Genomic DNA, 144,179 nt, shown 5'->3' with positions numbered 1-144,179 from the left:
CCTTCCCTGAAAAATGCTTGTATAGATTTAATATGATAAGAGATGAAGACCCGTCATGGTTTGCTTACTTCACAAATTATTTGTTTGCAGGAACCCTTTCTAATTGGTTCACATACCAACAAAAGAAGAAATTCTTCTCATACCTCAAACACTATTTGTGGGAAGATCCATTTTTGTTTAAAATCTATGCAGACCAGATAATTAGAAGATGTGTACCACGATCTGAATGATGGGATATTCTCTAACATTGTCACTCAGGACCAGCTGAAGGCCATTTTAGGGCAAATCGAACAACAAGCAAGGCCCTGGAATCAGGTTTTTATAGGCCCAGAATATTCCAAAATGTAAAAAGATATGTACAGAATTGTGACAAATGCCAATGCACAGGTAATCTTTCTCGCAAAGATGAAATGCCCCAAAATTCTATTCTTATATGTGAAATCTTTGATGTGTGGGGTATTGATTTTATGGGGTTGTTTCCTACATCATTTGGTAACAAGTTTACTTTGGTTGTAGTTGATTATGTTTCCAAATGGGTAGAGGCATAAGCTCTCTCGACAAATGATGCTAGGGTCATGATCAAATTCTTAAAGAAATTATTCTCTAGATTTGGAACACCTAGGTCAATATTAAGTGATAGGGGTACACACTTTGCCAATAATAAGCTTATGAAAATCTTGAGGAGGTACGGAGTTACACATAAACTAGCCACCCCTTATCATCCACCAAAAAGTGGGCAAGTAGAAGTGTCTAATCGAAGTTGAAACAAATTTTAGAAAAAACTATAGCTCATCATCAGAGGGATTGGTTGGATAAATTAGATTATGCCTTGTGGGCGTACCGAACTGCATTCAAAACACCTACAGGAACTTTAACTTACAAATTAATATATGGAAAAACCTATCACATCCTTGTAGAACTTGAATACATAGCATATTGAGAAATATATAGCTTAAATCTTGATATTCATCTCGCAAGAAGGAAGATAAAGTTGCAAGTATATGAACTTGAAGAGTGGAGGATGACTGCCTATGAAAATGTGGAGATTTACAAAGAGCGCATAAAGAGATACCATAGTCAATACCTCAGACGTAACAAGGAGTTTCCAGAAGGGGATCAGGTCCTCCTTTTTAATTCAAGGCTAAGGTTGTTTCCTAGTAAGCTAAAATCATGATGGTCATGACCATTCGTAGTAACGTAAATTTTTCCCTATGGCACTATAAAGATAACTCAACATAAAACAGGTACATACAAGGTAAATGATCAAAGTTTAAAGTATTATTTAGGGGAGCAATTGGACTAACAAGGGAAAGGAATTTGACCTTTCAGAACCATCGTAAGGTAAGAACAGATATGTCAGGCTCGTGACGTAAAGCAAGCACTTCTTGGAAGGCAACTCTAGTAGTTTTCTATGTACTAGTTCGTTTAATATTAGTTTTATATCATATTCATTAGTTAATAAAAAAAAAAAACAACAACAGTGGTAATTAATTTAAGGGATTTGAAGTTGGCTTATCATCATTGAACTTTATGAGCAAAACATGATTGGGGAATCTACTATTGTCAGCAAGAATTGTTTTTATACCATTTTACACAGGGAAAACCCTTAGTTTTTCACTGCGAGCATCACAATGGGCATAATTGACCTGTTATACCAGTTGTGATGCACAGGTAGAGAGCTATGCTCTTCTGGAGAATTTGAGTGAGTTGATCATGGACACATAACGCCTGTGATCACGATTGTGGCAATCTATCACTACTGTTTCACGAATCTTGCTAAGTCTCTAGGTTTTCCAGAGGTATGGCACGGCCTCACCACACTTGTTGTATGGTCGTGGTGAGCACAACGAGCCTTAGAACGGCCATTGCCAACACATAGAAACTTTTAAGCCCTAGCTGCATTGATAACGACCCCATAATGGGCTTGTCACGGCCGTGGTGCCTCAAAGAGACTGAACCGATAAACAACGGCCATTGCTTGGCCGTTGTTAACCCTGTTATGAGGTAATATAAAGTCGCCGACGGCTGACTCTTAGCCTTTCTCACTAAAAACCGAATTTTCTCTCTGCCACTTCATCAGAGAACCTTCCCTAACGTTCGTTTAATGATTCTGAGAAGCTTTGGCCTTGTTCCTGCTTGATTTAGCACCACATCTAGTTGATTTTCACCATAGAACAAGCTTCTCTTTTTGGCCGATTCTGTAAGAACCCTACTAAAATTTTTATGTCATATTTTATGATGTTTAAGTGCCGCGAAATAGTTCAATAATGCTTGGTGAATATTTTTAAGTGAATTTCAATTAAAATAAGCCATTGTATAAAACTTGTTCACTATGGTCGGGTATCACAATGGTTGTTATTTGATGAACAATAACCGTTGTGTTCAAATATTGAACCAAGGGGGGTGAACCACAACGAGCGTTGTTCGCCTGTTATAAGGCCATTATGAGATTTTTCCCACTCATCTTACCTTAGCAAGACATGCTAACGGAGTGACCCATTGTCAACTGGCCATTACCCAATTCTATTAAACAACGGACGTACCACGGGCGTTGTGCGCCCTTAGTGACCCTAGTACAGTGCACAACAGAGCTGCTAAATCCTACAACGGGCCATTGTGTACCCATTGTAATCATCCAGAGAGTCATCACGGCCTTAGTAACGGCCGTTGAAAGACCGTTGTAGTTATATAATAGTTGTGATGTACCTGTTGTACGCTTGTTGTCCATTCCTCCATTACATTTTCTATATTCTTTTGATTGATTTTTTGTATTCTTTCTGAATTGCAGGGTATAGGTCAAAAGAGAATTGTTGGTAGTCTATAGGCAGAGACAAAGAAGAAGAAGAAGACTGGAGAGTCTTCTCGACCATCAGTACCACGGATCGGGGATCTCGAGCACAGATCCCGTTACAGGAGGCTCGTTGATCAGAGATTTGTTGAGGGTCGGGTCATCGACTTGCAGACTATAGAGAGGATTAGTCTCGCAGATGAGGTACGAGACTTAATTTTTGTACAGGGCTGGAAGTAGTTCTTCGACATTAGAGAGATGACTTATTGGGAGCTTACACTAGAGGTGATGAGCTCATTAGAGTTGGATAGGACGATCATCAGCCTCAGCCACCACGATACCATCAGCTTCCAGATGTTCAGGGTGGAATACCTGATGTCATATACGGATTTCTCCGTGGCGATGGGGCTCGTCGATGTGGAGTACATTCGCATTGAGTCATGCTCAAAGCTCCACGTTGACTTGTTGGACCACCTGAGTGCTGATTTGGCATGGACCCAAACACTTCAAGGCCGTGAGAGATACTTATGCGGTACCTCGAAGGTGTCTACCTTGGGAGGTGTTGCTTTCAGGTATCTCCATGCCGTCCTATCTTGGACATTGACTAGGAGAGGAGACAACACGGGGGTCGTGAACCTCCTTGACTTGTATTTCTTATGGAGTATGGTAGCTTGGTAGCCGATTCACACCAGTCATACCCTTGCCTGCCAGCTGCGTCATCAGGCATAGGATCCATGCCTAGTGACCATATTTCTTTCTCCTTATATTACCAGGCTTGCACGGGGCCTGGGTCTGATCGATCTTTGTTCATGTATGCAGCAAGTTAGAGGTATGCATCCACTCGAAATCACCACACTCCAAGCGATGCGCATGATAGAGCGGCGGGACACACCCCACGGGGTGCAATTCCAGATGGTCCACAGTTCTGACTCTAAGTCTTCGGACGATGAGGGATCCCTACCAGAGACCACTACTTCTGCTGATCATCCCCCGACTATCGTTCTAGCCATTATTGCTTTTCCTCCTCCTCCTACAACTATTGCACCGATTTTATCCATAATACCAGCTCATAAGGCACGTCTGGCCCATCTTGAGGAGGGTAAGGTAAGGATCGAGGATCTACTCCTACAGAGCCTACCACATCTGCAGCATCAGGACCCCTCGACCGCTCCAATGCCTACATCGCCCACTACTACATCTTGAGGAGGGTAAGGTGAGGATTTAGTGCATGTTTGCTTTTATTTGCACTATACTTAGAATTTTATACTATACTATACTATATTATAATATCTTGTGAATTTTTTTGGGTACTTGTACCTTATACACATGCTAGTGTTGAACTTTGAAGGCATTGCACTTGCTTGTCAGAGGTTCTTTGGTTTATAAATATAATACGTTAGATTAGCAATTCTTTTGTTCCCTCACGAGAGTTTGACTACTATATGAATCTTTGCTCTACCATGTGTCCCTCTTGAGTACACCTTGCACCTTATGTCTACCTAAGGAGTGATGTGTTATAACAGGGGTATCTTTGTTGAAATACATGCATAGCAGAAATAACTACCTCTTTTATAGTGTATAGTCGCTCCCAATAAGATGGATACAAAGTGTATGCCCTAATGGGATAGAGGGAGGCCTCTTGGAAAGTGTGAAAGTTACTAACTGTGAGAAAAAAAAATAGAAAGGGCAATCATGCATAAAAATTATGAAAAGTGTAAGAGTGAGGCTAAATAAAATCCCCAAAAAAGGTTCTTTACACGATCTAGACTATAAGATAGTGGACCAGGGGACTGACACTTGGGAAAATACTTTCCTCCATAGAGTAGACTACTCTTTGTAGAGGAATAACCATGCTACCTAGCGTTTGATTGTTCCCCCGTTCTACTAAAACTCAATACCTAGTTGCCTGAGATCAAACACTTATCATGTATTCTATTTTTATCTATATTATTTGCATGAGGATAAGCAAATGCGTAAGTGTGGGGATATTTGAGAAGTGCTAAATCGGCAGCCGTGAGTTCTCGGTTGAGAAGCAGGACAAGCTTTTGTGAGGTGATAATGACATGTGGCAATTATTATAGCAAGTATTAATTAAGTTCTGTGAACTTCGAGCTCATATAGACGAGCGTGACAGAGAGGATGGAAAGCAAAACAAGGGTAACTCACCATCAACGCCTATGGATTCGGGCACCCATGTGATACCAACAGATATTAGTTATCCTCCTTCATCAAGTCAGTCCCCTAGTTTCAATACGAGGTTAAAACGGATAGTACAGTCTTGGAGAGACAGATCTGAAAAGCATTATTCGAGGATAACTAGCAATGAAAAAATTCCTGCAAATCATGAGGTCGTTGCTTCCAAGGAAGTTCAGGTTCCACCGCCGGCAAGTCACCAACCCGAGGCAAAAGCTACAGCACAAGTCCCTGCCGATAAAATTTCAGTCCCCGCAGATGACAACCCTGTTTCGGAGGCCCCCGTGATCAAATTCCTTCACTTGTCACCCCTCTTGAGGCCCGAGTGGTCGCAAATGTTTCGGTAACAGCCGAAGAGACTCCCCTGAGAAGTGTTACGTGATGCACAGAGAATTCCACCAAAACCAGCCTTAGTCAAGAAGACACTACCAAAGTGACCACAACCGAAGAAAGCTGCATCTAAGAGAGCTCCAAGAAAAAGGGTCCCTCCACAGAAGAAAAAACTTCTTGAAACAAAATCCCAAGGTTCTGACGTGTCAGAACCGAAAGAGCCTGCATTGTGCGCTATTGACATATTACTTGAGACTCTTACTAGTTTTGGAAAGGATAAACCGACGAAGGAGCTGCTTACGCTAGTCCCATACCAGGTACCAACAAAGGGAAGTGTACCATGAGGAGCAGAAGAAAACTAAAATAAGCTTCCTGCCACAAAAGAAGACCCATCAAAGTTTCGGAAGGCTAACCCATCTCGAGCAATCAACCCTCTACCTAAACATACGAGTTGACAGGTAATTTTTTTTATTTATATCTTACGGATAATTTATATTACGATGTCTTTATGAAACATATGTGTAATATTTTACTTTCATGTGTTGTGTAAAGATTACCTTTTTATGTTTGACCATTAGGTTGTCCTGTTTAATATACAGGTTTCTTATATAACATATCAATTTCTTGTGTAATATATAGGTTTCCTATGTAACATATCTATGTCAAATGTAGCATATTTTTGTTATGTGTATTCTGATGGATATCTGTGTAAATTGTTTATACAGTTCTGTTATTTGTAGGCATCAACATGAGTACGGGTATGCCACCCGTGACAACCTCTTTGTCCTCCTCAAAAGAAGATAAAATGTCATCGATGATGTTGTGGGCACCCTCATCCTCATTATCCATGAAGAATTGATGAAAAATCTATTATTTTTCAAGAAGCGTGCTGTTGTCACGCGGCCCCTACCGCTTGCTATGCAGAAACTGCAATTCGGTATGAAATATGTATTGTTCATGATGAAAGATGTCATATATGGGCAGAAGAGCGCTGAACATATACTTATACCAATTCTTCTTCACTGTCATTACTATTTACTCATTTTAGAGACTCAAAAGAAAAACTAATTCCACTACTTGCCACTTGGATCAGATATTTACGACACTAACGCCATAGACATGGTAAGTGACTAAAAAATAATTTTAAAATTTGAATTCTCTTCTATTGAGTCGAGTCACTAACAAGTTCCATTTAACATTTCAATAAGATTTCTTTGAACTATGCATTGAGATTAACACTGGTTATAACAAATTTCAATACCTTCCACTGGAGCATGTGTGGAACTACCCCTAGAAAGCACCCAGGAGCATTGATTGCCCAGTAATTTGCGTGCGCTATATAGAACAATTTCTGAACGGGGTAGAGTTGGATATATCACAGTTGAATGTCACATTCCTCCACCTCTATTATGTCGCCCGGATACTCATTGACGGTATACAAAAAAAATTATACCCAGCACGAAGGTGAAAAACACCGCACCGAGAAAAAGGATGACTCCAGCGTAGAGATTGCCATTGTAGACGAGGACACTGACGGGAAAAAGGACGAGGCCAGTAAGGAGACTACCACTGTTACCAAGGATATCGAAGGGAGAAAGAACGACACCAGTAAGGAAATTACCGATGAGGCAAACGAAAGGACCACGGTTGACTTAAATGCATGTCCTGATATAATTGTGCATGGTTCTGATGTTGCTAACAAGGAAGCTACCACAAACAAGGAAGCCACTGACAAGGAACCTGGTGCAAACGAGAAAGTAGCTGGAAAAAAAAACATAATGTTGTTTCTAAATGAAAATGTTAACACTTCAATAACTTCAGTATCCATATATGTACTTGATTTTTTTTTATCAATATAAACATTGCGTATGCAATTAATTACAAAATTTGCCTTAAATCTGAAATGTTCACTGGACATAATGCACATGAACATAAATTGTGAAAGAGGATAAGTTAAAGACACCGAGGAAACCGAAATAATACTCACCAAACAAATGTAACACATAGGAAACGGATTTAATACATAGTAAACCAAACACTTCAAAGGACGCCGAACAAGTACACAGGACAAACAAAAATTACACAGGGCGCGGAATACATACATAGGAAATTTTACTAGCACACAGGCAATAAAATCTATACATAGTTAAATAGGCAACTATACAACAAAAACAACAACAAAACATACAAAGTTCATGCTTATATTCCACATAAAATGAAAGTCACATACAATTATGGATAGCATGCTCAGTCCACTATGATTGTAATAAAAGATCTACGATTATGTCCAGCTTTATGACACCGGCTATAATGTAAATCATGGACATCGAAGGCCTGTGACTCGATTCTCTTCATTCTTGGATGGCCGGGCCATTTCTTCGATATTGGCGGCCGAATTTAGAGCTCATGATTGTCGTCAGATGGCTTATCACTGTTAGGATTAGAGGATATTAGATTGTAAAGTGGTTGTTTTCGTAAGAATGGATATTCATGTCTGTTTGCATAATTGTGGCACATGCATGCTTGCACGGTAGGCCATGTACTTCCCATCTTCTGCAGGAGAAACCCTGAAACTGGAGGTTATCTGCACTGTTGTGGTCGTCAATGACTTCATATGTGTCTTTAGTGGATCAACCCACCCTCAGGAAATGACTATTATCAACAATTTGTTCAACCCTCTTGCGTATCTAAGGGCAGAGGTATATATCCTATCTTTTTTATTGTTCACCTCTATCTGTCAATATATTCATAAGTTTAAACATATGGATGAACACATTACACACCTTATTTAGTACGCAGTAACTTGTTTGTGTACACAGCAACATATTTATGGGTGTATATGAAGCCTAAACTTATCGAGTCAACTATGCTCGTTACCAATGATGGCACACCTCTTTAATCCAAGCATTGAAGGATTCTGCCATATTCGAGTCCATTTCGCACCATTGATTTCCTTTAAATAAAAAATTTGACCAATGATCAACATCAGACATATGTAGCAACCTAACCTGTGCATCACCCGATATATATACAAGCTCACAAACTGGATCATCAAACTCATTCGAAGTATACGTGTATGCAATTTTTATGATTACTGTCCAACATTGCTCTCTTAAAGCTTTCCCTAGCCTAGCGTTGGTCTTCATGAAGTTCGCCTCCAAATGTTATGGGTAATAACCATGCGGTGATGAGGGGAACACTCGCACGACAACGTTGACTAGACCCTTTGATCGATCTGAGATAAATGTTATAATTTTATCGTAGTTATCTTGACCATACAAGGCCTCTCCAAGAGTAACAAGAAATCAAGTCTAGCTATCATCAGTTTCATTGTCGACCATAGCGAATGCTATATGGAACAGACTCTCGTTGCTATCTTTGGATGATGACCTTAACAGAATCCCACTTTACTTTCTCAATAAATAAGTTCTGTCCATAAAAAGTAATGGCTTGCACCCATGCTTGAACCCCAACAAACAACCCCTAAAGAAAAAAAACACGCTTAAATCACTCGCCGTTATTGTCAATGGTGGCAATGCTATTAGGATTCGTCTCGGCCACTATATCTGTATACCAAAGAAGCAAATCATAGCTACTAACCTCGTTACCATAAATAACCAACCTAGCAACCTTCTCCCCTATCCAAGCATGCTTGTATAGTAGACGGACACCAAGGTTCCTCAATATGTCTTTCTGTATGTCAACAATTCGATACAATGGTCGTTCCTTCAATTTCTACATAACATGGTCATGAACCCATTTCTTGATTACTTTGGGATGAACTGTCGTACCAATACCTTCACCGCAAATGTAAGCTGTTTGCATTGTCTTCAGCCGGAAAGTGTCTACATTTTTCTCTTTTGAAGCATGCACTCGCTATTGGTATTCTGGAGTAGCTCATCTTACATACACCTGGATTTTATTATTTTTAATAAATGTAAAGTCAAAATTTTGTCTTATAGTTGTGCTTCACTCGCAATCTTTGAAGTGGTCTACATTCTCAAATTATTGGCCTACTTTTAATATCGACCGATCATGTGCTTGGGAACACCAGGCAATACTGAGTAGCCTAGAATGAGGATGTTGGAAGAGAGCGCTGATGTCATTGGGGTTTATGCTGTCTGAAAAGGATTCCTTTCTTGGCAATAAACAGAAATCACACAAAATAAACAAGAACGTTAATTATTACACATGTAACCCTAATAATATACATGAAATATATATTTAATACATAGGAAACAATAATACTGCACACTTAATAATTCTAATACACAGGAAAAGCTAATAATACACATTAAATCATTGTAGTACACAAGAATGATGTCTAATACATAGGAATACACAAAGCAAAAGTAACTAGCAAAAATAGTCATTGTTGTATTACTATGGGATCAAGGAGCCCAAGTTTTTATCTGCAAACGTACTCACTTCCTCGATGGTGATGTTTACAACAAATTTGTTAAAAGTATGGTATATATGGCACATGCATTGAAAGTCTGTGTTAGACTCAATTGGGCAAAGCGTTTTGTATGAGTCAGGCGTCATAAACTTCATTATCACTTGAGAAGCATACATGGCCCAACGTGCGCATATCTCACCCATGACTGTCTTGTAGGAGCTTAAGATGGTAAATTAAAGTACACACCCTTCTCCTTTGTATCGCGCCACAACACAGAAAGTTTCCATTAGTGATGACACCTACATGAAATTTCAAAATGCTTGTTAGATTCCACAGCCAAAAAAGGATAAAAGATAAGAAGAAGCTTGTAAGATTCCACAGCCACAAAGGCATAAAAATAAGAAGAAGAAGAAGAAGAAGAAGATGAAGATGAAGATAAGTGTTGCATAAAAAATAAGAAGAAGCTTGTAAGATTCCACAACCACAAAGGCATGAAAAATAAGAAGAAGATGAAGAAGAACTTATGTGTTGATATTTTCAACCGGTAACAGAAATAAGATGAAAACCAAGAAGTTGAAGCTACGACAACCTAAGTAAGATGAAAAAGAAGAAGTTGAAGAAGAATGAGAAGGAGGGAAAAAACAAAAGTTATCCGACAAAGAAGTTTCATTGGAAGATATGGTCATATATCACATTTAATGTGACATGACTTAGAGAGAAAACTCCAACTTTTGTTTTTACATCTCAGATGGGCATTTGTGATATTTTTCATCTCACATGGGTATTTGTGACATTTTTTATCTATTTAACTAACGGAATTAATATCAAGAACCAAAAAGTATTTGGCTGGAAAAAGAAGGGATCTAATGAAATATGAAAAAGTCAGAAGGACTAAATGAAAAGTTTGAAACTTTTCAAGGACTTATAAGTAATTTTTTGTTACTACTATTACATCTAACAAATTTTAACTTCGGGCTATAAAATTTTTGAGGTTAATTTTTAAGCAAGGTACCAAACTATAGTCCTTTTTCATTATAGGTTATGAACTTCAATTTGAATCAAAATAGTTACTCAACTTCAATTTTGTTTTACAAAGTGGTTACTCAAGAGATTCCGACCTATTTTTTGATGATATAAACGCTGAAAATTCTCTATCAACATATGCATGACACACTGTCTGCATAATTGCCAATTTCATTTCACATGCTCACAGAAATTTCTAACATTAGATTATCAAAAATAAACCAAAATCTCTTGGGTGACCATCCAATGAAATAAAATTAAAATTGGGTAACCATTTTGATTCAAATTGAAGTCTGGACCCCAAAATTAAAATGGGTTATAGTTTAGTACCCTATCAAAAAATTTACCCAAAATTTTTATATCTATGTCTTCTGTGGTAGAACAAATGCTGCTAGGTTAAGTGCCGCTATGCAAAAGATTAAAACTTATTAAAAAAAACTGTAAGATAACTGGCAAGTGTTTGGCCTCAACAATCAATTTTTTCAGATACACCCCTACACAGCCCAACAGCACTTCTCTGTACGGAAAGAAAAATACAAAAAATAAGGGTAAACTACACAAATAGTCACTAAACTATATGGTTATTCCTATTTTGGTCATTGAACTTTAAAAAAATTCTATTTCGGTCACTAAACTTTAGTTTGATTCCAATCAAATCACTAGGGAGAATGTCGTTAATGACGTCTTGACATGGGATCCCATCTCACATACTTTTTTTCCACGTCACTAAAGTTCAGTGACCTAAATAGAATTTTTTAAAGTTCAGTGACCAAAATAAAAATAACTCTATAGTTTAGTGACTATTTTTTGAGGTTGGATCAAGAGTAGTTTGACCAATTTTTAGTAGAACACCTTGTTTCTTCTTTGTTGAAAATCAAGATAAATGTTTTTATCTTGCTCAGGTTATAAACACAATGTTTTTCTGCTATGATGGTTCATGCTATTTTGAATTGTTGTATAAGGTTCTTCTTAAGCTACAAACACACAAAAAAGTTTTGTATCTGGAGCTGGTTTTGAAAATACATGTAGGCAACAACAAGGGAGACAAGTGCCTTCTAAGTATATGAGGGATTTGCCACAAGTTGGAAATATGGCCCAAAGAAAAAAGAAAGTGTCTCAATCTGATAGAAATGCTAAGAAACAACTCTCCAAGGGTGTACATTGACAGAAGGACTGTTATTAGGGAGGTTGCTCATGTTGTGGAAGTCTTCAGTAAGCTTAGTTTTTTGAAGTAGACATGTCAAGTGTTTTTGTCTTTTTTGTTAGGCTTTAATAGAACATTACATATGAACCAGGGTTTTTATCAAGTTGTTGGATGCCAGGCATGTCTACTAATTTTGTACATCAACTTGGGATTTGAATATAATTATGTTTAGTTATCAATTCAAGTAACTATTTCACCAAAACTCTATTTGTATGATTGTGTTTTGTGAATGTTATTTTTGAACATTCAATAGTTGATTTATTGAATGTATATATTGTTCCATACATTTATAAATACATCTTTACAAGAAAAATTGAATCTACAGTTACAACAAAAACCTGGGAAAAAAATCAAGGATAAACCACACAAATAGTCACTAAACTATAGAATTATTCCTATTTTGGTCACTGAACTTTAAAAAATTTTATTTAGGTCAGTGAAACTTAGTGATGTGGCAAAAAGCATGTGACATCGCTTGCCACGTCAAGACGCCGTTAACTGCGTTCTTCGTAATGATTTTATTGGGAGCAAAACTAAAGTTTAGTGACCCAAATAGAATTTTTTAAAATTTAATGACCAAAACAGGAATACTCCACTAGTTTAGTGACTATTTGTGTGATTTATCCAAAAACATAAAGAGAAGGAGTGGCATCACTACAAAAAGTTATTAATCATAGAGGCTTCTGCCATCTTGGATTATCCACCATTCCTTTTGGAGTGTTTTTCATTTATCAGTCCTCAGAAATTCATATTTGTCCCGATCAATCCGGCAGAATTTTTTTTTTCACACTCCAGTTCTTCATTTCTGATTTTTTTTTTTATAACTCTTATCACTTGAAATTTTTTTTTTAATATAAAAACGGCATATACTCCATCGATATTGTTTCGTTTGAGACGTAGTCCAGCCTACAAGCATGAGGGCTAGCTTAACCCTCTCGCAAGTCTACACTCATTCTACGCATTGGCATAACATTTTTACTACTAACTTCAGTACCAATGAATAAAATTAGAGGTTATTTAATAATTTTATCTAATTTGGGAGTCAAAAATTAAATGATTTGAAAAGGAACTCCTATTATTTTTCCTTTTAAATCTAATCTTGTATTTATCACCATATGTAAATTTTTATTTATATCATTTAAAGTTTATATATATTGATAAATATAGACATACCACTTATCATGGGTGAATGATGATTTTTGTTTAACTATGTGCTCTCACCTTGTGCTTCTTGGAGAGTTCAACCCCTGATCTATATGTATTTGCTTTTTTTTTTATTATTTTAACATACATCCTACAATATAATTATATATGGAGAGAGCAAACATCATCTGGGGACATTCACAGGAACGTCCTCAGATTTAAAAAAAATATAGAGAGATGTTGTAGATGACAGATATAGGGAGAAATTGGTTCATAAAAAGTCGTCGACTCTTGTACCTATTTTAAACTGGTTGGTAAGTTGTTTTTCGGATGTATTTCTAATTTATATTGTAGGTCTAGTGAAAATGGATTGGAATGGCTGTGATTGATTTAGTACATACAACTTTTTTACTGTTCTACTATTCATAAGCAAGTATTACTATTGATATTTACAATAAAATTCAAATGAAAAGTGTTGAGTGCGTTGGACCTTAATCCGATGTTTCAAGATTAACAATCCTAGATACATAATCTAGGAACGTATCACTGTTGATATTTACAATTTATCTACTCATGTCACCTCATTTAATTTTTCGATAATTATAAATTATAGCTGATATTAAATCCTCAAATAACATTTTTATTTATTAAAATTTCAAGTAACATGCCCTAACAGCTTGTGGTTAATTATACCCTAAATGAATTTTAAACATGGCTAGTACCAACTTTGCGAGTAAGTCAAGAATTTGAGATTGAGGTAGGCAGGATAAACACTTTGAAAAAGTAACTTGGAAAATCACAGGTATCGTATTATTCAAAAAGAATTAAAAAAGATTAGGTTTAGGTACAAAATTTCAAAGTCTAAATACTATATTTGGATTTCCCTATGCGAATTTTCTCAAGTCACACATGACAGGAAATTTTGTATAATATAAAATAAAATAAAGTTTTGTTTTTAAAGGCCATATTATGACCTTTACCAAGGGCAAACCAAAAATAAAATTAAGCGATATCCTCTTACTCTTCCAATTTCATTAAAAATTTATTTTAAATATTTTATTTTTTATTTGTTTTCAAAAGCGACAAGCTCTGTCAGAAAGACAGATAATTATAGAGATGCATCAATTATAGTGGCTTAATGACCTCCTAAAAATTTATCATGTGGTAAACTAATACGCAAAGCAATTAAAATTTGTCATGTGTCCAACATGGTATATATGCAACTATAATCCCACAATGATAAATCTTTTTTCTATGTAACTTTGGAGGAATTAATGGAGAGTATGACTACGATCCCATATGAAACCCACACAAAGACCTAGTACATAGTGAATAAGCATTACTCTATAGTAGCGATGTTGGTGAGCAGTAAATAAACAATATTATGGTACATAATTTCAACCTTGCATCTTTCTACTCATCGTTGAGGTGAGAAACCACTGGACTCTCCATTAATTCTATTCAAATATTTCATATCTCCAAAAGACCTCTATTTTTTAAGTCATTGATTTTAATATTTAAATTCATATAAAATTATCAAAATACTTCGAGTGTTACTCAGAAAAACCTCTGAGCAAATCAGATGGGATTGTGAGCTGATCGGCACACCTGCAGCCACCATGAGTGAGGAGGGCAAACTCACCCCGCCACCAACCTATTTTTGAAACAAGGAGTGCGAGTTCTAAAGTGGGCGAAATAAGAATGTTTTATTATTAAAAAAATTAATAAGATAATAAAATAATAAATAAAAAATAAACTGTGGGCTAGTTCAACAATAATTACTCGTGGTTGTGATTGAGAGGTTTCTAACTCATGTTCAGGGTCCCCGTGGAAGTTATGTGTGAAGATTACCTCTTGTTCTCCCCTTCAGAACGGGATTTTATCTCTAAAAGATCAATCAAGCCACCGTAACTGATACACATTCATACTCATTTGTCATTTATTTTGTCGGTTGTCCACTTTGTTAAAAAAAAAAAATCAAAATCAAAATCAAAATATTAGTGGCAGAAAAATGTTAAAAAAATCAAAAAAATTCTTTAGAAAGTTATATATTGTCAAGGACTGATTGATAATTTTATCTGAACTTTAACCACTGATAAGATCAAACTTATCCCACCAACTTTTTCTTTCCATTATTTTATATGAAGTTGATCCCCCCTTTCAAATCAGGCTGCCAATCTCGCCCACCTCAACAAAAAAACACAATGATCTTAAAAAAATACACCATATTATCCGTACGCCCACGTGGCATCTTTTAATTGCACACATCAGAGTTTTCCCGCTTCCCATTTCATACATGCCTAGAGATGCCACACCACTTAATTAATTAATTAATTAATTATGGGTCAAAATTGTAAGATTATATTAATGAATAAATAAATAATTAAGATGATAAATAAATAAATGAGAAAAAAGCACATGGAGTTGGGTACAGCTAGCTAGTTGAACTGAAAAACAAACAAGCACACGCGAACTTGACAAGAAAAGACTTGGACATTTTGTTGGAAAACTTATCATCAATAAGTTCTTTCTTCTTCGATTTATTCTTCTTTTCATATTATCACCCCCTTTTCAACAAGACTTTATTATGTACCGGTTCCTGTAAAGGATTAATGGATTGTTAAAATTTTTACTCCTCTGGTCATTTTTATTTATTTATTTATTTATTTATTTTATATTAATTAAAAAATTGATTAAAATTAATTAGTAATATAAATTTATTAAAAAATTACATTAATTTTCAAATTATCTTTATTTAAAATATATTTTAATAAAATATATAACTACATATAATTTATTAAAAACTGTAAAAATACATTTATAGAAAATAAATTTTAAAAAATATTTTTTTAATCTTCATAAATTTTGTAAATAAATAAGTAAAGAGTACCAAAGAAAATTTTTAACATAGAACAAGTAAAAAAGAATAGAAGAAGTATTATTTTTTTTAAATTTGATTTAATAAAGAGTTTTTAAAAAACTCATCATTTTGTGCTCGCAAGCTTTTCCACCACACTAAAAATTCAGAAGAAAATAAATATTTAAAAAATTACGATTGTTTTTCAAAAATTAATTTTTTTTAATTTATTAATAATGAATTTTTTGTATAAGGTATTTATAATTATGTTAAAAAAACGATGTTTATATATATAATGCATATCTCTAATTTGGCTTATTTATATTTCATCAGTTAAAAAAAAATTTTCATTTCCGAAGGATTTGTGGTGTCCTTCTCAAATTGTATTAATTTTTAAGATTTTGTCCTTTTCAACATTGATTCGGCCATAAAATTTGCTTTAAAATGTCTCTTTTGGGTGGGTAAACCTTTGAAAATTTAGAATTGGATTTTTTTTTACATGATATAATTAATGCAAAAGAAAATAAAATATATAATAAAATTTAATTTTTAATTAAAGATGGTTTTATAAAAAATTACTATTTTAAAATATATTAAAGTTTAATTTTTAATTAAAGACAGTTTTATAAATATTACTATTTATAAATAATTAAATTTTATATAAAAAAAAATTGGTTGGATACCTTTTGTGGTGTTTAGTGTTAGGTTATGTTTTTTTGTCACTAGTGACGGTTAAGGTAAGAATTATGCTGGGTAATTCCTCAAGACCCAAGTCATCAAAACTAATTCAACTGTTAATTTTACCAGTTGAATTATTATTTATATATTTAATGTCATGTAGTGCATACCAAATCAAATATATCTTTGGTGTAGACTGCCATTATGGATCTTATTTATATTAATTTCATAATTATATTAATTTCAATTTACATTCAAATTAAATCTTGAAATCATGCTTTCATCATATGTTAATTCAAATGATCTTTACTTCAAAATTTAAAATATAGTTATGACAAATTATATGTAGGCCAGACCATTTCTTTAAAATATAGGTTTGGTTTTTGTCACTTTCGAAGTATGTTGTGGTTTCTTTTAGCATATTTGTTTTCAGTTCCCTAGCCTTTTTAATCCCAGACATAGACTTCATTTGATTTTGCAGTGGCAATTTATATGAATCAAATAATTTTTTTTTTTTAAATTATTATCTCATTAATAAAGATTTCCATGAAGTACACTGTAAATTATATAGAAGGGTAAATTGGCAATTGAAATTTCAGAAGCTAATAAAGATTTCAGATTAAATTTATGGTTAAAAATTTAATTTATTTATAAATAACATTGCCAAAGTCCATAGATTCTAGGTCTCAGAGGTGAAGATTTAAGAATTCTAAGAGTTTCGGATATGAATATGGGTTTGAAACTCGAATCTAGTATTATCGAGTGAAAGCTCAGATGAGTTTCGGATATGAGTGTGGATTTGAAGCTCGAATCTAGTATTATCAAGTGAAAGCTCAGATGAAGGTACATTCAGTGTTATCAAGTGAAAGCTCAAATGAGGGCACATTGGTCAGACGATTCAATTCCCGGTCTGGGTGCATTCCTTCAACTACAATACAGTAGTCACAGTTATCAAAATAATAATAATAATTATTATTATTATTTTTATTCCATTTTAAATATAATTGACTGGATTTATATAAAAAAAAATTGAAGATAATTTAATGGCAATTTGATTGAATAAATGTAGTTTAGAGTTTATCTCATTCAATCAACTGATTGTGTCCATTAAGAGTGGACATGAGTTCAATAATACAAATTGGATGCTAGTGTTTGAAAGTACCATGTTTGGTCTCCTACCTTTTTATCTCCACCACATTTTTTATAAATAGATTCTTTTTGAAAAATTTAATTTACAAATATATATAATTCCCAGTTCCACTTAAACCAGGCAAAAAATCAAATTCCATTCTTAAAACTTGCTCTACTTTTTTCACCTAAGCCCCTATGAAAAGTTGAATTAACTAAACACTCTGAAAAAAACCTTCTTTTTGTGATTCATTTGATATATATTGACAATTTACATCAAATAAAAGAAACAAATGGCACCCACAAACCCATTTTCACATGTTCATTGTAAAGAGAAATGGAACAATAAAAATAAATATATATATTTTACATCTAGCACCCTACAAAAAAGTAAAATTATCACCTACACGAGCTAGGTTAGGGTTTTCATTTTTTTAGATATTTCTCCCAACAAAAATAAGGAAAAAAAAATCAATCACAAACCCATCCATCCATAACACATATCAAAGCTCATAACAATATTAAATAATAAAAAAAAAAAGCTTCATTTTTTTTTGAAAAAAAAACAACAAAAAAAACTAATAGAAAATCAAGACCCAGAGTTCTTATCACTACTCACCATCAACGAGCAGAAACCCTTCTTCTGATTCCCAATCACCAAAGAACTCTTACAGTGAGCAATGGCGCCTTGGATCGCGCTTTGGAGCTCCTCCATCGACGACGAAGACGAGGAGTTCGTCGGCGCCGGGAACGTCCCACCAGCGTACAACAACCCAGAATGACTCGGCGATGATCTCATCGACGAAGGACAACTCCCGGCGCAAGTCCTCCTTCTAGGGCATCGGAGATTGCCGGAAAAAGACTGGGAATGAGAGAAGGAGAAGGAGAAGGTCTTCCTGGCGGCGAGATCATCGGATTTCTTGGAGAAGAGAGGCTTGACTTTTTTCACATACTTTTTGAAGACCTCTTTGGGGGTGGATCTCTTGGAGGAGGAGCGATGAAGGAAGCGGGAGGCGAGGGAGGAGAAGTAGTGAGAGACGGTTAGGAGGCGTTTGGGAGGAGGAGGAGGGAGAGGATGGGGATCTTCATCGGCCGTGGCGGAGCTGGGACGGGCAGAGTCAGGGAGGAGGAGATCTGAGGAAGAGGAGGAGGTGGAGTCGCGTGAGGCGGTGGCGGTGGTAGTGGTGGAGTCGGTGGAGGATGATGATGACGTCGAGGAGAGGAGAAGAGTGCGGACCATGGAGATGCGGGGGGAGAGGTGGAGAGGGAGGAGTTGGCCTTTGTAGAAGAGCTCGTCGGCGGGGCAAAGAGTGGAGTAGGTGGTGGTGGGGGAGAGAGAGACGGTGAACTCGAAGTCGGAGTCGGAGGATGAGGAGGAGAAGGAGTTCGGCGGAAGGCCGCGCAGGGGCAGGGGTGGTGCGCGCGGTGTGCGCCATGGATGGGGCGGGGGAATTAGATCGAACACCTGAAAGGCATGAAGTAGGAGGAGTGGGGGAGGGGGAGGTGGGAGGAGGGATGGCGTGGGAGGCACATGGGAGAGAGATGTATAAATAAATAAATAATAAAATTAAATAAATAAATAGGTAATTATAATTATTAGATTATACTTATATATATAGTATAGGGCATGTACTTTGGAGATGATAATGTAAGGGGGGGAGTCGGGAGATATAAATGTATGGGTAAATGAGAAGTGGGATGTGTGAGGTCACCGTCCAGGGTTGCGTCTCAAAGAGCCCAATGGATTGGGAAGGTACCAATCAGGATTTGAATTTGGTTTAATTACTTTTATATCCTTTATGAAAATATATTTTTTAAAAAAATATTATTATTATTATTATTATTTGAAAACTGTTGATATCAATTTTTCTTAACTTTCTCATTTGATAAAAAAAAATTTAAAACTAATCCATATCTCAAAAAAGTTTTTCTTTTACTTAACACTCTAATAGTTTACTTTTTCAAAAAAGTAGTTGACGTTAACTTAAACACCCCTTGCATTTTTAAAAAGAAATATAAAATAGTAAATAAAAAATAAGATATTAAATATCAAAAACAAATATTAAATAAAAACATTACGTATTAAATGAAAACTTATATAGTTACACATGAACACATAATGTTAAATAAAAATATATACTTAATAAACGGGAAATATATTTCGTAAATGGGGCAAAATTAGATTTTTAAATAAAATAAACTGATTGCATAAGTTGAAGGGACTGAAAAATAAGTGAAAAAGAATGGATTGTCTGGAAAATTGAAATGTCATGAGGATTACAGGAGATATTTGAAAAGTTGCAAGAACTAATAAATAATTTTCTATCATTATTATTATTATTATTATTATTATTATTATTTTATTATTATTACTCTTTTGTATATTTTTACTGGTTCAATTTTAGATTTTTTTTTATAATTTACTTGTTCTATGTTTTTTTAATAAAAAAACATATGAATTAGTTAAAATGAATAAGTAAAAAACAATAGTATTATATAATAATAATGATGGTTGTTGCTGCTATTATTGTTATTAAACATAAATTTTGTTCTTTGTATATGTATTTCTATGAGCCATTGTTGGTATAGCACACCAGTAACAAGCACAAAAATCTCATAGAAATGGTTAGGAGTTGCGGATGTTCTACGAATATCCGCAGTTGACAACAGTAGAGGTGTATGAGAGAGACAGAGAAGAATGGGTTAATTAGTTGGGTGTTTGGTTTGTATGTCATTTTCAGTAGGCGCTAGTAGAAATAAGGTTGAAAGTACTATGCATCCCACTTTTCACTGTGTTACACAATAATATTGTTCACTGAACAGTAGCGATTAAAACCCAACTGTTAATGGCAAAGTTTCATAGATTTTGAATCTACGAACGCTCGTAGATGACACGTGCTATATATACTTCCACAATACGTCAACCGTGGACATTCATAGAACGTCCGCCGTTGACAACAATGCCCATGGAAAAGAGAGACAGAGAGAGGAACGGATAGTTAGGGTGTCTGGTTTGGTTTTTAGGTTCACTGTTAAGTGCTAGTAGAAGACTGGACGACTATGATTGCTTTAGTTCCTGTTTCAATTGAAATAGTAATATTGTTCACTCAAAAGTGATCACCGTTGAATTGCAATCCAATGATGAAAGACCAATGTTCGTAAATATAAAATCTACAAACGCTCCTAGAAGACTTGACCTCTATTAGAATTATAAAAGTTATAAATACAAAAGAAATATTTTTAAGTAGTTTTTTTAGATGGCTCTTAAGATTTAGGAAAATATTTCAATATGGGGATACTTTCAAGATACAATTAATCTTAAATAAGCTTTATACCTCTATATATCTCTCTATTTTCTACTTAGGGTAAAAATATCGATTATTCAAATCGTGAAAGTTGATTTTCATAAAATAGTAACATTGAGATATTTATATATAGGTTAATATTTGAAAATTTTATTTACAATTATAAAAAATAAGTAATTTTTAAGAAATTATATAAAAAAATATAAAACTTATTTTATAAAAGGTTTAATCTCCATAATAAAAAAAACTTAATTTTTTTTCTTGTCTCATCATTAGTGTTAATATGGGTAAAACGACACAATATTGAAATAGCTCAAGTTTTTTAACGCTTTTTAGTTTGTGTTAGTAATAAATGATTCACTGTTTTAATTGTTTTCTAAATGTCACAAGTCTTTTACATTTGTTTGTTGCTTATTTTTTACTTGGCTTTAGATAATAAAGAAAATTTTATTTATTTTTTAAAAAAAAAGAGATAAAAAAAGAATGACATAGATGCTGATATGTATGTCAACTTGGCATTCACATTATTCGGAAACCTATTAAAAAAATCTATTAAATATAAATATCATTACTTATATATATATATTGTTATCACGTGAAAATATTTGCACGTGGTACCTATTTCTTGACATCTTGAGAAGCCATCTATATCTTAGTTCATATTGCACAATATTATATGTAATTACAAGAAAATAAAAAGTCTTTTATGAAATAAAAAATTATGGAAAACATACGCAAAAATATCAAAAGCAAAGTTCAAAACTCAACTCTGGTTATGCCCAACACCAAAAACCTTGTGAAATACATATACTATTCTGATTTAGAGAGGCATGCAAAAAAGTATTGACGAGGCTATATATGTAATTATAAGGATTTTGTGGATATGTCTTGAAACAAAAGGGCCTTTTGATTTTAAAGATAGGCATGGTTTTTCCGTTTTGTTGATGGTGGTTAGAGAACTTAAGATTCCATGTTTGAGTCTTTCCAATCATTGCACATGGCTACTAGACCTTGATGAGTTCTCATCCACATTTTGCTAACTAGGGTTGGTACATATTCAAGTCCACCAGTAAAATGTATATGATGATTAAACAAGCAAAAATATTTTTGTAATAGTTCATTCAACCATGATAACACCCACATTTTCCTTCTATTTAATAATAAAGCATCAAAAAATAAAAAATAAAAAAACACTCAAAAATTTGTGAAGTAAAGTAAATTTATTTTACTTAAATATGTATATTAGGTTTTTTCACAAAAATGCAATTACAAGTTAATATTTGATTTTTTTCCAAATTTTGACAATTTAACTATTTGATGTTAAAATTTCTTCAAAAACTATCTGAATTGTATTATAAGTTGGGTTTATCAAGTAATAAAGATACTATGACCCTCTTAAATAATAATATTCTAAAAAGATTTTAAACCGCATTAACTATTATTTATTTATCCATTAATTTTTTTTGAAGAAAACTGATAAAGAAAATAATAATAATAATAATTAATACAATTTAAAATATTTGTGTGTCATTATACATGAGAAGAAAAATTAAATAAAATTATGTCCTAATAGGTTTTTAAAAAAATTAAAACAATTAATACAAATATTTTGATCCACTGAAATAATTGCAATCCATTAAATTGTACTTGGAGTAAACTAAAAAAGAAAAATTAATAATTAATAAAATTTAAAATATTTGTGCGTCCTTATACATGGGAAGAGAAATTAAAAAAAAAAATCGTCCTTAGCCTATCTCCAACCCAAAACTCTACATTTGGCGTAGCTTTTACAGTGAAAATTTTTTCAACCACCATCTTTATTTTTAACTCAAAAATAAAATATTCTAAATATATTTTTCTCATTTCACAATTTATATATTCATACTATCAACAAATTTAATCATTTTAAAATCTTTTTCACTTTTAACCATTGAGTTTAAATATACTATTTAAAATATAATTTTAATTTTTATATTTATCATAAATATTTATTAAATATAAAATAAAATATGGTTGATAAAAAAATACAAATACAAACACAATCATTACATTAATTACTTAATAAAAACATAACATACAAACAAACACCATTAATAAAGCATCACATTATTGGAGACTAAAGTAGCACACAAGTTTCTAATTATCTTCGGTAATATTGGTGGAAGTGGTGGCAAACTATTAGCTCTGTATACTTCAAACTTCATTATTTGTATTTTGGGTGTTTTGGTTTTTTTTGTATCGATGATAATCTATGTTATGTTTTTATTTTATCGTTCATGTAATTTTCGTTAATTTTAATGAATTTATATTCAGCAGATGATTTTCTTTAATTTTTTTATTTCTTAACTAATTAAAAATATAAACTTAAATTATAAGTTATTAATTTAATTAAAATATAAATTTTAAATATAAATTTATAAAATAAAAAATAGAAAAAAAAAGAATTAAAAAAAAACAGAAATCAAAATAGAAAATACAAAATTTCAAAATAATAAAATAAAATAATGTTGCTACACTGACGCACAATATCTTGCGTGCCACTATAGCACATTTTAAATTTGGTGCAATATCCTTATGGAAAATTACTTACTAATCCATAAAACTTTTTATTTATTATAATAAGTTCTTCTGACAAAAAATTATCCTCTGTCATCCCTCCTTTTTACAATCAATTCCATTTTATCCCTTCGGTCACCTTTGGAAGTTCGAATTATGTTCGCCAACACACAAATTTGAATAGATTCGTCAAATGATAAACAGATACACTTACAACCAAAGAACAAAACTAACTAAGGGTGATGTAAAAATAGTAAATCCGTGATATAAACATTGTAAATATGAGATTATCTAACCACTGGACGTAAAAGTAATTCCGTAAAAAAAAAGGGACATCCAACGGATTTGAAAAAAATTAAAGGTTTTTATGGCTTAATAATAAAGTTGTTTGGACTTTTTTAGCAATTTCTCATAAAACAATTGAGCTAAAAATAAAAAAATAATAATAATAATTAAAAGAAAGTTTTTGGGCTTTTTTTTTTAAGTTAAATGTGAGTAAGCAAAAAGTGTCGTGCTGACTCTGCATTTGATGGGATGGTTTTAGGGTGCCCCGGAGAGCATCTTTAATGGTATTCTTTGAGAGTTTATTGAGTGTACAATGGGGTTAATGGCAATTGAAACCACCAACGATTAATGGGTGGGCCACATAAAATTTTTTATCTTTTAAATTGAAAAATGATGGAAACTGCAACATTTAGTTTTTTTTAAATTCAAATGTTAACAAATTTCAAATTTTTATTTTAAAAGATTTTAAATTATAAAAAAAAAATCTTGAATCAAATATTTTTTTACTAATTATTTAATATTCTACTTAAAAATTTAGTTTAATCTAAATAAGAAATAATTTTTATCATTAAATTTAAATAAGAAATATTTTCTATTTCAAAAAATTAAATTGTAAATTACCATAACTATAATAGTATTATTTTAAGATAAGAATTATAATAGTATAATACATGAATTGATCCCTTCACTTTTTTTTTTTCTTCTTTTTTGGTCCTCTACTTAGAAATGTTCCCAACTAGTCCCTTGAACATAAGCCATTTAGTCCCTCTACTCTTAGTCTCTTTCCAATTAGTCCCTCTTGAAAATACATGGACTAATTAAGTCATTTTCAAGAGTAGAGAGACTAGTTGAAAGTATTTTTTGACTAGAGGATCAAAAAGAAGAGAGAGAAAAGTAGAAGAATCATTTCGGGTATTATACCAATTATAATTACCACATTGCATAAAAACACATAAAAATGAAAAAAAAATCTAAGAGGAGGTTAATAACCAAGTTACCCAAAAAAAATAAAAAAAATAAAAAAAAAATCTAAAAGGAGGTTAATAACCAAGTTACCAAAAAAAAATAAAAAAAATAAAAAAAAAATCTAGGAGGAAGGGTTAATAACCCGGGGTTAGTAATGCTGAGAGAGATGATCCCACGGAACCGGTTCCGTGATAGTTACTATAGAATCGAGATTTAGCTCAACCTCATCCGTTGGATTGCCTCGATTTAATAACTTCTAAAGTAAAGGGTATGGATCTTTTAAGATAATTATCAATATATCCCTATATTATTTAATAAAAAAACAATAAAATTTATAAACATGATTAAGAATGAGCCACATTTTGGTTCCACGGAACCGAGTCTGCGGGATAAAATCTCAAATTTTTTTTTAAAATATATTATTTAATTATTTTATTATTTATAATATAATAATTTATTATTATTCAATATTTTTTATTTTAAATATTTATTTTAAAATGTAATTTTTAAAATAAATTATTTAATTATTTTTATTAATTATATTTAAGATTTTATTAAATAAATATATTTTAATGAAATATATAGTGTAAATAGTTAAAAAAAGATTGGTAGAATACCCATGTTAGTTCCTGTACTTATTTCATTTTGCCCTTTTAGTTCTCATGTTTCAATTTAAGCTCTTTCAATCCATCTACTCTTTAAATCAGTGCAATCAAGTCCCCTAAGACTGTTCTAATCATAAAAATAATTAATATATTACACAATTCATCCATAATAATCATTGTAATATACACCATTTAGGAAAATAATACAAATTTTTTATTTTTTATATGATTCATAGAATATATGAGCAATAAAAATTAGTAATTGGTATGTTCAAAGTGTATATGGGGGACTTGATTGCACTCATTCAAAAAGTAGAGGGATTAAAAGGGTTTAAATTGAAATAGGAGGACTAGAAGGGCAAAGTGAAAAGAGTATAGGGACTAATATAGGTATTCTACCAAAAAGATTAATGAAATAATTATGGGTCCTATTTTATAAAAATAACTATTATGGAATAGTTTAATGTGTTGATCGTGGGTACCATTTTGTAATAGTATAATTATTATGGGAGATAGTTTAATAAGTGAGAGTTTAATGGGTTGATGAGGTGGCATGGACATCAAATTCTAGGATAGTATAACGATTAAAGATTTTATTAGACCATTGACTTAATTATTGAAAAGTGAGAGTTAACTTATTTATTATAATTTGTTTATAAGATGAATAAATCACTCATTATAATTAATGTTATGTGAAAGAAATAATAGATGGACTTTTTACTTGGCAAGGAAAAGAGTTATACTCCTTGTGATGTGAAGATTGTAAGGGAGACTTAGCTTACAATTTTTTTTTTGAAAAATGCATAAAAATATTCCTGAAAAAACATGCAAAAAAACAAAAATTATCACGAAGCATCATTTTTCCGGATTTTTAAGAATAATGAATTTCCCATTATTATAAATAAAAATTATATAAAATTTTAATTGTGCATAAATTAAAATAGAGCACTCCAATCTTTCTTTGTTTTGTTTAAATAGAAATGGATAAATCAATATGGAAACTCAAATTTGAAATTATAATAAAAATATAAAAATCAGCTCTTTTATTATAAAGATGTTCTATTTTTGTTTCTTAAGTAGTACCAAGTACCAACCCTTCTCATGAAGCAAAATCCTCTTAAATATAACCCTTTTAAAACCTTGAAACTCCAAACCTATATGAGCGTTTTGGTGTGTTCTTCTTGTAGCTTATGCTTTGGTGAAAACACAAGCAATTTAGATTGACTTCTCAAGTTAGTGTTTCTTTAAAGTTCTCTAAAAGAGTGTGTTTCTAATGTCAGTGTAGTTTTGTGTTTGGATGAATCGTAACAAAAGCACTTTTGTCCAAGAAGTACCCCAAGATGGTGGCTACCCAAACAACTGTATAAAATGCATTTTGATTTTTAAATAAGTGCTTCATTGTGAAAAAAAAAATGGCCTATTCAAACAGCTCTAAAAAAGCACGTAGCATAAGCCCTTTTAAAGTATATAACTTATATATATATATTTATTATAGGTTTAAGTGCATTATTTATCCATATATTTTGACTATATATTTTAATTTTATTTTTTTGACAAAGTGGATAAATCACGTTAGGGGTGTGCATAGGTGAGAAATTAATTGCTCAACTCACCTGTGTCTTCATTTTGTGTGAGATCAGTGAGATGAGGTTTAAACTTGTTTCCTCGGCAAAGACACAAACATACTATGCATGAGACCCAGTGCCAATATTACTGTTTTTATTTATAAATTATAATACTTATTAAAATACTTTTTATTTTAATTTGTGACACTTAGTTTATTTGATTCACAAATGAAAAATAACACCAACAATATAACACAATATAAGTAGTTGAGTTGGAGTATAATAGCTTGTAATGTTTTAGGTTTGATGTTCAATGGATAACACGAAAAAAATTTATATTGTTTTCATCTTATTCACACAAATATTAAATAAAAAATTACAAAAAATATTGTATTGTTTCATGTTTGTTTTGCAATAAAAAAACTTTTATATTTTTAAAGTAAATAAATTAATAATCAATTACGAAAAGTATTTAAAGTAAGAAATTAGATTTTTCATAAATAACTCACCAAAATTATTTATTCATAACTTAAAACAACAAATACTAGATTAATAAAAAATAGTAGTCAAACCACTTAAAAAATTATTTTATGATAGTAAAAACTTTGGATCTAATTTTTATTATGTTTTATTGAAATCAGAAAAGTTATGAGTAATTTGGCCAATTTTTATTTTAACAGCTGTATTATAATATATTAATATGACAATTTTTATACCATAGTTTTGAATACAAAGAATTTATGAAATTATCTTTTCTGTGATGTACTTCTATTGTATTTGTAAAATAAACTAATGAAAAAGATTTATGTTTCCAATAAATTCGTGATTTATCCATTTTATTCAAAAAAAAAAAAAATTTGTGGTGTCTGTATTTCAAAATTTCACTTTCCAAATAATTCCTCAAAATAGAAATGGCTGCTATTGTGGTGGGCTAATGTGTCATGCAATTTGCCATGTGTACTTCTTATAAATTTTAGATTTTTTAGGTTGATAATATGTACTCTATTAGCTATTCCATAATGAGCTCTTATGCGTAATCAAATGCTAACTGTTATAAATAAACCTGGGTTGTGATCAGTTGCCATATTGTGTACTTATTTTTCTCATATTTGTTGCCAGTTTTTGTGTATTTAAAAACTGTCTCAATAAATGAAGGAATCATCTTGATCATCATATTTTTGTTGTCTCTTAACCATTTGATAAAAGTCCCTAGTGAGTTTTTGATAACTTCAACAATAGCAACATCATGTTAAGCAAATAATTTGATACTGTATATACATACATACATGATACATACATATATATATATATATATATATAGAGAGAGAGAGAGAGAGAGAGAGAGAGAGAGAGAGTGTGTGTGTGTGTGTTAAAAGCTTGGAGGTAAAAAACGAAACAAAGAAACAAAGGAAAAAAAAGCAGGAGTTGATGAGCTGTTGTTGGTTAAGCATGAGAGGTTGGTGGAAATTTGGTGATTAGAGCCCCCTGGTTCAAATTGCATGGGCTGCAATATTGAGTCCCCCTGGTTCAAATTGCATGGGCTGCAATATTGAGTTTTTATACTTTTATTAAAATCAAATTTTTTTTATTTTAAAAAAATTGCTGAAATTTAAAATTTTAAAAAAATTTAACAAAAAAATTAAATTGATAATCAGACATTGAAATTTCATTTATTAATATTATTTATAAATTTTTCAAATAAAAATTTATAAATAATATTAATATAATTTATAATAATAAATTATTAATTAAAAAAATTAAGTTGATAATGTGTTGCAATGTTAAGTTTTTGATACTTTTACTAATTAAAAACAAGGTTTTTTTTTATTTTCAAAAAGTTGCTAAAATTTAAAATTTTAATAATTTTAAGAAAAAAATTAAATTGATAATGAGGCATTGAAATTTTTAATAAAAATTTATGAGTAATATTAATAAAATTTATAAAAAAATTTAATAATTTTAAAAAAATTAAATTGATAATGGGTTGCAGTGTTAAGTTTTTGATACTTTTACTAATGAATAAGTTTTCTTATTTTCAAAAAGTTGCCGAAATTTTAAATTTTATAAAAATTTAAGACAAAAATTAAGTTGATAATGTGGCATTCAAATTTCAAATTTTCAATAAAAGTTTCTGAATAATATTAATAAAATTTATAAAAACAATTTAATAATTTAAAAAAAATTAAGTTGGTAATGTGGCATGGAAAATATAATTTAGTTGTTCTAATATAATAATATACATGTTAGAGTGAATGAATGATTATTTAGTTATCTAGTTGAACATAGTTATTTTTTTAGTCAAATACACCATGACAACGATAGCAGTTCAAATTATAGTTAATTTTCTTTTTTTCACTATATGTATATTTAAATTGTAGTTATATTATTGAACTATTTTTACTGTAGATAATTAATTTATTTGATAATTTTTTTACATTCTGGCTTTATCCCCTCCTACCGGTAAGTTCTAGTTCTGCCACTGCTCACGATCATCAATTTCTTGGGTGGTGGCCACTGAAGTGTTACAAGTAGGAAGAATAGAAGAAGACAAGAGCTAGCTTTGATTGTGATCTAATAATAAAATCCGATAAAGATAAAATAATAATAATAACATATATATATATATATATATATATAAATCATTAAATAATATATAAATCAAATTAAAATCCGATAAATATAATATAATATAATATAATATAATATAATATATATAATAAAAAATATAGATAAATGTTAAAAAAGAATAATAACAATAAAGAAGTAAATAAAATAAAAAAATAATTATAATAAAAAAATAGTAATAATATATATAAATATATATATATATAAATAAAAAATAAAAAAATAATAATAATTATTAAATTAAATTTAATATATATAAAATAATAATAATAATAATCAACGTGGGACGTGGGGTGTTTGTCGTGGTTCCCCACGATCGATACAAACGTCCACGCCTCATGATAGGGGTTGGAGGTTTTTAAAAGGAGGCAGAAGGACCAAAGAGAGCAAGAAGAAAAAAAAAAAGGAAGATCGAAAGAGAAGAGCGAATGAGAAAGACGAAGAAGAAGAGGAAGGTCTTTATTCTTGTTTCTCGCTTCAAACTTATATATATATATATATATATAAAGAGAAAAGAAAGTCGTTGCCGCCGTTGTTGCTGCTGCTGCCTGACACCGCCGTCGTTGCTTGATGCCTTTGTCACTGCCGCTACCTGATGCCATTGTTGGTGTTGATGTCGTCGTTTGATGTTGTTGCTGCTCGCCACTGATACTGCTGTCTTTGTTGCGATGTCACTGTTGCCGCTTGCCGTAGCCATCACTGCTGTCGGTCTTGATGATGAACCCATGAAGATGGAGAAGAAAGAAGAAGGAACCAGAGAGAAAGAAAAGAAGGAGAGTCGAACGAACCAGACAGAAGATTGAAAGAGAAAGAAGAACGAAGAAAAGAAGACGAAGGCGAAAAGGGACGAAGAAGAAGACGAAAGAAGAAGGAAGAGGAGCGAAAGAAAAGGAAGAAGATTAGAAGAAAGAAGAAAGAGAAGGTTTCCATCGTCTCTTGCTTCTACAATATATATATATATATATATTGCCGCTTGCTGCCGTTGCTACTGCCTGCCATCGCCAGCTGTCGCTGCCGTTGCTAGTGAAGTCACTGTTGCCACTGCCTACTGAAAAGCTAGTAAAGACGGAAGAGCCCAAAAAGCTCATAAAAGAGACGTTGAAGATGTATGATCGGTCGCTTGTCATAGCTAAAAAATATATATATTGAAGTCGCTGTTGTTACCGCTATAACTGTTGTTGCCGCCGCCACTACTGCCATCACCACCGCTTCCGTTACGCCGCCCGAAAGATCTGATGGCAAGGACGGACCGAGCCACCACCGACGAAGAAGGAAAGGCATTGCTACTAGTGAGGGAAAGAGAGAGAGAGATGGGAAAGGATAGTGAAGGAGCAGTGGATATGTAGGAGGAGAACATAGCTGCTGGACTCATGGGGATCGACACTCTAATGATCCACCCTTTCAAACTCCCACCTCTCAGTCCTCATGATGTTCAAATTCAGGTGAAAGGTGGCATTCGGAGTTAAGCGCTCGGAAGTCACTAGGGTTTCATTTGCATCTAGGTTCCCTTTGACGTTCTAAATTCAAAGAAGATGGATACCTTCCTGCTCACCTCTAAATCCGTCAATGAGGGACACACTCTCAAGCTCGCGACCCGGATCTTTAATGTTGTGCTTGATGCTTGCCTTGCCCATTACCCTGACAGCAAGGTTGATTGCGAGACCTGCACCAAGACTAACATGGTTATTAGCTTTGTCTCTGATGATGGTGGTTTCGATACTGACCATTGCAAAGTGCTTGTTAACATTGAGCGCGAGTTCCCTCGCTAGGAAACCGCTCTCATGTTTATAGATGCCTTGAAGGAGGGCTCATCTCCGTCCCTACAAGCATATGTTGATGAAGATAAAGATGAGTCCTTTTATACTTTGAGTTGGGCTTGTAATGTTGATGGGACTCTTCTTGATGGCTAGTGGAAGCAATGGTATAATTCGTGTTATTAATGCTAGCAATGAGAAGATTGACAAGAATTTTGTTGGCCATAGAGACTCAAGCATTGAAACCTTCACTTGTGGTGTCTGCAAGCAAGGATGAATCTACTCAGTTATGGAATGTTCATACGGGATTCACATTCTTATATTTACTGGAGCAGGTGGTCATTGTAATGATGCTTTTGAGTCAAGGGAACAAACTTGCTCTTTCAATATATATATATATATATATCGATAAAGACAAGTGCAAGGTTCCCCATAACTCTGTTCATATATAGCTGAAGATCATAAATTATTGTCAATTCCGAAACGACTGTGGACCCCAGTCAAACACTAATAGAAGGCGACCTTATAAGCAATGCTAACAGCATAGATGAGTCGTCAACATATTTATCAAAAAAGTGCTTTTTTTTAGTTTAGTAGAAGTGAAAAAAATGCTTCTCCAGAGTAACTTAAGCACTTTTTTTGTATTTTTTATTTGGATTAGTTTTTATGTAGAAGCAGAAGCTGTAAAAATAAGCTAAAAAACAGATTTTTCCGTAAGCTGGTCATGACTAGCTTTTGAAAAAAGTTGTTTTTAAGCTTTTTTTACAGCTTCTGATTTTCCATAAGCTGGTCATGACTAGCTTTTGAAAAACATTTTTGGAACTCAAAAGTGCTTAACTTAAAAAAAAACACTTCTGGGTTTTCCAAAAGGCAGTCCAAACAAGGCCTTAATGTTGTACTGTTGTACATGCTTTGTAATTTTGATGCTTACCAAATATAGACTCAAATTAAGATTGGAGTTATGTAAAATGGATGCATCAATCCAACGCGGCAAACTCATTACAAAGCAATGGCAGAAAACTTATCTCGAGGCAGCTGCAATTTCTAATGAGATATATTTTTTTTAGCGACAACAAAACATGCAACGCAATGACAAGGCATAAGCAGTGGTAGTGACATATATATATATATATATATTAAATATTAAAATTTATAATTCGCAAATTTTCTTACCTTACTTGTACTTGAGCCCTAAATCGGAGGTTCCTAAGATTTCAGTCTGGGATAATTAATAATAGAGGCTTGCCTCTATTAGGAATGGAAGAGCCCACAAAAGATAAAAAAATAAAATAACATAAATAACATTTGTGATTTGATATATTGCCTGGTGTCTCTTCATCGACACGACGCAAGGCGCGTAATTTCGATCCCACAAATTCTGGCACGCCCGGTGGGACCATTTTATTCCTCCTCCCATCTTTGAGGCTCAAGTACAAGTGAAGGCATTGTTTTTTATAACTCATGTATAATAAAGTTTATGTTATTGATATTTTTATTGCAAGTGAAATGGCGTTTAAGAGTTCAATTGCACCCGGCAGCCCGAAGCTCACTATTTTCCTTGGAGAAGAATTGGAAGTCCAACTGGCCAACTATGTTTTCAACACTGGAGTTGCTGGAGCTGAGATGAAATTTGGCACAATCTCTGAATCGGGACAGCTTGTGAAGAGAACTTCATCCTCTGAAGAAAACCTGACGGTCTCACGTCTTGCATCTAGGGGTCGTCGTCCAAATGTCATTGATCCTGCATTTAAGAAGAATATTCCTGATGAGAAACCAAGAACTTCTGTCTTTCAGAGGCTATCATGTCCAAAAAAAAAAAAAGGTTTATACATATGATGAAGATGACGAACCCACTTTCACTGTTACTGCCAAAGGGAAGGAAAGTGGGATTTTTCAATCTGAAGAAGCTAAGCAAAGAAAAGTGTATTTTCAAGGTTGATGCCCAAGAAAGTGAAAATGCCAAATCACAAATTAAATTTTGTGTCATTCCAAAACCAGAAGGATAATCAAATGGGTTCCTTAAAAAACTCATTTGGGCCACTTAATATGGTGATAAAGAATGCGACCACCGAAGAGCTGCGTTACCAGCCATATGATAGGATAGGTGGTAGACCCCCAAAATCTCATAAAATTTCTTTCGGCAAAAATCTCTATAAGATATACGCAGAATCAAAGAAATTGCAATCAGACAAAATGAAGCCAAGGGAATTTTATCAAAAAAAGAGGCAGTTAGTGCTAAGCGCACGAAAAACGGTCTTTGATCGAATTACTTTGCCAAATGATCAAGTTTTACAACGTCAGGCTTCATAGGGGCAAGCTTCAGTTTCTCACTCAAAGTTTGACAGGAAGAAGAAGAAGAGTGAAGATGAAGATATGTCAGATGGAGAGATTGAAGTGCATACTGTTCGAATGATTACCGAAGCTCGAGGAGATCCGACAGCTGAACATGAACAACCAGGACCAGTCACAAGATCTAGTAGACGAGTACCAGACTCTCAAAGCATGGTTAGAGAGGAAGGTTCAAGCCATTTTCCACATGATGTGCCAAAAGATTACAAGGGGGCGGACCCTCGAAATGAAGATGATGAAGATGAACTAGTTTTTGGTTTAGAGCAGAACATCATGAAGAAATTCCAAGAAATGGAAAATAGGGAAGCATAATGCAGGAAGATGAATGAAAATATGATTGTGTTAATGGATACAGTGCTCCACATGCAAAAGCAGATGGCAACCTTGATGGCAAATGGCCCCGAACAGGTACAGAGGCCAAATAATCCAATCCCTCAACCAAAAGAGACTGCTCAAGCAGTGGGACCAGGGGGAACAACAAGTATCCCAATCCAAGAACATTCTGTTGTAATGACTCGGGAGGAGATACAACAAATGGTGGCTACTAAACTCAAACATGCCAAAAATAGCGAGATAAGAGTTGATAGTGACAAACCTTATCCCGGCTATCATGATTTAGTACCCTATCCCAAAGGATTCAATGTGCCTAAATTCAAACAATTCAATGAAATTGGTAATCCTGATTAACACTTGGCCCACTTTGTGACAACATATGGAGACACAAGTACAAAACCAAACTTCTCCTCAGATAATTTTCTTCCAGTCTCACAGGAGTTGCATTTGAGTGGTATGTAAGTTTGCAACCTGACTCGATTCAAAATTAGCAACAATTGAAAGATACATTTCGAGTACAATTTGGAGGTGTCAGTGATAAGATTACAATGGCCGATCTTGCGGCCACTCACCAAAACAAAGATGTGAAAGTAGTTGATTACATTATGAGATGGAGAAACTTGAGTATTAAATGTGAACAACCCCTGGACCAACCTCAAGCAGTTGGATTGTTACTCGGGAACATTGATAGCTGGATGACACCTTTCTTAAGTACATCTGGCATCACGACATTTCAAGAGTTGATCTCACAAGCCAAAAAATTAGAAAGGACTAGCCCAAGGGTGTTGTGTAATTTCCAAATTTCCAGAAATGATAAACCTAAAAAAGCCGAAGATGTTAAGTACATTGCTACAACCTTCAATGTTGATAAAAGAAAAAGCACTATAGAATCATATAAACCAGAACAAGCTAAGCCACCCAGCTTAGGTGCTCTTGGAACTGAACCAAGACCCATTCCTTCTTTGAAAGATAGAATGAACAAAATGTACTCTTTTTGAAGAGATAAAGTGCTAAAATTTTTTAAAGATGCAGTGAATGGAGGACTTCAATTGCCTGAATGTGAAAGACCGGAAGAACAGAGTAAAAAAGATCATCCTAATTATTGCCCGTACCATAGAGTGTTGGGCATACAATTGAAAACTGCTATGTTTTTAAAGATTGGCTTGAGCGTCAATATCAAGAATGTAAAATCACACTCTCTAAGAGTGTTTTCTTGGAACAGCCTGCTGAACATATCCGGTGTGTGACTACCCAGACTATAAGGAATCATCCCAAGGGAAAATCACAGTGGTGGGTAATAAAATAATGCTCCCATCTGTATTTGATGGTAAACCTCCTTCTGTTCCAGGAAAATTGTGGGAAATAAAGAAAATGTTGAAGAAATTGGCCTAACCCTCAGGGATCAAGTGGAGAAATGTCGAGAAACCTCCTGAGGGACTTCCAGTAAAGCAAACCAAGAAGAAAAATAAGAAGAAAAAGCAAAAACGCGAAGACTCAAAACACAAGAAATCCATCATAGAACAATATATTGAATCACTTGAAGAATATAAACAGAAGGAAAAGGTGTTGATCACTCTTAAAGACTATTTTCCAGAGGAGGTGAAAGAGTTACTTGAGGAATTAGATGAAGAAAATGATGAAACGATGCAAGTGGAAACTTGCAAGGATATTTCTGGATGTGAATACCCCATATATGACCAAAATGATGATGAAGATAGTTTTTTTGAGTCAGAGGAACTGAATGATCGCCATGGTCGGCCTTATATTAGCAAGAAGCATAAAAAAAAGATGACATTTAGAGAAAGAGTAAAGAAGGCAAATGCAAAACTCCCAGAGCCACACCTTTCAGTAAAGCCAAAGAATCCATACTATACTCCGAAGACACCGAAATATAAAGTCCTGAGAAAAGTGATGCCTGCTAAAGAAATCCCTTCTTTCATACAAAGAGTGACAGAGGAATCAGCTGATAGGCAAATGTAACTGCATATTGCTGATAATAAATGGGATGAATTCGGGATATATCCACTAGAGTCGACAAGCGATAATGTTGATACAGAAATTGTGAAGCCTACATTCTCAATAGTAAATGCCAAGGAAAAATCCATTATTTCAGGCATTGGAATCAGAAAAGACAAGAGAATAGAGCTTTTTAATCGAGCCATGGATGAAGGGCTAGACTTATCCAAGCCCAAAAAGTCATGTTTGATGCATTTGGATAGCTACCCAAATTATTGCCCATATCACCGACTCGTGGGACATACTTTAGAAGACCATCGGAATTTTCAAGAATGGCTACAAAAGCAAGTTTCCATTGGAAATTTGAAGTTAACCGATGATTATTTTGAAGTGAGAGATGTTTGTTGTGCCATGACGTGCCTGGAAGGTTCTGATGATGAGCTGAATTTTCCAAATGAGGAGGATGAAGTATCCTGCCATGTACATCAAATACAGCTTAGAACTGGCAAGTTACTACAATCAAGACAAGCTTCCAGCTTAAATGATAAAAATAAAGTGAAGTTGATAGAAGAGGAAAATGTCTCAACAAAGAAACCACTGAAGAAACCAGATTATAATATCTTGGCACACCTGAAGAAAGTATCGGCTCTACTTAACATGTATGACACACTGATGATGCCAACAGAAGTCAGGGAATCTTTAATACATGCCCTACAAAACCCTGAGGAGTATCAGGCTTATTTTGCTGAAATAAATATGACAAAAGTTATGTACACAACACATACACTGTCGATATCATTCACCGATAAAGACTTACTACTTGGAACTACAGAGCATAATAGACCATTGTACGTGACAGGGTCTTGTGACGGGATAAAGATCAATCGAATTCTTGTTGATCCAGGGTCTTCTTTAAACCCAATGACCCTCAATACTCTTCGGGCATTAGCTTTGGAAGTATGTCATTTATCTCCAGAAAGGATCATTATTCAAGGCTTTAATCAGCATAGTCAGAAAGCATTGGGATCTATTACTCTCCCGATCAAGTTTGGAAATATTATATCTGATGTGAAGTTCCATGTAATTGATGCTGATGCCTCATACAAAGCCTTGTTGGGCAGGCCATGGATCCATGAAAACTGGATGGTCCCTTCAACCCTTCATCAATGCGTGAAATATATGGTCGATGGAGAAGAATACAGAATTGATGGTGAAATTCAACCCTTTGGTGTCCATGAAATACATTATGAGGATGCCAAATACTACCTTGGTATCTCTAAAGGGGGCAAAACATTGAACTTGATGGAAAAGGCTTTGGCAAAACCATCTAACGCTATGCCAATATTCAAAAAGAAAGAGTCAGCATTGCCTCACTATAGCAGTGATACTGAATCTTCAAGAGATGAAAATGATACAAGTCAAACCAAAGGGTTTACCCAAGAAAGCACATTGCATATCACAAAGGTTCCAAATGGTCTCTGTAAGTCCCTAGATGATTTGAAGGTTGATACAGTCGAGCAATTGAAGACACTCTATGTACCAGCTCAAAATGAGAATGAAAGAAGTATCCTCTTCTACAGAGTTAAAAATAATAAAATTTCAAATGATGACATTCTACAGATTGAACAAGAACAGGATAGTGAAGTCCAACCTATAAACATCCCAAGCCAGTACCCTAATAAACTCAGGAGGATAGTTATAGAGTTTGGGGGAAAAATAAACTGGTCAAAGAAATCATATCAGATTTTTCATCAATTATGGAACTATTCCCATCCTGACAAGAGAGGGGTAGGTTATACTAAATCTTCGAAGCATTCATGTTACATGATGGAGACTAAGGAAGAAGAAGATGTTAAGATGAAAAGTGCTCTACCTGAATTAGAAGATAGGTCAAGCAACAATTGATGAATTAATTGAAATCAACTTGGGAAGTGACGAAGACCCAAGACCAACTTTCTTAAGCGTACAACTAACAGAAGAACAAAAAGAATTCTTGAAGGCTCTTTTGAAAGAATATATTGACTGTTTTGCCTGGAATTACAATGAGATGCCAGGGTTAGAGAATGAGGTAGCTGTTCACAGATTGGCTATTGATCCCAATGTCACTCTAATTAAGCAGGCCCCAAGAAAGATGAAATTTGATTTAGAAGAGAAAGTAATAGAAGAAACGAAGAAGTTGATAGAAGCAAATTTTATTAGGGAAGAAAAATAGCCAGATTGGGTTACCAGTATAGTACTTGTGAAGAAAAAGAATGGCCAGATAAGGATATGTGTTGATTACAGAGATTTGAACAAAGCATGTCTCAAAGATGATTTTCCTTTCCCAGTCATGGAGATCATGATCGACAACACCTCGGGGTATGAGATGTTCTCCTTTATAGATTGATTCTCAGGGTATAATCAAATCAAGATGCACCCAGATGATGAGGAACATACTGCCTTCCGAACACCTATGGGCATATATTTTTATAGAGTAATGCCATTTGGCTTGAAAAATGCGGGGCAACATATCAAAGAGCTATGAGCAGAATATTCGACGATTTGATTCATAAGGTCGTTGAATGCTATGTAGATGATCTGGTTGTGAAAACAAATTCCAAAAACAAACATATAGAAGATCTGAGGACCATTGTCACACGCCTCAGAGAATATAAATTGAAAATGAACCCAATGAAATCCGCCTTTGGAGTCCTATCAGGAAAGTTTCTGGGTTTCATTGTGAGACATCGAGGGATAGAAGTAGACCCTTCTAAGATAAAGGCAATTTTGGAAATGCCACCTCCACAAGCATTGAAGCAGTTGCGGTCTTTTCAAGGGCGTTTAGCATATATCAGAAGATTCATTTCTAACTTATCAGGAAGATGCAAGCCTTTTTCCAAACTGGTTAAGAAAAATACACCCTTTAAATGGGATGCTGTATGTCAGAAAGCTTTTGAAGATATTAAACAGTATTTGCTGAATCCACCAGTATTAACAACCCCAATTTCAGGAAAGCAACTAATTCTATATACTGCGGCCTTAGAAAGGTCATTGGGAGGATAAATTTTTCCAGTGAGTACCTAAGTTTGGCCTTATATCAGTTTGAGCACTAACTTTCAATTTGTATCAAAATGAGCATCAAGTTATAATTTCATTTCTTTGGCAAAGTAATTGGGGATTTCTGGTGGATTTTTGATGATGTGGATGCCGAAAAGCCTTCGTGGATGCCTTGGGTCCACATCACCAGGTCTATAGTGTTCTGGAGAAAGAGGGGAAAAAGGATGATGGGAGAGAAGTTGATGTGTACGTCCTACATGAACAAAAAAAAAGCTACATTGGTTAAGTGGCTGAGTTAGTGAGTCGGTGACGTCGACCTAATGCATCGATGCAAGCTTTCTGGTGCCCACATCACAAAAAATCCACCGAAAATTCCCAATTACCCAGCTAGAGAAATGAAATTAAAATTTGGTACTCATTTTGATACAAATTGAAAGTTAGTGCTCAAACTGATATAAGGCCAAACTTAGGTACTCACTGGAAAACTTTACCCGTCATTAGGAGCTATGCTAGCTCAAAATAATGAAGATGGCAAAGAAAATGCATTATATTACCTCAGCATAATGTTGATAGGAGCTGAGAGCAAATATACACCAATTGAAAAGCATTGCTTAGCATTGGTGTTTGCAGTAAAGAAATTGAGACACTACTTATTAGCACATAAAATTATTCTCATATCAAAAATTGATCCTCTCAAATATCTTATTACGAGGCCATTACTCACAGGAAGATTTGCTAAATGGGCACTGATCATAATGGAGTTTGATATAATATACACTCCGTAAAAGGCTATCAAGGGGCAAGCACTGGCAGATTTTTTGGCGGCACATCCTCTCCCTGATTATTCACCCTTAATTATGATCTCCCTGATGAAGAGACGCTTACAGTAAAAGAAACAAAATAGCGACTGTACTTTGATGGGGTATCATCTATAAAGCCGGCACTGAGGTATGAGCTTCCACAAATTAAAGCTGGAATAGGACTTGTGTTTGTTACACCAGAAGGAGGAATCCTTAGATATGCACTTTCCCTTACAGAGTCATGCACAAACAATAAAGCAGAATATGAAGCTCTCATAGCCGGTTTGGAATTGGCAATCAAAATGGAAATTCAACATATCCATATATTTGGAGACTCACAACTCATCATCAAACAAGTTGAAGGAGAATACAAAGTATACAAAGCTAAACTTCTTAAATACTATAAGAAGGTCAAAATGTTATTGAAGAAAATCCCCGAAGTGCAGTTGAGCAGGGTTTCAAGATCAGAAAATGGCGAAGCTGATTCTTTGGTAAGAATAGCAAAAGAGCTGGCAAATCTAGATTATGATGAAGTTCAAATCACTATAAGAAATAGAAGACGCATAAGTACAATCCTCAGCGATGAAGAAAATATTGAAGAAAATATGGAAGTCTTCGCCCTCGAGATGCCAGAGGAAGATTGGAGGCAACCATTTATGGAATATTTGAAATATGATAAATTACTAGGGGACAAATCAAAAAGCCTTCAAATAAAGCGAAGAGCTCTAAGATTTACCCTCATTAATGACACGTTGTACCGCATATCATATGATCAGCTACTCCTGCAATGTTTGTCATATGAAGAAGCGAAAGAAGTCATGCATGATTTACATTCCGAGATATGTGGTGCACACCAATCCGGACCCAAGATGCCACTTAAGATTAAGCGCATGGGATATTATTGGCTAACTATGGTCGGAGATTGCATTGAATATGCCCAAAAATGCCATCTATATCAATTTCATGGGGATTTTATTCATCAACATCCGAATCCCTTACATCCTACAGTTTCTTCATGGCCTTTTGAGATATGGGGAACAGATGTGATTGGTCCCATTGAGCATCCATCATCTTCTGGGCATCGATTCATATTGGCTGCAACAGATTATTTCTCCAAATGGGCAGAAGCTATTGCTTTAAGAGAAGTAAAGACTGAGAACATCATAAAATTCTTCAGAGAAAATATCCTATACAAATTTGGAACTCCAAGAAGAATTATCTCAGATAATGGCCCGGCTTTCAGAAGCTTCAAAATTGGGAAATTTGCTCAACATCACAAAATAGATTGGAGGATACCTCTGTCTATAATGCGAGGGCAAATGGGTTGGCGGAAGCATTTAACAAAACTCTTTCAAAATTATTAAAGAAATATGTTTCCAAAAATAAAAAGGATTGGCATGATAGACTTCCTGAGATGCTATGGGCCTATTGTACCACATATAGGAACCCAATACAATGCACAACATACTCTTTAGTATTTGGAACTGAAGTAGTCCTACCCCTTGAAATTCAAATATCTTCATTAAGAATGGTGTTGCAAAATGAAATATCTAATGAAGATAATGTTCGACTTCGCCTAGATGAGTTAGAATCTCTTGATGAAAAAAAGGATCGAAGTACACCAGAATCTTGAAGTTTACAAAGCAAAAATGTCTCAAGCATATAATAAGCTGGCCAGATTCCGTACATTTACAAAAGGAGAAATGGTTCTTGTCCTCAGAAGGCCTATCATCACCAACAAGCGGGCCGGGGGCAAATTCAAAGCAAATTGGGAAGGTCTATATGTCGTGGAGATCGTCTACGAAGGAGGCGCATACCAACTCATTGATGACAAAGGCGAAAGACCCATGCCACTTATTAATGGTCGTTTTCTAACGAAATACTATGCATAATGTAGAATGTTTGTCTATGACAGAACGTCTGGTCCCTTAAAACAAAAAAAAGGGTAGACCGGTCATGTACGATTGTGCGTACTTCCTGAGGCAAACATTGACTTTCATGTACATTTGTCTATGATGAAATGCATGCTATGTTATCTTAAAGTTTCATTTTCATGAATCAAAAACATGTTCGGCATGACATATAAAAAGTTTTGAAGTTACTACTTCTCTCACTCAATCTCACTAAAATTTCTTCGCGAGAGAAGTATGAAGGGAGCATTTGTTTATATGTAAAATATATATATATATATATATACATGTCCTAATTTAAATATAAAAAAAATATTCAAATCCCTAAATTAACTGAGAGCACCGATCTCGAGGTGATCTAATATATATATATATATATATTCAAATCTCTGGATTAGCCGAGAGCACCGATCTCAAGGCAATCCAAAATATTCAAAATATAGAAATCTCAGGACTGGTCGAGGGCATCGATCTCCAGACGGTATAAAATACTCAAATCTCAGGATCAACCGAGAGCACCGATCTCGAGGCGATCCAATATACCCAAAATATTCAAAATACACAAATCTAAAGGCCACCCAAAAGTACAGATCTCGAGGCGGTCTAAAATACTCAAATCTCATCATCAGCTGAGAGCACCGATCTCGAGGCAATCCAAAATATTCAAAATACACAAATCTTAAGACCAGCCGAGAGCACCGATCTCAAGACTGTCTAAAATATTCAAATCTCAGGATCAGCTCATGAGAACACCGATTTTGAAGCAATCAAAAATATCCAAAATACACAAATCTCATGACCTCTCGAGAGCATCGATCTCAAAACGGTCTAAAATACTCAAACCTCAGGATCAGCCAAGAACACCGATCTCGAGGCAATCCAAAATATCCAAAATACACAAATCTCAGGACCAGTCGAGAGCACCAATCTCAAGACGATCGAAAATATTCAAAATACACAAATCTTAAGACCAACCGAGAGCATAGATCTCGAGACAGTCTAAAATACTCAAATCTCAAGATCAGCCGAGAGCACAAATCTCGAGGTGATATAAATCGCAAAATCAATCATGAATACAAATCACATGGTGAATATATATATATATATATAATATGTATCAAATCAAATTAAGAAAATCATATAAAAAATATAAGAAAATTAAATCGAATTAAATTAAAATAATAATAAAAAAAATCAAAATATTAATAATTAAATCAAATTACAAAAATTAAAAAAAAATTAAATTAAAAAAACTAAATTAACTTAAATTAAATAAAATAAAAATTATATATATATAATATGTTTGTAAAAAAATATTTAAAATTAAAAAAAATATGTAGATCAGATAAAATAATTCAGAATATAATAAAATTAAATCAATTTAAATTAAGATAAAATCATAATAATAAAATCCGATAAAGATAAAATAATAATAATAATAATAACAAAAATATATATATATATATATATATATATAAATCATTAGATAATATATAAATCAAATTAAAATCAGATAAATATAATATAATATAATATATATATATATATTTAATAAAAAAAATATATAGATAAATGTTAAAAATAATAATTATAATAATAAAGAAGTAAATAAAATAAAAAAATAATTATTATTATAATAAAAAACAGTAATAAAAAATATATAATATATATATAATAAAAATAATAAAAAAATAATAATAATTTTTATTAAATTAAAGTTAAAATATATATAATAAAAATAAAAATAAAATAAAATAAATAAAAAAATGTGGGACGTGTGGTGTTCGTCGTGGTTCCCCACGATCGATACAAACATCCACGACTCACAACGGGGGTTAGAGGTCTTTAAAAGGAGGCAGAAGGACCAGAGAGAGCATGAAAAAAACAAGGAAGATTGAAAGAGAAGAGCGATGGAGAAAGGCGAAGAAGAAGAGGAAGGTCTTTATTCTTGTTTCTCGCTCCAAACTTATATTCATATATATATATATATATATATATCAAGAGAAAAGAAAGTTGCTGCTGCTGCCTGACGCCCCCGTCATTGTTTGATGCCTTTGTCGCTGCCGCTGAATGATGCCATCATTGGTGTTGATGTCGTCATTTGATGTTGTTGCTGCTCACCACTGATACTGCTGTCTTTGCTGCGATGTCGCTATTGCCGCTTGCTGTCGCCATCACTGCTGTCGGTCTTGATGATGAACCCATGAAGACGGAGAAGAAAGAAGAAGGAACGAGAGAGAAAAAAACGAACCAGATAGAAGATTGAAAGAGAAAGAAGAACGAAGAAAAGAAGACGAAGGCGAAAAGGGACGAAGAAGAAGACGAAAGAAGAAGGAAGAGGAGCGAAAGAAAAGGAAGAAGATTAGAAGAAAGAAGCAAGAGAAGGTTTCCATCGTCTCTTGCCTCTACAATATATATATATATATATATATATATAAAAGAGAAGAGAGGTTGCCGCTTGCTGCCGTTGCTACTACCTGCTGTTGGGTATTGGGCTCTCGTCCTATGTGGAGAAAAGCCCAAATGGTCCAAGCCCATTAGGGTTCACTTTATTAAGTGTTTTCCATCATATTAGGGTTAAGAGATTGAAAAATCTGGGGAGATAGCCGCCGCAAACATAAAAACGGCAGATTTTCGCAGGGTTCGGATTTGACAGGAGTAGCAAATTCAAGCTGGTGTTTGGAGGGTCAAACGATGTCCGATTGAGCTGAAATTTGGTGGGAACGTTCGGGACTAGTAGAGCTTGATTTCCACCAGACGGTTTGTTATTTGGCTTCTCCTAGCTTAAGATATGAGGGTCAGAACAGAAGCTACAGAATATTGTTTTTGTTTCCAATATAGCTTGTTTTAGCTATTGTTTTGGTCAAGTTGTATTTTTATTTATGCTCATTCTTGAGACTCTCTTGTACCCTGAATTTGATCATAGTGGAGCTTGGATTGGTCAAGATTGACCCGTGGTTTTTCACCCTTGATTTAAGGGTTTTCCACGTAAAATTTGGTGTCTTGTGTGATTGCAATTTTGGTCTTGTTAGGTTGCTCTCCTTTATCTAGCAAGCTTGGGGATTGTTTATTTGTTTACAATCTATTGAGATTGTTGCTTAATTCCCATCTGAGTGGTATCAGAGCTAGGTTCTCAATCTTTGTGATCATAGTGGTTTTCTTGCTTGAATGATGGAGGCAAATACAAATAGGATGATTAGTTTGAATGGAAGCAATTATCATCTTTGGAAAGGGAAAATGAAAGATTTGTTGTTTGTCAAAAATATGCACTTACCTGTGTTTGCTGCGAAGAAGCCAGATTTAAAATCTGATGAAGAATTGGCATTTGCACATCAACAAGTTTGTGGGTTTATTCGGCAATATGTTGATGATAATGTTTACAATCATATTGCTAATGAGACTGAAGCCAAAAAATTATGGGAGAAGATTGAGTCTTTGTATGCTTCAAAGTCAGGAAACAATAAGCTGTATTTGTTGAATTCCATGATGAATTTGAGATATAAAGAGGGAACTTCCATATCAGATCACTTGAATGTTTTTCAGGGGCTTCTTGATCAGTTGTCAGGGATGAGTATTAAATTTGAGGATGAAATTCTTGGACTTTGGCTGTTGAACACACTACCAGATACATTGGAGACATTTCGGGTCTCAATAATAAATTCTGCTCCAGGTGGTGTGGTGTCTCTAGAGTTAGTTAAGAGTAGTACTCTTAATGAGGAGATGAGAAAGAAGGCTCAAGATTCTTCTTCTCAACCAGAGGTTCTGCTTCATGAAGATCGGGGGAGAAATCTTCATAGAAATCAGAAAGGTATAGATAAAAGCAGAAGCAAGTCCAAGTCCAGATACAAGGATGTTGAGTGCCATTATTGTCACAAAATGGGGCACATAAAAAGGAATTGTTTCAAATGGAGCGAGAAAACAAGGAAAAGGGACAAGCGGGAGAAGAAGGATCAAGATGGTGATTACATGATCTGCTCGCTATACGATGATTTGGTCTTTACTCATCGAGGGCCGATATAATCAACATTGTATCTAATGAGTTAAAGTTGGGTTGTGGATAGTGGTGCTACTTTGCATGTGACGCCAAGGAAGGAATTCTTCACATCTTTCAAATCGGAGATTTTTGGCTCATTGAAGATGGAGTAACGATGGCGTTGCAAAGGTGGGTCGGTATTGGAGATGTGTGTCGCAAACTACCATGGGTATGAAGCTACTTCTAAAAGATGTAAGGTATGCTCCGATGTTCGCTTGAATCTTATTTCGGTTAGCGAGACTTGATGATGTAGCGGATATGACAATCTGCTTTGGTGGTGGAAAATGGAAACTTACCAAAGGAAACATGGTTGTAGGCCGTGGAAATAAAGATTCTAAGTTGTGATTGGTTGAAAGGTGTTGTTCCTAGTGATGATGTGAATCGCGTGAGATATGGAGGCATCTTACTTGTGGCATAGAAGACTTGGTCATATTAGTGAAAAAGGACTGTCTAGCTTGGCTAAAAAGAATGTGCTTCCAGGATTGAAGAATGCGGAGTTAGAGAGATGTTCTCACTGTATGGCAGGAAAACAAAACAAGGTATCCTTTAAGAAGCATCCCTCTTCAAGGAAGTCGAGTTGCTTGAGTTAGTACATTCGGATGTTTGTGGACCTTTAAAGGTAAAATCTTATGGTGGTGCCTTATACTTTCGACATTCATTGATGATCATTCCAGAAACTTTGGGTCTATGCTTTGAAGACCAAAGATCGGGGTGCTTGAAAAAAATTCAGAGAATACATGCCTTGGTTGAAAGAGCGATCGGTAAGAAGCTCAAATGTATCGGGGAGTGATAGCGGTGGTGAGTATTAGTGGATCTTTTGATGAATCATGGAGACAACACGGAATCGAGACATGAGAAGACACCTCCCAAAACTCCAGCGACAATGGTGCGACGGGAGCAGGAATGAGCAGGAACATTGATGGAAAGAGTTAGATACATGCTTTTCGGGAAGCAAAGTTACCTCAAATGTTTTGGGGTGAGGCATTGTGTACAGCAACACATGTGATCAATCTTAGTCCTATTGTGGCCTTAAAAGGTGATGTGCCAGATAAAGTATGGTTTGGAAAGGATGTTTCCTATGACCACTTAAGAGCTTTTGGTTGTAAAGCATTTGTTCATATTCCAAAAGATGAGAGGTCTAAGCTTGATGAGAAGACTAGACAATGTATCTTCGTGGGCTATGGTCATAATGATGAGTTTGGGTATAGACTGTATGATCCAGTGAAGAAGAAGCTGGTTAGAAGTCGTGATGTGGTATTCATAGAAAACCAAATGCTTGATGACATTGATAAGGTGGAGCAGAAAGATCCCTTGAAGACTTATGAGTTAATTAATGCAGAGCCAGTTCATGTTACACCAAATCTAGAGGCAGTTGATATTGATGTTCTGAATGATGATCAGCAGCTTGGAGATGAATTAGATGTTCCAAGAATGGATGTGCAGATACAACCTAAGCAACATGAAGATAATTCTGAAGATCCACCTCAAGTTCCACTTAGAAGGTCTAACAGAGAGAGGCATGTGTCCACCAGATATCCATCTGATGAGTATGTGACCTTAACTGATGGGGGAGAACCAGAGAATTACAAAGAGGCCATAGAAAGGGAAGAAAAACAAAAATGGATTCATGCATTGGAAGATGAAATGAAATCCTTAGATGACAATCATACATTTGATATAGTCAAGTTGCCTAAAGGCAAAAGGGCCTTAAAGAATAGATGGATTTACAGGGTGAAATATGAAGGAAATTCAGCATCTCCTAGATATAAAGCTAGATTGGTGGTGAAAGGTTTTAGTCAAAGAAAGGGGATTGACTTTGATGGGATTTTCTCAACAGTTGTGAAAATGACATCTATTAGAACTGTGTTGGGTTTAGCTGCAACTCTTGATTTGGAAATTGAGCAAATGGATGTCAAAACTGCATTTCTCCATGGTAATTTGGAGAAGAAAATTTATATGGAACAACCTGAGGGTTTCAGGGTGCAAGGCAAAGAAAATCATGTGTGTCTATTGAAAAAGAGTTTGTATGGCTTGAAACAAGCTCCACGACAATGGTATAAGAAGTTTGAATCGGTTATGATTGAGCAAGGCTATAAAAAGACTACTTCTGATCATTGTGTCTTTGTGAGCAAGTTTGCTGATGGTGATTTTATTATCTTGCTATTGTATGTTGATGACATACTTATTGTTGGGAAAGATTTTTCTAAAATTGACAGGTTAAAGAAGCAACTCAGCAACTCATTTGCTATGAAAGATTTGGGATCAGCAAAGCAGATATTGGGTATTAGTATTGTGCGTGATAGAAAAGAGAAGAAGCTTTGGATGTCTCAAAAGAAATATATTGAGAAGGTGCTGGAGAGGTTCAACATGGGAACGTCTAAGTCTGTAAGCACTCCTCTAGCTGCACATTTCAAACTGAGTGTTAGTCAGAGTCCTTCAACTGAGACCGAGAAGGTTGACATGGAAAGTGTTCCTTATGCATCTGCTGTTGGGAGTTTAATGTATGCCATGGTGTGTACTAGACCTGACATTGCTTATGTTGTTAGCAATGTTAGCAGATTTCTCTCAAATCCAGGTAGAGAGCATTGGAATGCAGTGAAATGGATTATGAGGTATCTTAAGGGAACTTCAGACTTGAATCTTTGTTTTGGTGGTGAGAAGCTTGTGCTTGTCGGTTATACAGATTCTGATATGGCTGGAGACGTTGATTCTAGAAAGTCCACTTCAGGGTATTTGATCAAGTTTGCAGGGGGAGTTGTGGCCTGGCAGTCTAGATTGCAAAAGTGTGTTGCATTGTCCACAACTGAGGCAGAGTTCATTGCCATCACAGAAGCCTGCAAGGAATTTCTTTGGCTTAAAAAGTTCTTGCTTGAGCTTGGCTGTACACAAGAGAGATATGTCTTATATTGTGATAGTCAAAGTGCAGTTTATCTTGCCAAGAATCAAACCTTTCATTCTCTTTCAAAACACATTGATGTGAGGTATCATTGGATACGAGATGTATTGGATGCGAAGTTGTTGGAGTTGGCTAAAGTTCATACAGATGACAATAGTGCTGACATGTTGACAAAGACTTTGCCAAGAGGGAAGTTTGAGGTTTGCCGTATGATCGCCGGGATGGCGGTCACCTCCACATAGTCGTGAGGGGGAGATATGTTGGGTATTGGGCTCCCGTCCTATGTGGAGAAAACCCCAAATGGTCCAAGCCCATTAGGGTTCACTTTATTAAGTGTTTTCCATCATATTAGGGTTAAGAGAGTGAAAAATCTGGGGAGATAGCCGCCACAAAGATAAAAATGGCAGATTTTCGCAGGGTTCGGATTTGACAGGAGCAACAAATTCAAGCTGGTGTTTGGAGGGTCAAACGATGTCCGATTGAGCTGAAATTTGGTGGGCACGTTCGGGACTTGCAGAGCTTAATTTCCACCAGACGGTTTGTGATTTGGCTTCTCCTAGCTCAAGATATGAGGGTCAGAAGAGAAGCTACAGAATATTGTTTTTGTTTCCAATATAGCTTGTTTTAGCTAGTGTTTTGGTCAAGTTGTATTTTTATTTATGCTCATTCTTGAGACTCTCTTGTACCCTGAATTTGATCATAGTGGAGCTTGGATTGGTCAAGATTGACCCGTGGTTTTTCACCCTTGATTTAAGGGTTTTCCACGTAAAATTTGGTGTCTTGTGTGATTGCAATTTTGGTCTTGTTAGGTTGCTCTCCTTTATCTAGCAAGCTTGGGGATTGTTTATTTGTTTACAATCTATTGAGATTGTTGCTTAATAACCATCACCTGCCATCGCCAGCTGTCGTTGCCGTTGCTAGTGAAGTCACTGTTGCCACTGCCTGCTGAAAACCTAGTGAAGACGGAAAAGCCCAAAAAGCTCATAAAAGAGATGTTGAAGATGTATGATCGGTCGCTCGTCATCGCTAAAAAATATATATATTGAAGTTGCTATTGTTACCGCTATAACTGTGGTCGCTGTCGCCGCTACTGCCATCATCACCGGCTCCGTCATGCCACCCGGAAGATCTGATGGCAAGGACAGACCGAGCCACCACCGGCAAAGAAGGAAAGGCGTTGCTGACAGTGAGGGAAAGAGAGAAAGAGAGAGATGGGAAAGGATAGTGAAGGAGCAGTGGATATGTAGGAGGAGAACATAGCTGCTGGACTCATGGGGATCGACACTCTCATGATCCACCCTTTCAAACTCCCACCTCTCAGTCCTCATGATGTTCAAATTCAGGTGAAAGCAGGGCATTCGGAGTTAACTGCTCGGAAGTCACTAGGGTTTCATTTGCATCTAGGTTCCCTTTGACGTTCTAAATTCAAAGAAGATGGATACCTTCCTGTTCACCTCTAAATCCGTCAATGAGGGACACACTCTCAAGCTCTGTGACCAGATCTTTAATGTTGTGCTTGATGCTTGCCTTGCCCATTACCCTGACAGCAAGGTTGATTGCGAGACCTGCACCAAGACTAACATGGTTATTAGCTTTGTCTCTGATGATGGTGGTTTCGATACTGACCATTGCAAAGTGCTTGTTAACATTGAGCAGCAGTTCCCTGCTAGGAAACCGCTCTACTGTTTATAGATGCCTTGAAGGAGGGCTCATCTCTGTCCTACAAGCATATGTTGATGAAGATAAAGATGAGTCCTTTTATACTTTGAGTTGGGCTTGTAATGTTGATGGGACTCTTCTTGATGGCTAGTGGAAGCAATGGTATAATTCGTGTTATTAATGCTAGCAATGAGAAGATTGACAAGAATTTTGTGGCCATAGAGACTCAAGCATTGAAACCTTCACTTGTGGTGTCTGCAAGCAAGGATGAATCTAATCAGTTATGGAATGTTCATATGGTATTCACATTCTTATATTTACTGGAGCAGGTGGTCATCACAATGAAGCTTTTGAGTCAAGGGAACAAACTAGATGCTCCTTCAATATATATATATATATATATATCCTTATAAGCAATGCTAACGGCGTAGATGAATCTCCAACATATTTATCAAGGCCACAACCTCCTAGAAGACCAAGACTGGATGATAGTTCTGTAGAGATTATTTTCCAAGATGAACCTCTTGCAGATAAAGGTGACGCTTGCCAATCTCATATTGGAGACAAAGGCTTAAAGGAAGCATCAACGCCTGCCAACAGGGCTTTAAACAATATAGCTGTGGATGAAATAAAATAGAATATTGGTAAAAAAATAATAATAATAATAAAATTGAATGAAATAAAATTTTTATCAGAAGTTGATTATTAGGTCTCTGAATCTTTGACCATTGCTTCATTTGGTATAGTACGAATAACAAGAAGCCACGTGCCCATTAAAAAAAATAAAATAATAATAATAAATTAATGTGGTTCATACATGAATGGGAGCATGTGAAGCAAAGTCATTGGTTGTTATTTGAAAAGTGTAACATATATATATATATATATATATATTCAAAAAAAGACATGGCCCACCATGAAAGAGAGGCCCATGGAAATGAATAAAGGGTGAAATTGAAGACTAAGTTGATGGTTATGATCCCAATATATATATATATATATATATATTTATATGAGGATGCATCTTTTGCCAACGTTCACAGATTCGTAATCTGTGAACGTTGATATGGGCTGTTGGATTTCAATCCAACGGCTGCACACCGTTCTATGAACAGTAACATTGTGCACTATTTATAAACACAGTAAAAAATGGGATGCACAGTATTTTAATCTGAACCATCCAATCAATCTCAGCACAGTAACTGAATCAATCACAGTCGTCCAATCCTATTAAAGTTACTGTACATCATCTGCGGACGCTCTACGAACGTCCGCAGATGATGTTTAATCTATTTATATATATGCATGGCATGGACGTGGTGGCTATTTGTCCTATGGCAAACCCAATATATATATATATATATACATACATATATATAAGGACACATGGCAAGTGGAATCAAGAAGGCCTTTCAAGTAAATGTATGGACATGATGGCCACTTTGGCCTCTTGGCAGGCAAACTTAATATATATATATATATATAAGGACACACAAGCAAATGAATAAATAAAAAAAAATGCTAAAGCATGTAATGGCATACATGCATATGTATATATATATATATATATATCCACGGGCATCATTTGTTAGAGAGAAAAATCTAAAAGGCGGGCTCCACCACTCAAAAGATGCACATGGGATAAGCATGGATTAATACATATATATATATATATATATATATATATTATATTATATTATATTTTTGAGAAATGATGATCATTTGAGGATGCATGATCCGGTTGACTCTTTCATTTATATTCATGGACTACACTTAATGTTGTACTGTTGTACATGCTTTGCAATTTTGGAGCTTACCAAATAGACTCAAATTAAGATTGGAGTTATGTAAAATGGATGCATCAATCCAACTCGGCGAACTCATTACAAAGCAATGGCAGGAAACTTATCTCTTTGTAGCGGCAATTTTTAATGAGATATATTTATATATATATATAGCGACAACAAAACATGCAATGCAATGACAAGGCATAGGCAGCGGTAATGATATATATATATATATATATTAAATAATAAAATTTATAATTCACAAATTTTCTTACCTTACTTGTACTTAAGCCCTTAATCGGAGGTTCCTAAGACTTCAGTCTAGGATAATTAATAATAGAGGCTTGCCTCTATTAGGAATGGAAGAGCCCACAAAAGATAAAAAAATAAAATAACATAAATAGCATTTGTGATTCGATATATCGCCTGATGTCTCTTCACCAACACGACGTCAGGGCGTGTATTTTCTATCCCACAGTCATTTACTAGAATTTAGATGTATAGCTTATACCTTGATTCCCTCACAACAACTCCAAAAGCTTGATACAAAATTTGAGAAATATAAATTCTACAACCCTAACACTTGTAAAGTTGTTGTTAGTCGGGATGTGGTTTCTAATGAAGATGCTAGGTGGGTGTGGGATGAAGTTTATGCAGAGAAGCAAGCCAAGATTTTTCTTTCGATGGAAGAAGTTGCACAACAATAAGATTCTTCCATCAATGAAGCCAAAAGAAGCACTAGAGGACCAAAAAATATCGACGAAGGACAAAGTGAAGTACTAAGAAGTCTGACTATGAATGAAGACACATTACCAAATACTGAAGGTGTTGAAGGATCATCAACTAAGCAAGTGATACATTTGATCAGAGGAACATAATACGGGTCAGATCACTAAGAGACTTTATGAAAATTGTACATTTGTTCTTAATGTTATAGATCCAATTTCATACAAAGAAGCAACAAAATCATAAGAGTGGCGAAGTGCGATGTAGGAGAAGATCTCTATAATTCAGAGAAACAAAACATGGGATCTCATAGCACTACCTTAAGGGAAACAACCCATTAGCTTGAAATGGATATTCGAGATGAAATTTGGTATAGATGGGAATGTACAAAAACGTAAGGCCCAGCTTGTGGCTGGAGGATTCTCTTGGAAGGAAGGTATGTACTTTGATGAAACCTTCTCACCGGTGGCAAGATTTGAGACTGTACTGTTATTATTAGCTCTAACGGATCAACAACAATTGAGAATTCATCAACTTGATGTTAAATCAGCGTTCTTAAATGGAGAGTTGCATGAGGAGGTATATGTAGAGTAACCTAAAGGTTTCATGGTTAAAGGAAGTGAGAGCAAGGTATACAAATTGACAAAAGCTCTTTACGGGCTAAAATAAGCTTCCAGGGATTGGTATAGCAAGGTCGATCAACACTTTATATAACAAGGGTTTGAGAGATGTGAATGCGAACCTACACTATATAAAAGGAAGCTTGAAGATGGAGATATCTTGCTAGTATGCCTGTATGTAGATGATATTATCTACACAGGTTCATCTTCAACTTTGATTAATGAGTTCAAGCTGAGCATGATGGAGAGCTTCGAAATAACTGACCTGGGATTGTTAAAGTATTTCCTCATATTAGAAGTAACATAGGAAAAGGTAGGGATATATCTTTCTCAAAAGAATTATGTAGAGAATCTGCTTCACAAGTTAAATATGTTTTGTTGTAAACCAACTACGACACCTATGGACTTTGGTGAGAAATTGCAATAATGTGATGGTTTTAGAGAAGTTGATGCACAAGTATATCGAAGCTTGGTTGGTGGGCATATTTATCTAACCTATACTCTTTCTGTTAGAATTATGTCAAGGTTCACGAACCATCCAATAAAGCAACATTTTGGCATAGCAAAGCGAATTCTGAGGCATATAGCTGGATCCTTTGAACTATGGATTGTATTATACGCATGTCACAAACTTCAGATTGAAGGGATTTATGGGCAACAATTGGGTTGGATCCATTGAAGATAAGAAAAGTGCATATAAGAGCATGTTCTCTATGGGTTCAGCTGCCATCACCTGTAGTTCTAAGAAAAAAGAGATAACAGCCTTATCTACAACTGAAGCCGAATATATTTCCGCCACTGCTTCAGCATGTCAGGCTGTGTAGTTGAGAAGATTGCTGGCAAGCATAGATCAGCAATAGAAAGATGCAACTAAAATATATTGCGATTATAAATCAACTATAGCTCTCACTAAAAATTCTATTCAGCATGGACGGACAAAACATATTGACCTTTGTTGTCATTTCATCAGAGATTTACTTGTAGATAATTCCATCACCCTGGAATTCTGCAACACAGAAGATCAAGTAGCTGATATTTTCACCAAAGCTTTATCTGTTTAGAAGTTTGTTTATTTTAGGATGATGCTGGTCTGTAGTAGCTTTGAACTAAGGGGTGGTGTTGAGAATAGTCAAAGCTAAGGTGGCATCAAAGTTTGAAGGGTTAGGAGTTAGGAGTTATAAGTTATTGGTTTGGAATATGAGGATGAAGGGTCATGAGTTATATGGGTGTTATTATGGAATAAGTATGAGAGTTATAGAAGCTCAAGGGTTTTTGTAAAGCCTATATAAGAGGCTATTAATGTAGTGTTTGGTAAGAGTGAAGATTTGAATAAAGTTTATATTAAGTTGTGTTACACTATCTTCCTCTTCCTACTATCTCCTTATTGAGCATTATTTTGGCCCATCATCACTTCCCAATAGGTTATCCCATATTTAAGAGAGTTCTTTCCATTCATTCGATGGCTAGGTGGATCTCACCATCATAGCAAATTTCTTCTTTTTCATTAGCTAACGGAGTTTTGCCATTCTAGAAAGTTCATTTTTATCCTATTTGATGCTTAAATTCTTAGATATCGGTTTACAAATATAAATCACAACAAGCGCCCGATGTTCTAATCATGTCATGTGTATGAATATTTCTTTCATATCATACCATGTACAAAAAAATATTAAAAAACATGTATTTCAGTACATATCTTAACTTATGAAAAGACATCTAGATATTAAAACATTTGACTTTTATGCGGGAGATCGAAAATTCAACTTTCTCCCAATGCATGATTGAGGCAAAATAATAAGAAATGTGTGTAGAGAAAAGCTTATCCACATTGTCAAAAAAAAAAAAAAAAAAACATTTAGTACTTTCTTCGTTTCATATTAATCATCATATTTAATTTTTTTTGAAATTATTTGTCATATTTAAGAGTTTTATAAGCGTTAATTATTATTATTATTATTATTATTATTATTATTATTATTATTATTATATTTATTTATTTATTTTTAAATTTTGCTCTTCTATTCATTTAGAATAGATATCTCTAATAAAGGTAAAAATGCCTTACCATAATTATTTTTAGAATTTATAAACTTCGGTGACAACTTTAATTAATATTTGTGCAAAGCTTAAATTTGACAATTAATACAAAATGGAAGGAGTATATATTTTGACCAACAAGGATAATAGCATATGAGAGGGTAAGTTGAAGTTTAATGTGCATAATGGAGATAAAAAGTCTAGTCAATGGTTGCAATTGGAATGAATATGGACAATTGATGATAAAACAAAGTAAAAAATTGTAAAAATTGAGGAAGAACGGGGAATTCAAAATTTTTTCATGCAAAACCTATTATAAATATAAAATAAAATTTAAATTCTTTTTAATAAAAATTTTTAACACAATGAAACCGTTTTACAATTCAACAAAACAAACCCAAACTTGAGTTAAATATGAACTTAGGGTAATTTTTTTTTGTACCAAACTATGACTTTTTTAATTTTGGGTCCAAATTTTTGTTGAATCAAAATGGTTATCTGACTTCAATTTTGTTTTACAGGGGGGTTATTTGAGAGTTTTCGGCCTTTCTTTTTATGATATAGATGCCAAAAATTCTCTGTTAGGATATACATGATACACTATCAATCCAACTGGTAATTCCATCTCATTTACTGACGGTGAATGTCCAATATGAGATTATAAAAAAAATAGACCAAATTCTCTCGGGTGACCACTTAGTGAAATAAAATTAAAGTTGGATATTCATTTTGATTCAAATTGAAATTTGGACCCAAAATAAAATAAAAGGTATAATACCCGAATTGGTCCTTCTACTTTTCTCTCTCTTCCCTATTGGTCCCTCTACTCAGAAATGCTCCCAAGTAGTCCCTCTACTCTTGAAAATGGTTCTACTTAGTCATTTCTACTCTAAACTAGGCCAATTATTGACTGTATTTTCAAGAGTAGAGGGACTAGATGAGAAAAGATTAAAGGTAGAGAGACTAAATTGGGTCATTTTCAAGAGTAGAGGTATTAGTGAGGTGCATTTCTGAGTAGAGGGACCATAAGGAGAGAGAAAGAAAAATAAAGGTACCAATTCGGGTATTATACCAATAAAAAAACCATAATTTGGTGCTATATTAAAAATTTACCTCGAAACTTAATATTTTTGTTTGTTCATTAGGCGACTCCGTCATAATAAACAATTTTATTAAAAAAACATCATTAATTATTTTAGAAAAAAATCACAATCAAGATTTAGGTCATGTTTGGGTTGGCTTTTTTAAAGCCTAGAAGTGCTTATATATAAGTTAAGCACTTCTAGGTTTTAAAAACCATGTTTGTATTGGCTTTAGGGCAAAAGCTAAAGTTGTGAAAAAGCTAAAATACAGCTTTTTCATAAGCTGCTCAACAGGTGCTTTTGAGAAAAGCACTTCTAACCCTGTGCTTTTCTAAAATTTCCCCACTCTTTAGCCCTAATATTCAGTTGCTCTCGTGATTCTTCCCCATCTCTCCGATCCCAACATCAACCAATTCCTTTCGCCTTTTTCCTGCCTCCATGTTTCCCCATACTTATCTCCTCTTTCGCACTGCCCCTGCATCTCCCCCTCCATCCGGGAACAATACGGTTGTGGTTGGTGACTCTCTTACAAGCACTGAAAGACTTGTCATTGAGTTGATTTGCAGAATAGAGAAAGGTGTTGATGTTCTTGATGAACTTAAGTGCTGCCATGCTCTTAGGTTCCATCTCTCTTCACTTCATCTCAGGCTCATGTCCAAAACCAAGATTGAAATCAAAGTCTCTGAACTAAAGAAGAAGATTTCATTCTTAGCCAATGGAAGCAGTGGTGTGGTTGTTTATGTTAGTGATTTGAAATGGATGGTTGATGAGGAGATTGAGGTGTTAGGATTTAAGCTAGTGGAGTTCATGGTTGCAGAGCTGCAGAGGTTGTTGGTAGAGCTTAAGAGCTTCAAAGTTTGGTTAATGGCCACTGCTAATTACCAGATTTATATCAAGTGCCAAACAAGGCAACCTTCACTTGAAAATCAATGGAGTCCTCAAACTGTTGTTGTTCCTTCTAGTGGTCTTGCATTACGTCTTCAAGCTTCAAGGTTTGTGTTTTCATTCATGTCTCTCTTTCATCTTTCATTCTCTGTTTTCTTGTTTTCTTATTTTCTTTAGTTCTTTGTTGTTGTTGTTGTTCAATGTGAAGGAAGAATAAGAAAAACTCATTTGCTGTCCTGAGTGCACTCTCAACTGTGAAAAAGAAGCTTAACTTTACAAGCATAATAGCAACATCAACATGAATGAAACCAGTTTGCCATCTTGGTTGCAGATTCATAGATTAGATTACAATCAAAAGGTATGTATGATGATTAGTTTTTTTTTTTTAAAAAAATGTGTTTGAAGTAAATATAAGTGTTTATATAGAAGAAAAAAAATAGTCTTAATTTGAATAAAGTTTGAAGCATTATCTCTTCTCGGATAATAAAATTAAATTTAAGTTGATGGATAATGATTCATGTTTAGATATAAACAAAATTTTGGGCTTATCCATGCTTGAAAAAGAGAGGGGGTTTTTAATAAAAGCCCGATGTTATCTTTACTCAGACTAAAAATTTTAAGTCTGAGTTTAAATAAAATTTGATGGTGATCCATTGAAAAATAATAATAAGAAAATAAAATAGTAATAATAATAGACACTTGAATTTAATCCCAATTCTGATTAAAAAAAATAAATAGACAAGTTTAAATAAAAAATTCAATTCCTATTCGGATAATGATAATCAAATTCAAGTTTAAATAAAATATATATATATATATATATGTATATATCTAAAAGCCCGATATAAAAAAATCTCAACAACATGGTGGGCCCGGATCCTTTGCTTTTTGTTAAGGATGATGCATGTAGAGAAGAGTTTTTTTTAAAAAAAAAAAAAAAGAGGAGGATGAAGCTCAATTCTCCACAGTGGGACCCGGAGGAGATAAAAAAAATTCATGGATGAATGAAGCTCTCTTCTATGGTGGGACCGCGGAGGTAAAAAAAGGATGAGAATGGCATGAAGGGGAAGATGCTCTCTGCATAGTGGGGGCCGCCATGGTATAAAAAAATATATGAGGAGATGATCATGCTTGTACTTAATAAGTTTGGTAATTGTCATGTTAGCTACATGACAATTAGGTATGTGTCTTGTCTGTAATAGTGTCCAACCATGGTTAAGTTAGCTAACCATGAGTTTAGTTGCTTAAGGGTTAAGTCTCTTGGAGCCTATATAAGGCACCCTTGTGTTGTAAGGAGGATCATCACCTCTTGGGCATTATAGTCCTAGTATCATCCTCATCCTTGTATCCACCCATCCTAACCATTATGCAATAAAGAAGTCCCTCATTTGAATACATCTCTTGTCTCTTGTCTCTTATATCCATCTCTCATGCTTTCTTCTCGCAGAACTCTTTCCGATGAAAGCTTCACGACTAACTAGTTACTTCACCCCGGGATGAAACCCGGGAGTAAGTTGAGCAGCATCCCCAACATCCACGTGTCACGGCGCACTACATCGTAGGATAAAGTGGTATCGTGCAGCTGGCAGAACCTTCCCTCGAAAACCTCGAGGTAATGTTTACCATGCAGGGGTAAAAACCCTTAACGAGGGTCCCCAACATGTAGATAGTAAGTTTTACCTTGGTATTATAGCTTTTATTTGATCCATGAACCCATATCTAAAAATCTAAAAAATGAGTTTTGTATAGTTCTTGAAAAAAATATTTTTTTGAGCTTAAAAAGATGTATCTTTTTATATAAAGAGTTTTTTTCTAACTAATCTAAGAGTAAGACAAAGCTGGAGAGCACCGAGCAAACGATACCCTGCAGAGGGCAGGAGGTCCGTTAAGGGGAAAAAGCAGTGTGGAGGTAAGTCCGAACTCTGACAGTTGGAAAGATGAACTCTTATATTTTAAAAGATAATCATGATGATCTCAAAAAATTATACTTCCGAGTAATTACGCAAAGTGGAACACTCGAGGCTTTTGGAAACCCGGAGACTCTCAAGGATCGCCCAAGTACTAGAGGGAAAGGGTCAGTAGGTCCTAAGACGGTAAGGTTGAATGAGCCGACATGAGAATGTCCATGGTGAAAAGGAGTTTAATTTTTAAAAAACCCACAAAAACTAAAAAACCAACAAAAACCAAAAACATGTTTTTACTTACAATAATTATGGATCAAATAGGGTTATTTGCCAAGTTTAACTTCTATCATATTACATGTTGTGGATCTTGTTACTGCATAAGTATTCTCTCTTATTTATTTTCAAGCTATTACAAATTAGAAGTAAAATTTTATTATTGCAAAATTAGTAGTAATCTTATATTTTCTGCAAATTTTATTTCAGTCTAAATCTAAAAACAAAAATTAATCAAAGTTTATTTAAAAAACAACTATTATCTTAAATCAACAAAAGAAAATCAACTTAACAGTAAATTAAATCAAAATATCAAATCAACAATATCAACAAATTATCAAAAAGAAAGAAATCAAAAATCATTGAAACATCAATGAATCAAATTTTAAAAGAAATATTGGAAAAAATAATCATAATACAAGCAATATGTAATAATATTAATTATGATAAATATCATGGTAATATTAAGAAATCTAAATATCTTAAAATGAAAACTAAAATGAATATCAATCAAGAGATAAAAATAATAACTAAAATATTAATGGTATTAAAAGTATCAATACAAATCATTAAAGAAATAATAGAAATTTAATAGAATTATAAACATAACATGGATGCAAAAATGGATTTGATTATTAAAAAACTAAATAACTTAGAAACACAATTATTAAAACTAGAAATCATCTTATCAAATCTAGATTATGTGAAAAATAGCATAAAAGAAAAAGAAAATCATAAAATTGAAATAGACAACCTATGCAATCAAGTTAAAAATATTCAAATTGGAACAAATCAAAAAATAAGAAAACCAATAACACCATTTAAAATCTGGACTAAAGAAGAATTATTAAAACCACCAGAATATAGATTAAAATTTCCAAGAAATGAAACATCTACTGGAAACAACTGAGTTTTATAAAATTGAATTAATCAAAATAAGATATTATCCTTTAGAAGAATTAAATCAATATAACTTAAAAGAAAAAATTAAATATCAAAAATATATATGGCTTAATGAAGTAGAACAATATCTAACAGAAAAATTAAGAATCATAGAAAATGGAACAAAAGAAGAACAAAAACAATTAAAAAATTGGAGATTAAAGTTATTACAAAAATTTGATAAAATTGAAGCAAGTTATGTCTAATTTAGAAGATCCAGAAGAAAAAACTATAGTAAAAAATATAGATCATATTAGAAGATTTTCTGTGTTCAATCATTTTAAATTTATAAACCAAATTAATAAACATCAAAAAAGAAAAGAAGTAACTTATACAATTGAAGAACATCAAAATAAAGCAAGAGAAATAAATATTAAATTAATTCCTGGAGAAGAATTATATAAATATGGAATATTTGAAACAAAAACAAAAATATATGAACATTATGATGAAATAGAAATATGCTGTACAAGTAATGAAAAACAAATCATATTAGATTTAATAACAGAAGAATCATACAACAAACTATTACACTCAGGATATACATTAATACATTTAGGACTCTTAATGTTAGGAGTAATAAGATTACATAGAAAAGGATTAGGCACAAGAATTTTATTAAGCTTAGTGGACACAAGACAAATTCAAAACATGACTAAAGCAACAATTGAATCTATGGAAGTGGATCTAAATATTGATAATCCAGAAATCATATATATGACCCCAAATTTTTTAGTACCACTTGAAACATTTTATAAACATATAAAGTTAATAATAAATTCAAAAGGATATACCATGACTTCAAATAAAGCAAATTTAATAATAACAAAAACATTCATAGGACAATTGACAAGTAGTTGTAGAATCAACTATATTTTAACCCCTAAAAAAGCAAAATTATTATTAGAAAATCAAGGATTAAAAGGAATAGAAGGAAAAACCTATCCATCAGAAATATTAGAAGAAAGTGAATGGAATATTCAACCAATAGAAATTCCAACAACATCAACCAGACCAAGTAATGCAGAATTCTATGAAAATATTGATGGAAGTACAAGTATAAGAATGATAAAAAATAAAAGCATAAAAATTGAAGAACTTCAAGAATAAAATGGAATTATTAAATGCAACTGATCCAGAAATAATTGATCAACAATTAAAACCATTAAGGAAATATATAAGTTATTTACCTACAAATTTAACAGACCAAATAAAAAATAGAAAAGCAATGTGGTTATTATGTGTTAAAGATTATGTAATACGAAAAGAATTTTATAAAATAAGCTCAGAAACATTAATGGAAATAGCAACAGCAAAATATGATAAATATGGAAAATGGAAATGGAATATAGAATATATACCTAGAAAAGAGTTATATCCATTAGAACACCAACAAAGAATAATTAAAATAAAGAAATGGAAAGAATTCTTAGAAGAACAATTTAGATCAATTGAAAGCTGTTATATATGAAAGAATTAATAAACTCAACAGATATAAATTTAATAGATGATTTGATAAACAAATCAATTAAATATACAATAAAAGAAAACAAAAGCTTAAAAGAAGAATTAAAAGCAAAACAATGTATGTGGTTAAAAGGAGTTAAAAGATATATAACTCTAAGAGATCAAATCAACTACCAAGCAGAATCATTAATAGAAGTAAAATTCAAATCAAAAGAAAAAGATGAAAATGGAAAATCTATATGGAAACCTACACAAATAAAATATAAAGAATTTCATCAAGATGAATATCTGAAAGAACAGAATAGACTATGGAATTATAGATCAAGATTAAAAAATGAATATGATTCTATAAATATTTGTTATGATTAAAGAAAATGAATAAACAAACCTATAACCTAGATATAAATCCAAAGTATCTACTAGAACAATACAATCAAATTGAAAATTTTGAAAATTGTGAACATAAATTTGAACCATTTAAAATAAATTATAAAACAAAATGTGATAAATGTTATAAATTTCATATAACAAAACATAGAGTAACATGTTCAAACTGTGAGTTATCATTATGTAGAAAATGTGTCTCAGATTTATATGATTTTACTTTTGAAGAAAAAGAAATAGAAAGATCAAGTATTAAATTTAGTCAAGATAAAGAAATAATTAATCAATTATTAAAAAGGATTAAAACTCTTGAAGAAGAAATAGAAAATCTAAAAGAACAACTAAAAAGTAAAAAAGAACAAAATAAAGGAAAAAGTGTAATCATTCAAGAAATTGAGGAATTAACAGAAAATATTATAACATGACTAAGAAAAAAGTAAATAAGGAAAACACATTAGAATTAGAAAAAATGATTAAAGACTTAAAAGAATTTAAAGATAAAATAATCTTTAAATATCCAATAACTCATTCAAGAAGTAAAATAGTAGATTCTCTACAAAATAACATAGACTTAATTACTAAAAGAAAAAGAAGACTCAATGGAGAAAATAATGAAATAAAAGAGAAAAAATTAACAATGTCTCAAAGAATTACAAAAATAGAAAAAGAAATAAAAGAAATTCAAGATAATGTAAAACAAAGGGAAATTAATGAATATTTAAGACAACAAGAAATAATGCATTATTCATCTTTACAAAAAGAATTTAATTTTTGTTCATCTCCTTCCCTAAATTTAGGACTAGAAACATCCCAACCAACTGAGTCTCCTTTATATTTATCCCTTTGGGAAAAATGTAATTCAAATATTACACCATAGTTTGTCCATTCGCATTGAAGAAAACTGTGACTGCAAAGCCAGCAGGTTCATTTGCGTTTTCTTTAATTGTGGGAACTATGTAACCAAGTCCTAAAAGGAAATTAACAGACAAAGGTTTGTTCATCCGAATAAAAAGAGCTGTGGCTACAAAAACAGTAGGTCCATACGCGTCTCTTTTTATGGTGAAAACCTGGCTATCTTTTCACCTCAATACATGCTAAAAGCATGAAAGATTATATATCCAACACATGCAAAAGCATGAAACTCTATTTAGCTAACAAGCTTATCTTTTGCAGATATGGCGGAAAAAAATTTCTATAACCAATCTTCTTCCTTTGAACCTCAATTGAACCTCCCAATCTTTCCTATGAATTCTACTCTGAAATTCAGAACACAAGCAAATCTAAATCTTCCTCAACAAATAATTCTTGATAATCTTTGGGCCAATAAACACGACCCAAAAACTCTTATTTCTTTATTCCATTCCCTGGCAAAATATTTTCATCAGGCAAATGAAAAAACCCAAACTCCACCTCATCTGCCCTTACCAGAATCATCAAGTATAAAGTTTTCTTTGAAACCTCAAACACTTGATTATATGGTAGAACAAGAAAAGAAAATTAAAGTATTAGAAGCAGAAATGTCCAACAAAAATGAAGAAATCATTCTGATTAAAGCTCAACTCCAACAAATTACAAAAGAAGCTGAAGAAATGAAGACAGTTCTCATTGAAGACAGAAAACAAAGAACAGAAAAGTTTGAACTGTTCCCAGAACCAATAGGAGAAGTGAAACAACTCATTTTTAAGAAAGTAATGGCAACTCAGTATAACCAATTTATCTCTGAACAAGAAATACTGAGGCAACTTGCAAAAGAAGAAATTCTCCCGGCAGGATTTGCAATAGCAGGAAATGTTCTTAGAGAAGTAGCTCATAAGGATTCTGGATGCCAATGCGAAGAAGGATTCACTGCAGTTAAATGTTCCTTAGACATGTCCCAATGGCATGATCAAGAAATCAATGGTGTTCAGATAAAAGCCATCAACCTCTTCAAACATGGATACCTGTGCAGAATAATGCTTTACAAGTCCAGAGCAAAGCAAGTTTCTCGAACGAATCATCGGCAGTGATACATCTTCTACACAAATTCTTCAAAGCTCTTGGATCACATATTGACGGGTATGTCAATCTAGAACTAAACTCAATCCCTCCTTGCTATGATGAAGGTTATCCTGATGAAGCAAGACATCATATCAAGATTACTCTTCTTCGCCATCATAAACTCCGAGCAAGAAAGGATAAATCCTATTCGATCGGAAGATATGATCATTCCGGGAGATATCAAAAAGACAAATGAAACTATGGCGAGCATGTGCAATCTCCATCGATTGGAAGAGAACTTGCCCCACAATTGTCGTGACAACCAAAGATGCCAAATGGTGCTGGAAACAAAGATCATGAAGGTAGTATGTTGATCGAGTACATGTTCCCTATGTCATCGTCCTTTTCCAAGTATTATTTCACGGATGCCACCATCGAATCTCACATGAAGCAAGTCTGTTCATGGGCAAGAGAATATCGTTTTGGAGATTATTCAAGATTAAGCATTCCTGCAGATATTTTAATGATACCAAGTCCAGCTGACTCTCCTGACGGACTAGAAGACATTGCTGAAGAAAACTTAGCCAACATGATGGAAGGCTAGGAAATCTCTACTAAGAAGATCTCCGACATTTTTGGAGGACTGAAGCAGTGTTGTTTGTTTTTAATATGTAAAGGAGTCGGTGTTTGTTTTTTTTAGTGTGTAAAATAGGTCAACTGTAGCAACAGTAGTCTCTTCTATGGTGGGACCCAGGGGAGACAAAAAAAGAAAAAAGAAAAAGCAAACAAAAAATAGGATGGCCATGCATGGATGAGAGGTTTTTTTTTTCTTTTCTCTTTTGGTGGTAGGACCCGCAAGGAAAAAAGGAGAGACGTGGAGGGAGATGATCCACCATCCCTCCCATATGCATCATCTTTGACGGTGGGGCCTGTCTTGGGAGAAAGACATGCATGCTTTTGACAGAGGTTCTCTCTTGCTCGTTTCTTCATCCGAATTTCTCCCTATCTTTCCAAGCTTCATCGGCGTTCTCCTTCCAACCGAGCTCTCTTCAACATCGCGGACAAGCATCATATCAACGACCACAGCTTCTGCAACCTTTTTCGTCTGTAGCTACTGAGATCTTGGTGAGGTTCTCCGCCGCATCCACGAAAAAGTCACCATTACATGCACCAAGGGGGAGTCCAACACCGGCAACATCGTTGGGGTCATTCGATATGCATGAGACTTAGCAAGAAAGTCCTATTGTAAGGATGAAGGTGAAGAAGAATCCCGTGTAGATGCCCGACAATGGTGATGTCCCCTTCATACATGCCAAGCAAAAGCGTTCATAAGCCTTGAGAAGTTCATCACTTCAAGAAGGTAAATGATCTTATAAAATCTCATACAAATACATATATGTGTAAGCATGTTCTTGTTTGGTTCAATCCATGCAAGATGCCATGAAGAAAAAATTTTAGATGAAATTTCATGCAAAATACTTACGTATATATTTTGGTTGTAAATCCCATGCATAATGCCATAGAAAAAATGTCATCTTGATGAGGTAAATGAAACTCTATACAAAATGTCATCTTTCATTAATGATGCTAGTCTCTTAGTGGGACCCGTTTCTCTGCATATTTTGTTTTAAATCATGCACATAGACAAGAGTATATGCATGCTATTCATTTTCACTCACTGTGGACGCCATCACAAAAAAAGTTTAAAAAAGGCGAAGGATGAGAATGTGGACAGCATGGTGGTGACAAAATATGGCTTATGCCGCCGTCACAACCTTAGCTAAGGATGAAAAAGAGGACGACGTGGTGGTGACGATATATGGTTTATACCGCCGTCACTACCTTAGCTAAGGATGAAAAGGAGAACAACGTGGTGGTGATGATATATGGCTTATGCCGCCATTGCCACCCTATCAGAATCTAAAAAAATTAACCAGGCGTCATTAGAGTCCGGTGATGGCCCCTTCGGCTCCAATTACTTCATTCATGGCGAGCAAGACGATGTTCATAACCCTAGTATAAATCTCGAGGCGTGTCTTAAGAGATTAGTCAAGTTCAAAGAGGTAGATGCTCTTATGAAATTCCATGTAAAAAAAAAAAGGAAAAAAAATGGAAAAAAAGAAGGAAAAAGTTTCTCAGTAAAAAAATCATAAGATGGAAATTTTGGTAAAAAAAAAAAAGAATTTAAAAAAAAATTAAATTATGAGATTCATCTATTGCTAAGGGACATTTATGTAAATTTGCAGGTTTGAAGACCTTTTAAACTTTTTTTAAACTCTTTGAGCTCATGAACCTTGTTTGAGGCCATTGACTCTCATAGGGGTTTTGAAAAATTCCAATACCCTTAAAACTCTCTTTGAGCTGATGGACCCTGTTTAAGGCCATTGACTCTCTTTGGAGTGATGAAAAATTCCAAAACACTTAAAACTCACTTTGAGCTCATGTACCCTGTGTTTAATGACATTGACTCTCTTTGGAGTGATAAAAAATTCCAAAACCCTTAAAACTCTACTTGAGTTCATGGACCCTCTTTGAGGCCATTGACTCACTTAGGAGTGGTGAAAAATTCCAAAACCCATAAAACTCCTTTTGAGCTCATGGACCCTGTTTGAGGCCATCGACTCTCTTAAGAGTGATGAAGAAATTTCAAGACCTTCAAAACCGAAGCATTCTCAAACCAAAAAAAAATGAGGAAAAAAAATCAAATCAAAATCAAGGCATTAAGAAAAATGATAAATCAACAGATGAGCTCAACAATCTCAAGACTAAAGCGTTGAAGAGTTCATAAGTTGCGAAAAGTTTCACAAGACTGAAGGCCGAAGCTTATGAAAAGTCAAATCAAGCTCCAAATCAAATCAAAGAATGCAAATTCAACAAATGAACCCAACAACCTCAAGGATGAAGAGTTCACAATTTGCAAAAAGCTTCACAAGGATAAAAGCCGAAGTTTATGAAAAGCCAAATCATGTTCCTCATTGCAGAGAATCTATAACTTAATCCAAATCAAATTCAAGACAAACTCAAAACATCCAAGACAAATGAGCTCAACAACCTCAAAGTTAAAGTGTTGAAGAATTCACAAGTTGCAAAAAGCCTCACAAGCCTGAAGGCCGAAGCTTATAAAAAATCAAATCAAGTTCCAAATCAAATCCAAGATACAAGTTCAAAGTCCAAGTTCCAAGTTTCAAACAAATCAACAAATGAGCTCGACAACCTCGAGACTACAGCGTTGAAGAGTTCACAAGTTACAAAAGTTTCACAAGCACAAAAGCCGAAGCTTATGAAAAGTCAAATCAAATTCCAAATCAAATCAAAGTTGCAAATTCAAATAACCAAGATACCAAGTTTTGAATGAATCAACAAATGAGCTCAATAACCTCAAAGTTAAACTGTTGAAGAGTTTAGAAGTTGCAAAGAGCTTCACAAGCATGAAAGCCGAAGCTTATAAAAAAATCAAATCAAGTTTCAAATCAAATCCAAGATCCAAGTTCAAACTCCAAGTTCTAAGTTCAAAACAAATCAACAAATGAGCTCAATAACTTTAGAGTTAAAGCGTTGAAAAGTTCACAAGTTGCAAAAAGCCTCACAAGCCTGAAGGCCGAAGCTTATAAAAAAATCAAATCAAGTTTCAAATCAAATCCAAGATGCAAGTTCAAAGTCCAAGTTCCAAGTTTCAACCAAGTCAACAAATGAGCTCAACAACCTCAAGGATAAAGCGTTGGAGAGTTCGCAAGTTGCAAAAAGTTTCACAAGCCTGAAAGCCGAAGCTTATGAAAATTCAAATCAAGTCCAAGACACAAATCCAAATATCCAAGACACAACTTCACCAGTTTCTAAGTCATGTTCAAGATGCATATGTCGACCGTTGATGAAGACCAAAAGGCAACAAAAGTCAAAGCGCGATTTTCGGTGAAATAGTCAGAAGGAGATAAAAGGCTATAATTATTGTTGCGTCAAGATGATTAAATTCTAAACTTCTTGTACTTTCAATAAAGTCTATGTATTCATGAATAAAATTTATTTGTCAGAATCTGTTTCTTTCTTCACACTTTTTTCTTAATCGGAGGTTCCTGCTACAATGTCCAAGGTAATGAACACTTGCCCCTAATGGAAGTCATGAACCCATAATCCTTTGAAGTCTACAAAATTTTAAAATTTGATTTATGATCTATGTTTTTTAACCGATTATATCCCAATTAAAGGCCGGGTGGAAAGAAAGGAGCTCATAAAGTCTGGCACGCCCGGTGGGACTCGACTTCTCCTCCCATCTTTGAACTTAAGTGTGAAAAAGATGTTGATAAAAATATATCAATGCTTCATGTCTCATCGCTAGCTTATTGGAATGGGGCACGAAGTAAAGTTGCTTCATGACTATGTCCATAACGGGTCATTGAAAAAAAAAATCAAATCAAATCAAAATCAAAGTCAAAGTCAAATTTTTGTGATGCCAGACTTTATCAACGTTATGCTAAGTCTGCTACCATCACCGCCAAGCTCATATACAGACTTGTCAAAAATCCATGATTGATAAGATTCGGTTCTAGTCAAAGTGGGCAACTCACCAATTCTCATTGAAACTGAAGATTGAGATAAAAAAAGTTTGCTGTTGCTGAAGTCAAGGACCTTTGTCTTTGGTTGACTTGTTGCATAAAGGGGGCAAGTCCATAAGAAGTTACAGGGGGCACATGGTTGCATATCCGTAGCTCTTGCCAAAGTTTCAAAAAAAAAAAACAAAACAAAAAAACAAAAAAACAAAAAAACAAAAAAAAATCAACAAAAAAACAAAACAAAAAAAACAAAACCAGAACAAAAACAAAAACAAAAAAAAAGGGGAATTTTTGCACGATGAAGCAATGCTCTCGAGGCAAATATCACCCACCATGCATGCATAGTGAATCCCACCTTTTCATGAATAGAGGGTTCTTCTATGAGTTTTCCATGTTCATAGTTTGGCATGCTCTTTTATATTTTTCTCTAACTTGGGTGTGTAAGTATGCCTTCCTATATAGTCAAGCCTTCCTATCTCTCTGGTTGGTGAATCATCGAGTTAGAAACAAAATTTTTAGAGCAGATGGAGTTAAAGAAAACCCTAGAAATTGTGATACCTACTTGTAGCTTCTGATGGATAGCAAGCCTGTGCAACAAAAAAACATACATGAAGGCTTGTGATGGGCCACCCATTTCGTACACACGTGCTATATCATAGGGAAGTAGTTACAATGATGTATTCAAAACCAAAAAAAAAAAATCAAAGTGTTGAAAGCTAGAAGTTTCTTTAATGACGTTGCTCCAATCAAGGTTTTCATCGGCTGATCAAATTATCTCTGATTGTCCTGAAATTTCTTTCAAATCATAAAGACATATTTAGTCTTCAATCTGAACGGTTGGAATTTGATTTGAAGTCTACATGATTTATAGAAGAGAGTAGGATTGTGGGTCATGATCCAAAATGTTGTTTCTCTACGCTCAATGTTAATCAATGTGTAATAGTAATGAATAATAGTAATTCAATAAAAACTCAATAAATGCCCTTTTTAGTATTTTGCTATCTGTAAAAGCCCTTTTAAAAATTTACGTCTTAACAACTACACATATATAAAAATATTTTTGCATTATCTTAACTAAATATAAAATATTAAAAAAATTTAATTTACTCTCAAAAGTACTTAAAAAAAAATGCTTTTACAACTTTAAAAAACACTTTTTTAAAAACTAAACAAGCCCCGACAATACCAATCAGTCGGCGGCGGATTCTCTGGCGGATAGAAACAAACAAACATCTCATTAGTCTTCAAGAAACTCCCGATCAAAGCCTTCTTCTCCTCCGTCAGAGCGAGCTTCGAGACTCGCCAGCCATGGCGATCTCATTACCTCTTCTATTACTCCTTTCTTCGTTCTTGCTGTTATTCCTTCTCCCCGTCCGATCATCACCGTCTTCAGATGCGATGGAGGAGCTGCTGAGAAGAGTGGAGAGCCAGCGATCTCCTACTTCCGTCCAGGAAGCCGCTGCCAAAGCGCTTCTTGAGAGACTGCTCCCCAGCCATGTATCCAGCTTCAGCTTCAAGATTGTTGGCAAGGTTGGTCACTCTTATTCGCGTTGTATCTTTAGTTTGAGATTGAGCTGAATTCTGCTTCTTTTATTTTGGTGTTTTTGTTTTCTTGATTAGGGTTTGTCTTTTTTTTTAGCCTTTTTATTTTGTTTGTGTTTCTTATGATATTGTTAATCTTTGGTTGGTAGGATGTTTGTGGAGTTTCCAGTTGCTTTAGGATAAGTAATATCAAAAACTCCAGCAGCAATGGGCCAGAGATCATGTATGTGCATTTCTTGAGCAGAGTTTCAATTGTTTGGCTTTTATATATAGACATATATATATGTAGTGATTTATGTTTTGATTAAGAAAATACATTATAACGAGAGACATGAAAAAGAAATATTTGTCTTGTTTGTGGTTAAATGAAGAAGATAAGATCACTGATCAAATGAGAGAAATGTACTTATAAATTTGTTGTACTTCCATTGTGTTCTGTAACTCTCTTTTGAACGATTTTGACTCATTTATATTATGCTCTGATGGTAAGTGTGTTTCTTGATGACTGCAACTTCATTTGCTTTCAATTTAAAGCTGTTGCTTTGTTCTAGAATGGTACCTTTTCTTTTAGCTCAGGAGAAAACTAAGGTCATCATTTACCAGACTATTGTTCCCGAAGTCTGGGAATTGCTTAAACTGGCTCTGGTTATTAACGCCTGATAGTTATCTACGAACTTATTTATTGTTGGTGAATCAAAAGCAAGGGATTGTAGATCCACTGCAAAACTCAAACATCAGAACCATTTGGTTAATCATACTGACGTTGGTGTAAGGGGCTAGCACAACTGGAACACATGACTTTCATTTGGATTAGACACTGGGCCAATGGCTTTTCTTAGGAGGGGCCATGTGCCCTTTGATATACAAGGAGCACCTGTAATTCTTTTTGAAATAATGGAGTTGTTGAAGATGATCAAAATGGTTCCATTTCGAGCAATGCGTGATCAAACAACAACAACAACCAAGGACAATATCAATTAACAAGCACTTAAAGCACGACCTTGCTGATTATATATGTTCATATTGATAGTTATACTCAGTATAGATTTGAAGATGAAAAAAGAAAACCCATACCTTTTTTTTGTATCCATTTCGCTCTAAAATTAGGTCTTTTAATTGGAGGCTTACGGCCAGTTTTGCCAAACTAACAGTAGGCTACTAGGCTTGCACTTCTTGGAAGTCATATGGATATAATCATAGAAAAGAACCTATTAAAAGCATATTAAAGAGCGACTGCTTATTATAGATGGCTTGAGTTTATGCAGGTCATTTTCCCCAAATTTGGTGTGACATGCTCCAAAGGTATCCTTATAACTAAACTGTCACAGGGAGCTCTATTGTCTGACTGGTTTAGTAGAGAGCTACACATAATTTGTGCAATTTTCAAAGCATAGGTTTTCTTTTTGAGTATTATATATCAAGATTTGCTCACTTTCAAAAACTGATGAAGCTTATCCAGTGGCTTAGTTCTGTTATTTTTGGATTCAGTTCTGTGTGTTATTTGGTTATATTTAAAATTGTCAATAATTTTGGTTTGTTGTAATGATGATGTTTATTGAAAAGGTACTTCACTTAATCTGCTTTTATGTTGTTTTCATTTAGGATTGAAGGTACTACAGCAGTAGAGGTTGCAGCTGGTTTCCATTGGTATTTAAAATATTGGTGTGGTGTACATGTATCATGGGACAAGACTGGTGGCAGTCAAGTGGGTTCAGTTCCTCAGCCAGGATCACTTCCACCTGTAGAGGATGAAGGCATAAATATTAAACGCCCTGTTCCGTGGAACTACTATCAAAATGTTGTAACTTCAAGTTGTAAGTACTCAATCTTCATTTGATAGCTTTATGTCATGAATGCTTATTTATAAATGAATTATTACCAAACCATTGTTTTACATTTCAGTTTTGCTTGGATCCTACTGCAATGCCGAATTTGTTAGTGATGATGTGGTGCTTAGAAAAATCTCTTTAATGTTTTCAAATAAGATGAGATTTATCCCAAATGCAAGTTAGAGTAGGAACTTACATATTAGATTGCTAGAGTTTGGAAGATAAATAGCCAGGAAGCAAAATCCCCTTTTAAGTATGATAACACCAGAATGTCAAGAAGGAAATATCCATTGGGTGAGGATGTGAGGTGGTTTGGATAATGAAGGAAAGCCATGTTTCTAAGCGTTAGCCCTCCTACTAATCATTAGCCCTTGCAAATTTTACTCCGCCATTGGGGGTTGCATGGATATCAGATCGTTCTTGCTTTGTGTTTAACCTATCCAGTATCGGCCAAACAATATCCTTAATAAGAAGCCCACTTAGCAGAATCTGTATATGTTTTTTTTTCCTTGCAACTGTTCATGGAATAAAAAATAATGTTTTATGCTGTTTGCCATTGTAAACCATGCATATGGTATTTCAGTTGCAAAATGTTTGATAAAATCATAGTTGTTTGTTTATAAGTAGTTGATATTTGTTTATACTTTTTAGAATGCCAAATTTTAATCTTCATTTGGATATGGACACATAATCAGCCTCATGATTTTCAACAACTAATATAACTGTTGGCCAGCACTTTCAAACTCATAGTTGTTTACAAGTATAATCTAGGTGGTCTTTATAAATAAGCATGTTAATTTATTGTAGTCAATATGCTCCTAAATTAAGGTTTGATTTCCAAATACATCTATGGTTGTCAATGGAGTAATTGTATACTTGGAGGCTGGTGTTGAGAGATGGATTTTTAGGTTGTCTATAAGCTTGAATGAGATCATTTCTGACTTGGTCATGTCACGATGCAAATTGTATGCAGTGGTTGGTTTACCAAATAGCAATTGTGGACTGAACTTCCATGGACTCTCCAAAAGTAGAGGAAAACTCATGTGCCTTTGCTTACAGTTTTTTGATTAAGTTTGTCTTGTATTGCATTTGCTGACTCCAACTATCACAAACCAATGGTCAGACTAGCCTCTTTGACTGTTAAGAGTATTGCATTTGGAAACATATTTTGCACATAATCCATTAATAAGGCATGATCTGTAAGTTCTCTTGTAAGAGATGATCCATATTGTTAGTTACACAGAATAACTAAAGATTGATGTCTTTGAATTTTATATTCAATTACCTTCAGTTAATGGCCAAAGAACAAGTCTGCCAGCCACCAAATACAGACAATTGTATCAACAATTCTATCCTTTGAGCAATATCTGTTCAAGCAATAGCTATAGTTGGAAGATCTGTCATAAGATGGATTCTTTCTTACATTTTATAATAGTCTTTCTGATTCTATCTATTTTATATAGTTGGTACCTTTTCTGATTTTTCTGTCATTTGAAAGATTTTCCTACAGTTTTGAATCTTAGATTGGAATCTTGGTTCTGTTGAGAACACTTTTGTTTCTATTGCAGATTCTTTTGTCTGGTGGGACTGGAAAAGATGGGAAAGAGAGATTGACTGGATGGCTCTTCAAGGAATTAACTTGCCTCTGGCATTTACTGGTCAAGAAGCCATTTGGAAAAAGGTTTTCAAGGTAGTGTGACTTGTCTTACGTTACTCAAAATTCACTTTTTACAGAAACTTATGAGCTAAAGGTTAACCGTTGAAAATCACTTTCACATGTTATTATCTACTTGGGGGATTGCATGCCAGAAAGCCAATCTTATTTTATTATTAGATTATATGCGGGGAAAATGATAAGGATTGTGTATTGTCTTAAATGAGATGACTTATCTAAGTTTTTCTAGGATTCTTGTTGAAGATAAGACTCAAAGTTTTCTTCATTTAATCTATTTCCTCACATCTGTTTCTAGTGAGAGCTAAGGTGTTTAACATGCACTATAATGCAATATTGATGATCTGCTATGATCTAATTTTTAGATAATGCCGATCTTCTACATTTTTATCCTTGAAAATAGCCTCAGGAACTTCCTTCTAGAGGCAACCGTTTTATGAATGCAGGGCGTGGTGAATTCGCTGCACATTGTTTTCTATTTAAATTTCATCACTTCAAAGTCAGAATTTTAAATAATGCCAATAATTTTGTCTTAATTTATTGTTTAATAAAAAAATATCCTGAACTATTTCTGACTTTTCCCATTTGAGTTTTGTTTTACCCTATTGATTTACCTCAAAATGGCAAGCTTCTGACCATAATACCCCAAACCTTGAATCACATATTTTTCAAATCTGCTAGAATGTTGGAATTCGAAATCTAATTATACACTCTATACTCCTTCAACACTGAAAAAATAATATGTGGTTTGGACTTAGTTTGGTGAGACTGTCGCTTCATTATGATTAGTGAATTTGACTGAATCTAAAGAATGGCAGGATTTTAATGTGAGCAGTGAAGATTTGAACAATTTTTTTGGTGGGCCAGCCTTTCTTGCTTGGGCACGAATGGGAAACTTGCATGGGTATGTATAATTGCTGGAGACATCTAACACCTGTCATGTTTATGCTGAATTTCAAATTGCTATTTTTTCTTGCATATGGTTTAACTGAAATTATTATTTATTGGATTTACAAATGTTTTAATTGATTTTTAATAAGCTGCATTATGGTCAAAATCGGAAACCTGAATTTTCCATCATTCGATTCTATCCTTGAACTACTTGGTCACTTCCCATGAGAAAACAAAATCACTATATTGTGAGGGATTTGCTCTTTTTTTTTTGTCCTCTGAATCCTTTTTAGTTGTTCTTATTGCAATCCAATATAATACTATGAGGATGTGTATATAAGCAATCATGCCATTGATATGTTTTGATGTTAATCTTCATTGTATATTGAGAAGATGCATATCTTAGCGCTCTGTTGCCTTTTTGTTAGAATTGGATAGGTGAGGAGCGTTCTTGTTTGACTAGTCTTTCACAAATAAAAAAGATGTGCATTACTTAGCTGATGCATAGCTGATAATGTACGATCTATTTTTTCTTTTTATTCTCCTCCGTATCTACTTCAAATGTAATTCTCAACCTCTCTCTTATCTCTTATTCATGGATATCTGCAGATAATTGTAAATCTTATATGGTTTCATCATATATTTATAAATGTTAATGACACCGAATGATATCACACAGGCGATTGCAACACTAATGGTATCATGAGCTTGCTTCATGAGCTTTATAGTGTGTTTGGATTTAGAGCTTTATAGTGTCAGACTTAGCTAGAGGATGTGACAAGATGGGCTTAGTGGATATCTTTCGCCCATCTTGAGGGGGAGTGTTGAGATTTATTATATGTTTATATATTTTCAGGTTCTTCAGGGGCCTATCTGTAAATGCCCAATTTGCATTTGTAAATGCCTCAATCTGCGAGTGCCCATTATTTTTAAAAATCAATCCTCTTCCAGGTGTCCCTTTTAAGTATCTGAGAATTCGGTAGACAACATCTAAATGGTCAGAGTTTGGAGAATGCATAAATTGGCTTACCACACTAACGACAAAGGTGATATCAGGCGAGTGTGTGTTGGTATTATTATTACTGGTGGTAGTTCATGGTACAAAGTAGTTTCACGATATTATATTGATAAAAAAGAAAACATAAAATATTGTGTTTTACAGTATGGAGTATCATTGATAACACATCTTTGTGTTACATTTTTCTGGTAGACCACATTCATCTCATATAGTGTCTCCTTAGATGATTGATCCCCTTGACAAGTTATGTAGGTGTGCCATCAATGCACAATGACTTCCAAAACTTCCACTAGTGATCATCAGTGGGGGTATTATGAAGATTGTTGTACCCAAAACACCATATATTTTCTTTTAGTTTAAGATGTTTACAATGCTATACTCATAAGCCATTCCTTTTTCAAAAATATATTTCTGTGCTCAGTCAACCAAAGATGCTGATCAGACATCTTCATCTGATGACTCAGGTCAGTTGGACAAATGTTATGGCCCTGGGATCAGATAGGTTAAAAAAAAAAGGCCAGCTTCAAAATAGTTAGAAAAAAATTATTTGTGCTTAGTCAATGCAAAGTGCTGACTGGACACCTTGACTGGATTGCCTTAGAGTGTTTTTGACCAATATAATGGCCTTGAGCCAAATAGGTTAAGCGGTTAACTTTAAGGAAAGCTCTAATTTGTAGTTCTAGCTTGTTTGAAAGATTATAGCTTTCCTTTCCAAGTCGTTAATGGTTTTTGTTTTTTGCCCTTATTGTTTAGGCCTCTCCTTAGTAGCTGGTATATCAAGATTGCGTTAAACTTCTAAAGCCGCACAATAACATAATGTCAAATGATAAAAATATTATAAGGATATTTTCTTTGATTAGAAGTTTTATAATGTTATACGCATTATAGTTGTTCTGCAACTGGCTTTGTTATGCCATCTTTTTCCTTTGCCTTCTGTAGATGGGGTGGACCACTTTCTGAAGACTGGTTAGATCAACAGTTGATCCTACAGAAACAAATTCTAACTCGAATGATACAGTTAGGAATGACACCTGGTATGATTTGTTTTAGTATTTTAAATATCTGTATTTTTCCTATGTACTGTTATCGATAATACTATGCAATGCCATGGTTAATGTCATTTCTACCAAATAACTCTGCCAAATTGACTACCTGGATGATTGTTATGTTGTTACTTTATCTCTGGTTGCCTACCATCATCATCTCAAAATAACTGGGATAGCTTTTATTATTATTCCGGAATCTGTTTTGGTGAAGTTAGTTGGGTATACATAGGATCACTCAAATTCCACTAATTTTGCTTGCAAAGGATACTGTTAGTCCAGATCTTCACCAAGAATTGTATCATTGCAAAAGTTGTTCCTACAATGCAAGAGCACTTGTCAGCAAGTAATATAATGATATGTAGAGTGTTGATCACACGAGGAAGTTGCTCAATTAGAGCTAAGTGTTCTAATCAACACTACTTTGTCTTATTCAACCTTGTGATTAATCGAGTTGAAAGAATTGAAACAAACTAGAACAAGATGAGTATGAGATTTGGGCTAGGAGAGTAATAATCTTCATGTAGTAATGCAAGGAAATAAAAATTTCAATAACAGTTGGACTCCAAATGCATTTTTTGTATTTTCATCTATCAAATCTTTACCAGGAAGTCGCCAGTTTAGAACTCAATAGTTTTCATAGGGATCTCCTGATTATCCTATACGATATTGATCCTGGTTATCCCCTATTTTCCTATGAGCAATCAATTAGGTTACAATTCATAATGAACAAGCTCCCAATGATTACACAAGACTTCCAAGCACATTCCTACTCATAACAACTTTAATTCATTTAATAAATTAAATGTAATTGACAGATGCTATTCACTATTCACTTGAGGTCTATCCTTGTTTCCCTCTCCCTAGTTTCATGTGTCACTCTATCCTTTATCTCTTGGCTCTCCTAAACTGGCCGCCTCTAATCCCCAAATGCCTATTTATATCAGCAGCTTGAAAACCACAAAGATGCTGGACCTGCTTTCATACTGCAGTAATGCTGTGGCTCCCAACTCTCTGGAAAACTCATTGTCCTTCATCTCTAGCCCTGGCGCATCAGTGAAGCTTTTCTGGGCTGCAGTCTTGAGGCATTATCTTGGCTCCTTGAATGGCTTGTTTTAAAATCATCTTCATTCTCTGAGGGTACATACCTTCAAAACAAGCATGAAAACACTACATAGTGCCTCAACTTATAGCATAAAAAGATAGACATTTTAAATCAAAAACATTGCAAAAACATTATATGAAAATTGACACAACTTATTTTAAAAACGAAACAGTTAACCACAAACCATAACCCCATTATTAGACTCAAAAACTTAATTCTAACCACAATTGAGGCACAAACACAGAACTTCCACTCCACTTCTCATAGTTATTAGGTACACAAAGAAGTGTTTATTTTTAAGATATACCATTTTATAATTTCATGCATGGTTTTATGACTCATTTTACTTGGTAAATAGTTGTATTGTTGCTCATATTTGCCAAAACAATACAGATACCATCTCTACAGGAGAATGGATAACAAAATTTCCTATATATTAAAACCCATGCAAGTCTTCTACCCGTGCAAATCTCTTGTTCACTGTATTTATTGTAATCATTTAAAATCCCCCACTCATGCAAGTCTTGGTTTTCACCAACTGGTATATCTATTATAGACATATGCATTTCTTGTATTGTGGGGGTGAATTGCTTACTTTGTCCAACCACAATGACTGAATTTATTATTCTTATGCATAAGAAAAATATATTACATGCAGACAAGATTTTTAAATCACCGCAAAACCTCCCCCTTTTCTTTTCTTTGATTAAATTCCCAATAGTTCTATCATCCTAACTCCTAATATATGCTTTCCAGTTTGACCTAATTTTCACACAAAATACTCATGTACTTGAGGTCAGTTTCTGCTCCTTGTTAAGATAGATGTATAGCTGTGATGGATGAATATTCCAGAATGAGACAGATTGTTATCCTTTTTGTTCCATGATGTGAATGCATGGCTACAATTTGGTGCATTAGTATTTGAAAGGTTAATCCATGAATCTAACAACTGCTTACCCTTTGCTTTCCTTCGTTTATATGCACAAGATCTGATGCCTAGGGACACAATTGGCCCCCTATGAAAATTCCCCCTTGGGACATCCCCATCAATCAAACAATTTTGGCTAGGATCTTTATTGTAGCATTGATTACCTAGTTGTATTTTAGTTCTGGTTTATATGACCTGATCTGATCTACAATGGAACCGATTTATATCTTTTTGTTCATAAAAAAAGTCTGGCAAAATGAATTGGAACTGAAATGAGGATGCAGAGTAAATGAGAGTGATACTACCTGTATCACCTTAAGCGTTTTAAACGTTACAAAGTTCGGTAGAAATCTGATCACTACAGTTTAACTTCAAAAAGGGCTTATAGGAAAAGTAAATGTTTTATTACCTATAGGATTCTTTTGAAGCTAATAAAATCACCTACTTGTGCATTTGGTGGCGTCAATAGTTATTGGTTGCAACTGGTTTTAGGGTATCTATGACATCTCTGTCAACACAATGTTTTTGAGCTTATATAAACTGTAAAGAGAGAAGATGCTATATCTAGCAAACACCATTTTTTGTTCGTAATCATGGCTGTTTTATGTTCTGAACTTTCATAGCCTGAACATTTTGTGTGACTGTTCATTGTCTGCTTCAATTTTTGCTATTCGTTTATATAAATGACACAAGGTAGAGAACGTGGGAAAGAATTGTTTTAGTGCTAGCTTCAATTAATTTTTTTGACAATTGAAACAGAGGGATGGTTACATGTCTTGATGCCATTCTTCCATCCTCACTGAATCTCATCTTATGAGCAACCATGGTATAATCTTTCTGTTCATAATTTGATCCTTGTTTTTGATATTTGCCCATTTTTATGCTCAGAGAATTTGGTTCCACTTAATGGTTTGTATGGTAAAGTGATGCAAATCATTTGTATGTTCACCCACAGTTTTTTAATTGTTTCAGTGTTGCCATCATTCTCTGGAAATGTTCCAGCTGCATTTAAGGATCTATTTCCATCAGCCAGTATAACCAGGCTTGGGGATTGGTATTTTCCTTTTTCAAGTTTCTGTTCTTAGAATTTCTAATTAAATCTTAAAATGTGTTTTTTTTTCTTCTTTGCCATACTCTTTGCTATCATAGTTTGCCTACCAAATTATCTAATTGTCCTGATAAGTTACTTAGGAACTTAATTTTTCATGCTATCTTGGTAATTATATTCTAATGATTGTGCTATGTAGAAGAGTATTTATGAGCACAATATGCATTCACATGCATTTTGAATTGCCATGTGTGCTCAATTTATTATTGATTAATATTTCTTTGTTTTGGTTATCATCAAATATATGCATATTAACTTCAGGTGGTATCTTCTAAATGCAAGAATGCAAGTTATAAATGCTTAGATCATTGTCTTTCTTATACACTGCATTCTTAGGAACACTGTTTCTGGTGATCCACGATGGTGTTGTACATATCTTCTTGATCCATCTGATTCATTATTTGTTGAAGTAGGAGAAGCTTTTATCAAGCAACAGATAAAAGGTATTTTTTTTATTTGATAACAACAAAATCAATTGTTTATTATTATATGCAATTTTTTTTTTCAATTAGTAAGTGGATTTCTCTCTTGCTTTATCATTGTCCTTCTTCGTTCAAGTATAAAATTTTCTCCTAGAGCTGCAGAACTCATGATCCTATTAGAGAGTATTACTGTTGATGTTTTCAAATTAAGTTACAAAAGACTGATAATAAAATGTTGATGGTGGCATGGTGCTTTTCGAATACGATTATTTAAAGTCAATGCTTATGCAAAGAGACATCTATTTGATTATGTAATACTGAATTTATGCTCTGCTGAATTTTTTTAACTGGGTGAAATATGTGGGAATAATTGCACATGTCTGAAGACTCTAAACTGTAAACGATATATGTTGGTTAACCAAATGAAACTAAGTTATACTGAATTATTTATTATAGTTTACTTTGCAATCTAGGTGCTTTGTTGTTCATTGTTCAATTGATAATAGTTATCTTGTTATGCATGGCTAGGTAGATTACTTGATAAAGGGAATGATGAAGTTAATAGGAGTGCAGCTGTCCTTGAAATGACTAGTAATTAGTTGATCCCAGAGTTTGGTTCTTTATTCGGAGAACTTTAACTTGGCGCTGATTACAGCAGGTCGGATATGTGGATAAACCTAAGTTGTCTTGGGCTTAAACTGTCTTCTGTTATGGCTACTTGTCTACATTAATTGGACCATTTAAACTTCTTCAACAGTGATTTATCTTTTAACTGCAATATTGTCAACTTTTCTTCTGCTTGAATTGGGATCAAGTTTCATGTGTATTTCACTCCATTTAAGTCTGCTCTTTATTCACTACTATTAGAATGTCCTGTTTATTAGTTGAAAAAACTACCTCACAATTTTATATCAATGCATTCTGTTTTTGACAGCAATCATTCTGCTTCTTTGGTCCAATTCACAGAATTACCATGAAGGCAAATTTTAGTTTGAGCTTTTATTGATGCCTTGATACAGGGTATCTTCTAGACAATCACCTGGTTCCTATAATGAGTTGGCAGAATGAATAAAGAAAATTACTCGTGTTCCATTGTTACTTTGTTAATTAAATATCGGTAACCTTTATACAACCTTTTAATATCATGTTGCTCTTTGTTGCACCACGCCTCGCTTTGCAGTTATATGATCAGAAACTATGAAGTCCCCCATAATATGCCATAACTCTCAAGGTATAATCAAATCACAACCTCAAGCACCTTTATATTGGGACATCTTTATAGCACTATAGGACAATTCACAACTTATACCCAAATGTTAAGGGCGCGTTTGGCAACTTGGCACTGGAGTTCTATGGAAGTGTGAGTTCTAGATGGAAGTTGGAATTATGGCTATTTGTTTGAGTTGTAAAAAGCTTTTGAAGTGTTAGCTCTACCACTACTAGAGTTTGGTTAGGGATGAAGTCAATGGAGGTCTAGTTCCATTGCCTGTGGTATTTGGTTGGGGATATAAGAAGTGAATGGAGGTACTTCTAGGATGGTTGGGGTTTAACATAGTGTTTGGATCCAAAAATAGATGCGAAAGTAAAGGAAGGGAAAGGAAGGGAAAGGAAAGAAATGGTTGAACCCTTGTTTGGATAGTCATATTTTATGGAGGGAAAGGAAAGGAAGGTTTTCTGATAAACCTTGTTTGGTTAAAGAGAGGAAAGGAAGGGAAAGGATATATAATAATATGATTTACCAATTATATCCTTATTATTAAATAAAAATTATTTATTTCTATTTAAACACAAAAGGGGAAATCTAGTAATATAGCAACATTTAAGGTAATATAGATGTGTGATCTATATCGATAAATGGAGAGAGAAAAAATACAAGATCAAATCAATGCAAGATATATGGAATTAACAAGAAGGATTGAATTAGGAGTAGAAAAAAATGATTGGTGCCATATGAACCCTTGATCACAATAAAATTAGGTTTGAAAAAAGTGAAAGAAGAAACTTATGAAGCGATATCATCTAATTAATTAAAAAATTGAAGGTATTGGGGTCTTTTTAAAAGTTATAAAATTTTTAGGAGGTTCTTCCTCCACGGCACCCCAAATCGGGGGCCAACAAAAGTGAGGTTTCGGAGGGTTAGAGTTATCATTTCCTTTCCCTTTGTTAAATTAAAAAAATCTATCCAAACGAGGGAAGTGCTCACTATGACTCTCCGAAACTCTCCCTTTCCTTTATTTTCCCTCATTGGCCGTCAATCCAAACATAGCATAAGGTTTACTCCATGGGCGAACAATCAAGAATAAGCATTGTTCACTAATTGTGAATGATTGAATGATTAGCAAGTTAAAGATCAATTAAGTTTTGTAATTAAAAATTTTATTTCAACATAAAAATAAAATTACAAAACTAACCCTCATCCAAGTTAGACACTACTTGCTACCACCTATTAACAACTTAACCTTTACTTAACCTCTTTAATGATGAATCATATTGACTTTCATAAACACCAGGCCTAAATTTCGTGGCATCCAATGAGACTCTTATCAGGATGTGACCGAGAATTATTCATCCTGGTGTGTGATCATCTACTATTGATAAAATCGACATATTAGACAGACATCAGACTGGTTTAGATGGTGTTTATGAAAGGTTTTCTTTGTGGTTGATTCAATGCATAATTTAACAATATACGAGATCATGGAAGATAAGTTGTTTTGGTTCACCAATTTGCTATTTGCATTAAATTAAGTTGTCATCCAATTGGAGAGGTTAAATCAAATTGGGCTAAATTTTTAGGTTTCCGGCCTTATATTAATTAAGGATTTGGCTGAAGTTTCCGTAGTAAGGGCTATATGAAAGTAGGTTCATTACTTGTGTGAGAATAGGAGAAATAATTTTGGATATTAATTAAGAAAAGAGTACAAGAGTATATATATAGAGAAATATTAGGGTTTGTGTATGGGCCCAATATGGCCCATTACTTAATCTAAGCTCTAACACTCCCCCTCAAGCTGGAGCATATATATCGAACATGCCCATCTTGTTACAAGATTACTAAAAACTTTAACACTTAAACCCTTGGTGAAGATATCCGCCAGTTGCTCAGATGACTGGGTATATGGCGTAGAGATGACTCCCTTTAATACCATATCACGAACGCAGTGACAATCAACCTCCACATGCTTAGTACGCTCATAGAATGTTGGATTGTTAGCAATGAAGATGGCGGCCTGATTGTCACATAACATCTGCATAGGTATCGTGATGGGGAATCCTAACTCAGATAGAAGAGACTACACCCAAACCATCTCACATGTCATGCCGTGCCATTGATCTGTACTCTGCTTTGGCACTCGATCTTGAAACCACATTCTCCTTCTTACTTCGCCAAATAACCAAGTTTCCACCACATACGTACTAAAAACGGCGTAGACTTTTTCATACCTCATCGCCGCCCGTAGCCCAGTCGAGAATGAGGTACATGATGTCTAGGGTGACCATGGTTCTTGATAGAAGACCTTTCTTGGGAGCTCCTTTAACATATGCGAAAGCACCCTCGGAGCACCCCTGCCCGATGAACTTCTTGTGGCTCATGCATAAAGCCCGACTCAAGAGTCCAAGCTGCGTAAGATATATTAGGACGAGTAGCTATTAGATAAATGAGCTTGCCCAGATCAAAGCGTCTGTATTGACTCGGATCTTTGAGAGTTGGGGATGATGCCTCCCGGAAGGGTGGTGGCGCTTTCGATAGGTGTACTCTACGGTTTACTACCCGATAAACCCGAGTCTCCTCGAGTAAGTCCAATACATACTACTGCGTGAAAGCATCATCTTTCCTTTGGCATATGCAGAACTCGATACTAAGGAAGTATTTGGGTGCGTCCCATTGTCTCGTGTAGCGAAATGCTTCATTAAATGCTCCTTAGTTCTCGAATGCCACGATAATCGCTACCGTCGACAAGATGTCATCGACGTATACATAAAGTACTAACACATCCGGATGGGTGTTCTTATAGAACACGGAGTGATCCACATTCGCCTACAAAAAACCATCTTCAGCTGCAATTACACTAAACTTTTTCAAACCATGACGAGAACTCTGTTTTCGGGACCATAGATCGCTTTCTTGAGTTTGGCAGAACTACATTCTCCACAGAGCGACATACCACGGAGGTTGCTCCATAAATAGTGTCTCGACTAAATCTCCGTGAGAAAGGCGTTCTTAACATCGAGTTGACTGAGTGCCCGTGATTGATTCATAGCTACAGGCGAGTGAGAATGCAAATGGAATTGAGACGAGCGACCGGTGAAAAAGTCTCGGCATAATCAACACCATAAGTCTGAGTAAAACCACGGGCCACCAACCGTGCTTTGTAGCGATCAACTTTACCATCAACTTTATGCTTGATAGAGAAGACCTATCGACAAGTGATGACGCTGGTATCAGCAGGGCGAGGCACGAGCTCCCATATACTACGAGATCTCAAGGCTTCCATTTCCTCATTTATTGCCTTTTGCCATTGTGGAAGCAGACGTGCATCCTGGTAGTTCCTGGGGATCGACTTAGCAGACAAGGAAAGAGCAAATGTGCGGAAGGACGGGTGAAGATTATCATAAGAAACAAAAAGTGAGATGGGATGTTTGGTACAAGAACGAATACCTTTGCGAAAGGCAATGGGAAGTTAAAGAGACGAGTCTGCATCATCCGGGGACACAATCGGAGGAGGCAAATCTGGCGGTGGTACATGTTGGTGGCGATGATAAACTTGTCCAAAACGGCCATCATTTGGATCTACTAGAGGAGGCATCACACTAGGCACATGCACAGGTGGAGTAACTGAAACAGGAATAGGGAGAACAATATCAGATGATGTAGTCAACAAATCGTGAGAACCCGAGTCAGTAAAAAAAGATTGAGACTGAAAAAACGTGACCTCCATAAACACATAGTACTTCCGACTAATCGGGTGATACAAACGATATCCACGTTGGGTGCGGGAATATCCGACAAAGACACATTTAAGCGCATGCGGGCACAACTTATCCAAACCAGGAGTTAAATCTTGAACAAAACCAACACAACCAAAAACACGAGGAGATAAGCGGAACACCTCAGTATCAGGTAGAAGACGACGTAGAGGGACCTCTCTCCTTAGGGGTGCAGAAGGCATACGATTAATAAGATATACTGCAATTAAGATAGCATCAGACCACAAATACCTAGGGACATTTCGCTCCACTTAGAGAGTGCGTGCAACATCTAAGATGTGACGATGCTTTCGTTCAGCAAAGGACGCACATAAAGAATTTATAGCAGAAGATACAAATTCTATAGCATTATCAGTACGAAGACATTTGATAACTGTGAAAACTGATTTTGTACTTCCAAATTAATGTTTTAAGGACATCAACAATAGATCGACGGTCTTTTAGCTAATATACCCATGACACTCGGGAAAAGTCATCAACAAACACAACATAGTAATGATGACCGGAAATAGATGCGACTCTAGAAGGTCCCCAAACATCACAATGAACTAGATCAAATGACAACTGACTAGACACTAGAGTAGAACGTTTAAAGGTAGCGCGATGATGCTTACCCAACTGACACGTTTCACATTGAAATGACTCGACTCGAATCCAAGGCAAAGCCTACTGAAGGCGACTAAGAGAAGGATGACCCAATCTACAGTTGCATATGAGTGATGACTCGGTGTCTGAAATAGGAGCTGCCAAACCACAAGGAATATCATCAGGCACAAACGTATACACACCGTCACCACGATTACGTCCTAAACCAATCCTCTTCTCCGTCTGCAGATCCTGAAAAGTGCAGTGAAAAAGGAAAAAGTAACACTGCAATTCAACTGTTTAGTGATCGCAGAAACATATAGCAAGTTGATAGGAAAATTAGGTACAAAAAGAATATCCGTTAGTTTAAGTTGAGAGGAAGCCTGCACAACTCCTTCTCCGGACACTAAGCAAGATCGTACATCAGCAATTGCCACAGAATGAAAAACAGATGGAGAGATTTTGAAAAAAAGATTTTGTACCTGTCATGTGAGAGGAGGCCCTGGAGTCAATAATCCGGGAACTGTCCCTGGAAGCAAGAAAGGCATTACCTAAGGAAATAGGAGAAGAGACTATGGTATGAGAAACTGTACCCTGTAGCTGCTGGAACCGTGCAAAGTCAGCGCGAGAAATAGTGACGAACTGTTCTGCACCAGAAGTAAGTGACGGATCGGCCAACTCTGTACTAGTATTGACCATTACCGGACGACCATGCTTATCCCAACAACGATTCTCAGTGTGGCTCGTCCGTCGACAAAAGGTGTACACAAACCTACCCCGAGAATCACCACAACCGGCTCCTTCACCACCACGAGAGGAGACGTTACCATACCCACGAGACGAAGACATGACGACGAAGAGACAAATCCTTCAGCAACAAGACAAGGGCATCACTGGTGAGGGTTGAGGAACATCACCAGGTGCCCGTAGAACAACAGGAACGAGATATGAGAGGTGGCTAGTGGCGGCGATGGCGGCGGAGAGTTGAAGGCTAGGATTTAGATTGGCGGCGGCGACGGCGGCGACAGCGGTGGTGGCGGCTAGGGTTTTGGGTGGTCACTAGGGTCTAACCTAGAGCTCTGGTACCATGTGAGAATTAGAGAAATAATTTTGGATATCAATTAAGAAAAGAGTACAAGAGTATATATATAGAAATATTAGGGTTTGTGTATGGGCTCAATATGGCCCATTAACCAATCTAAGCTCTAACAACTTGCGCTTGTATCAAGCTATAGGACCTTATTTATTTGATCAGACTTCAAGTTTCAAATGCCCATTAAGGACACATCACAACAGTAAAATCTTGAATGTGTTTAGATTTCAGCTTAAATATGACAAGCTGAACATTTTTGGAATAAATAAGATATTCTGTTGTTTGATTACAACAAATTATCTATGCGTCAGTATTTAGAAATACCATGTATGAGTGGTTAATTAAATGCTATGTTGTGCTACTTAAAGTTGTATGCAATTATAGCAAAATTAATTTTGTCATGTGGTAATGAATAAAATGTTTATTTAGTATTTCCTCCGCTTTCTTTTAGGCACAATTGTAGTTATTCTCATTTGCTTATTATGATTTCAATTTGCTATCCTATTCTACTTTATTAGGCATCTACATAGACATCTGGTGTTACGAAAAATCATAATCTGATTGTAGTTGTATAAATTTCTATTCTAGAAATTAAAAGAACAATTTTCATCTGATAGTAGATAAATTTTATTTATCTTACCAATTTTTTGATAAAGTTTCTTATTTTCTTTATTTTCTACACTTTAAACTTTGCAGAATACGGGGATATAACTGACATCTACAATTGGTAATTCTCTTTTAGTTTCTCATAGTGATTTTTTGTCTTGAAGGAGCTTTAGCTTTTGAAATTTGCTTGCAATATTTTTTTTATTTTTACTGGTGTCACCTAGCTTAAACTATGTGAATAAAGATATTGTCTTTTTTTTTTTAAACATTTCTTTGATATACTTTTTTGTTGACATCACTTTAAGTTAATCTTATTATAATATCTGTCATGCCGTGAACCTAGTCCGGTAGACTTGGAGCGCCGATAAACGACTACACACCGATTAAGGTAAAAACCCAGTGGGCATGTAAAGTTTCAACAACCTGTTTCAGAACATTATATACTAGGGAGCAATTTAACGAAATTACAAAATAACACGGAGTCTAGCAGGATACGAGACACAATTCCACTGACTTAAACAAGATCAAAATAAAGATACACAAGTCTCACAATTACAACAAGAGTAAGGAAGATGCAATTTAATTGGCAAGGCCAAGGTTATGCTAGCTACTCAACAGCCACTGCTAAGCTACCATGGGAAGGCCTTACTCCTGATTAAAAAGAGATAATCAACAACTTTATGAGTTTCAAGGCCCAGTAAGTTGTCCACTAAAAAAATTGGGAAATATACCAAGTTTAGAGAGTAAAATACAAGTACCAATGATAATAAATACTTGTGCATGAGTGCTTCAGAAAAATAGCATGAATGGCAATATATATATACTCTATATCAAAGTGCACTGCTCATTAAAATTTAAGTTTCAAACTGGAATGACTTAAACAGGGATTTTGAACATAGCAAGATTTCCAATAGTATAAGTTTCCCAAACTATCTCCATTTATTTTACTTCACTGGCACTCGAGTCAGAATGTAAAAACCATTTATTTTAACTCGGTGGTGCCCGAGTAGAATTATTGAAACCCGTTTATTTTACCTTGATGGCCTGAGTTAGAATATCATAAGCCGTTAATTGTTTCAATGATGGCCGGATGCGAAACTATAGTCTCAATTTTAAGAGTTCATGTTGACATGGCCAGTGTTGATCCCCATCGATAGGGTTAATGCATAGTTAGTTCGAGACTAGTATTGTTATAAATAAAATTATTTTGTGCCAATGTTAAAAAATGTCGATATGTTCAAAGCTAAATGTCACAGGAATGATAATGTAAGGTTTTCCTTTCTAAAACAAAGTAATATAGCAGAATCTATAGTATAAAAAATTTTCTTAGTTCTTGTTAGAGTTATGTTATAGTTTATATTTAATTAATGAGCCATATTGGGCCCTGATGCAGCGGTATACTTGAACCCGTTGATTCGCCTTCGAATGCCGGTAACAAGTTTTCCAAACCCTGTTGATCAAAGATAGCCAGGAATTGGGAAGAGTAAAATTTTATTACTCAAGAAAATGATGATCACAAAACTGATTTTCCTCTTGCCCGTAGGCTTACATTAAATAAGCGAAAAGAGCACTAAGAAAGGAGATAATTCAAAAATTTATCAAAAAAAGTAAATTCTCAAATATCAGCAATAAATAAAAGATCTAACAAAATAAAGATTATCGCCACAAATGCTCACAAATAAGATATTTCTATCCTAAGATATAAAGAAATCAATTATTACTAAAAAAGGGCAAAAGTAGGGTTTTCGAGGCCTAAACGATGGAATTTGGCCAAATTTTTCTATGACTCACTAGTTTGTGGGACACAAACTCGTGACTTTCGTTCTTTGACCCGTTTCCCATCAAATAGACCCAGTCGAACCATAAAATCCCGTCGCCCGCCAAATTACCAAAATGCCGTTGCCTCGTACTTCTCCATGTAAGCACATACCACGTCGTCTATACGCCCGTTATCAGGCCCATACCACAAAACCCTAATATTTCTCCATATATATCTTTGTACTCTTTTACTAATGAGAGAAACTATTTTTAGGCCTCGTCTCTTCGTTGTTGAAGGATTCCTCTCTTCGTCGTCATGTCTTCGTCTCATGATTCTTTAGTTAAGAATCTTCATTGTACCTCGCCAAAGTTAGATGGTAGGAACAATGTTTTTTCGGCACAGAGTTTTGAGCAGTTCCTTATGGCTCATAAGAAATTGTTGTAACTCATGGCAAATCCTCCAGACCAACTGTTTAATCCTGTTAAACGGATTGTACCGCCCCTCATTTCTTCACTCACATCCGTAGCCTATTGAAGGAGCTAGATATTTAATAGTTCTTGATCTGGCCAGTTTTCGTCGTTATCGGAATGAAGTTGCAATCATCGCATATCTTTCCGGGCTTTCTCTTGAGGTGCAAAACTAGGTGAAGGGTTCTATTCTGAGTTCTGAGAGAATGCCTGATCTTGCTGCTGTTTATGCTCGCATGCTTCGCCCGTCTTCTACATCCACATCTCCATCGCCTGTTGTGTCCTCTAATCAGTCTGCCTTCCTAGCTTCTCGTGTGCATGGTGGTAAAGGCTCTTCTCGTGGTGGTCGAGGAGTTGGCTGTGGTGATTCTCGGAGTAGGTTTGTGTGTACCTTTTGTCGACGGACAGGCCACACTAAGGATCATTGTTGGGATAAGCATGGTCTCCCAACAGTGACCAATGCTTGTACTGAGGTGTTCGATCCGTCACCCACTTCCTGTGCTGAACAGTTAGTCACCATCTCTTAGGCTGATTTTGCACGGTTCCAGCAGCTACAGGGCACAGCTTCTCATGCCAGTCTTTTCTCCTGTTTTTTCAGGTAATGCCTTTCTTGCTTCCAGGGACAGTTCTTGGATTATTGACTCTTGGGCCTCCTCTCACATGACAGGTGTTGGAAATATAGTACCACATCGGTTGTGTGATAGAAGTGTAATGGGTTTATATATAAGCATATGGGTTGAGCTATTAAGTCTTAGACTTTTTGGTGTAAGACCCCTATGCCCATATAAAGCCCATATAGGGTCCACTAGTACCAAAATATAAAAATCTAACATTGTATCAGAGCAATATAGTGGAGCCACCGATGTGGTACAAGTCTATGTGTGTAGGACCTCTGAGACACAAGTAGTGTACAAGTCCATGTAAACAGACTTCTGGTGTACAAGTCTGTGCAAATTTGACCGAGTTGAACTTGAGGAAGGGTGTTGGAAATATAGTACCACATCGGTTGTGTGATAGAAGTGTAATGGGTTTATATATAGGTATAGCGGTTGAGCCACTAAGTCTTGAGACTTTTTGGAGTAAGACGCCTAAGCCCATATAGGGCCCACTAGCACCAAAATATAAAAATCTAACAATAGGTACAAAATCTTTTTTCCAAAATTTTTCGTCTGTTTTTCGTTCAGTGGCAATTGCCAATGGATGATCGTGCTTAGTGTCCGGAGATGGAGTTGTGCAGGTTTCCTCTCAGCTTTAACCAAATGTTCTTTTCGTACCCAAATTTCCTGCCAACTTGCTATCCGTTTCTACGATCACCAAACATTTGAATTGTAGTGGCGTTTTTCCCTTTTCACTTCATTTTTCTGGATTTGCAGACGGGGAAGAGGATTGGTTTGGGGCGTAATTGTGGTGAGGGGGTGTATACGTTGGTGCCTGATGATATTCCTCGTGGTTTGGCAGCATTTGTTGCTAACTCCGAGTCATCACTAATGTGGCATTTTAGATTGGGTCATTCTTCTCTTAGCCGTCTTCAGCAGACTTTGGCTTTGATTCGGGTAGAGTTATTTCAATGTGAGTCATGTTAGTTGGGTAAACATCATTGTGCTACCTTTAAACATTCTACTCTAGTGTCTAGTCGGTCATTATTTGGTTTAGTTCATTGTGATGTTTGGAGACCTTCTAAGGTCGCGTCTATTTCTTGATGAGGACATCACTCCCATACCAACTACACCACATACGGATGGTAATACTTCAGGTGGTATAGAAGAGGAAGCATATTAAGGACCATTTACACGAAACCGTGCTAAACAAATCCAAAACCAGGTGAACGCTAACTTAAGCTTATTCTTAAATTATATTGAAATGGTGTTTTCAATTTCTTCTACCTTAATTGTACTTAGGTGTACGGAAATGAGGACATAATTCCAGACTTAGTCAAACAAGAGGATAACAATAGAGAAGCATTTGGAGCTATGCCACATGTGGGACTCACACTCACGTGCACGTCCAAGAAGGAAATTGTGCCTATTTTCGTTGGCCCTAAGCAAACAAAGGGAGATGTGGTTTCCTTTTATGACAAATCAACCCAAAATATCCCTTTTCTTAAACCAACCCAATTTCTAAAAGAAAACAAAATCAAATCCCAATCAACTAGGAAATCAAGTATTCCAAAATTAAGAGTGGAGAGATTCACCTGCCATCTTCATGTGCTACAGTACCTGTGGGATATTATTCCCATATTCAGATTGATTTTCAAGCCAATTTTATTTTCCTATTTTTAGATTGTTTTCCTAGCAAATTTTCATTTTCTATTTTTTGGTTAATTCCCTGGCCAATTTTAATAAGATAGTTTTCTTGTATCCCAAGTTTAAGTTGGCTATAAATAGCCTTGTACCTTCTCTTTTGAAGTGTAGAACTTTGATTATCATTCACGAAATAAGAGTTCTGTTACTACCATTGTTCTTGTGAGTTCTCCCGATTTCGTGAGAGGAAAGTTTCGGCTTTCTCCTAATTCGTGCTCTACGCTTGCGGGCATTTTGTGTGAATTAGTTTCTGGTTTGTGGTTCTGCGATTGTTCGGACAGCAGGTTGGAGTTCTTCAAGCTTCGGATCTTATTTTCCCAACGAACGGGTCACATCCATCCCCAGTTGTTCGCAGCTAGTTATCCCTCAACCTAGATCCTATGCCGTGAAGATCGGGCCATCATCTAGATTTTCTTCTTCTTCACCAAGTTGGAGCCTATCATTTCTAGTCATCGTTACTATGTTGTGTTTGTTGATGATTTTTCCTGAGTGTCATGGGTATATTTGTTAAAAGACTGTCAGTCTATTGTTGATGTCCTTAAAACATTCATTTTGGAAATAAGAAATCAATTTTCCACTGTTCTCAAATGTCTTCGCACCGATAATGCTTTAGAATTTGTATTTTCTACTATAAATTCTTTGTGTGCGTCCTTTGGGATTATTCATCAGATCACCTGTCCGCACACCTCTCATCAGAATGGGGTTGCTGAAAGAAAGCATTGTCACATTGTGGATGTTGTGCGCACTCTCTTGGTGGAGTGTAACGTTTCTATGTATTTGTGTTCTTCTGCAGACTATCTTATTAATCGTATGCCTTGTATATACCTAGGGGAGAGGTTCCTCTACGTCGTCTTCTACCTGATACCGAGTTGTTTCGTTGTCCCCTCTTGTTTTCGGTTGTGTTGGTTTTGTTCAGGTTTTAACTCCTTTTTTGGACAAGTTGCCTCGCCTGCGCTTAAATGTGTCTTTGTTGGATATTCCCGCAGTCAACGTGGATACTGTTTGTTTCACTTAACTAGTCGGAAGTATTGTGTCTATGGATGTCATGTGTTTTAAGTGTCAATCATTTTTTTCTGACTTAGTTTCTCACGATATGTTTAGTACATCATCTGATATTATTCTTCCTATCCCTGTTTCGGTTCCTCCACCTGTGCGTATGCCTAGTGTGACGCCTCCTCCAATGGATACAGATGATAGCTGTTTTGGACAGGTTTATCATTGCCGTCATCGTGTACCACCGCTAACTCCGTCCCCTCCGATCCTCTGCCCAGACCATGTAGATCCATCTCTTGATCTTCTTATTGCTTTTCGCAAAGGTATTTGTTCTTGTACTAAACATTCCATCTCACTTTTTGTTTCTTATGATAATTTTCACCCATTCTTCCGCACTTTTGCTCTTTCCTTGTCTGTTGAGTCAATTCCTAGTAACTACCAGGATGTGCGTTTGCTTCCACAATGGCAGACAACAATAGATTAGGAAATGGAAGCCTTGAGATCTTGTGGTACATGGGAGCTCGTGCCTCGCCCTACTGATGCCAGCGTCGTTACTTGCCGATGGGGCTTCTTTGTCAAGCATAAAGCGGATGGTACAGTTGATCGCTACAAAGCCTGGTTGGTTGCCCGTGGTTTTACCCAGACTTATGGTGTCGATTATGCTGAGACTTTTTCACTTGTTGCTCGTCTGAATTCCATTCGCATTGTACTGTCGGTAGCTATGAATCAATCATGGGCACTCTGTCAACTCGATGTGAAGAATGCCTTTCGCTATGGCGACTTAGTTGAGACAGTGTTTATGGAGCAACCTCCGGGGTATGTTGCTTAGGGGGAGAATCTAGTCTGCCAGCTCAAGAAAGCGTCTTTGGACTGAAACAAAGTTCTCGTGCATGGTTTGAAAAATTTAGTGTAATTGCAGTTGCAGATGGTTTTCGCAGGTGTAATGTGGATCACTTTGTGTTCCATAGGAACACTTCATCTGGATCTGTTGGACTTACGGTATATGTCAATGACATCTTGTTGATGGGTAGCGATCGCCAGGGCATTTAGAGAACTAAGGAGCATTTAATGAAGCATTTCGTTACACAAGACATGGGACGACCCAGATACTTCCTTTGTATTGAGTTTGCATATGCCAAAGGAAAGATGTTGCTCTTATAACAAAAGTATGTGTTGGACTTACTTGATGAGACTGGTTTATTGGGTTGTAAACTAGAAAGTACACCTATTGAGCAGTCGCCACCTTTCTGGGAGACATCTTCCCCATTTCTTAAAGATCCTGGTCAATATAGACATTTGATTGGTAAGCTCATTTATCTGACAGTTACTCGTCCTTATATATGTTGCGCAGTTGGACTCCTGAGTCAGTTTATGCATGAGCCACGAGTTCATTAGCAGGGTGCTCTGAGGGTTCTTGCATATGTTAAAGGAGCTCCCGGCAAAGGTCTTTTCTACAAGAATTATGGTCACCTAGACGTTGCAGCCTATCCTGACTCGGGTTATATTGGCAATAGAGGAGACAAAAAGTCTACGTCGGTCTTCTGTACGTATGTTGGTGGAAACTTGGTTACTTGGCGGAGCAAGAAGCAAAATGTGGTTTCGAGATCGAGTGCAGAATCAAAGTATAGATCGATGGCACAGACAGCTTGTGAGATGGTTTGGGTGCAGTCTCTTCTATCTGAGTTTGGATTTCCTATTACAATACCTATACATATGTTGTATGATAACTAGGCCGCCATCTTCATTGCAAATAATCCATCATTCCATGAGTGTACCAAACATGTGATGGTTGATTGTCATTATGTTCGTCATATAGTTCTGAAGGGAGTCATCTCTACGCCATATACCCAGTCGTCTGAGCAACTGGCGGATATCTTCACTAAGGATTTAAGTTTTAAAGTCTTTAGCAATCTATGTAACAAGCTGGGCATGCTCGATATATATGCTCCAGCTTAAGGGAGAGTGTTAGAGTTATGTTATATTTTATATTTATTTAATGAGCCATATTGGGTTCATACCACAAAACTCTAATATTTCTCTCTCTATATATATACTTGTACTCTTTTACAAATAAGAGATACAAACTATTTTTCCTATCTTCATAGTTCTCATTGGAGTATAGATAATGTAATATGAACATATAAACCCAAAAGTTTTGCATGATTCCACATTCCAAGAACTAAATCAATTATTTTCAAGGTAAATAAAGGAATGACTAATCAAATAAATAATTAAACAATTCGATGAAATTTTACAGGAGAATACAATAAAAAGAAAATAACCATATAGTTATATTTGTATGACTTACCTGGAAATCTCCTAGCTCCAAATTCGACTCAATTACTAAAATCAAACTCCTTGGAGAGGTCTTATAGCATAACATAATGTTATCTAATCCTATTGAAATAGGATTAGCTCTCCAAAGTTATACTACATGTCCCAGCCTAATAGTACACTAGTGATATATAAACACCAAAATTGGGAAAGAACCACAATCTATGCAAGTAGGGCTAGAAACACACATTGCACTTAATTGAGGTCCTTTAACAAGTTCTGGCCGTTTCTTAGGATATATCCTGCTCAAACACAAATTAGGCCAATACAAAGGTTATAAAATACCGACACGCTTTACGGAACAAATTAAACTATTCTATGTGGCTAGAAATTAGGCCAACAAGAAAAGGTATAAAGATACTAACTGCACATTATAACTTTGAAATGATTGTCCTATAGATGCCGGGTGTGTAAAGTCCTTGCATACAGAATTAGGGCAAGATATATAATCCAATTTCTCACACAAGCAACTAACACCAATTTGAAACCCCACCTATATGCATTAAGGAAATCACTAACAGTAAGCATGAATCTTGAGAAATCTTATAGCAATTGCTTACTCAAGATAAGGGTAACTAATAATTACAAGGCAAAAACATATTGTCATTGAAAAAGGGAGCAATACATATATATATATATATACATATATATGCATATATATTTAAGGTTAAAATACAAAAAAGAAATTAAGAACAACTAGACTTGCTAAGCTATAATAAGGGAATGTTACAACACCCATAAGGCTTCTGATGAAGACGAAAATTGCACTTATACAAAGCAACACACTTATGCAGCCCAAGCAAGGGGTGTAATAAAGCAATATAAAGAAATTTATGTGGATAACAATAAGTTTCAAGGCATGGCTAGCAATCAAAATTCAATGTGGGCATTTCATCAAACATCTTAAGTGCATAATCAAAAGACCAAGTAGTTGCACCACTTGACAATCAACTTATGCTACAAATAATACACAGCATTCCACAACCACAACTAAAGGAAAAGAATTCTAACAAGGCTAAGAATCTTGAGGATCTATAATACATCCACAACATCATCTTTTTGGCATTCAAGGCTACAAGAATCATCAAGAATTACAAGGTAGGAGGCTTACTTGCCTGAAGCCTCTTCTAGCACCTATAAATTCATAGAGAATGAAAGATCTTGGCCTTCTCCTAGCACATTAATAAGGGTAGCATACACTTTTGAAGTTCTCCAACTACTTGACTTTAGTATGGCATGCAAGGTTGGCGGTATGGCTGGTAGCATGGTTGTTAGAGTGAGAAACTCGGGTTAGGTCATAGTGGGTGAAAAGAGGGAGGGTACAGAGGGGGATGCTTCACGGGATGATAAGGAAAAAAGAAAAAAAATTTTTGTTGAAAGGTTGAGTTAGGGGGTTGTGGTCCACAATCTTCTTCCATTAGAGTTTAGTTCTCTGAACTTATACTTGGCTAGTTGAAAAGATGAGGATATCGCCGCCAACTTGCCTCATGTTCAGAATGATTATTCCATTGCACCATGACATAAGGAATGATCCACCTCTACAATGCTTACTTCTTAAAGTTCACAATTTTCACAAATTGCTCTTCATTAGACAAATCACCACTAATCTCAAGGTTAGTAAACTGGATCATGTGATTGGGATTTGTGATATATTACCGCAACATAGAGACATAAAACAAGTTATGCACCCGAGAAAGAGCAGGTGGTAGGGCAAGATTATATGGCACATCGCCTACTTGCTCCAAAATTTCGAATGGACTAATAAACTGGGGACTAAGCTTGCCTCTAACACCATAGCAATGACTCTCTTAGTAGGAGTGACCCTCAACAACACATGGTCTTCAATCAGAAATTCCAAGCTTCTCCTTCTTATGTTAGCATAGTTCTTTTGCTTGCTCTAAGTTGCTCGCAATTGTTCTCTGATCAGACCGATCTTCTTTACTATCATTTGGACAATCTTTGTCCCTTGTAGTCTCTTTTCACTTCAGCCTAATAGATAGGTGATCTGCATCTCTTGCCATACAAATGCTCATATGGAGCCATTTGAATGCTCACTTGATAATTGTTGTTATAAGAAAACTCAATCAAAGCGCCTTCAAAATCTAGCATATTAACTTGTAACATATCTTCCGGAATTTGAATTGTCTTCTTTGACTGTCTATTAATTTGAGGATGGAAGGTGGTACTGAAGGTAAGTTAGGTCCCCAGAGCTTTGTGTAAGCTTCTCCAGAAGTGCGCCACAAAATGGCAGTCTTTATCAAACACGATGGTAAGTAGGACACCATGAAGCCTCATAATCTGTCCAATATATAACTCTTCTAACTTCACCAATGTCATGTTAGTTTTGATAGCTAAGAAATGAACAGAGTTGGTCAATCTATCGACCACTACCTAAACACTGTGAAAACCTTGAACAATCCTTGGAAAACAAGACATGAAATCCAATAGCTATGTTATTCCATTTTCACTATGGGATTGCAAGTGGTTAGAGAAGTTCTATTGGTTTCCGATGCTTTGCTTTAACCTGCTAATTAGTCAAACACTATGCCAGAAATTGAGCAATTTCCTGGTTCATATTGTTCCCTCAAAAGATACTCTTCAAGTCCTTGTACATTTTGGTGCTTCCAGGATGCATTGAGTAGCTCGAGTAATGCGTTTCTTCCATATTTTCCTTCTTTAGATTTGGATCATTTGAAACACAGTCTTGGTTACCAAATTTCAGCGACCCAACTTCATTTATTCTGAAGTGCACCTGAGAACCATCTTCCACCTTTTTCTTGTGCTGCTTTGATTTGTTCGAACAGAGTAGGCCAAACCACCATGTTCGTTAAAGACATTATTACCTTGAAGTAACACTTGGAGCTTCAATCTCATTATATCCTCCACAATTGGCCCGTGAGAGATGATCATTGCAGTTGCATTACTAAAATATCTTCTGCTAACCGCATTAGCCACCACATTTGTCTTGCCAGGGTGATAAATGATAATCAAGTCATAATCTTTCATCAACGCCACCCATTTTCTTTGCCTCGTATTAAGCTTTTTTTTGAGTGAAGATGTATTTTAGACTCTTGTGGTCTGTGAACACCTTGCAAACTTCACAATACAGGTTGTGCTTGTAGGTCTTCAAAGTAAAAATCATCGCAAAGGGCTCCTAATCATGTGTGGGATAATTCTCCTTACAAGGCTTTAATTGTCTAGAGGCATAAGGCACCATCGTTTTGCATTAAGACATACCCCAAACTTGTCTTACAAGTATCACTGTAAATAGTAAAGCCTCCAATAGCGGTGGGAAGGGTAAGAATGGGTCCTGACACCAGCGGCGCTCCAACACTTGGAAACTCTGCTTGCACTTGAAAACTCTGCTCGCACTTGGCCGATCACTGGTAATTTGCTCCTTTCCTAGTAAGCCTCATTGAAGTTGTTGCCAAATATTAAGAAGCATTCCACAAATTGCATACAGTAACCAGCTAACCATAGAAAGCTGCAAACCTCTGTCACATTTGGTGGCCTCTTTATTTGACAATTGCTTCGATATTCCTAGGATCCACAAAAATCTCATCCTTGGTTACTAGATGACCAAGAAAATCCACCTGATCTAACCAAAACTCACATTTAGAGAGTTTTGCAAACAATTTCTTCTTCCTTATGGTCCTCAGCACAATCCTCAAGTGTTTCTCATGGTCTGCATGGCTCTTGGTAAACACTAAGATATCATGAATGAATACCACCATAAACTTATCCAAGAAAAGTTCGAAGTTCCTGTTTATCAGATCCATTAAAGCAGCAGGTTCGGTTGTCAGCCCAAAAGGCATTACCAGGAATTCATAATCCACGTAAGGAGATTGAAAAGTAGTCTTCAGCTCATCTTCCTGCTTGATTTTCAACTGATGATATCCTAACGGGAGGTTAATTTTGTAAAACACCTGAGAGATCAAAAGGTTGTCGATCGGAGGCAACGGATATCTATTCTTCACAATTACCTTATTTAACTCCTAGTAATCAATGTTCAAACGCATAGCACCATCCTTCTTCATGAAAAGCATTGGAGCATCCTAAGGAGACACATTTGGCCAAATAAATCCCTTCTCAAGAAGATCCTCCATTTGCTTCTTCAACTCCAACTCAGCAGTAGCCATTCTATAAGGTGCTTTGGAGATGTGATTAGTAGAGAAAGAGAGATCTTGGCCTTCTCCCAACTCATTAACCAAGCCAGCGTAAGAAGGGGGCCTTGAGGTCTTGCAACCCTTTTGAAGCTTTCCAACTCCTGACTTTGGCATGGTGCGGCAAGGTTGGCGACATAGCTGGAAGCATGGTTGCCAGAGTGGGAAGCTCGGGTTTGGTCACAGTGGGTGAAAAGAGGTAGAGTACAGAGGAAGGGTGCTTCATAGGATGAGGTAGGGGGGTGGGGTTCCTCAATATCTGAACTAAGACCTTTATGGCAATTGTCTTTACGTACAATTCATTACTTGATTGGCAAAGACACGATGGTGTAAATTTCAATTTGAGGCAATAGTTAAGATTCTTCATTTGGATTTTATTTAACATTGGAAAATGCAATTATCATATCACATCTTGAGTGATCATGACTGGAAGATACTAGTCTTGAGTGATCATGACGGGAAGATACTGGTGTAAAGTTTAATTTGAGTGACAGAGACAAGATGGAAAACTTGGAAGTTGTGGTAGCATGATAGAAAATAATCAAGATAGGAAGCCAGGGAGAAGATCATAGTCAAGATGGTAAGTGACTGTTGGGTGAAGGTCTTGGTTATTGTGACAGTCGTTATGGTTGTAATAAGAAAGGCAATAGTCAAAAAGCTTAATTTGGATTTTCAGTGCACCAGGGTATACATCTGTTCATAGTTGGACTTGACATGATTTTTTGAATTTTATGTGGTTTTGCTGGGTATGAATTTTGATGCCAATGGATTGAAATGTTGGACAAAGTTCTAGGCTTTTCTTTCATTTTGTGAGGCTCAACATCCTCTGCCATGTCAACTTATTTCAATTTTACTTTCTTGATATACTTTTCCTTCTCCACTGCGTATATTTTATTTCTTGCATTAATTAATTTAAAATTGTAAGAGGTTTCAGTACTTCCATTTTAAATTTCAATATCAGTTTTGATATATGGAATTGGAGGATGTTTTCTTCTTTGAATTCTCACAAAAATTAATTGGTGGTTCTGGTGATTCTGGTGGCATCAGTATTAAAAGCTTCAATTGTTTTTATTGAGATTACTGAGCTCATTGTGGTCTTGCTCACAGTTTACATATTATATTATATATTGTCTCAACTTAGCACACTTTCATGGTATAAGCTTACGATGGTATTCATTGGTTATACAGTTCATTTTAGCTGCCCTATTCTGATCAATTTTTCTCAGTAAATTATATATTCTGTAAGTGGTTATGGACCTTGTGGTAGCTGTGGATATAGTTTAGTCTATAACTGAGAAGTGCCATCCTGCAATTGTGCTATAGTATATTTCCTCAAATAACTTTGCATCTCTAATTTGACAAAAGATTCTTGGTGTTGTATATTTATTAGTTTAAACATTATCTCTTTTTAGCATCACACCTTAATATCTGTTTTTATAATGGTTGATTTTCTTTTAATTGTCATCCATGAAGTTTAGATTATAGATGCGATCTTGTTGTCTCTGAACCCGTGATTTTATACAGTGATACATTCAATGAAAATTCACCGCCAACAAATGACCCGGCATATATCTCATCCCTTGGTGCTGCTGTTTATGAAGCTATGTCTAAAGGTGACAATAATGCAGTATGGCTAATGCAGGTATATAATGTCTTATTTTTACTTTACATCCCGTCAGCTTATGTTTCTCATGCAAATTTTATTCTTGAGGAAAGGTATTGGTCTTGAAGAGTATATGGTATCAGTGATGGAATAAATTTAGTCATTGTCTAAGAACGAATATGAACTAGTAAATTGGGAAATAGGAGAACCTGCATTTCTTTTAGGTGTATACTCATCATTCGGAAGATAAAAAAGTGTTAAGAATTTATAGCAATTCTGATGATGCAGGGCATGATAAACATTATTGGAGGTGCATTTTTCAAGTAATGATTAACTCAACATCTATGATATGGCCATGTTTAATCAACTTTATTGGTGGTAAGTCTTAAGTTTCAGATTATAAAGGTGAGAGAAATCTTAAGTGATATGAATATTATCCTCAAAATTAGTTTAATTTTTAATTTCCTACCAAAGGTGTAGAAAACTATATTGATAGACGTCATATACTCCTTGCCTGATGTGAGGAAGGAAGGTTGGCTACAAGTGGACCTTTTTACCACATTATTTATGCCCCTCCCAGATAAAACAGGGATTGTGGCCCTTGTGCATTAAAAAGGGCCATCATGTTCTTGTTTTCTCACATTCTATAAAAGTAGTGTATGTTGTTTTTGCATTGAACTGATAAGTGAGCCAGCATATTGAGAATTTCTGATTGTGACCGCCAGCGCATGGACCGTTCAAGTACTAAGTAAGATTATCGCTCCCATAGGGGTTGTTGACTACCTATCTTTTGCAATTAGGGTTATCTAAACTAAACGATGTTGGATGGGAAAATTAAAATAAATAGAATGGGGAAAACTTAAATAAACTACCACTAAGCCAACGATGGCTTAATGTGAGTAATTTAGATTCAAGGGCTTCTAGTATTGAGGTTCACCACAATGTTGGATGAGAGACTTAATACTAACTCCTTTATGATTAGGTTTATATATTTATGAAGGTAGGACATCCTAAGATACTTGTTATTTCCTTTTAGAATATAGCAAGGTATCTAACTTAGACAAACTCCTACTTTCGTGATAAGTTTTGTGATACATACTTATCCTCAAGAAATCATATTTAGGGTCTCATGTTCAATTTTAGGTTTCTAATACTTTAGTTCACTTTTCAGTCCTTCCCTTGGTATCTAAAATTATGCAAATACGTGATCAAACGGATTTACAAGCATTAAGAACCGTAAAATTGAGTAAAAATATAGTTAAACATTACTATGAGAAGAAAAGATTGGGCTAACCCAATTTTAAAATAAAAGATTTTCTCACTGATCTTTGATTTGCAAGCCATGAAATTTAATTTAAACATTGATCTAAACATGAAACAATTCAAGAAGAAGAAAAGGAAAAGAAAAACTCTTGATCCTCCCTGTGCAATATCCTTGTAAAGTGTTAAATCTCCCTTTGATCTTCGCTCTCTTTCTCCTTTCCCTTCTCTAAACAATCCCAAGCTCTTGGAGTAGCTGAACCCCTTCTATCGCAGCCGAAAGATGCCCCAAGAAGAACCCTTGGCCACTTATATAGAGGAGGGTCTAGTTAGGGTTTTTTGAAATCGGTTGAGATCCATGGCTGTCACGTTACATGGCTTTTCTGTGTAGCTTTCTGTTTGGATTTTTGAAAATTTCTGCAGATCTGATCCACTAAGGAATATGGCCATGTAACTTGACCCCGGCAGCTTGTGTTCCTTGCTATCAGGGGTTTTCTGCTTCACTTTGGCTCCAAGGTTAGTCCTTTTGGTTCTCCTTTAGAAATCTTCAATTTGCTATGGGATTTGAGCTGATTTCCATTCATCTGCACACAAAATATTAAGGAGTTGCAATCCGAACTAAAGGAGTAATAGTTGCACAAAAACAATGAATAAAAAGTGCATGATGACTAACAAAGAAAGCTTAATTCAACTCAAAATGCTATGCAATTTTTACACTTATCAATTTCTAAATGTGAAGAAGAGATAAAATGAAGAAAAGGAGGAACATTCTTTTAGGGAAGAAAAGTCGTTTTTCATCTTTGGCACTATGCTCCCCTCTTCTTCTTTTCCTTTCCTTTTTCTTTTTTTTTTTTTTGTGTAAATCCAGAAGGAGTCATAATATAATTCAATGTTTGGTGTCATTCATAGCATTACTATACCTTCCCTATTCATTGCGGGTCGGTTCCTTGGGCTGGATGGAGACTGATCCTCTAGTACAAAGGCAGAAACGGCCTCAACTCCAAGGCCCACCTGTCAAGCAGGGATGGAATGGTTCAACTTTATCCAAGTTTTGCCAAGGGAGCAACCCCTTTTGTTCTCTTGAATTGGCCAAATTATGCAGAAGTTCTGAGTCTTACATCATGAATAATTATGTTGTAGTATATAATACAAGGTTGTTCATGACTTTTTCTTTCTTGCAGGGTTGGTTATTTTCATCCGATGCAACATTTTGGAAGCCAGCTCAAATGAAAGTATGCAATCTCTGCTATTGTTTTAGTGTTATATATGATCATTTAGATGCATTTGAAAAATGTGCCTCATTTTGTTAAACTCAGATCACAAAAGGCACTTGATTGTCACCATGCTTTGCAATTTGTGATGTGAATACGTTAACTTATTTCTTCTGATTGAGTCTTGGAAAATGGATTTTGAGTATGGGTAGAGGATGTTTTTTTGAAAGGTTGGGGTGGTTCAGCCTTAGGTAAAATGGAGAGAACCCATTGGGCTTTTAAGGGGTTCAGAGACATGACAGGGAATTTCTAGAAATCCTCTGTGATGTGGTAACTAAAGCAGAATAATAGTGATTGAAGCAAAAATATAAGGACTAAAATGGAGTAAAATTGAATCAGGAGCAAACTATAAGTATCTTAGTTGTGGAAAGAAATTCTAGCAATCTTCCAAAAGAAGAATTACAATCTCACAAACTCTTAGAAGACCATCTGTACCGTGGGTACAACACCTAATTTCCATCCTACATTATAAATAATTCTTGTATATTCTCAACCATCCAACTTGTTAAGGTTGCATGATAATTACATAATCACTGATCAAAAGCTAAAACATAAATAGGATTCTTCAATGCTGCATCACTCTTTCTGAGTTGAAGACCCTTATTCCCTCTGAATTACCTTTTCAGCTTTTGCATGTGTTTCAGTTGACTTTTAATTCATCTTATGCCATCCAAGTATTTTTGGTAGTGTTTTACCCAATCACTTCACTGAAAATTTCTTGTATCTGTCATTTCTTCTTGATTTCACTTCTTTGATATCTAATATGACTTTGTTAATATCTGGCTATAGTTTTTATAGTTAATGAGTTTGGTTTGCAAACTGTTCACAACTTTCCATCAAAATCCTCAAATCTTCACAAATGATGAGAAACATTAAATAGGGCTGTTTGTGATTAAGGTGTCTGCTTTATAAAACATTCATTTGAGCTGATTGTCTTGATCGCCTTATGTTGTCCATTATTTCCTTTGAGTTTCTGATATTTACTGCCATTGCTTGCTTTAAATGTGCAAGTGCTTTGTCACCCTTTTTAAATTCCTTAACATGTCGATGTTGATTGATTACTATGATATATGATTCAATGCTGCCTTTTAATTTTGCTCAAATGCCTTCAAGAACTCTTTGGATATGATTGACAAAACCTCAACATTATCATTTGTGCATGTTTTTTTTGGTAATTGAATCAAGTCTAACAGGTGTTGTGGTCCATATGCTGCATCAAATGGTTTCTTCTTCAACTTGAGATAATATAAAATCCCCTCTTTATATGATTTATGTTAGATTTTATATTTTGGTACTAGTGGGCTTTATATGGGTTCTACATGGGCTTATGAGTTTTACACCAAAAAATCTCAAGACTTAGTGGCTCGACCCCTATACCTATATATAAACCCATTATACTTCTATCACACAACCGATGTGGTATTATATTTCCAACACCCTCCTTCATGTTTAACTTGGTCGAACTTGCTCAGACTTGTACACCAGAAGTCTGTTTACCAGGACCTGTACACTATTTTGTGTCTCAGAGGTCCTACACACATGGACTTGTACACTACTTGTGTCTCAGAGGTCCTACTCACATAGACTTGTACACCACTTGTATCTCAGAGATCTTTTTTTCTTTAATATATATATTGGCTCCACTATATTGCTCTGATACCATGTTAGATTTTATATTTTGGTACTAGTGGGTCCTATATGGGCTCTATATGGGCTTAGGAGTCTTACACCAAAAAGTTTCAAGAATTAGTGGCTCAACCCCTATACCTATATATAAACTCATTACATTTCTATCACACAACAGATGTAGTACTATATTTCTAACAATTTCCAACAACCTAATTGTGCTTAGCTATTTGTGTCTAAACCTATGTTTTGTTGATAGCATGTGTGCTAGGATCTTCTTTTTGTGTCTTCAATTTTCTCCACAAAGTTCTCCACACATGTCCCATGAACATTAACTTCTCCATCAGAAACAATTGAACCTTTGGAACACTGTAATCTGCCAATCTCTTTAGAAAATAACTCGCCGTTAGTGGCATGAGAAGTTTTATAACTTGAAATGAAGGCAACCATCTTTGAAATCTGTCTAGCACACAAAAATTGAATCATATTCTTAAGCTGTCTTAGGAGGCCCATGAAAAGCGCACACTTAGATAAACAAATGTTGCCTATGGTTCTAGTAAAAGAGGCTATAAGCTTGTGTTGTGAATTTCCCCAGCCAAATTTGCAAAAAAGAACCTCTTGCACCAATCTGCCTATACTTTTATATGTTTTTGATCAATAATGTCGATCATTCACCATTGCCATTGTTTTATCTCTACCAATTTTTTTTTCTAGATCTATGCCACAAAGTTCCACGTATAATCTGCTAACACAAAGATCCCTATGGAATACATAAATGGTCTCTTCTGAATAGATAAGAACGGGATATGGAAGATACTTGTGCTTCATTAACGAGAAATCACCCAAGATACTGTCTCATATCTTACTTTGTTTGGGCACTCAAGTTAGCTACCTTTAACCCCTTAGTGAAATCTGGATTGCGATGTTATTTAGATTTCAAATTAGTTCTATCATCCTATGAGAGGAGTTCCTCATTAATATTATGAACTTGTTGGTTTTCTATTATATGATAGGTTTCCAGATAATAGCTTCATTGCCGGCACCAAACTTATGATGAAATGTTCAATACCAGCAGCCATGATATTGACTTTAGCTAGTTTCAATAGGTCCATTTGCTGGTAAGATGATGGCTGCACTGGAGGCTTGCATATGAGTAAGAAGTCGGGGTGTTTGCTAACAAATCCTGTCTTGCACCTGCTATTGTAGAAATTATAATTTCAAAGAATATGCTTTTGTTCCTGTTTTTTCAATAGTTGGTTGCTATGGTTTAAAGTTCTTTTGGAAGATAAAGAATTATTAAGTGTTGTTAATAGCTTTCCAGATAATAGCTTCATTGCCGACACCAAACTTATGATGAAATGTTCAATACCAGCAGCCATGATATTGACTTTAGCTAGTTTCAATAGGTCCATTTGCTGGTAAGATGATGGCTGCACTGGAGGCTTGCATATGAGTAAGAAGTCGGGGTGTTTGCTAACAAATCCTGTCTTGCACCTGCTATTGTAGAAATTATAATTTCAAAGAATATGCTTTTGTTCCTGTTTTTTCAATAGTTGGTTGCTATGGTTTAAAGTTCTTTTGGAAGATAAAGAATTATTAAGTGTTGTTATTGTACATTTGCTCTGACTGTTTTCATATATTATGCAAGCTGGCATGATGGTGCCCCTATTAGCTTTAGTTATGCACTCACTAGTCTATGTCTTCAATTTCAGCTCCATTAATCATACATGATGCTATAGGAAAGATAACCCTCGTGTGGGAAATGTTATTCCTGAATTTGTCTGCTTTACATCAACATGAGTTCTTGGTTACTTTGAAACTCTTTCCTTTGCTTGCAGTAGACATTTTTCTTTGCACCCTATACTGGTCAATGTTTGTGATTGCAATATATGACCATAATGTAATTGTTGGAAATATAGTATCACATCGGTTGTGTGATAAAAGTGTAATGGGTTTATATATAGGTATAGGGGTTGAGCCATTAAGTCTTGGGACTTTTTGGTGTAAGACCCCTAAGCCCATATAGAGCCCATATAGGGCTCACTATTACCAAAAATAAAAAATCTAACATGGTATCAGAGCGAGGTTGTGGTACTATATTTTCAACACCCTCCCTCAAGTTCAACTCGTTCGAATTTGCACAGACTTGTACACCAGAGGTCTGTTTATATGGACTTATACACTACTTGTGTCTCAAAGGTCCTACACACATGGAGGTCATACACACATGGACTTGTACCACATCGGTGGCTCCACTATATTGCTTTGATACCATGTGAAGGTAGGAGAAATAATTTGTATATCTCATTAGTAAAAAAATACAAGGATATATATAGAGAAATATTAGGGTTTTGTGGTATGGGCCCAATATGGTCCATTAACCAAATATAAACTATAACATAATTCTCACAGTAATCATAACAACTAGATTTGCATCTTGCTGATGGCTGGGAATGTTTGTGCACTACTTGACACACAAACTCTAGCAAATTGTTGACTAGCAGAATATTCAATTGTTTTTTTCTTTGACACATAACTTTAAGATATTGTGAGAGCTAATGTTTACTGAGGTTAAAGATTGGTTGGAGTAAAGCTGCAGTTAGGATCTTAAGTTTTTCTTGGAATGTCACATCTAAGAAGGTTGTTAGTTGTTATGTTCATATCACCATTATTATTATTATTATTATTATTATTATTATCTGTTTTAATTATGATTATTCTTATTTTCACCATTTATGGGTTCCTATTTGTTCAATGTACATAACACCATTATTATTGTTTGTTTTAATTATAATTATTCTTTTTTCATCATTTACGGATTCCTATATGTTCATTATATTTGCTTTGCAGGCACTTTTGCATTCTGTACCTATTGGAAAGATGATTGTTCTTGATTTATTTGCTGATGTCAAACCCATATGGAAAAAGTCTTCTCAATTTTATGGTGTTCCCTATGTCTGGTATTCCTTTATTATCTCGTGGGCATCTTAAATGGCTAGTGTTGAGTCCTGTCTATATGTTAAAATTGTTGCACTTGAATATTCTTTTTCACATTTAAGATGAATGAAGAAGAAGAAGATTACATTTTTGCTTTCCCTTTAGTTGATAAATTGTTTTCTTCCCTAGGTAAATCAAGGATAGCTGCATTGACACTTGCATCTTTCAGGTGTATGCTACACAATTTTGGTGGAAACATTGAAATGTACGGAATACTTGATGCAATTTCATCAGGTCCTATTGATGCCCGTGTCAGCAAAAATTCAACCATGGTATGTCATTGTGAAGAATGTTTAATTGTATTTCCGGAGCTCGAAACTGTTTGTCTAAGAAGTGTGGGAAAAATGATTGCTAAAACGTATAGTCAGAACCAATTGAATCTTCTTAGGAAACATAGTAGGATACAGGGAGATTTGCATGTTGTAAGAATGATAATGGAATTCTTTACATAGATTGCAATAATCATCTACAGTAGTATCACTATCTATCATCCCAAGAAAATGTTAAAGAATTTAGTGTCTAACCTTTTTTTAATTAATTAATTAATTATTATTATTATTGTTATTATTTTCAGCGTGTCTCAAACTGATGTTAGAGATCATGCGATTGAATAGAAAGTAGATTATCAGAATCAACTTGAACTCCATTAGAGAGCATGCTAGGAAGTAAGCCTTCCAATTAAATGACAACCATAGGTGGTTAAACTACCAATGCCATTTTCTGAAACTAAATGTGTTTGCAACATCCTAAGCAGCGTCACACCAGAAAATAGCAAAGAAAGTAGAAACCTTACATCTTATTGTAGACAGTATCACACCAAAAATTATTCTTGTTCATGAGTGATGCTATTTTGGAGTTCTCCAGATATTACCTGTATTTATTATAGTGTGGTCCTCAAGACATGCGGTAACTGAAAATTATGTCTTCCAATATTTTTCGCAGAGAAGATAGGTTGCCTTTTAGTTTGGAATGATAATGGGCACCTATTATAACCTTAGGCTTATTGCTGACTTATAATCTTTTGAACTCGCAAAAAGTAAAGAAATGTTAGTAGATTTGATCATTTTGAAGTGTCATTTTTGGATTTCGTTTGTTTGAGGTTCTTAATATGTTTTTACCTCAGTTTGTTATGATCTACAGCTATTTTATGTCTTGCAGAATAATTTGCAATAGTGTGGTTTATACTATCTAGCCTATTTTTCAAAGTGTGCTAGATTGCTTATGAATTACCACTTTTCATTTTCTTTTTCTCAGGTTGGTGTTGGCATGTGCATGGAAGGAATTGAGCATAACCCTGTTGTCTATGAGTTAATGTCTGAAATGGCATTCCGTAGTCAGAGAGTTCTAGTTGAGGTAACCAGCTTTTCATTATCTCAAATTAATTATTTCTAGCAAAATAATGAAACAAGATGGATAATATGTACAGCAGACATTGAGATGGCTAGACTCGAGTGAGTTAATGGTTGTGATTGGGTTAAGTGTAACTAAATCATATTTTAATGAAGCAGACAACCATAAAGTCCCTGTAACTCTTCGCATACCCCATCTATATCCTCAATGGATGTTTGGATAGTGAGTTACTTATTCTGACCAAACAACCGTTAGTCCAACTACTCATTTTTATAAAATTAAATATATTTTATCAATTAATATTTATAAAAATATTAATATTAATAAATTTCTGTTACTAATTAAAAAATTAAAATGTTAATTTTCAAATATTTAATTTTGATTATTATTAATCGAGTTAAAGAGAGGTCAGCTCATATAAAAGTTTTTTCTCTAAGTCAAATTTTTAAAAAAATTACTTCAAAACATACAATTTTCCACACCATCAAAAACAACTTTTATTTGTTTGCAATGGCTTCCTTCCAATGATGGTGACTCATGACATGTAATAATGGGCAATGAAATTGTTAGATTTTATATTTTGGTACTAGTGGGCCCTATATGGGCTCTATATGGATTTAGGGGCCTTACACCAAAAAAGTCTCAAGACTTAGTGGCTCAACCTCTATACCTATATATAAACCCATTACACTTCTATCACACAACCGATGTGGTACTATATTTCCAACAGAAATATACATTTTGCCCTTGTATGAACAACCATAATAATTAGAGGAAAAGTAGAGCGCATTTTTTTTTTTTTTAATTTGAAACCATTTGCAACTACTTTTTTCATTTCCTTTTTTCCCTTATTGGTGCACAATCACAAACGTACGATTTTTTGCCAAGTAGTAAATAAGTTATCGATCCCACGAGGACCAAGCGCGATTACTAATCTATTGCAACAATAAGCTATCTAGGCAAATAAAAGATGGGAGAATAAAAACAACAAAGTAGCAAAAAGTACACAAATGAGGAATAGAGAGATACATGGGTGTGTACTAGGATTCAGAATTGGATGAATTAAGGTGTAGGAACTCACCACAAAGGGCAATGAATGATGTGTTTAGATCTAAACTTGGTTTGGGTAGATTATTTGAAGGGTAATAATCCTCAACTACTTGTCACTCTCTTTCAATAGATAACAAGTTGATCTTGATTAGGCCATCTCCTACTTTCGTGGTAGATGAACCCTTTCAAAGCTTTAATAAGATCAATGATTATATGATGAACCCTCAAGAATTGTCTTTCAGTAAATTCAGGGTGACTTAAGAGGTTCTAAGACCTTGATTAACCTTTTAGTTAACCTTGATCTCTAAGATAAAGCAAGCAAGGCTTTCACACTCACAAGTTATGTTACTTGAATCAAAAGGCAACTTAAAGAAATCTACCTTTAAGCACAAAAGATCAATACAAAAGTAACAACACATCAAACAATCATTACTTTGGGCTAATCCCAAACCTAAAGAGAAGTTTGACACTTCCATGTCTCAATTACAAAGAAAAATAGGAAGAATAAAAGTTGTGCAAAAACACAGCACAATAGGGCTTGGAAAAGTTGTTCACGAAAATCCGGTCTTCAGTTCTCCAACCCTCTTCTCCTTCTTCAGCCCCTTTCAGAGCCTTCAGAAGTCCCTTTTTCTCTTCTCCAGCCGCCCCCTTCTGCTCCTTTCCTTTTTCTTCCCTTCAAAACCCTTTTATAATGCCTTTTTATAGCCAGTGACAAGAATTGAGCCCAGTTAACTTTACATACCGCAGGTACTTTTACAGACCACATGTGAGTGGTCTGTTTTAGAGAAGCTGGTCCTCAGTCTAGCAGAGTTTTCTGGTTAGCTCTAGCCTTCTTTAAACAAAATAACTAAAAGGAGTAGAGTAGTTTGTACAAAAAAGAAAGGGGAAATCATTACAAAGGCTAAGAAAATGCATGATTAATGATGGATCACTAGCTAAATTCACGGTGATAATAATACAATTTTTATGTACAACACTTATGGTTCAAGTTTTCCTCTCAATTTTTTTTACTTTTTGGTTATTCATCTTTGAAGTATGACCCAAAGAAGTTTGAAATCCTCACCAATAACCTCTATTACTGGGCCTCGTGGTGAAAACACTAGTGAAGTTGTGTCACAAATGCATAAACCTCGTTGGGATCTTCTCTGCTATTTCCTGTTTAAGAGGTGAAAGGCCAATGCACTGGGAAGGAAATGAATGGCTACTATGTTCAGGGGTGCACGATATTCTTTACACCAAACAAAACACCATATTGGTTAATGTAGCCGACTACCTTTTCCTTCACTTTAGAAGTACTTGGGCTTATATTTTGAGTATTCTTAGGATGAAAAACAATTTGACTTTTGTCCCATACAAAAGAGTACATACTATCCTTACCCTTGTGTGTCACATCTACGTCTTATTACATAGGTCACCCTAATAAAATATAGCATGCATTCATATTACCAATATCACAAGAAATATTATCCTGATACTCCTTACCAACTGATATAGGAGCATGATAAGTTCAGTCATCTTTAAATCAACACCCATTGTAATCCAATTTATTTTGTATGGTGTTGGGTGTTTAGTAGTTTACAAATGACGATAATCCACCAAATGCTTGCAAGTAATATTTTCGCAACAACCATTATTAGTAATCATGTTGAGCACCTTGCCACTAATACTACATTCAAATTGAAAATACTGTGGCACTGAGTAGGATCTCCTAACTTACAATTTGTGATTTGAAGCCTTTGAACTTATCTCTAGAAGATATTGTGACACAATGTTTTGTCTTTTCTTATATGATTTTGAAATATAAAACACAATTCAAAAGTTGAATAAAACTGGTTGCAGTAGGGACATGGCTGCCGCATCACTTAAGATAGAAATGATATAAATAACATCTTCATGCCAAGATTGCTTACAACGGTTCAAACTCTCCTAACCCTTATTAACTAGCTGCTCATGTGATTTGCTAGCTTAATAAGGATTGGGCATGAAGTAACAAATCATCCCTTTTCCAACAAAAGGTTAATGTGAGAATAGGAGAAATAATTTGGATATCAATTAAGAAAAGAGTATAAGAGTATATATAGAGAAATATTAGGGTTTGTGTATGGGCCCAATATGGCTCATTACTTAATCTAAGCTTTAACACTCCCCCTCAAGCTGGAGCATATATATCGAACATGCCTAGCTTCTTATATAGATTACTAAAAACTTTAACACTTAAACCCTTGGTGAAGATATACGCCAGTTGCTCAGATGACTGGATATATGGCGTAGAGATGACTCCCTTTAATATCATATCACGAACGTAGTGACAATCAACCTCCACATGCTTGGTATGCTCATGGAATGTTGTATTGTTTGCAATGAAGATGGCGGCCTGATTATCACATAACATCTGCATAGTATCGTAATGGGGAATCCTAACTCAGATAGAAGAGACTGCACCCAAACCATCTCATAAGCTGTTTGTGCCATTGATCTGTACTCTGCTTCGACACTCGATCTTGAAACCACATTCTGCTTCTTACTTCGCCAAGTAACCAAGTTTCCACCACATACGTACAAAAACCCGACGTAGACTTTCTGTCACCTCTGTCGCCAGCATAACCCTAGTCAGAATAGGCTGCAATGTCTAGGTGACCATAGTTCTTGTAGAGAAGACCTTTGCCGGGAGCTCCTTTAACATATGCAAGCACCCTCAGAGCACCCTGCCAGTGAACTTCTTGTGGCTCATGCATAAACTGACTCAAGAGTCCAACTGCGTAAGATATATTAGGACGAGTAACTGTTAGATAAATGAGCTTGCCAATCAAACGTCTGTATTGACCTGGATCTTTGAGAGTTGGGGATGATGCCTCCCAGAAGGGTGGTGACTGCTCAATAGGTGTACTCTCTGGTTTACAACCCAATAAACCAGTCTCCTCAAGTAAGTCCAATACATACTTCTGCTGTGAAAGCATCATCTTTCCTTTGGCATATGCAAACTCAATACTAAGGAAGTATTTGGGTCGTCCCATGTCTCGTGTAACGAAATGCTTCATTAAATGCTCCTTAGTTCTCTGAATGCCCTGATAATCGCTACCCGTCAACAAGATGTCATCGACATATACCGCAAGTACAACACATCCAGATGAAGTGTTCTTATAGAACACGGAGTGATCCACATTGCGCCTACGAAAACCATCTTCAACTGCAATTACACTAAACTTTTCAAACCATGCACGAGAACTCTGTTTCAGACCATAGATCGCTTTCTTGAGCTGGCAAACTACATTCTCCCCCTGAGCAACATACCCTGGAGGTTGCTCCATAAATAGTGTCTCAACTAAATCTCCGTAGAGAAAGGCATTCTTAACATCGAGTTGACAGAGTGCCCATGATTGATTCATAGCTACTAACAGTCAAATGCGAATGGAATTCAGACGAGCAACCGGTGAAAAAGTTTCAGCATAATTAACACCATAAGTCTGAGTAAAACCACGGGCCACCAACCGGGCTTTGTAGCGATCAACTATACCATCAGCTTTGTGCTTAATAGAGAAGACCCATCGGTAAGTGACGACGCTATAGTATCAGTAGGGCGAGGCACGAGTGTACATGTTGGCGGCGATGATAAACTTGTCCAAAACAACCATCATTTGGATCTACTAGAGGAGGCGTCACACTAGGTACAGGATAAGTGGAGTAACCGAAACAGGAATAGGGAGAACAATATCAGATAACGTAGTCAACAATCGTGAGAACTCAAGTCAGTAAAAATAAATTGAGACTCAAAAAATGTGACATCTATAGACACATAGTACTTCCGACTAGTCAGGTGGTACAAACGATATCCACGGCGGGTCCGGGAAAATCCGACAAAGACACATTTAAGCGCACACGGGCACAACTTATCCAAACCAGGAGTTAAATCTTAAACAAAACCAACACAACCAAAAACACAAGAAGACAGCCGAAACAACTCAGTATCAGGTAGAAGACGACGTAGAGGGACCTCTACCCCTAGGGGTGCAGAAGGCATACGATTAATAAGATATATTGCAGTTAAGATAGCATCAGACCACAAATACCTAGGGACATTACGCTTAACTAAGAGAGTGCGTGCAACATTTAGGATGTGACGATGCTTTTGTTCAGCAACCCCATTCTGCTGAGAGGTGTGTGGACAAGTGGTTTGATGAATAATCCCAAAGGACTCACATAAAGAATTTACAGTAGAAGATACAAATTTTAAAGCATTATCAGTACGAAGACATTTGATAACAGTGGAAAATTGATTTTGTACTTCAAAAATAAATGTTTTAAGGACATCAATAATAGATCGATGGTCTTTTAACAAATATACCAATGACAATCGGGAAAAATTATCAACAAACACAACATAGTAATGATGACCGGAAATAGACGCGACTCTAGAAGGTCCCCAAACATCACAATGAACTTGATCAAATGACGACTGACTAGACACTAGAGTAGAATGTTTAAAGGTAGCATGATGACGCTTACCCAACTAACACAACTCATATTGAAATGACTCGACCCGAATCCAAGGCAAAGCCTGCTGAAGACGACTAAAAAAAGATGACCCAATCTACAGTGCCATATGAGTGATGACTCAGTGTCCGAAATAGAAGCTGTTAAACCACAAGGAATATCATCATGCTCCAACGTATACACGCCGTCACCACGATTACGCCCTAAACCAATCCTCTTCCCCATCCGCAGATCCTGAGAAGTGCAGTGAAAAGGGAAAAAATAACACTACAATGCAACTGTCTAGTGATCGCAGAAACAGATAGCAAGTTGACAGGAAAATCAGGTACAAAAAGAACATCCGTTAGTTTAAGTTGAGAGGAAGCTTGCACAACTTCTTCTCCGGACACTAAGCAAGATCGTCCATCGGCAATTGCTACAGAACGAAAACAGATGGAGAAAGATTTTGAAAAAAAGATTTTGTACCTGTCATGTGAGAGGAAGCCCCGGAGTCAATAATCCAGGAACTGTCCCTGGAAGCAAGAAAGACATTACCTAAAAAATAAGAGAAGAGACTATGGCATGAGAAACTGTGCCCTGTAGCTGCTGGAACCGTGCAAAGTCAGCCCGAGAGATAGTGACGAACTGTTCAGCGCCAGAAGTAGGTGACAGATCGGCCAACTCTGTACTAGTATTGATCATTACCGGACGACCATGCTTATCCCAACAATGATTCTTAGTGTGGCCCGTCCGTCGACAAAAAGTGCACACAAACCTACCCCGAGAATCACCATAACCGGCTCCTCGACCACCACGAGAGGAGCCGTTACCATACCCACGAGACGAAGACATGACGACGGAGAGACAAATCCTTTAGCAACAAGACAAGGGCATCACTGGTGAGGGCTGAGGAACATCACCAAGTGCCTGTAGAACAACGGGAACGACGAGAGATGAGCGGTGGCTAGTGGTAGAGGTGGCGGCTGAGAGTTGAAAGCTAGGGTTTAGGGTGGCGGCGGCAACGACGGCGACACTGGCGGCGGCGGCTAGGGTTTTGGGTGGCCATTAAGATCTAACCCAGTGCTTTGGTACCATGTGAGAATAGGAGAAATAATTTGGATATCAATTAAGAAAAGAGTACAAGAGTATATGTAGAGAAATATTAGGGTTTGTGTATGGCCCAATATGGCCCATTAACCAATCTAAGCTCTAACAGTTAAAATGCATAAGACCCAAGAAGCAACCTTTTTTTTTCACATTGACCCTTTCTGCATACTTGTCAGTATGAATGCATTAATATAATCCAATATTCAACTCATGGCATTCCCTCTCTCTAAGGTACATCCAAGCATATTAAGACATGGGAAAATGACTTTATGGTGCTTGAAGAGTTGCAAAGTGACCTGGTTCCTTCTGACTTTTTCAACTGACATGTACATCCCTCATTTTGTCAGTGATTTCCCTGAAGTTCCATGCAATTGTTTTACCCTCTTTTCATCATTTTTTACACCCAAATACCTGTATTTCTAATTTTCTTTTCTTCTTTTGCTTCTTTTTGTTCATGTTTTTCTACTTGTACCCAAGTCCTAAGTGTTTCTTATTTTTCTTCTTCTTTTTGTTCATGTTTTTTTGCTTGTACCTAGATGTTTCTCCTTATTCTTTTGGCTCATGTTCATGTTCTTCTTGTTGCACCTAATTGTTTCTTCTTCTACCTACATGTGTGTCTAAATCCAAGTGTGTAGATTTTTGTATCCTATTGCTTACTTTGTCTTACCTAAGTGCTTATATATCTAAATCTAGTGCTCCATGTATGTCTAAACCCAGTACTTATTTGTTTAAACCTTTAAACTTAAATGTTTTGACTTTTGTATAGAATTGCTTAGACTTCTTTACATGTGTAGTGTTTTTTCACGCAAAGTGTTTAGTTTTTTTGCACGTGTCTAGTTTTTCACTCCAATGTCTAGATTTGTTTACATATATGTTTAGTTGAATTGAACCACCATGGTGGGATGGTTGAAATATATAAAACTTTAACTCATGCATAATAACCACCATGGTGGGATGGTTTAGGATTTCAACCATCCCACAATGGTTTGATTTCCCATTCTCACACCTTTAAATATTTATGAAAGGGAGTATATTGTAAATAGTGAGAAATTAGAGAAAAGAGTAAGCAATTGAGAGAAGCAAGAGCAACTATCAGACAAAATATGAAGAATAATTATTGAAAAAAAAACACTAGCCTCCTTGTGTGCAAATTCAAAATAGTCTTTTCAAAGCCTCATTAATAGCAGACAATGTTAAAAGAGAAATTTGGACAAAGGGAAGCACACTTGCCTCTTGGCTACTTACAGAGGTTGAAGAAAGTGATCAGAGAGACTTCTTTAGGTCACTTCACTTATGCTTTTGTTCTTTATGTCTATTACGAGGGTTATTGATCATGCAGTTTGGGCAAAACCAAACCACTCACATATGCTACAGGCTCCAACTGAAAGGTTAGAAGCCACTCTACCAGCATACTTTTCACCAAGCCAAATTTGATCATTCAAATATTCCTTGACTAGATGAGATGGTGGGCGTGTTGATACTCCTCTTGCAAGCAAGTGCCCTTGAAGTATGTTATGGACTGGCAAATAGTATCTTGTCATGTATTGGTTAACGGGAAAGCCTCCTTGATTTCCCTTACTTCTCCCGTGCTTTGACTAACCAACTTTTGAAGCTTTTAATGGTGATTTGTGAGCAATCACCAACTTCTTTCTATACCATTATTCATTAAAAATATTGATGATAATTTTTATTGAATATGATCATCCTTATAAATAGACAAGAATTCTAATAAAAGGATAAGAATCTTTATCTGAAAAACTACTTATAAACAATCATCCTAACAAAAGGACAAGAATCCTTATTTAAAAAAAAAAACTACTTGAAGAACAATCATTTTTAAACAAGAAATAATAATATTCTTTCCTAAATAAAAAAAAAAATAAGAATGGAAATCTCTAAGCTTAGCTAAGTAAATCATGTAGCTTATCTTTCCCAATAAAAGCATCCATAACAAAGTATTAGTTCTAATGGCTCTTTTATTATTTGGCCTAACATTCAATCGGGCCTTCGAAAGTAAAACAAATGAAACTAAATCAAAAGCTTAATAATCCAGGGAGAAGGGAGAGACGATCAGACTATAATTGCAATCACCCCCTATATCAGCCGAAGGTAGTTTGTTTTGAACCGTGGAGACTCGTAGATTATGCTAATACCTTTCTAAAGGATACCAACACTTAATCCCATACAAAGATTGATTAAAATATGTTTCTAATTAAGTTCCCCTATGATTGTATTACGCTCTATGAATCTTTCTAGTAGGACTAGCGACCATGGACGAAAGAAGGATGAGGTAAGAGGTGCTTAAGCACTCCCTTGGCCCCAACCTATAATAAAGATATATGTATATTATATGTATAATATATAAATATATATATATATATATATTATATGCGAGTCTTGATCTAAGATCAAGACTTGCATATCATGTCTTCATCCAAGAGACTTATTTTCTAGATTCTATCATAGTAGGCCACTTCACCATATTGAAATTTGTTCCAATGATTTTCCTACATAAGATCTTGCAAGTCTTGCTACGAAGCTAGTTGAAACTAAAAGGTATTTGGTTTTTTGACTAGTTTATCACCTTATTGAATTGGGTTTGATCTTACCGATGACAATTGCATTAGTTGAATGAGTCTCTTAAGCAATGAACATTATCAATACTGAGTTGTGCAACAAGATTGGAGATAAATGGTTGAATGATATAATAGTACGCTATATTGAACGATAGGTGTCTGAAACAATTTATAGTGAGCTATTTTGGTGCAATTTCAAAATATGCAAAGCCGAAGGATTCAACTCCTAGCTTGTAATGGTAGTCGTTAGCGCTATATATATTTTATATTTTTCGAAATGTTAATTAATATAATCTCAAGTTCATAAGATCGAGCCTGTTGGAAATATAGTCCTACATCGGTTGTGTGATAGAAGTGTAATGGGTTTATATAAAAGTATAGGGGTTGAGCCACTAAGTCTTGATACTTTTTAGTATAAGACCCCTAAGCTTATGTAGTACCCATATAGGGCCCGCTAGTACAAAATATCAAAATATAAAAATCTAACAGAGCCTAAACATGAAACATAAATGAATTAGGTACCAAAATCACTCAATTTGCTACAAAGAACAAATTATATGCTTGAGATTTCGATAAGCACTTATCACATGTGTTGAAAAAATCAAGCATTTTTCGAATTCCCTTGAATTTAAATGTTTGTTATTTATTTTTTTTTTTGGTTTTGGTTTGTTAGGAAAGATGAGGATGAGGCTTGTTCTTTTACATCCAATTTTATAGCTTCTAATTGTTCCCAAAAGACCTATATAAGTGTTTCGATGAAGGAATGAAAGAAATACTGGAGAATTTTCCTAAGCTTGCATGGTATCAAAGCCATATTTCTAAAGAGATTTCAACATGGCGATGGCGGCCAGAAAGGAGCAGAAAAACTCCGGTGGAGTTTTTAGCTCTAACACACCAAACCATCACAAATATTTGATGCTTCGAATATACAAATTGGGATACATAGGCTCAATGGAGAAAACTTTCTCCGTTGGTCCTAGAGTGTCAAGTTCTTTGTTTGCGGAATAGGGAAAATGGACCTCCTCAGTGGGATGAGGAAGCCACTGGCAACTGCAGTCCCAGAATTCAATACTTGGGATGTAGAAAATTGTACACTTATTTCCTGGCTACTCAACTCTGTGGAGCCGAGAATAAGTCAAGCCTTTACTTTATGTTCAACTTGAGGATATATGCGAAGTGGTACACACAACGTTCTCGAAAAAAGAGAATGATGGGATGTTGTTCGAGCTTCTGGAGAAGGAGAAAACTTTAACGTAGGGAAAATCAAGCGCAGTGAAGTACTTTAATGCTCTTAACCACATCTACCAAGAGATCAACATATACCAAGAGGGTGAATGGAAGAATACTGAAGATCTTTCACTTCATTTGAAGTTAGTGGAGAAAGAGATAGCTTTTCAATTTCTCTTAGGACTACGTCCTATATTTGATCCGCAGAGGAGCAGAATTTTGAGCTCTCGACCTTCCTTCATTACCAGAAGTGTTTAGCATTATCAAGTGTAAGGAGAGTCTATATTTATTAATGATGAGATCAGTGGTTGGTGAAAATTCATCCATGTTTCTTCTAAACTTGCTAAGCAAGCGATTGATTTTGAGAATCATCCAAGCAAACAGAAGGTATGGAACAAGAAGGATGATGGAAAAGGAAAGATAAGCTGTGGCGTGAGTATTGTAAAAAACCAAGGCATACAAAGGAAATTTGTTGGAAATTGAATGGTAAATTACCACATAAAAAATGGTGGTCAAGTTCAAAGAACAATAATCAAGGAATGCATATTCAGGTGGAACATTCTAATGCAGTAGTTTTGGGAGTGTCAGAAGCAAGTGTATTCTCCAAGGAACAAATGAACTCCTTAATCAGGTTTACGAGTGAAAATATTCAATCTAAATCCTATCCTAATCTATCTTTAGCATTCCTAGATGAGTCACCTTTAGTTTGTCATGCAAATACCACAAATCCTAGCTTATGGATTGTAGGTTCGGGTGTATCACATCACATGACAGGCTCATTAAACTTATTTTCTAATTACTTTCCATGTTATATTAAACAAAATGTCACAATTGCCGATGGTTCATGTAGTCCTAATGCGGGAAAAGGGACTATAAAATTGCCAGAACAATTTGTACTCAATTCAGTCTTTTATGTTCCTACTTTAACATACAATTAATTTTTAGTTAGCAAACTTTTCTCTGAACTAGATTGTGTAGCGATTTTTTCTCCATCAATCTGTATATCAAACTTACGGGGAAGATGATTAGTGGTGCTAAACAAGAGAATGGGTTATTTTTCTTAGAAGATAGCATGGTGACAAGCAAGTTTACTACTGCAAGAAGAGAAGGAAAGATTAATGGTAGTAGTAGAGAAATAATGTTGTAGCATCTTAGGCTTGGCCATCCTAGAATTTTCTATTTAAAAAAATTGTTTCCCTTGCCGTTTGAAAATAAAAAAGCCTTTGACTTACATTGTGAGGTTTGTGACTTGGCAAAACATTAGAGGTGTGTATTTCCTTCCCAAGCATATTAAAAGTCTACTCCATTTTCTTTAGTGCATAGTGATATTTGGGGTCCATGCAAAGTTGTGTCTAAAACTGGCAAAAGATTGTGTAACCTTTATTGATGACCATTCCCAAGATGTGTTCGACCTTCCTTATGAAGGGCAAGTCTGAAAGGTGTAACATTCTCCAAAATTTTACAACATGATTGAAACACAATTCAATACAAAAATGGTATAATTCCCTTAACAGTCTCTCTACTTTACCAAACTTAACTTTTTAGTCCTTTTACTTTAAATTGTAACTTTTTAGTTTTTTTATTATTTTAATTTAGCCATGTCAGTCCTCCTAAACCCTAACCCTAAAGCCTCAATAAGGGGGATTGACATGGCTAAATTAAAAGTGGTAGAGAGACTAAAAGGTTACAATTTAAAGTAAGGAACTAAAATGGTAAGTTTGAAAAAGTAAAAGACTATTTAGAGAAATATACCTACCAAAATTTAAATTCTAAGGTCAAATAATGGAAGAGGATATATTTCCTAATAACTATATCAATTCTTAGAAAACAAAGGAATTGTACATCAAACTAGTTATGTTGAAACGCCCTGACAAAATGGAGTGGCTGAGAGGAAAAATAGATACATCTTTGAGATAACTAGGTCTATTATGTTTGAAAGAGGTATGCCTAAATTTTTTTGCGGGGAAGGAGTGTTCACTAACACCTACCTTATTAATAGTTTACCATCTAGAGTTTTAGAATTTGAAACTCCATTCATTGTCTTAAAAGAATTCTATCCAAATTGTTGTCACCTTTTTCCAGAAATTGCGCCAAAAAATAGGTTGGTATGTAGCTTTTTCTCATGCTCATAGCCAAAACCGAGGGAAACTGGATCCAAAGGCAATTCAATGTATTTTTCTAGGATATTCAGGAGTCCAAAAATTCTTTGTTACTATGGATGCCACATTCTTTGAGGACTAAACCTGTTATCAAGAGAAATCAAGTGGGAGAGTGTAGAGCTGCAAGTATGTCTGCTAAACTGTTTGAAAGATTCTCCACCTTCAAACAATGAAGTTCCTGAACCCTTTCCAAAATTAGTTTGTTATCCTATTGATACAAAAACAGGGAGTGAGGAGAATATTTGTGAGGGGGAGATTTCAGAAACCACCTGCAGGAATAAAGACAAGGAACTCATTGTTTACACTGGGAAAAATAAGTCATCTCTTGTTCGGCATTTTTCATCTACCCCAGATGTTTCAACTGAAATCTCAAAAGTATGGTTCCTTTACAAAATCCTGTTTCAACTTATGATGACTTGTCTTCTTGTGTTGATGTCCCAGTTGCCTTGATAAAACCAAAAAATTCTTGCACTTTTCATCCAATTGCTAACCATGTCTCAATTTAAAAATTAAAGTCCCCTTTTAGAACCATTACTGTAAATTTGACCAACATCATTGTTTCAAAGAGAATACAGGATGCTATGATTCAACTAGAATGGAGAAAGGCAGTTGAGGAGGAAATGAAGGCACTCATGAAAAATGGAACTTTGGAGAGTTGTCCATTACCACTAGGTAAAAAGGTGATAGGCTGCAAATGGGTGCTTACTATAAAAGTCAAGGCAAATGGAGAGATTGAAAGATGTAAAGTTAGATTGGTGGCAAAAGGATATACCCAGACCCAAAGTATATATTATCAAGAAACATTTGCTCTGGTGGCAAAGATGAAAACAACAAGAGTGTTATTATCTCTTGCAGCTCACCATGATTGGCCGCTTCATCTATCGGATGTCAAAAATACATTTTTACATGGTGATTTAAAATAGGAAGTATACATGGAGGCTCTTCTAGGATAATGAAGATAGCATTGGAAGAAACCATGTGTATAAATTAAAAAAAGCCCAGTATGGTCTTAAACAGTCACTAAGAGTATGGTCTTAAACAGTCCCAAGGTCAGACAGATAACACACTTTTTTCAAACATTCAAAGCACGGAAAATTATAGTGTTGATCGTTTATGTGGATGATATAGTTGTGACCGGAGATGATGGCATTGAAATTAGCTGTCTAAAAGGAGATTTAGCTAAAAAATTTGAGATTAAGGACCTTGGAAGATTAAGATATTTTTTGGTGATTGAAGTGGCTAGATCGAAGAAAAGCGTTCTACTGTCACAGATGGAGTATGTTATTGATTAACTCACAGAAACGGGCTTCTTAGGTGTAAACTAGCAGAAACTCCAGTTGATGCAAACTCCAAGTTTTGTTGTGATAAAACCAGTCCATAAGTTGATAGGGAAGCCTATCAAAGGTTTGTTAGGAATTTAATATAATTGTCGCACACCATGCCAGATATATCATTTGCTGTAAGTCTAGTGAGTCAATTTATTCATGTTCCTTGGGAGGAACATTGTGATTCATGATGCAATTTTATGAGACAGCTGAAGGGATCTCTTGGCAAGGATTATTCTTCAAAAAGGCGGAAGATTTGAGTATTGAAGCTTATATTGATACAAATTGGGCAAGCTCAGTAACAAATAGAAGGTCAATGTCAAGATATTGCACCTTTGTTTGTGGAAACTCAGTAACATGGAGAAGCGAAAAAGCAAATGCTTGTAGCTCAATTCAGTGCGGAGGCTAAGTTAAGGGCGATGGCCCTAGGTATTTGTATATTAATTTGGTTAAAATCATTCATACAAGAGTTAAAATAGAAAACCGGTTATCTTATGAACCTATTTTGTTACAACAAGGCTGCCATAAGCATAGCCCGCAATCCAAATGCAGCATGATGAAACCAAGCATGTGGAAATCGACAAACATTTCATAAAGAAAAGTTGGAAAATGGAACAGTGTGCATGCCATATATAATATATTCCAATTAGTCTGCAGATTGAAGACATTTTCACAAAAAAGGCTACCAAGAATGAGTTTAACATATTTGTGGGGAAATTAGGACTTGAAGACATCTACAAACTGCTTGAGGAGGGAGTGTTTAAAAAATCAAGCAGTTTTTGAATTCCCTAGAATTTAAATGCTTGTTATCTCTGTTTATTTTTTTTGTTTTGGTTTGTTAGGAAAGATGAGGATGAGGCTTGTTCTCTCATCCAATTTTGAAGCTTGTAATTTTTCCGAAAAGACCTATATAAGCATTTAGATGACAGAATGAAAGGCATACTGAAGAATTTCCCCAAGCTTACAACATGTGTCGAATATGAAAACAAAGCATGCGACCAAGAACAAAATTCTTAGTTCAAAAATCTGTTAACTCCTTGAAGCAGAAAGGAAGCGCCCTGAATTCAAATAAAAAAAGTGTTTGGCCTTGTTAGTACCCCTTTGTGAGTATGACCAACTACTGTTGAGAGCTCTGACTTAGTCACTCGTGACCTATAACCTTCAAACCTATATTCTTAGAGGCCCCTTCTCTAAGCACGAAAACCTATGCCTCGGTAATAAAATTTGTGATTCAAGTAATCCTATATTCTGTGTAATGCGTAAACCTCCCAAAGATCGTAGTTTTCAAAAAATGGATTCCTAAAATATTGAATCACTATGAAGTTACGCTAGAAAGAAAGCTCAACACACTAAAGGTGGTGGGGGTTGGCAATACCTTGTTTTTTGGCAAACGAAAATTGAATGTTTATTGCCTTTTTCCAATTGATACTGAATCAAAATCAGATGAAGAACTAACACACAACTTTTCTGTAACTATTAAGGTTATTTCCAAAATATAAAACTTTGACTATATGCAACACAATCAACCTTTACAAGGGGTGAGGGAGTTCGATTTCCCCCAAGCTCCCACAGTCAGTCTTTGGGTGAGTTTAGGGAGAAATCTCCTTTTCCCACCTTTCCCTCATCCCATTCGTGCAATCCTTCTTCTCTATGTGATTAGTTTCTCTCTTCTCTCTTTCTAACTAATTGTGTGGATATCTAACTCTTCTTTGTGTTTGTGGTTCACATGCAATCCTCCTCCCTTCTCCTGTCTCTCTCACTCACTATGTATATATACACACTCACACGAGTATATATGGTGGTGTCATTCTTTCTACTTTGAACGAAAAGAAAATTAAAAACGGAGGTTGTTTAGTGTATTATATGCAAAACAACCACAAAAATTATCTTTTTGTTCCAATCAGATTTGATGGCCCCAAGCTGATTTTAACAAATATGAGGGCCACAGGTTAATTTAAAAAAGGGGCCCAACTTTAAGAAAGCCCTTAATCAAATTTTTAAAAAAAATATTAATGTTAATTACTATCTAATATTAATTAAGAATAGCAAATTTTTTAGTTTTAAAATGTTTAATTTTAATTAGTATAAATTGGGTCAAGGTGTGGTTAGCCCACATAAAAGTTTTCCCTCCAAACCAATTTTCAAAAATGTTACCAGATTCGCTAAGTCCCCCACCAATGTTCGATCTACATCGCTCGTACCCAATTGGAGTTCGTTTTCGTTCTGGATCGATTGGGTACGCGATCTGAGTCGATGAGAGAGGCGTATCAAAATTAATTAACCGTAGATTTTATAAAAATCTATCTAACTAGGTATAGATAATGCTACAATTTAGTAGGTTTTAAAAGTTGTTATAGATAAAATTGCTATCTATTTTAAAATCTAGCGGAAGTTTTTAAATTATTATATAATATAAATTTTTTTATATAAAATTATAATCTATACATTCTTTAACATTGCAATGAAATTAGTTCTTTAAAGTTTGCATAATTCATTTCTTATTAAGTGTTATTCTTATGCACTTTTGGATCTATTTACTAATCTAAGAACATCTTTTTCTTTCCAATTAAAATTAAAGTCTTATAATTTTGTATGTATTTTATATAACCGACTCGGATGTAATTTTCAATCGTATCTTGAATCGAATTAATCGTACCAACTAAGCCTACCTCCCACCGTATCGGATACATTACAAGCATCGTTTCTTGTATCCGTACCCATCTCGCGACTTGGATCGTACCACGTTTCTGGTAACTATGGTCAGGTCATTCTCCACTCATTATCATGTTGACACCTTGCTTATCCTCTCAGTTGTTCTTTTTCTTTTTTTTGAAGGTTAATACAATCTTCAGTTAGTGGGGAAGAATCAAATTGTTCTTTTGTCAAATCATGCAGGGATGGTTAAAAAGCTACTCATATAGACGATATGGCCAAGCGAATACCAAAATGGAGGAAGCATGGAAAATTCTATATAGCACAATTTACAATTGTACTGATGGAATTGCAGTATGTTCAATCTAAAATTATTACATATTTGCATCTTTGTAATACTAAGATTCATGCTAGTATGTCTTAATAATGTAATGAGTTGTGTATTTGCTTATTTATGAATGCCTTGCAATATAAAGACTGTACAATCCTATTGACATGTTTATGATCTGTGGAATGGAGCAGGAAAATTCATGCCGTTAAGCAAGTTCTATCACAATACTGTTCTTGTTTATGCAGTAGGAAAATTCTGTATGCAGATATAAGGTTTTTGTTTCGCAAGTCCAAGTACCTAATATATCAGCCTAGCTTTGGCTCTTAAAGTCAACAATAATGATATTAGTGGATTTGCTAAATTTTGTTATAATACCTTGTTTCAACCTTAACAATCCATTCCTTATATACATAGGCCTGAGAAATGACCATGAGAAGACAGTGCCACACCTGTGTCCAGTATTGACTCACCGATGATGTTGTGTCCTTAATTTAAGGTGGATTTATCCACAATAAGCAACCTAACTCTGGCAATCTCAACATTTTATTTTGAGGGGACTTAAGAAATGAATACTGAGATCCCTAAGAAATACCGTAAACAGCCCCTTTTTTAGAGGCACAGTTTCTAAGGAACAGGAAATATAAAGATCTATAGATTAAACTAGATAGGGAAAAGAGGCTTCAGTAAAACCCATTTGTGGAAGTCATTATTAGAACTGTTGTATACATGAAAAGGAGATCAATGGATGGACTAGCTAATGTTTATATGTTTATGCATGTTGTGGGCAACCATGCATGTGCATACAGTTGCTTTTTCTTTTCCTTTTTCTTTTTCCATTTTTTTGCATTTTTCACCAAATGCAAGCACTGTGTAGTCTAAGAATTAATTTTACTTTTATTTGTTACTGGTTGAGCTCTATATCATTCTCTGAATAATGTGGTTTTTAAATTAGTGACCATCATATATAAAGTACTTTATTATATTTGTCTTGGTGGACTCTGATTCGTTATGAATATGATTGCTATAATTGTTTGAGGTTTTACATCCTTGACTGTCTATGTTAGCCATGTTTGGGTTGTCGCATTCTTCAGCATCATGAATTTGTTTTTAAATGTTTTCGAATTGCTGTCAGGATCATAACAAGGACTTCATAGTTGAATTTCCAGACTATGGTCCGTACTTTGGAAGTCCACAAATTTCTAAAGAAGACCCTTTTCACAAGCTTCATGTAAAGAAGAGAAGATTTGCTTTTAGGGAGATTAATTCTGACAGACCACATCCACATTTATGGTATTCAACTGAGGAAGTGATTGGAGCACTGAAGTTATTTCTTGATGCAGGAAATGATATTTCTGGATGTCATACATATAGGTACAGCCTTCATGTTATTATTAATTGTGTGTGTTCACTTTTCATTTTGGATTCATGCATCTCGGCACTGGATTCCCATATTTCATTAATGTCACCAGTCATTGTGCATCTTTTAATATTTATTTGTGTATCTGAAAGAGCTTGGTAATTTTGTCTTACAGCACAAACCTCTGCTGTAGGGACAGCCTTCCCATAGTTAAAATTCATTAAAAAAGAATGTATCTGTTAACATAATACAAATATGAATGTGTTTCGTATTTCTTATTGTGACAGATATGACCTGGTTGATTTAACCAGACAAGTGCTATCTAAATTAGCAAATGAAGTGTACTTAGATGTTATGAAGGCTTACAAGAAACATGACGCTGATGGACTGCTCATCCAAAGCCAAAAGTTTCTGGAACTCATTGAGGATATTGACACTCTATTAGGTTCTGACGACAACTTCCTGTTGGGAACCTGGTTGGAAAGCGCAAAGGCACTTGCATTAAGTGAGAAAGATAGAAAGCTGGTAAGATGACACTCCTGTTTAGACCATCTTGTGATAAAGTGAAACTGATCATCCTGATCTTTCTGCAGTTTGAATGGAATGCAAGAACACAAATAACCATGTGGTATGACACCGCGAAGTTCAATCAGAGTAAACTTCATGACTATGGTAATGATTTCTTTTCTGATTATCTCAGAGTTAGTAACCATTTCAAACATACAGAGTATAGCAGCATGAAAGATGCTTAATTTTGTGAAATGTGTCTTGCAATCAGCGAACAAATTTTGGAGTGGACTACTGAAGAGCTATTATCTACCAAGAGCTTCCATGTATTTCAGCTATCTATCAACAAGTTTGAAAAAGAACACTTATTTTCCTCTTGAGACATGGAGAAGAGAATGGATTTCGTATTCTAACAGTTGGCAAGCTGGGCAGGAACTGTATACTGTGAAAGCCAAAGGGAATGCTCTTGCCATTGCAAAGACATTGTTCAGTAAATACATAGGCTGAACTTTGCAGAGCTGATCCTAATTGTTTGGATTTACAAGCAATGTTTCTCATATAGTGGATTTCATTATTAAATTGCTTCTATTTTTAATCCCAATCTGCAAGCAAAATGAACAAGTGTTTTGCCATATGAAAAGGGGAAATGTGTGCATATAACAGTGAGTGAGCTGAAGTTGTCCCATTGTCTGTATCATGAATTAGGTGCTAAAATAATTAGCAGATCCTTTTGTTTAATTTTTTGTAGTTTATGTTTGTCTTGTAAACCCTAAAAAATGATTTTATCCGGTTGGGTCTCAGCTTTAGTTACTCTAAAATTATGTTTATCTGTTTTTTTTTTATTAGAAGAGATTTAGGTTGCTCTTGCCTGCTACTTTCTTTTATATTTTGTTATTTTCAGTCTTTGCAATTAAAAGTTGCACACTAGAAAAAAAAATGAGAAAAATGAGAGTAAAAAAGTAATTTAAAAAAATTTTAATCAAATTAAATATATCATATATTAAAAAAGATAAAAGTGTTTCAAATTTGAGGATTCCTATGGTATTAAAAAAGAAAAATAAATTAAAATTGATGCTTTGGATAGATGAAAATCTAGGAAATTTATGGAAAAGTTAAAATTTTTTATGGAAAAAAAAGAAATTCTATAAAGTTGCGGCCCTTGATTTATCAATATGTGATTGCTTCGCTCTATATAGCATTACTCTTTTAGATGTTGTGGCCATGATGATTTGTTCTATAAAAGAGTATGGAGATTGGGTGGCGTGGCAACATCAGTTGCAGCCTTTGATTTATCAATGTGAAAGAATAGAGGGCAAGATCTGAGCCTATGATGTTCATTGTCTAAATTTTTTCTTGGCTTAAATTCAGTCTTATCCAGTTCTTGAAGCAAGAGCAGGAATGCGCGAATTTCCTCCACATATTTGAGAAACTCCTGGGATGCCCTTTCTGGATAGTATACTGAGGAGTATGAACAATGCATAGAGAATTGTGTTTGTTTGCTTGGATTATCTGTTATTATGATCATTGTGTTTGTTTGCTTTCTGATTGGATTAGTAAAACTGGATTGATGCTGGTGAAAAGGGATATTAGATTTGTGGAAAGCGGTATATGAATCATAGGTTTTGCTTTGATGTCAATAGTTGATTGTGCCTTTTGTTTTGAGAAATAATATGCGTGCTTGAGTTCAGCATTATCATCATTGGTGGTTCAATGGGTACGGAAGATATGTAAACCTAGTGATGTAGTCAGCATTATTCTAATTAATTAGATGATTTATGTGTGTGGGTTTTTTTTACTCTAATTCTTGTTTTGAATTGTTAATGATAAGTTTGTGGCCTCTAGGTCCCATGGTTTTTTTGTTTCTTTCTTTTTAATTTGTAGTGGTTTATTCACTTTTGTCAAAAATAAATTTTTAGGGATATAAGCTTATTTTCAATCTAGGAGTTTGGTTGGATTATAAGTCTTGGTTGAATATCTATTTAATGTTCACAGATTAAAGAGAGTTGTTTTTTATTGAATACAATTTGATTTTTTTTTTTAAAGAGTGATTCTTTTTTAGTAAGAGACTAGCATTTAAGATTAGTGAGAGACTAACATGCACGGATGGTGGGGAGTTATTTGGATTTTTGGTGAATATAAATGGTGAAGCTGATTTCTTGTCACCAAATATGTAATTCAGATCTCGTTGTTTACCCTTTCTTCTTAATGATCACTCAGTATTAAATTAAAATTTTTCCTTCTATCAGTTAGAAAAACATCTTTTTATGTTTTAGTTGCTCAGATAATGTTACAAACGAGTGTCTATTTAGTACTTAATTTGATAGTCAGTTTCTTAGGAAAAAGAATTTCTTAAGCCATCATTTGTAGTTTGGCTATATAGCCCAAGTAAATGATTTGATATTTTGACTTTCTTCTAGTTGATCGTGTGATGCAATTGGATTGCTTGTGTATGTGTTTGATATGTACAACATCAGGAGTCTTACCATGGTTCTAAGTGGAAACTACTTATATGGCTATTATCAATAAGAATTATGCCTTGATTTTTAGAGTTGCTTTTCTTTCTCTGTTAACGAGTTTGCAACCCTTTTTTTTTTATTCAATGTTCTGAAATTTAATGTATTGATTTATATTATTAAAAGGTTCTTTGAATGTTCTGAACATACATGCAAATGAAATTTAATGTATTGATTTATATTATTACCAGGTTCTTTCTCTGTCTGTGTACATTGGAGACTCAGTTGGTGACATGCTGTGTTTGCTCAAAGCAGTTGTAGGCATTGAATCAAGCACAAGCTTAAGTAGCTGTAGGCATTGAGTGAAGTCATTTGTCTACTTGAGCCCCTCACATCAGATGTTGTTGATTTCGTTGATGTTGTTGTATCAATGTGAAGTAAAATCTGTGTTTGTAATCATTAGATTGTAGCAAACTAAAATACACAGACTGCAATATAGAACATCCTTGAAATACACATACTACCATTAGATTGATACAAAATCTGCTGGCATCTCATTTCACCCAACAAAATTAACACAAATTCAATATCCATTGACATTAAGAAGAATACGAAATATCTCATTGCAAATAACAAAATTAAGAAGAATACGAAATATCTCATTGCACCCAACAAAATTAACACAAATTCAATATCCATTGACATTAACAAGAATACGAAATATCTCATTGCACCCAACAAGAATATGAAATATCTCACTGCACCCAACAAAATTAACACAAATTCAATATCCATTACCTGTACCACTCATCATCCTTCAAACATAAAAGTGTTTTCAAAGGCAATATAGAACATGAGAACCAACTAAAAGACCTTCATTGCCAACAAAAGCACACCAACTATCCCATTGCACCCAACAAAATTAACACAAATTCAAAACCACAACAAAGTAACTCTAATCATTAACATTAAGAAGAATTCAACAGATATAACAAGAGTACAACAATCATCTTCAAATTTTTTCATCCCAAAACCTTGTGATCAATGTGCTCTTGTAATGAGTTTCTCCTTCCACATTGTCAATCCCAAAACCCTGTGAACACAAACAAGAACACAAAATTTTAGTTTTTTCTTATCAACAACAATCATAATAACAAGGTCCCCTTGCGTATATCCCGCAAGTGCACGGGTTTGTAGAAGTAATAATTCCGGATGAGCGTGTATCGAATCCACAGGGAATAGGGAATAGGGAATAAAAAATACTTAATTCGATTTTTACCTATGTGAAAGATCAATGATGATAAGTGTGACAATGATTCAATTCTCAACAATAAAAACAACAAGTAAGAGAGCAAAAGTAAAGAAGGGGGTAAGGTAATCGATAAAGATGGGGTACCCGGATAATGCTCCGCCTAGGATAATTGTTTCAAGTGCAAGAACCCTCTATTATGCTTCCTAATCAATGCAATGGTGAGTCGTGGAAATCCTTAATTACATAGTCCCAAATCTAAGGTCAACTATGCCTAACTCTATACATGTCCCGGAGGAGAGCTTAGATAACCTCTCAACCTCGCACTCGCATAGAGTTACAATGAGCTCTAGGGATTCCAAGTGATAAATCTCTTCCTAATTATAGACCTAACCCTTTGGTCCAGGTGGAAGGTCCCTAACCACGATTAAGCCCTAGATACTAAGATCACCTCAACGCTTCACTCCGTTGCATGCGCAACTAAGCCCCAGCGGAAGTTCATCCGTTGCACGCCGCAAAGAACTCGAGGAACGTAGGTAGAATCTATCACATCGGAGGGGAAAGGGGACGCTCCTGTACCTCTCGACTCACCCTCTAAAACCTCTCCAACCTAGCTTTGTCTAACGCTCGTGGTGTGTCACTCACTCACAAGGTTACCAACGAGAACTCTCAACCCTAGTGTCACTCTAGGGGAAATGTTCATACAATCAAGCATTCAAGGTTGGAACTCACAATAAACATCAATTAATTGAAAGCTTAATAAAGAGATTCAATGAAACGAATACATCCTAGGGTTCACAAATACCCAAGTACCCACTAGGGGTTTAGCTCTCCATGGAGCTAAGTACAATCAAAGAAATAGAATGTAAAAGCAATGAATCCATAAAGAAACCCCCTCGATAGTCGTGTCGATGGTCTTGTGGAAAGTACTCTACTCGTCGTCCAAGGATTCCCTTGTTTGGTATAGGATACGCCTCGACGAAAGCTCCCCTACCAACCTTCTTCCTAAGGAATGACGATGTCGGAGCCGTAGAACCTCTCCAAAACCTTAGCCAATACCCCTCAAAACCCTAGCCGAAGCCCTCTCTCAAGTTGGGGAAAAGATGGAAAAAAAAAAGTAAAATCGGGGTTGATTCGGCTTTAAATAGGGTTGGAATCGGGCGACTACACGGGCGTGGATGCTTCATGCGCCCGTGCAGAATTTCCACACAGGCGTGGATAATTTCCACACGCCCATGTGGATTCTCTGAACTCTTGTTTTCTCGGGCGGCTGTGAATAATACTGCTACAGTACTTGCTACCGTGTTGCTACGGTGCTCTGCTACAGTATCCGGCCTGAATAGCTTCCCGAATCCATACTTTCATCAGAGTAACGCAAACGGGCACACATTCACGTCATGGATCACTTGCTTCTTCAATGATAGGCAAGTTGGTGGAGCTCTTGTTCTATAAGCATAAGTCGGAATGCTCGAGTGTGACTGCCTTTGTGCCCCTCCAAATGGATGTGCCAAACTCGAATATGAGGAGGTTGTCACACACTCTAGCATCTCACATCCGACCTATGTCTTCGCGTTTGAACCTTAGCAAGATTTCCTCCAAAATCGGTGCATTGTGATCCACATTGGCTTCTTTCCTTCATACTCGGCCTCACAACCCTACCTGCACGAAAGTAACATAAAAACACAGATTTAGTGTAAAAACGTGAGAAAAGTAATGCTCAACATAAGGAATGAACGCTTTGCATTCATATCGCACAAGCACTTATCACATAATCACAAAGAATTGTGTACAAAAATAAATACATACGTCTTACAACTCACATCAATTAAGGATCATTGTATTGGCTTGTAAAACCTAGAGAAGAACTATGATGCATATCTAGATTAATCGATATAGAATTTGAATTCACCTAAGGGAAGATATTATAGTTCAACAAATCATTAAAAAAATTTAAATGATTGAAATATGTAATTTGGACATTAATGACAATTTCAAGGGAATTACCACGCTCTCTTGTGTGCAATGATCATCTTGTGCAAAATCTCCCTTTGTTTGTGCCTTCTGCCAATAATAACATGGATGTTATACACAAAAAAAAATGCATATAATCCCTTCAACTTTTGATTACTACATAAAAATACCTTCTTCTTGTTTCTGATTACTATTTCTTCAACCTTTGATTTCTTCCTTTTTGATGGTGGACGACCCTTACTCCTCATCTTCAAAGCAGTCAAAAATTTTTGGTGTGGCACATCAATCACCTCTAACGACATAGGTGTAAAGTTTTCCATGCAAGTTGTGTTGCCCATCAACTACTCAATTACCTCATCCACACATTTCATCAAGAAGTTGCATTTGTCATTTGACTCTGCTCCAAGTTCTGCGGCTTTAGGAAAATGCGAGCACAATTTATTATACCGTTGTTTCTCCTCACTTGTTTGTGGATCATCATAACAATTTACTACATATGTGTGCATGCGTTTGATGTCCTTCTTCCATGGCGGTAAAATATACCTACAAGGAATGTCTTTCACATTCTTCTCAAGAAGCACCTTGCAAATGTGCCTACATATAATCCCCTTGAACTCGAACAACTGACAAGAGCATTTAATGTCAAACTCTTCTTTGTTATAGTAAACATTGTATACCACATGCTTTCTAAATGCGCCTTCTTTCCTTTTGACAATGTCAGACACCTGAATTGAGCAGACTGCCCCATGTGAACCATTGAGTGTTAGATTGCAATATATCATTCCTCTCAACTCATCTTGAAACAATTTAAAATTTTTATTTGTGTATGCTTTTTTGTAGTTTCTTCTCAAAATAGCAGTCAGTGATCAATGGAAAGCACGAGTTAAATGAAGCAAAATCAGCTTTGTTCTCCTTCTCAATCTTGCTTTTCAAGGCATTATCATATTGCTCAACAAACTGCTTAAGTGAAGTCGTTGGACCAACATAACCATAAAAAAATGCATTTACACTTTCACTTCTTTGACTGGTAGACATTCCAGCCCAAAATATGCCTTTTAACATATATATAAGCCCAACGATCACGAATTTTGAATAGAGAATTCGGCCATTCATTTTTCTCAATGTTATAGTCCGCCATCATCTTCAAATATGTCTTCAAACTCATGAATATCCAATGCTTCATACGTGATGCGTTTCAAAATCTTCTTGATTGCTTTGTATTCATTTAAACCTCCAAGCTTCTCAGGAACCTTCTTCATGATATGCCAAAGGCAAAGGTGGTGATGGGAATTTGGAAAAACCAATCTAACTGCACCTTGAATAGCCATACACTGGTCTGTAATAATTGCTTTACGAGCCTTGCCTGACATACACTCTAGCTAAGTTTTAAAGAGCCAAACATATGTTTCTGTATCTTCTTTTGACAATAAACCACACCCAAACAATACCATCTGCCCATGATGATTTACACCGACAAACGGAGCAAATGGCATGTCATACTTATTCGTCAAGTATGTTGTGTCAAAGGAAATTACATCACCAAAAGCTTCATAAGCAGCTATAGACCTCGCATCCGCCCAAAAGACATTTCTCAAATGACCTTCCTCATCCATGTCAATCAAATGGAAAAACTTTGTGTTTCTTTGTTGCATGCGAGAGACATGTTTTCCAAGTGCCGCGGCATCTCCAACGCCAAACCTTAATTGTCTTGCTTTCGCAATATAATTTCTACAATCTTTTTCAGTGTATGTTAAATTTTCATAACCCCCACTTTCAACCACTAGGGAATGAAAATTTTTGCTTAGACTTATCCCTGCTTGGTCGTTTAATTCAAGCCTTCTTTTCACATATGCATCAATTTTTTTATTGCACTTTTGGAAATGAGCTTTTTGTGGGCTAAGTGCATGATTATGCTCCAAATTAACACTAGAAATGGTAAATCGCCTATCATTGCCAACAATGACATTAATCTTTGCCGGACAATTTACTTTGGTGGATAGCCTTTGGTTGAAGGAGTTTTTTGAAGTACATATTCGTTTGGCGCTTCTTGCACATGCTAGTGTGTAATATTTCAATTTTCCATCATCACTTAATCTCATGCTTTTTTTGTTGATACCAAACCCTTCACGCCAAGCATACTGGATATACAATTTATAAACTTCTTCTTCAGAATCAAGCATCATACCGGTCTCTGCCACAATATTTTCAATTAAATCCAAATCTACCGGTTTTTCTGTGGCATGTTTTTTATGACTTAAACATCTAACTTCAGCATTATCTTTTTCTTGCTCAGAATACCCAAAGTATCACTTCTTCCATGTTCTTGCTTTAGGTATATGTTTAAACACAAATTAGACAAATAATTAATTCATAAATAATTTGATTTTATTTACTGATTTTAGAATTTATTTTAAAATAAATTTCACTCATTCTTGGATGAAAAAAGGCTGTGAAAGAATTGACTAATTGATATCTAGCACAACTAATTGAAAGAAACGACTAATTCATAATCTTGGCTGTATTATATTGATTAGGTTATGTCACAGGTTACAAAATTAAATAACAACTATCACAAAAAAAAAAGAGATTAAAAATGCATTAAAAGATCAGACAACATTATACCAAAAATTAAAAAAAAATCATAAAAGATCAGACAACATCATAAAAGGTCAGACAACATTATACCAAAAATGCATTAAAAGATCAGACAACATTATATCAAAAATTAAGATTTCACATAATATTTATTGACTCATTTTTTTTTACTGAAAATTATGAACCTTAAAATGGGATTTGTGAAAATTATGACCCCTTAAAATTCATGATTGTTAAATATTATGTACCTTAATACCACCAGATCGAGTGAGGGAACCGGTGGCCAGGATCACTGGGGACCAGAACTAGGAACCGAGCTGGGAGAGGGGAGCTGCGGACTAGAGCTGGGAACCGAGAGGGGAGTGGCTGCCGGGCGCGTGGGCACAACAGAGAGGAAACGGTGACTGGGATCATTGGTGCAGGAGAGAGGAGAGGGGGAGTGGCAGACTGGAGCCAAACCGAGCTGGGAGAGGGGAGCAGCGGACCAGAGCTGGGAACCGAGAAGGGAGTGGCATCCAAGGATTGGGGGCACAGCAGAGAGGAAACAACGACTGGGATTGCTGGTGCAGGAGAGAGGAGAGGAGGAGTGGCAGACTGGAGCCAGGAACCAAGAGAGGGGAGACCAGATACGAGAAAGAGAGAAGACGAGAGAGAGGAAACGACTTCCGTCGTGTGGCTGCCGATCACTCGTGAGAAAAGAATCAGCGTCGGAGCCCGGTGGGACAAGAGAGAGAGGAGGGATGAGCGGCGGGAGGGAGGTCAGGTGGAGAGAGAGACACGTGAGGGAGAGAGAGTAATAGAGAGAGGAGGGGGGAGCGACGTACAACCATCACGTGATAGAGAGAGAACATTATCGCCCTAATTTAAAACCAACAAAATAAAAATGAAATCTAGAGAGAGAACCAGCCACGTCACCAGCCACGTCAGTCGTGTGGCTTGTTCGTGTGACTGGTTCGCTCCATATAGCATTATTCATGTGGAAATTGATGACGTGAGATTATTATTGTTTTTTTTAACACAAACACATTTTTTTTGTTGCTATTATAAAAATAAATAAATTTGTGGGTAATAATTTTTTCTTTAACACTTATCAATGGTCTTTTATGAGAGGTAAAGTATTGCGAATACTACGCAGTGACAAAGGAATTTATTTTTAATCTTTAAAAACACAAATTCATGACTTACAAAATCAAAATTGAATGTCAAGGTTTTTTATATGATCAACTGGGATTTCTTAAGAGACGTATTAATTATTGGCTTAAGGTTTTGTAGGGACATGGATTTGATGGATCTTATACGGCCTTCCAACTTCTAAAGTGAAGTGCTAATCAATGGTAACTCTCATGGCTATGTCCTGAGAAAAGAAGATTATATAATGACGTAGCCATGGCCCATGGTTTAATAGTTATCTTTAAAAAAAATTAAAAGAAACCTCCTGAAAAAAAAGCACATAGCTTCACCTTTTTCGACCTAATCTAATTATTCGACTTTGACAAGAAATCTAAAAACACAAAAATAGTAGTTACATAATTGATAATTATTAAAAATTGCATAATATATTAAACTTAATTTTGGTGTTATTTATTAGTCAATTATGCATTTTTCATTCATGTTTTATATGAATTTTTCTCCCCTAGCTGGGATTACTATTTCTCAATAATTTTGTGTGCATATGAGTGAAAATCGGACCCAATTCCATAATTCTATGAATCATTTTTAAAGAAAGATTGAAAGAATCAACTTATAAGCGAAAAGAGAGTGTTGAAATAAAAACTAACAAGAAGCATAGGCTGCTCATGCTAGATTGAATGGGTGTACTTCTTACCGATTCTAAACATCAACAGCAGAACAAAACTAGAAGAAGCACAAGCAGCTCGTGCCATGTAGCACACTCTTGGATTTTGGCTGATTTTTGAAACCTTAGCTTGTTCTTTCACTATAAAAGCCCGACAAGTAGTTCTTTGAAGCATCTTTGGGCAATAATGCTAGGGTTCTACTTCTCCATCATCTAAAGACTATTAAAAAGATGGAGAAAGTGAAGATCAAGGGCGATTCATTGATATACAAGAATATTACATGCAGAGGATTAGGGGTTTCTTCATTTCAACTTTTTTCTTGATTTATTTCATGTTTAGAAATTTGTTTAAAATGAATCTTATTATGGCTTGTAAATCAAACATGAGTGAGTAGATCTTTTATTCTATGATTAGGACTAGCCAATGATGTGATATTAGATTATGTATTAACTTTATTCTCGTATTAGTGTTCAATTATTTTAATTCAATTTTATGGTTCTTAATGATTAAGAATGAATCAGATCCTCTATTTACATGGTTTGAGACACTAAAGGAAGGACTAAAATATAACTTAATGTTGCAGTTTAAATTGGTTAATGGGTCATATTGGGCCCATACCACAAAACCCTAATATTTCTTTATATATACCCTTGTACTCTTTTCCTAATTGATATACAAATTATTTTTCCTATTCTCACATGGTACCATAGCACTAAGTTAAACTCTAGCAGCCACCCAAAATCCTAGCCGCCACTCCAAACCCTAGCCTTTAACTCCCTTCCGCCACCTCTACCGCTAGCCGCCACTCATCTCTCGTCGTTCCTGTTGTTCTACAGGCACTTGGTGATGTTCCTCAGGCCTCACCAGTGATGCCCTTGTCTCGTTGCTGAAAGATTTGTCTCTTCATCATCATGTCTTCGTCTCGTGGGTGTGGTACAGACCCATCTCATGGTGGTCGAGGAGCTGGCCATGGTGATTCTTGAGGTAGGTTTGTGTGCACCTTTTGTCGATGGATGGGCCACACTGAGAATGATTGTTGGGATAAGTATGGTACCCGGCAGTGGCCAATGCTAGTATAAAGGTGGCCGATCTATTACCTACTTTTGGTGCTGAATAGTTAATCACTATCTCTCAGGCTGACTTTGCGCGATTCCAGCAGCTACATAGCACGATTTCTCACGCCATAATCTCTTCTCCTATTTCCTCAAGTAATGCCTTTTTTTACTTACAGGGACAACTCTTGGATTATTGACTCTGGGGCCTCCTCTTACATGACAGGTACTAAATCTTTTTTTCCAAAATCTTTCTCCATCAGTTTTTCGTTCTGTGGCAATTGCCGATAGACGATCTTGCTTAGTGTTCGGTGAAAGAGTTGTGCAGGCTTCCTCTCAGCTTAGACTAAGTGATGTTCTTTTTGTACCTGAATTTATTGTCAACTTGCTATCCATTTTTGTGTTCACTAAATAGTTGAATTGTAGTGTGATTTTTTTCCCTTTTCACTACACTTTTTAGGATCTGCGGATGGGGAAAAGGATTAAATTGGAATGTAATCGTGGTGACGGAGTGTATACATTGGTGCGTGATGATAGTCCTTGTGGTTTAGCAATTTCTATGTCGGACACCAAGTCATCACTCATATGGTACTGTAGATTGGGTCATCCTTCTCTTAGTCTTCTTTAGCAGACTTTGCCTTGGATTCGGGTTGAGTCGTTTCAATGTGAGTCGTGTCAGTTGGGTAAGCATCATCGTGCTACCTTTAAACGTTCTACTCTAGTGTCTCGTCGGTCGTCATTTAATCTAGTTTATTGTGATGTTTGGGGCCTTCTAAAGTCATTTCTATTTTTGGTCATCGTTACTATATTGTGTTTAATGATGATTTTTCCCGAGTGTTTGTCTATTGTTGATGCCCTTAAAACATTTATTTTGGAAGTACAAAATCAGCTTTCCACTGTTTGTATGTTAATTAAATCATTATATGGTTTAAAGCAAGCACCTAAGAGTTGGCACAAGAAATTTGATGATGCCATATTATACTTTGGTTTCACACATAATGTTGCTAATAAATGCATATATTGTAAATCATGTTGTGATTATATAGTAATTATTTGTTTATATGTGGAAGACGTGTTAATTGGTAGCAATGATATGAAAGATGTAATCGAAACAAAAGGATTTCTATCTTCCAAATTCAAAATGAAAGATCTTGTAGAAGTTGATACCATTTTGGGAAACCAAAACAAAGTAGGGGGTTATGTATTAAATCAATCACACTATATTGAAAAAGTTTTGAATAAATTCAACCATTTAAAAATTAAAGAGGCAAACACCCCATATGATCGAAGTATCAAATTAGTAAAAAAATGATGGAAGAGCAGTTGTACAAATAGAGTATGCAAGCGTAATCGGAAGTCTAATGTATGGCATGCAATGCACTAGACCAGATATTGCATTTGATGTTAGTAAATTAAGTAGATTTACTAGCAACCCTAGTTTGGAACATTGGAAGGCTATTGCTAGAATTCTTAGTTTTCTTCAAAAGACTAAGGACCTTGCCTTACAATATTTAAAATTTCCTGCTATTTTAGAAGAATATACTGATGCAAGTTGGATATTGAATTTAGGAGATAGCAAATCTACTGCAGGTTAGATGTTTACCTTAGGAGGTGGTGCAATCTCTTGGAAATCCAAAAAGCAATCATTAATAACTTACTCGACCATGGAGTCGCAGTTTGTTGCTTTGACTAAAACAGGAAAAGAGGCTGAGTGGTTGAGGGACTTTCTTTTAGAAATTCCATTGACTTTAAATAATGTAAGATCAATTTCAATATTTTGTGATAGTCAAGCCACTCTAGCAAGAGCATATAGTGATGTTTATAATGGAAAGTCTAGACATATGAGTTTAAGACATGATTATGTGAGGAAATTAATTAAAGATGGAATTATCTCCCTCACATTTGTGGAATCTAATAAGAATTTGGCCGATCCTTTCACTAAACCTCTTACAAGAGATTTAGTAAAATCAACATCTAGAATGATGGGTTTAAAACTCCTAGATTTATCCACCAATGATGGCAACCCTACCCAAAATTATGAAATGAGTAATTATTAAGTTCAAAGGGTAAAAACAAGTCATTGATTAATGGATGCTTAAGTACTTAAATTTGATTGGCCAAATTGTGATAAAAGTACTTATTGTCACTGTTTAGAGGGTTGAGTGTCAAAACTCTTAATGAAATTCAGTTTTGGGAACAAGTGTCTTAAAAGTGACAAAGACACTAGAAGAATTTCACCTATGTGAACTTAGAATTGGTGCCGTTTTGATTGAAAGCTTAGGAGATTGCTTTCATAAAAGTTCATGAAAATGGATAGCACATGGCCATAATAAGTGCTAAGCGAGTGTTTGATTGGAATAAAAGGATATAATGTTTATGTGTATAATAATACCAGTGTTATCATAAGGAATAACTAGTTCAAAGCTTCATGCTACTAGAGATTTCGATTGCACTTTGTGTTATTATACTAAGGTAATCCTCAAATCGAAAGATACATTATTTTATGCATAAGCATGATTTAGTCTTCTTTAGAATATAAATTCAATTTTGAACAAGTGGGGGATTGTTGGAAAATTTTATAATAACCGGATTATTAATAAAATTATTATTATCATATTGTTCAAATTTGAATATCTTATCTAATTAAACGATAACTTAAATATATCTTTTATAAATATGTGTATTTTATCAGGTAGTTGTCGTTTTAAAAAAATACATCTAGTTGTTTATATACAACGGATAGAAAAGTCACATCTCTTCGTTATTGTCTCATAGATATGATATTTGCATCTTTTCATTGATAATAGATACGATATTTTAAAAGGTTGTATCTTTTGAAAACATGTCCGTTCACAATCTATTAATACGAACAGAAATGAGTTTTCAGACATTACAAACAATATTAAGTTTTAAAATAAAAGAGAAAATCAGTACTTTTTTTTTTCAATCCCGGGTTTTCTCTTCACTAGTGCTGGGTGCAGAAATACAAAAACTTGTCTTATCCACTAAAGCTATTTGCATTCAAATCCTACATCAATCTCAGAGGAGAGGGGGCAAATAACGCTTTTAGGAAAGTGATCATCAACGCGTTTCAGGCCTATCTATTATCTATATAGATTTCCATCACCTTGCGCCTGAGGTCTCAATCAATAACACTAAAAAGGAGGAAATTCTTTTACACATTATTAAAGCATGACATACGCCTATGCTCAAATGGTCAGGAAAGCAGCTTATACAAAATAAGCATGTGAAGATAGAAGACCCAAGACAATAATTGAAGCTAAGTGCTTAAAATAGTCAAAAGACCAAGAAAACTTTCTTCACGAGAAAGGAAACCTAATAATAGAGTTTATCTTAGGTAAGCAATTAGTCAGTGATGTCAGTTATCAATAATTGAACTTTGTAATAGTCTGCACAAGGCCTGATAATATTCCTAAGTTAAGGGCATCAAATTTACTCCTCACCTCTTCCCCAAAGCTTGTGAGAAAAGAAGGAATTATAGTTTGTTTCTTCTTTTTTAAAGCTTATATTGCTAAAAAAATATTTAAAAGTTAGTTTTAAAATTGTAATTGGATTAGAATCAAATGTTAAATTCCCATAAGAGTCTAACAAGACCTTCTACAAGAAAATTGACCTTTTGCAATGACCCATTGCCGTTGCAAAAGATTAATTGCCGTCGCAAATGGTCTTTTGCGACGGTATTTTACCGCCGAACGCAGTCGTATCTGCTTCCATCGCAAAAGATACCTTTTGCAACTCACTGTGGCAAAAGGTACTTATTGCGATGGGTAAAGGTGGTCGCAAAAAGTAAGATGTTTCATAGCAAAAAACATTGATAATGCGACAAACATGGTGACGACTTGTTTTTTGCGTCGGTATTGAGCCGTCGCAAACGCATATTAGTTGCGACCAAATGTGGTGGTCACAAATAACTATTATTTGTACTGACGAGATTGCCGTCGCAAAAAGTTGTATTTGCTACCAAATGATGGTCGTCGCAAACATATAACATTTTTGATGATTTGATTGCCCTAGCAAATGGGTATTATTTGCGAATCTATTATAACCGTTACAAATGGGTATTATTTGCTACTCAATTGTAACAGCCGCAAATGGGTATTATTTTCGACAAATTACGTGCTGTCACAAAAGAGTATGTTCTTGCAATTATAATTTGCAACCAAACTATGTCTGTTGCAAATACTTTTTTAAAAAAATCAGCAGCATTTACCCTATTTTTTTTATGCGCCTGTATTACAATAGGATCTGAATTTTATAAAATAAACGTAAACAACATCAACTCCATTGCTATTAAACATTACTCAATTGAAAACAAAAATT

General features: G+C 35.2%; 3 protein-coding genes across 3 annotated transcripts; 2 read left to right on the top strand and 1 right to left on the bottom strand.

Moving 5' to 3' along the window:
* Positions 1-17,299: 17,299 nt before the first annotated feature.
* Positions 17,300-31,377, bottom strand: LOC120273163 (probable membrane-associated kinase regulator 1). Its single transcript, XM_039279807.1, has 5 exons — positions 31,191-31,377; positions 30,815-31,072; positions 30,643-30,698; positions 18,363-19,208; positions 17,300-17,543 (listed from the first exon to the last, which is right to left on the bottom strand). Exons 1-5 carry the CDS (start codon positions 31,375-31,377, stop codon positions 17,514-17,516), a joined length of 1,377 nt encoding a protein of 458 aa, XP_039135741.1. The 3' UTR covers positions 17,300-17,513.
* An 18,774-nt stretch (positions 31,378-50,151) lies between these two features.
* LOC120273162 (S-adenosylmethionine synthase-like) lies at positions 50,152-50,409 on the top strand. The gene has a single exon (XM_039279805.1). It carries the CDS (start codon positions 50,152-50,154, stop codon positions 50,407-50,409), a length of 258 nt encoding a protein of 85 aa, XP_039135739.1.
* Positions 50,410-70,180: 19,771 nt separating this feature from the next.
* Positions 70,181-129,572, top strand: LOC120273503 (alpha-N-acetylglucosaminidase). Its single transcript, XM_039280135.1, has 19 exons — positions 70,181-70,537; positions 70,699-70,772; positions 72,152-72,363; positions 73,947-74,068; positions 74,869-74,954; positions 76,899-76,993; positions 80,008-80,089; positions 80,480-80,586; positions 87,929-87,959; positions 101,379-101,496; positions 103,899-103,949; positions 108,465-108,574; positions 108,781-108,883; positions 109,866-109,964; positions 126,771-126,881; positions 127,991-128,229; positions 128,503-128,740; positions 128,809-128,887; positions 128,994-129,572. The coding sequence occupies exons 1-19, from the start codon at positions 70,316-70,318 to the stop codon at positions 129,227-129,229; spliced, it is 2,415 nt and encodes an 804-aa protein (XP_039136069.1). The 5' UTR covers positions 70,181-70,315; the 3' UTR covers positions 129,230-129,572.
* Positions 129,573-144,179: the final 14,607 nt, after the last annotated feature.

The sequence above is a fragment of the Dioscorea cayenensis genome, chromosome 12 (genome assembly GCF_009730915.1).
Source record: "Dioscorea cayenensis subsp. rotundata cultivar TDr96_F1 chromosome 12, TDr96_F1_v2_PseudoChromosome.rev07_lg8_w22 25.fasta, whole genome shotgun sequence".
Taxonomy (NCBI): Eukaryota; Viridiplantae; Streptophyta; class Magnoliopsida; order Dioscoreales; family Dioscoreaceae; genus Dioscorea; species Dioscorea cayenensis.
This window is presented reverse-complemented; position numbering and strand designations above follow the sequence as displayed.

What these genes read in the sequence shown, in the direction of transcription:
- LOC120273503 (XM_039280135.1), top strand. Translation starts at nt 70,316, where the DNA reads ATGGCGATCTCATTACCTCTTCTATTACTCCTTTCTTCGTTCTTGCTG. An exon ending in ATAACCAGGCTTGGGGATTG is followed by an intron (nt 80,090 to 80,479) that starts GTATTTTCCTTT and finishes CTGCATTCTTAG; the next exon opens with GAACACTGTTTCTGGTGATC. An exon ending in GTCAGAGAGTTCTAGTTGAG is followed by an intron (nt 109,965 to 126,770) that starts GTAACCAGCTTT and finishes CAAATCATGCAG; the next exon opens with GGATGGTTAAAAAGCTACTC.
- LOC120273162 (XM_039279805.1), top strand. Translation starts at nt 50,152, where the DNA reads ATGGATACCTTCCTGTTCACCTCTAAATCCGTCAATGAGGGACACACT.
- LOC120273163 (XM_039279807.1), bottom strand. Translation starts at nt 31,377, where the DNA reads ATGGTCAGTATCGAAACCACCATCATCAGAGACAAAGCTAATAACCAT. An exon ending in ATTTAGAGGTGAGCAGGAAG is followed by an intron (nt 31,073 to 31,190) that starts GTATCCATCTTC and finishes GAACATCATGAG; the next exon opens with GACTGAGAGGTGGGAGTTTG. An exon ending in CGGCAACAACAGTTATAGCG is followed by an intron (nt 30,699 to 30,814) that starts GTAACAACAGCG and finishes CTAGCTTTTCAG; the next exon opens with TAGGCAGTGGCAACAGTGAC.